At 31.1% G+C, this 144,179-nt stretch overlaps 7 protein-coding genes across 16 annotated transcripts in view; 4 read left to right on the top strand and 3 right to left on the bottom strand.

Annotated features, from left to right (window-relative positions):
* Positions 1 to 13,178, top strand: part of LOC107442870 (uncharacterized) — a 26,530-nt gene extending 13,352 nt beyond the window's left edge. For 9 of the 10 annotated variants that reach the window (XM_016056534.5, XM_071182989.2, XM_016056536.3 and 6 more), the window contains 4 exons: positions 5,630 to 5,829; positions 7,793 to 7,843; positions 10,802 to 11,006; positions 12,830 to 13,178. In XM_016056534.5, the coding sequence (XP_015912020.1) occupies positions 5,630 to 5,829; positions 7,793 to 7,843; positions 10,802 to 11,006; positions 12,830 to 13,054 (681 nt within the window). In that variant the 3' untranslated portion in view covers positions 13,055 to 13,178. The remainder of the gene's footprint in view (positions 1 to 5,629; positions 5,830 to 7,792; positions 7,844 to 10,801; positions 11,007 to 12,829) is intronic. The other variant, XM_043052542.3, reaches the window with a different exon arrangement.
* A 12,210-nt stretch (positions 13,179 to 25,388) lies between these two features.
* LOC122271423 (uncharacterized) lies at positions 25,389 to 35,580 on the bottom strand. The gene is made up of 2 exons (XM_043052544.3): positions 34,399 to 35,580; positions 25,389 to 32,437 (listed from the first exon to the last, which is right to left on the bottom strand). The coding sequence occupies exons 1-2, from the start codon at positions 35,273 to 35,275 to the stop codon at positions 32,433 to 32,435; spliced, it is 882 nt and encodes a 293-aa protein (XP_042908478.1). The 5' UTR covers positions 35,276 to 35,580; the 3' UTR covers positions 25,389 to 32,432.
* An 8,650-nt stretch (positions 35,581 to 44,230) lies between these two features.
* Positions 44,231 to 44,980, top strand: LOC147807404 (uncharacterized). The gene has a single exon (XM_087168928.1). It carries the CDS (start codon positions 44,231 to 44,233, stop codon positions 44,978 to 44,980), a length of 750 nt encoding a protein of 249 aa, XP_087025054.1.
* A 13,995-nt stretch (positions 44,981 to 58,975) lies between these two features.
* On the top strand, positions 58,976 to 85,445 carry LOC107442868 (putative acyl-CoA dehydrogenase 6). The gene is made up of 8 exons (XM_016056529.4): positions 58,976 to 59,216; positions 63,516 to 63,636; positions 64,417 to 64,543; positions 66,397 to 66,494; positions 71,947 to 72,105; positions 74,491 to 74,661; positions 83,943 to 84,098; positions 85,065 to 85,445. Exons 1-8 carry the CDS (start codon positions 59,073 to 59,075, stop codon positions 85,295 to 85,297), a joined length of 1,209 nt encoding a protein of 402 aa, XP_015912015.1. The 5' UTR covers positions 58,976 to 59,072; the 3' UTR covers positions 85,298 to 85,445.
* A 6,815-nt stretch (positions 85,446 to 92,260) lies between these two features.
* LOC122271421 (uncharacterized) lies at positions 92,261 to 93,061 on the bottom strand. The gene has a single exon (XM_043052540.1). The coding sequence runs from the start codon at positions 93,059 to 93,061 to the stop codon at positions 92,261 to 92,263; it is 801 nt and encodes a 266-aa protein (XP_042908474.1).
* Positions 93,062 to 119,323: 26,262 nt separating this feature from the next.
* LOC147807403 (splicing factor 3B subunit 2-like) lies at positions 119,324 to 123,298 on the bottom strand. Its single transcript, XM_087168489.1, has one exon. The coding sequence runs from the start codon at positions 123,268 to 123,270 to the stop codon at positions 121,255 to 121,257; it is 2,016 nt and encodes a 671-aa protein (XP_087024615.1). The 5' UTR covers positions 123,271 to 123,298; the 3' UTR covers positions 119,324 to 121,254.
* A 3,919-nt stretch (positions 123,299 to 127,217) lies between these two features.
* On the top strand, positions 127,218 to 138,040 carry LOC107444425 (uncharacterized). The gene is made up of 3 exons (XM_071182976.2): positions 127,218 to 128,498; positions 131,952 to 132,098; positions 137,863 to 138,040. The coding sequence occupies exon 1, from the start codon at positions 127,581 to 127,583 to the stop codon at positions 128,340 to 128,342; it is 762 nt and encodes a 253-aa protein (XP_071039077.1). The 5' UTR covers positions 127,218 to 127,580; the 3' UTR covers positions 128,343 to 128,498; positions 131,952 to 132,098; positions 137,863 to 138,040.
* The last annotated feature ends 6,139 nt before the right edge of the window (positions 138,041 to 144,179 follow it).

Genomic DNA, 144,179 nt, shown 5'->3' with positions numbered 1-144,179 from the left:
CAATCCCCTGAGCCATCATGGCTCTATATTTTGATATTGATGTTATCAGCTCCATCACTAAAAGATTTGGCTATGAGAAATGAAATTTTAAGATAACACTTTTTATTTTATAGCATTTTAATGCTTAAAATTTAATTTATTATAGCTTTAAAAATTTATAATGTAATTGCACTTTTGAAACTTAAACTATTGTTGTTGAGTGTTTAATAAAATATTAATACTGTATGATTATAAATGAACTGTTATAAAGTCAGTGTGACTGCTAGTTAAACTCTTATAACTAAATCTTTGAATTCTGACATTTGTGAATCATAATGATCTAAATTCAACCTCTTTAAAAAGGAAAAGTGTGGATGCTGCCGCTGTCAAGCATCACTGGCTGTTGTCAGTAAGCAGGTGAGTGACCACTTTGATCAGCCTGCGTAGGGACCGAGGGTGCACGGTATCGGTCCTCGTTAAACTGTACACCGTAAAATGCTCAACTTCAGGTGCAGATCGTCGTACTACCAAAGCAGGGGAGCCATCCCCTCTGCAGAAGATCGTAATTGTGACAGCACGTCTTCTAATCATCCTTAGGGGTGTTTCCGAGACTGTCAACGAATAGCCCATTGTGCAGCTCTAGTATGACGTCAATGAAATACCTACCAACTTAAAATGAAAAGTACTTCGTTTTAGGAAAATTTAAAGTCATAATAATAAAAGTCAAAAATTAAAGACTTAATTAAGAAAAACTAAATAAAATAATAGTCTACTAAAATAGTGAATAAATAAAAGTCTAAAACTTCTTAAATATTGATCTAGACGTATAAAATATTTTGTTTTAAATATCCGTTTATCAGTATTTAAAAACATGGTGCGTAGCATTTCTAAAAAGTACTTAAAGGTGCTTATTTTCGATTCTTGTTTTCTAAAAGCCCTTATAGGTGCTTTTTTTATTAGGTGCTTAATTTTTCTTTAAGTCGATTTTCTCCACGTATTACGCAAAAGCGTGTATTTCCACAATGTATTTCTGTATACTGTTAGTCCCTAGCGTATGAAAGAGCCAATCGTTTTACATGTTTGATGAAATACTTGCGGGTCCGCATGTGCATATATTGAGCTGAGTTTGGTGAGATTCTTGCACTCTCATGTGCAACTCTGCTGCATTTTGAAAGATATTCTCAAATTCAGGCTTCATTTTTCACGCTCTCAAATCAAACCGAAAAATCTCTCTATCTCTTTATGGTGGCTAATATAATCAAGAAAAAGAGTTCTTTGTCAGAAGCTAGTTATTTTATCATGACCATGTAAAGTCTAAAAATTATTTTGGCATTTCGTTAATGTATATAATGCTTAAAAAGTATTTAAAAGGTGCTTATTTTTTGTTGAAAGATTCAGCTACGCACCCTGAAAAAAATCATCTGAGGCATTATTTTCCAGGATACTTTTCCATCTCAAATATTAAAAAGTATTTTTAGTGCAATTTGTGCCGAATTCTAGTTAAAATCTTAAGGTAGAATAACATATTTATAATTAAATATCCTTGTTAAAATAATTCTACTGAAATAGTTGCTTAAAATACTATAAAATAATTCTACAAAACAATATGTAAGTTGATAAAATTATGTAAAAGTCTATAAATTAAAAAAAAATATTTTAAAGCATAGATTATCAATTTGTTTGGAGACTCTCGCTTATTAAATGCAAGAGGGAAGAAAGATTGCAGAGCCTAACATTTTTCTAAAACTTAGTTTTTTGGTTTGATATTTCCCCCAAAATTGTAGTGCTTTTTTATATAGTTACAATAACTTTTCAATATTCTTTTTTTTTTTTAAATTTGTGTATAGTTAGAATTTTTAAAAGAAAAAAAAAATTTTGTTGATATTCATTACATAACTTTTAAATTAAATAAAAAAAATTTGCAAAGCGGCATATTTTTTTTATAATAAAAATCTTGTAGCATTTTTTTAAAAATTGTATCAAAAATTTTCTCTGAGCTGCCTGAACTTCTCTCAATTCTAACTGTGGGAGGTTTTCGTGGTTTTCTCGTCCATGTAACGCAAATGTGGCTTTGATCTATCAAAAGAGTCCTCCACGATGGCAAGTTTCTCCCAATATTAGGTCCAAGAGTACCCTTGTCTTCTGGATTGAGTTTAAAATTACAAGGCTGCGGAATTAAACATTAGTAGTCATAAACCCAGAAAGTTTGGGCGACTGTTCAACAACAGTTATAAAATAAAATCCTCCTTCATGTTATGAAACATATTTTGCATCCATGATTGCATGAAAATTCAATTTGCAATATATGTTTGAAAACAATTAAAATTAGAATCTAAAAAAGGCTTAAGGTACAATTAATATTATAAATATAAAAAAACAGAGGTTAATAAATAAGTAAATTTTTAATTATAGAGGATATTTTCTTAAATTTTTCTATGCAAAGTTTAAAAATTTCATTGATTGACATTCTGCGAGTCACAACATAATTGTATGTGTATGTTGAATAAAACATGTTAATATACAAAATATTTCTTATGTTTTGAATAAGTGATATTTTTTTAACTATAATACACAAATTTTCTTTTTTCATAATGAAAACATCAGAGGTAATGATGATATGGGCATATTAAATGATGTGCTAGTGTATATTTTGGGAAAATTTTATAAATTTCATAGAAATTTTTGCTATTGTGCTTTGGATTTAAAAACTCGTCAGTTTTAACCATGAGAATCATGTTATCCAATAAACATTTAAATAATATTGTTTATGTAAAAGATAAAGTTATATTTTTTTCAATATATATGTAATTTCAACTTCCTACCAACAATTTTTAAAGTATATTATTTTTTGTCAATTTTATGTGATTCACACATTGTAGATAGATTGCAAACTAGAATACTAGAAAGAGATCAGAATACTAGAAGATATTTAGAATACTAGAGGACATTTAGAATACTAGAGGACATTTATCTTCTGAATTATGTTTAATATTACGAGTCTGGACAAGATAATATTAAAGTCCTATCATTTTTGTCAGTTCATTATTAAGAAGAAAAAAATTTTAAAAAGTTAATTTAGCTCTCCTTATAGTTTTTTAAATTATACATCAAGCGTGTATACATTTTATTGATACAGTTGAACCTGTTTATCTCAAAAACCTCTGTATGGGTGATTCTTTTTAAACATGACAATTCGGACCAGAAAATTTCTTCAAATTTAATTACATTTATTAATATCTTACAGACAGCAGTGTGGTTTATTGAAATTTGCTTGAGAAAAAATAAAATAGAAATTCACCAAATCTTGAATGCCAGGAATGGACCATAAATTGCTTAAATTAATTCTTTTAATCTACTGTAGAAAGAATCAAGTTTTTTTTGTTGCTGATATGCACAGAATGAAATTGTGTATAATAATCAATCATTAAATAAATAAATAACTTTGATTACATCCAACCATATTACAATCATACATAAACTTGGTATTAGGTTCTTTATTTTCTTTTCCTCCTTACAGTATTGGCAGTTAAAAAAAATTTTTGGTGACACTTCAATGTTCTGGAATTCATAAGCCAGGAAAATGACAAATTCGTCCTTTTATAGCATATAACTTTACTTTAATTTAATATTTTGGTCTAAGGAGTTTACATTCTGCAGAAAACAACAGGATTTCTTAAAAGAACTCAGATAAATCTATGTAGTTTTTGTTATTAATGATTTCAAGAAACCAGGAAAATGACAACACAAAAACCTACTCATCTTTAAAAAATTTTTAAAATAGATTTTGAACCAGAAAATTGGTTCTTTATTCATGCAGCAATACATGTTCATATACGAGGGTATCTAATCAATCTATTAACATAAGATATTGATTGCTGGCTCTATCTATTTTGGTTATAAACCACTAAATAAAAGTAGCCAGGAAAATGACAGAATTTCTTGGGACAATCAAATTATTGTCCAAAAAAATTATTTTTTGTAAATAATACCCTCTGCGAATATTCTAGAAATGCTTACACCAGTTGAGATAAAAAAAAATTAGATATTGAAAAATTTATGCGAAGTTTTGATGCTAGTTATGATTGGAAACATTGTTTGGGACATGCCAGGAAAATGACATTTTGAAGTTCAATAAAAAATTTTAACTATACAAAACAGTCCATGTTAGTGCAAAGTCATTTTAAAATGCTATCAGCAATGCAATTTATAATTTTTTTTTAAAAAAAAAAAGTTCTTTTAATATTATAGTATTAGATCTTGGAGCAAGGGACAGTGAATTGTCATATTTCATGAGAATCACCCATATCTGGGTGATTCTCACGAAAAAATTTTCTAAAATGCCCTACATTTTCTGTCTAAAATCAATGTATTTTCCATGTATATGTCGAAATTTTTTTCTTTCTTCAAACCCCCATTTCTCGAATTTCTAATAATGGAGCATAAATGCCCAAACAACATAACTTTCTTTATCAGTGTAGCACTTGCAGACAGACATGATCCCACAGGAAGTAGGGATGAACGGAGGTGTTTCTTGGAATTTGAGCATGTATAACTCCCTTAACTGGAAAGGAATACAATGACAGTAAGTGAGGGGTTGATGAGTAGAACAGAGCAACCACCAGGAGTTAGCTTTTCAACATAGATAAGAAAGCTAGGAATAGAAATTCATTTTCACCTCAAAATTGCTACCAATTGATTAAAGGTTAATTATGAGTTTTAAAGTGAACTATAGAAAACAATTGGTACATAAACTTTGCCATCGATGAAAAAAAGTTCTCTTCCAAAAATAAATGTGTTGATTGACCCATACCTGAGGAAATGTGTCTCTAAAAATTATCCAAAATGGTTTTAAAAACCCTGGTTTTAAGAATAGTTGTGAAGATGATGAGCAAGAGGTTGAAGGCATGAGTGAAGAAGAAGAAACTGTTGATGCTGGAAATGCAGTGCTAGATTTGCAAGAATGGAGTGCAATAAAATCTGGGCTTTAATGTTTACATTAATTTTGAAGATTTTTACACGTGAACAATTGCCTGGCAACATCAGAACATTGACAGATGTGGAAATCATAGATAATGTCAAAGGAATATCAGAAGAAAAGGAAGAAGCTGAAGATCACATTGATGAACCAAAAGTTAGCGCAAAAGAGGCAGATAATGCTGTAGAATTATTACAAACTATTCTTGAATCCCAGGAAAATGTTGGCTATGAGGGATTTGCTATTTCTAACCTTAAAGGAATTATCAAAACAAAGAAGGTTAGACCTCAAAAATCTTTGAAAAATTATTAAATTATTTGAAGGATTAAATGTATGTTAAATTTTTTTAAATGTAAATAGATGTATGTGGTATAATTATTTACCGAAATGCCTGTATTTTTCTACTAAAAACAATTAAAGTACTTTAAATGAAATTTCTTAGTTAAATTTAATTTCGTAAAATACCTGCATAACTCGAAACCTCTTTATCTCAAATTTTTCTCCTTTCCCGTGAGATTCGAGATTAACAGGTCTGCATGCATATGCCATATAAATGTATGAACTATTAGTACAAAGTAGTTATTCCATTATTATTTGCTTTTTAAACAAAATGAATGTTTGAAATTAGCATTAATATGAACATTATCTCTTATTGTAGTGATTTTTCTTTTTCAGAATTATGAAAGTAGCCCGATAACGTTGAGAAGGCTATTGCAGTCTGCAGATGTTGTGGCTAAGGATATAATAAATATTAAAGATTGCATCCTTTTTCATGCAAGTGCAGTAAATCTGATAGTTGAGCCATTATACAATGAGTCATTCAGTCTATCATCACCTAACACAAATAGTTCAGAATGCACTCCAACAAAAACCAAGTGAGTCTGTTCTTTATAGGCGTGATATGAAATAATGCTTTTTATTTAACAGTGCAGTATTTTTATAACTGTTAGGTTATGTTTTGTCAGGTTAAAATGGTGTAAAATTGCAACATTATGTAAAAATATTTATAATAAATTTTTTTAATATTTGAAGTGTTCTTTTAATTGTATTGTTTAGGTTGAAAAGTTACCCCACTACTGCATTGTCTAGACTAAAATATTCACCCAGAATTCAAGAATTAGTCATTGATTTTAAAAGTGATCTTCATGTAGGTGGTATAATCTTGCCAAATTGGCAATTTTTTCAAAAAGTTTTTAGGAATTTTTTTAAACATTCATTTCTTTTTTTAAGAAAGGTAAATAATTGACCCTGTCACTGGTGGTATATGTATATTTGGTGACAAACAATCATACTATTTTTAAGGTTCTTAATTTTTCAAAAAAGTACTTAATTTTTTTAAAAAAAAATCATTAAAAGTCCTTAATTTTTGTTTTGTTAAAAGTGTGGGAACCCTGTTGTTTCATTATTTTCAGGAAACATTATTCTAAATCACTTATGTAATTAGATTTTTCTACATTAATTGTTTCTGTTTTCATTAATATGTGGAATCTGTCAGCTAATTTAAAAGTTCATGATGATAGTATTTAACTTCCTCATTTTTTAGTGTAATCGAAAAATATGAAAACAAGATTTTTTCGTGTACACTTGCCCATTTAACAAAAAACTGTTGTTTCAAAACCGTCATGTCTATAAATGTGATCTGTATTGCCATATATTGATGTATTGCCATATCTATAAATGCGAATGTATGTACACTAAAAAAAATATGTGCATGTTATTATAATCAGGGCTGATTGTGCTCCGGAAAAAATCTGGATTTCCGGACTTTTCTCTAACAGTGATCTGGAAGTTTCCGGAGATCGAAGGTCCTGACGTTTAAAAAAAATCATTGACAGAAGTTTCCTGAAATCAAATTTTCAAAGGTGGAACTTAAAAATGCAGTTTATTTTATTTGTTTGTAAGGGAGAGCCAGAGATATAGTACTTTATAAGCTTATATTCATGATTAATATTCATTTTTTATCAGTAAATAGTTGTTATAATCATAAACTCAAGAAAGACATATTTGTAAATTTTAATTATTTCTCTAGGTCATTATAGGTATTAAGTGGTATAGGTACGTGTAAAATTTTAAAAATATTTTAAGCAAACTAAGAAATATTGAGAAAAAGGAAAAAAACCTTGTTTGAATTTTTTTCAATTTAAACTTTTTTTTTAACTCAAGAAATTTTCCGGAATTTTGACTTGGGCTCGCAATCACCCCTCTATAATGGTGTGGAATATATTTTGTTACATAATTTTGGATGTACTTAATTTCTTAGCGGGAATAAAAATGCATTAAACATTTATCAAAATTGGAAATATGTAATAATTTTTTCCGTATTTCTTAAATTAAGTAAGCGCTGTCGAGAAAGGCATACAAAATTGAAGGTTAAAAGAACAAATTTGTACCAAAAAAAAAATAATAATAATAATTCTTTAAAATAGCAAATTGACTCATGTAAACATGAATATATATCTTAATTCCTCATGTTTAAATAAACCAATTTAGTATTCGAAACCAAAACTATTTTTAGCATAGGTGCAAATTAAGTTCTCCAGATAAGTTTTCATCCTAATAGTAGTGACTACATTTCGTTGTAAAAAGTAATTGTATTCTCAATAGTAATTGTAGTTAACTACATTTATAATTAAGTAATTGTAGCTAACTACAAAAAAAAAGTAGTTTTTCTGACCACTCTCTGTATTGTATAGAAAATTTTAAATATAATGAGCTTTATTTAACTTCAATATGTTCAGAAAAGGTAAATTGTCTATACCATATTTTCTTCTTAGTTCTAAGTTTCTATTTTTAAGAGTGTTTGACTATAATTTCTGTTTTTTATTTTTTTTATTTTAGGTTAGTTTTATCTTATCATGTTGGAAAGGACATTGGACAGTTTAATATAACGTAAATTTGCTTCTCTTTGTTTTAACTGTCAATTTAAGTATTTATTTTTACTTATTTAGCAATTTTTTATATTAGGGCAATGTTTGTATTGTTTAAAATTTAGAAATGTATTGTTATGATTTAAACATAAGTCCTACATCAATATGGCACTAATCGTTTACTCTTTTTTTGTGCAGTTGATTAGAATTAAGGTTTTAAAATAATTAAACATCTTTTTTCAGAATTGTTTTTTACCTTTCAGAATTGTTTTTTACTGAAATAAAAATGCTTGTCTCAATTTTAGCAAGCGTCTCTAAAAATATTAAATAAATTATCTCAACTTAAAAAGAGAAAAATAGATGTTTTTTTTTTTTTTTTAACATATACCCATTTGACCCCATTAAGTCAGGTTTCACGAAAAAATTAAGGTACCTTGAAATAATATTAATTAAAAACAACAGAATTAAATTTAACCTTATTTTATAAGTAAGCCTGTTTATGTACTATGAATGTTTAACTTTTACTTATAATGAGAGCAAATATGTTTATATATTTAACTTTTGTAATATGTTTAACTTTTACTTTTAATATGAACAAATTTTTAAAAAATACTTATGTATAATGCAAAATTTTGTATTGTGTTTAAATTTTTTGTGTGTGTTCAAAACTTTTCATTTCTTATGAATATAAATGAGGATTATACAATAATCAAGGTGAAGAATTGAAAGATTTGAATTTCCAAACCAATTTCGTTTTATAAGAATTAATAATTTTAGCTAGGAAAAATTGCAAAATTTGATAGTTCAATATTAGGAACAGGCTGCTAAGTCGATGCATGGTTCAGACATTATAGCCTTACCCATTAGATTCTTGGCTTCAAACTGTTTCAGAATTCGGTCATTTTAGGAATCAAAAAACAGATTAAAAATTTTACATTATTTAGTTTTTATCATAATGAATTCAAGGGTGATATGCTTAGTTATGATTTTCAAGAAATGCAGTAACATTTCTTGTTGAGTGGATTATTTTAAAGTTTCTTAATTATTAATTTTATCTGTTTTTAAAAGTGATCAGTTCCAATAATTAATACAGTAATTAAATTGTGGAATATTTTAATGATGAATTGGGAGATCATCTACAAAATTAGTTCTGCTCAAAAATGTTAAGCAGCATAATCGTTTTTTTTATTATTATTTTTTTTTCTTCCATTTCAAGGTTATTGAAACCATGCTTTAAAATTGTTTGATTAAAAAAGTTTTGACTTCTATTACAATTTTTTAATTAGTTTAGTAAGAGGGAATATTTACTACTAATTCTGATTACTTTTTTAATGTGATAGTACTATACAAATTTTCTATATATTGATCTTAAACTATTATGAAACGTGACAATGATTTAATTAGCAACATAATTGAAACCTTACATAGCATACATAGCATTTAATTACTTACAGTAGAAACAATTGAACCCATTAAAAATATTAGAAATTTAACTTATTCTTTTATTTTGTTAAGAGCGGCAGGTAAAATGAGGAAAAGTAATGAAAAGCCCCATTCACCATCATGCATTTAATCGTATAACTTGAGTTATTTAAGCAAAAAAATAAAATATAAATTCTATTGAAATGTGTCCTTAGATATAATACACTAAAACATATCTTGAATAGATATTGGATCAATTAATGAAAAATATATTTTCTGAAAATTTCGAATAGGGCAGAGACGGTAACTTCAGGAATAATTGACTTGTAACTACTTAACTTTGATTCCAGGGGCGAGGGGTCATTCCGTTGCTTCAGTCGACTTTTGAAATTTCACTTGTAGACGGAATTGTTGAACACCCTAAAAAATGTTTTTCAGAGCAGCAGTCAATAAATATCTGAATAAATAAAAATGCACTGCTTTGAATTTCTAATTAAGTTTGATGAATTATATATTATTATGTTTGTTTGTTTTTCAATCTAAGAGCCATAGCCATTATCCATTAATCCAATTGCTCCATTAATAAAATTGTGCTGGAAACTTTTAAAGCATTCTGTTCTAGCAAAGTTCTGTAAGAAATAGTATATTTTATTATTCTTTTACAATAAAATTTCCTTTCATCATGCTTGATTAGCTCAAATTGTACTTTTTTTAGTTTGTCACTTACCTTTTAAAAATAGTTTGTTCCAAAAAAATGTGTACTGTTTAAAATAATGTCCTGATTTCTTTGAAAAATGTCCTCATTATTTCTTTGTGCACTATGAAACCTGTTAGCTGCTCTTAATTCCTTGACTGTTTTCTTCATCAATTAAGCAGGTGTTTCTATTTCTGTGTTCCTTAATATAAACTCATAAGATCCCAAAAAACGAAACAATAAATTTTCTAATTTCTAAAAGACTTGTTTCAGCTTGTAAGCATATTTTTTAACTCCATTTTTGAATATTAAGCTAGAAATATGTTTTAAGCAATAATTTTGAAACCTTCTGTATAATTATTTTTACATCCTATAAACTAGGTTTTTGTAAATGATGAAATAATTATCTCTTGTCATATCATAAATATGCATATTTTTTTATGTATGCTAAATTATTCTTATCCTGAATGGTTATTTTTGCATCCTATTAACTGACTTTTTTATAAATGTTGAATTATATTATCTCTTAACCAAGTCGTAAATGCACATATTTTTTTATGTATGCTAACTTAATCTTATCCTGCATAATCATCTTTGCTCCTTATAAACTAGCTTTTTGTAAATGCTGAATTATCTTATTTATTGTAAAGTCCTAAATATGCATATTTTTTGTGTATCCTAACTTTTTAAGGGTTGTTTAAATATTATGTAAGCACATAATGGCTGTTGGAGGTTTGCGATTTGCTTATTTTTGCAGGAAATGGGACGGGGGAGTTTTTAAATTGCCAAAAGCATGCTTGCATAATATTTGAACCACTCACAAAGCTTCTCATTCGTATGCTTAATACCTTGATAATTTTTCAGATTTTTATTTAAAAACAGAGGATTTTATTGGCAAACCTACCTAGGACTGTATATGGCAGTAAAACAGGTCAATTATAAGCTTCCAATCACATTTTGCAATGTAACTATCGGTGCACCCTATGGAAAGTCTTATTTTAGTGAAGGAGCTCGTATAAAATCAATTCTGTCAAAGTTCCAAGTTAGTGTATATTTTACCAAATTACAGGTAAGGATATTAACTGTAATTTTTTGTATTACAACTTGATTGCTTATTTTTGTATTATTAAAGTATAACTCGTTCACCAGGAGTTGGCACTTGACTCCGCCTTCATCAAGTGGTAATAGTATGCGACAATACTATTTCGCTATTTTTGGGAGAAGATTGTGAGCAATCCTGAACAAGGTTTTGCTCTTTGGCGATAGTATAGCAAAAATATTTATTTCGCAAACTTTATCTGCAAGTTTTTTTGACATTGAATATTTCATACATTTGATGATATTTCGCACCATTTTTTATGGTATTTCTCTCTTTTGAGTGAATAGTTTATCCTTTTTGAGACATTTTGCTGGGAAAACAGCAGTTTTTAAGTTTAAAATGTATTTAATTAGCCAGAGAGAGGAAAAGTATAATAGCAGATGATAAAGCAAAGTAGGTGACTGAAAAAGAATTCATGTTTGGTGCACATTAAGGGTTGTCTCAATTTCATGCGCGGAGATGTTTCTCTTTTTACTCCTGTGCTGATATGAACGCTGCATCCGAGGGGGTGGAGCCATGTGCCAACTCCTGGTGAACGAACTATACCTGAATACCTATGGAGGCAAAATGTTGAAACTTTTGATTTAAAAATTTAAATTTATGTGTGTATTATAAACTAAAATATGGTATACATTAAAAAAAAATATGTAATTAAATATGGGTCCTTTTCTTAAAATCGCATAGCTTTATTGAGATTTATTATTTTTTTCATTATTCTTGCTTTATCATACTCATAGAAAATCAACTAGGGATTAGGCTACTTCAGAGCTCATTCTAGACAGGGTAAACAGGGCGCAGCACCCTGCTGCTCTTTTAGTCAAAAGAATCCACCCTGTTGCCCTTGAAGTAAATTAGTGCCCTGATGTAATAGATTCCATACCCTTTTTGTCCTTTCTTTCCTCAACCCTTCTTTATTTTCAACTCTTTTTATTTAGTGTGTCATTGCTGTCAATACATGGATTTATATGGGAAAGGAAAAATAGTGCACTTGTCTTTGAAAGCTTGCAGTTACTTCATTATCGTTAAATCATAATTATTATTAATCATTTTAATTATTAAATCATAACTACAGACACTTAAAAGCATACATTTATTATTTTATTAACTTATGCATGCATTTTAAATAAATTACTAAGCTAATTAGCTCATTAACTCGATATAAATATTAGTAATTAATATGATTGCTTTGGTACTTTTAGTAAAGTAAAAAAAAAAATTTGACAATGTTTTTTAATACAACGTGTAAAGCCCATAGAAAGAAATTATTGCCTTTTTAGAATAATAATGCCTAAACTTTTGCACCCTGCCCCTTTTCTGCCTAGAATGAACTCTGATACTTATTAGATATAATATTAATGTTTAGGTATTTTACGCAATTATTGAAACTTATTTTGAAAAAAAAAATTTCGAAATTACAATTATTATGAAAGTAGTCTTTCTTATTTTAGCTGTAAAATATAACATAATTGTTTAATCCAACTAGTCTACAGTCAGTTCCTCAGATATATGTATAGTAAACATGCATGAAAAATTTCAAGTAATTTGAATTAAAATATTATTGCGTTTAAAATAAATAAAGGAAGATAACCAAAAAAAAACTTTTGAGAAAGAAAAAAAGAACATTGAAACGAAAGAACTAATTTGGATAGACAAATTGCTTTGAAATACACACTTATTACAATCTTAACCTAAATTTACTGAGGAAATTTTAAAATTATTGTACATAGTTATTTCAGCTCTGTTTGTACTGTAGTCTAAACTAACTTATCCTTTACCTATTGTTATTGTTTCAGGTTCAGCCCTTTGCTGTAAAAGACAAGGTGTTTAGTAAAGCTTTTCTAGAAACACCTTCTTGGAATTTCATGACTATTGCTATTTGGGAAGGTGTTTTTATAGCTATAATTTCTATTGTTATAATTAAGTGGGGGATATCCCATTTGCTTAATGTATCCTCAATGGAGAGATTCGATGATGCAAAAGATAAAACTGCATCAGTTTCTATAGTAACACCAAAATGAATAATTTTATATATTTGTTTTTTTTTTTTTTTTTAGTGTGTATGGTGCAAACTTACTGAATTTTTTAAAAAATTGCTTAAAAACTGTGTATTATCTTATGGAAATAAAAAATTTTCTATAATTATGTACTGTTTCTGAATCGGTCTAAAATTAATTTCAAAACTTTTTTTTTAAATCTGTAATTGCTTTTTTTTTTCTTCAAAATAATTATTATACAAAGTTGAGAATATTTGTGTTCTAAAAATGATCTGTTATGTTTTGAACAATAAAAAAATTATTTTGTTCTTATTTTTACACTAATTTAATTCTATATTTCTGATCTTTAACTATACTAAAATATTCTTACCATGGGGAATTTAATAGAAACATAGCTATTATCTTTTTTATCTGCCTCAGATCTGTGGACATAGTATAAAACAACTGACTGACAATTACGGGAGGAAAAAAGCTTTATTAAAAACTTTTTCTTTCAGAAACAATGAACCTTTATAGGTCTGTGGGGAAAGGATCTTTTGGCAGTATCAACCTTCATTTATCTTAAGGTTCCCCAAGATTAGCATGTCTTATGTTGTACAGTAGGGAACCGATTATCCGGAACGATCGGGACCATCGCTATTCCGGATAACTGATTTTTCCGGTTTTCTGAATCGCTACAAAAAGCCGTTTGTTTATTGTTTAACAAAAAAATGTTTTTTTGGAAATAATCTTAAAAAGAAGAAAAAATGATGAAGGAATACACTAATGATTATTTCCAAAATGATGGTAAGGTAAACATCTTTCAAAAAAGAAAAAAAATCCTAAAATCTTATGAGGAAAAAAAATTTTTTTTTTTAAATGGCGCGAAAATTTAGCGAATTTCGTTCCGGTTTTTTGGTTTTCCGGTTTTCTGATTTCCGGATAACGGGTTCTGTACTGTACTAGTGAATTGATCCTTAATACTTGTAGTGGTAGTTGCAACACAATAATCCCCCACCAGAATTTTATTGGGGATATAATTCGATGGACGGATGTCACTAGTTTCTGTATTTGCGAAATGCTGGGAGGGCTATTTTATGTTCACTGTATTTTGAGAGCTTGTGGTGGGAGCTGTTCACATACAATAAATTAAGTTTAACAAATTATCCAATTCTTAAAAATATGTTTTTATTAATGAGTATAATAAAATCATGGATTTTTTTAATTAAAATGTAAGTTGAGGTTATTTATTTATTTATTTTTTTTGTATTGCGATATAAATGATCAATATTTATACAAAATTGTTTATTAAATTATGTTCAATTTTTTTTAAAAATTAAGCGTGACATTTAATTTATGAATGAAAACAAAGTTATTGAAAAATTCTAAGCAAAGCATTTGTTTACCTCACAATAAATGGATTTATTTAATGAGTTCTTGTAATCAAAAGATAAAACTTTATAAAATAGCTGAAAGTAGCTAATTTAAATTAGTGGTGGAATAGAAATATGAGTGCTTTGTAAGAGAAGATTTAGAATGTCAGAGAAAGTCTCTTGGCAAAATCACCAACAAAAAAAAAAGAAATATTAACACGAGTCTCCCCCTACTTAACCCCTTTACCGTGACACATATTTCAAAAAAATAGAAAAAAATTTTGACAGTTTAATTTTGTTCTTTATATTATTATAAAAGTTAGAAAATGGTTTTTTATTGCAAAAGTAAAATTTTAAATGCAATAACTACTGTATTTATAATTTTTACATACACATAAAAAAGTAATGGATTACACACACATCTTATTCAATTTGAGCAAATAAACCAAAATTTTGAAGCTAATGCTGCTGTTTAATATTTTTTTTAAATTCTTTTTTTCTTTTTATTTTCACCAGCAGTCATTCTTAATGTATTTGCATAATAATAATTTAAAGTATTTTTATATTTTTTTTTTATTATTAATTTATAATTACTGTCTTGACGGTAATTTTAATATAAATATGAATACTGAAGGAGGAAAAGTATTTTGTGACGTCTTGAAACAAGTATATAGCCAGGATTTGAAAACCAATCTGACGATAAACATCAATGGAGACAGTTTTTGCAACCCTTGATTCGAAATGTGGCATTTATAGGAGTCAAACCAGAAAAAAAATGCATTTGACCAATAGGTAAGCAGTGATCGTAATAAAGCGATAATTTTTTTTCTTCTAGATATTAATAATCCATGGTGTGTAGCGTTTTTTAAAGGTACTTATTTTCGTTTTTTAAAAGCCCTTAAATGTGCTTTTTTCATTGAGTGTTTTTAAAAAGTGCTTAATTTTTTTTTTTCTTTCAAAAATAGGATTTTTTCTTTACCATGTCGATTTTAGCCGCGTATTGAGCAAAAGCGTGGTTTTCACATTGTTCTATTCAACGTTTTCACAATTCATTCAACCACAATCCATTTCGACATACTGTCGGTCCATACCGTATAAAAGCGCTAATCATGTTACATGTTTGATGAAATACTTGCAGGTCCGCAAGTGCTCCTACTGAGCTGGTTTCAATGAGATTCTAGCAATTCTCAACTCTGCTGCATCAAGATATTCTAAATTTAATGCCTCATTTTCTACCCTCTGAAATTGAACCAAAAAATCTCTCTATCTTTATTTAATATAATCAAGAAAAGAGTTATTTGTCAGAAACTTAGTTATTTTATCATGATTATCTAAAGTCTGAAAATTATTTTGCATTTTGTTAATGTATATAGTGCTTAAAAATATTTTTTGAGTACTTAAAAGGTGCTTATATTTTGTTGAAAGATTTGGCTACTCTCCCTGTAATCGTTTTTTTTCCCTTTCCTTTTGTACAATTCCTTTTTAATACAAACGTAACAATAAAGATAAAATAAAAAAGGTTTCCTCGAATTTTTCTGTTGAACAATAATATTACGTCATTCAATTTATATCAATCTTGCATAACTTTTAATAATAGTGTTTCATAACTATTAGATTTTAATAATTATGAGTAAGGGTAGAAACTAGGCTACTCAGAATGTTTAAACTTAGAAACATTTTTTTCGTAAACTCGAGATTTCACTACTATTAACTTGACAAGTAAAGCAGCATATTCTAAATTTTAGGGTTTACTTGTCTAGCAAACCAGCACAGGGGATAATTGTTCTATGCATGAATTTATTTTTAAAAAACTTTATCTCAACAGAAGAATAATTCAATCAAATATTTTTTTCCTAAAAATATTTTTTTATACTACTTTGAGTCAAACTCGTTTATTACGAACTCTGATTTAAAGAAATACTGTGTTTAATGAGGTGATTTTTAGAAAATCGTTGATTTAATCTTAAAAACCTTATTATTGAGCATGTCTCAGATTAAACGAGAAAAAAAATTTTCTCACTCTCTTGAAAATCATTTTATTGGTTTTCTGAAGAAAAAAAAGTATAGTTCATGATAATTCCCTGCTCTTCAAAAGGGTTTATAAAGCAAAATTAAGAAATTTTGCTACTTTTTCGAATATTGTAAATTTTAACCGACGGAAAAAAAAAAAGCTGTTGATGTTAATAATGTGAGGCATTTCACAGAAAATTATAAATATTACGAGGTTTATTTCTAAAAGAAGGAAGAAAAAAAAATAAGGAAATGCATGTAGAATATTTTATTTGTAGGGTATACGATTGGCTGAGAGTTTTTTAATAGACATTTGCTATATTTAGCAGTTGAAACCGTTAATTTTGTCTTATAAACACCTCTCTAGTTCAGTTTGTTCATAAATTTTATGTTGATAGACAATAGAGACTAAACTTGACAAATGAGTAGTGGTAGCTCACGGGATAGAGCGTTCGCTTACCAATGAGGTGAACCGGGTTCGAATCCCAGCGATGGCCGGTCGATGCGAATTCCGCACCCGGTTCGCACGGACCACGATGCTGACGTGAAATATCTTCAGGGGTAGGCGGACCATGAGTTCCCCTTGCCGTCAAGTTAACCGTAGGAGGTTTTCCTCTCTCCGTGTAACGCAAATGGGGGTTAGTTCCGTCAAAAAGTCCCACGAAGGCAAATTTCTCCCAATACTTGATCCAGGATTTTCTTGATTGGGTTCAAAATTACTAGGCTAAGGAGTTGAATATTAGTAGTCATAAACCGAAAGATTGGGTCTACTGTTAAACGCCGGTTAGAAAATAAAATAAACTCTTAACTAATGAACAGAAGATTTCCAAAAATATGGTTAGATTATGTTGCAAAAGATCTAACCATAATGAAAATTACCAATTGGAAATTCAAGGTTAAGAGCACGAAGGTTTTGAACAACATTGTTCTACAATCCGAAGCTTACAACTGGCTGTAGTGCCATGAACGAAAATTATGTGCCTTGTCATGAACAGCAGGATTGCGAGCGTTAACTGATAATGTTTCTATGCAAACCATTGAATAGATTCTGTGCCCCTTGTCGCTGATGTGCATGTTCCTGTCATAAAGTTTTATAAGATAGAGGTTCTAAACATTAATGGAGGGACAATAAATCACCACCTCCTCATCCGATGACGCAAATTTTGCCAAAAATTATTTTTAAAAATCTTCACTTATTAGTTAAAATTTATTTCATGCTGTGCGTGTTGTATATCGAATAACTACCGAGGCTCAATCATTAATGGGGAAAAAATTATCAGTTTAATAAAAATAATTACAAAAAGTTCTCAGCGCTAAATACTTCTTTTTAGAGCTCATTTTTGTTCTTTTCGTAATTTAAAAGACACAACATATCTTTAATTATAAATTAAATTACGAATACATAATGACGACTTTTCCAAAAAATCTTTTTTGTCAGTGTTGCATTTTCTGAACGATAATTTGTAATGTTAAAAATGTGTTTAGGAATCGAATTCTAATAAGAGTTATAGCGATCAATACAGAGTTCAAAATCAAGGAACCAATCTTTTCATCTATTACGTTCGATTGGTGTCTCAAAGACTCTTCAACCGATTTTCATGTTCGCCTCACGAAATTTTCTGCAAAGGATATCGTTTCAAATTGGAAATCATAATTCGGGACTTGCAGGGTTAGAGAGATACTTTGGATGAAAGCCACATTTTGCGATCATGTCACTCAACATTTGATGTTTAAACAAGGGGATTAGTTAAAAGTTTTTTTATTCCCTATGTCCGAAAGAAAAAACGAAGAGAACAACTGAAACTCCAAGATCATAAAAGCAAAATTTGAAAAAGAAAATCAAAATACAGTCAAACCCCGTTATAGTGAACGAAATGTTCGCTCCCGTGCTTTGCTATACACGTATAATATTATTTTTTGTGGCTAAAACAAGAGAGGAAATTGGATATTAAGAATTTTTTTTTTGTCTTCGACTGATTTTTTCCTTTATTTTTTGGTAATTTTGAAATTTCTACATACAATGCATGTACCGATTCTAAAAACCATCTTAAGATTGGAATGTAGCTATAAGCATTTTCTCTTGTTTGCTTCTTCTATCTCAGTTTCCCATCCCTAAATTTTTTGTACCCAAGACAAAGAGTAATAAAAATTAACAAATTTTTTGTTACTACATATTGCTTTTTAATAATTTTTGTGTTTCTTTTTATAGGTCATTCATTTAAATAATGTGTAATAAAATGGTGCAGTTCCTTAAAATTAGTTAAAATTGTTTGCGTTACGGATCTAGTGAACCAAAATTTTGGTCCTTTGAAGATACACTAAAACTGGGTTTGACTGTATAAGTCATTTGACTATTCTGTCCTCACAAAGCAAAAGCATCGAACAAAAGATGCTGAAATGTGGTTATATACCTTATAAATTATGCTTTTTTTTATACTTAATAATGGAACCAAACGTTTGTTTGGAGTTTTTAATTGCAGTGAAAAATCATAAAAAAGGTTAAAAGTTCGATTTACATAACAGTTTTATGGCTTTACTGAAATTACATACATTTGCAGGCTTGTGTGCTCAATTTAGGGTTATGAACCTTTGTCAAGTAGATAGGTAGGTACTTAAAAAACGTCGCTTAATAAGAGCTGCACAATGGGCTATTGGCGACGGTCCGGAAAATATGCCATTTCAATTTTATTCCTCTGCAGAGGACATGGGTCCCCTGCTTTGGTAGCCCGACGACCTGCACGCGAAGTCGAGCACTTTATTGCAGAATAGTTAAACGAGAGCCGATACCGCGTACCCTCTTTCCCTTTCTCAGGCTGATCAAAGTGGTCACCCTCCCGCTTACTGACCGCAGCCAGTGATGCTTGACTTCGGTGTTCTACTGGGAACCGTGTCTTTGCCATCAGTCTCCTGCGGGACTTGTCAAGTAGAATGACAGATAGAACAATTCAATCGCTAATAACTATCTTATTATTTGAGTTTAGTGAATTTGTTCTATTATTAAAATGTGAAGAAATACGCTATAAAAATACTCTACAGTATACAAACAGTGCTAAAAATTGAAATTATCATTTTTTTATGAAATCATTAAAATAAGTTAACCAAGTTGAATGAATCAAATTTGTTTAAGAAATTATATTACATTCAAAAGTTTACTTTCCTTTAATATGTATAGTTCTAAGTAAAATAAAACGCATTTTCTGCCCTTATTTAAAGCTGGGTTCTCAGAAAAATAAGTTAGTTAAAAATACCTTTATTCGAAGAGATTATTTCTAAAGTAACCGTAAATGTACCTAAAAAAGTAAATAAATAATGTTTTTTTAATGTACATTTTAATCTATTTCAAGAATTTACAATTACGAATATATAATAAAGAGAAAAAAAAAAGAAGCGAAGGCATAGAAATAAAATGATGAGAATCAAATTTCAATTTATTTTAAATTTCGCTTGTTTACTGAATCTTTTCAACTCGGCGGTGGTCTACCTGGAAACGAAAAGCGGGGGTGGTAAAAATCGATTTTCTCAGGGAATCATTGTGATTGGTTCCTCAAAATAGACCTCAGTTCAGACATAATTTTGTTTTTTTAAGAATCCCAACAGCTCTTCTCTATAATTTCAATACAATCAGATAGTAGACGACGTCTGGATAAATTTGAGATTGCAGCTTTTGTCGTTCTACATTTTCCCAGAACCTGGTGTTTATAATAGGAATAATTAAACTTCGGTGTCCTCTGATGTTTTCAAACGAAATAAAACTTTTAAGTCGAAGTTGATTGCGAAATAAGTCAAAGCATTTAATTTTTGTTGTCGTGGGAAAAATCTAAGAATATGAATTCGTGTTATTGGTTTTATTCTAAGGCTTCCGAAATTGAACAAAGATTTCTTCCTCGCTTGAAAAAAATTTGTGCGAATGTTTTAGTTTTTTTTTTTTAATTCTGTTTATTTTCATTGTTTAACCTGTTGCTAGCCGCTTCTGGCGACAAGTTTGTCCACTTTTTTCATACGAATAGAATTTTCTACATCTCGATATTTAAAATTGTTTAGGATTTCAATTAGATTTGACAAATATTAATGCACTATATATATATATATATATATATATTTAAAAAAATATATAGACATTTTTTTCTATGTCTTTGTATTTTTAATTTATTTTATGGGTTCTATGTGCTTGCAGCTTATGCGCAGTAAATGAAACTTATTATTTTCCTTAATTTTCTGCGTTAATTTCTTTACATATATATATAACGGTGAGGCATTATTTTTTTTTTCCTTCAAAAAATTGGGTACTTAAAATTGGAATTTAGAGAGTTTAAATATCTTGAAATTGAATTATTGTTTGGACGTTTAAGAATAAATATATTTAATCTGTATTTTAGTTTTTTCCCCCCGATATAACATGCTAACTACTATATTTGCAAGAAAGTGGCAATTGTTCTAATGCCTCCCTATGAAAATTCGCAAGCTAAAGGAAGAAAAAAAAGTGGTTCATAATTAATATGCCCTTACACGAACTATAAAAGCACAATACATATTAACTTTTAATTAAAAATATGGAAGACAATATACTTTTTTTTTATATCAAAATTGCCTTACAACTTTTTGAGCATGTGTAGAAAAAACCATGGTCATTTAAAAAATTTGTTCTGTGTTGGGGGAAGTTCTTAAAAATCAGTCCTACATAATAAGTAGGCACCAACACAACGCTAATCGCAAATTGATTTTCCCAATGATGCAAATTTGTTTTAGTATTTATCAAGAAAGCGCTATAAAGTAAATATTTTTTGTTATTTACAAAATTTTATCTGTAAATTAATTAACAAAATGTTAGACTATGAAGATCTGAACAGAACATTGAAATTTTTCCTTATTAACAAATTTATTACGACACTCGTTTTTGAAAAATGAATAAAAGCGTCCCAGAATTAAAATATGGAAGTACTAAGAATAAAACCACTGTCATTGATGCAATATAATTTTTTTTTGAATTGGATAGTTTAAACTCAAGAAACTAAAGAAGAATTTAAAAAAATGAACCAGCAGGACTCAGGCAGGAAAGATCTTTTTTGTGAGTGTTCTTGCAGTCGTAAAAAGGAAAGAAAGAATAATAGATACGTTTCCTTTTATTTTTTAAATTACAATTTTTTCTCTCAACATTAAGAACAAACCAAATAAAAGAGCTGCCGCTACATATGTCAAAATTAAATTAGCACTAATTAGTTTAAAAAATTCTACAGCTCTTTTGCCTAAACTTTTGGAACCATATTTTCAAATTGCGACACCCACCTTATTTTGAGGATCTAGCATCCAAATCCGTCGGGGAAAAAAAGGCATATTTATTCAGGAAAATAGCTTTACTTCTGTCAGATTTCCTGATTTAAAACACGTGTTCTAATTAATTTTATTTTATTTTATAACCGCCGTTGAACAGCCGACCCAGTTTTAAGTTTACGACTACCAATGTTCAACTCCTTGTAATTTTGAATCCAATCCAGAAGACACAAGGCAACTCCTGAATCAAATATTGGGACATAAGCCTTCGTGGAGGACTTTTTGACGGAACTAGCCAGCTTTTGCGTTAGATGGAAAGGAAAACCTCCCATAGTTTGATGACAAGGGGACTCTAACCCATGATCCGTCTACTACTGAGGATGTGGTGCTTATTACGTATCGACCAAGATTTAAACCCGGTCACCTCATTGGGAGGCGAGCGCTCGATCCCCTAATTCACCACTGCTCGCTCTAACTAATTTTATTTTTTAACCATCATTAAACAACTGACCTAATTTTTTGAGTTTACGTCTACTAATACTCAGCTCCGTAGCCTTGTAATTTTGAACCCAATCCAGACGACAAGGGAACTTCTGAATCAAGCATTGAGCGAAATTTGCTTTTTTGGAGAACCCGGTTTAGGAAGGTGAACGTTTCACCACGGCTCGCTGCAATTAATTGGCATATTTAAGGTTAGGCTCACAAGCCAGAGCAAAGTCTTAGTATGTGAAACATTAGATCAAAAGTTATGCAGGGTGCTCACTTTTTTAAAAAAAAAAATTTCATTCATTTATACACTATACAAGGAGTGCAATAGAATAAAAAATTTCCCCATTGGATAAATAGATCGGTAATTGTGAACTTTTAAACTTTACTAATTCTACCAGTTATACATTTTAAGTCGACGTGCTGAAAAGGCCATTTTGGTTGGCGTGTTCCGACTTTTTGGCAAATTTTTTCAAAAGTTATGGCACTTATAAGAGAATTTTTTATTCCTTCTTGTTTTTATTTTTTTTTTATAACCGTCGTTGAACAGTTGACCTAATTGTTGAGTTTACAACTACATATGTTCAACTCCATAGTCTTGTAATTTCGAACCCAATCCAGAAGACAAGGGAACTCCTGTATCAAGTACTAGGAGAAATTTGCCTTCGTGGAGGACTTTTTGATGGAACTAACCCGGATTTGCGTTACATGGAGAGGGAAACCACGAAAACCTACCATGGTTAGCCTGACGGCAAGGGGACTCTAACCCATGATCCGTCTACCACTGAGGATATTTCAAGATCAACACTGTGGTTGGTGCAAGACGGATGCGGAATTCGTATCGACCAGCTATCGCTTGGGTTCGAACCCGGTTCACCTCATTGAAAGGCAAACACTTTATCCCCTAAGCCATCGTGGCTCCTTCTTTTTGTTATATATTTTATTTTATAACCGTCGTTGAATATCCGAGCCAATTTTTTGGGTTTACGATTTTATGGGAACATGAAGGACTTTGTGACTCGACAAATTTAACGTGTATCAGTCACCGTTTACTACCCTGGCAATCTTCGGTCGGCAGGGATAGAACCCACGACTTCTGGGACATGGGTCCAGTGCTCTACCAACCAGGCTATCCCAGCCCCAGTCTTTTTGTTTAAATAGAACACTGACCTTGACCATATATCCTTGTTTGCGATACGAAGTAAAAGAATTATTTTTTGAAATTTTATTTCGTAACTCGCCTTGTTGAAGTTGGAAGTATGAAATGAAATGAGTAGCTTTCATGTGACCAAGATTTACCATAATTGTTATTTTTTAACACAGTTAATCAAAAATATTAGAAATAAAGAAAAGCTGCTAGAAGTAATAGAAATAGCTAAAAAAAGTAACAGAAATGTTGATTTCAAAAGTAAGCCTACTAGAACGTGACAGATGGATGAGATACATGGAAGAATTAACGCCTTTTAAGATAGAAGCATTGTACTAAGTTCACACAGATGAAGCTTTAATTTTAGATATGAGGCTATCTCAGAATTAAACAGCATAAAAATAACAGCAGGCGTTCAAAATGGTAGCCTCGAAATTTTTGATGCTCTCTTTTTTAAATGTTTTTTTTAAGGATTTTGAATATAGGAGATAATTAAATTTCATATTTTGTGTATGCAATTTTCGATTTTAATTATTATAGTATGTCATTTGGGTCAATATATGCCATCTGCTCGCTTTGCTCACCGACCCTCACTATTACTTCTTAATCATTTTGGTTTCGTGATACTCTAAGCAGATTGTTACACTAAAAATATTACATTTATTTAATTAAATGTTTCATTAATAATACATATTTCATTTAAATTTTATGGATTAGTTATTGGTAGTGTATTTATTTTATAATTAGTCCAGTAGTTATAGCAAAAAGGGCTGTTTCTTCCGAAAAATTAATACCAAAGGATTTTTTTTCTTCCACATAAAGCTTAGTTATATTATTATAAATGATCTACTCTATACTAGTTTCCCCTCTCTCTCCTTTGGGGGGGGGGGGAGGGATTAGTAGAAATTGAATTTCTACTAGACAAGGAAATAAGAATTGTTTTCGATCTTTAGGCTGAATTGAATGAGATAAATTCCACGGCGATCAGACTAATAGTTAAGAAATTATATAGGTTATGTGTACAAAAAGTACAAATTAGTAAGTGCGTAAATAAGGGCAGGTAGTACATCGTACTTAATAATCGGAAAAAACAAGCAATTTTACGTGATGAAAGAACCATTGAAAAACAGCCTTTGATCGAGTATACTGTTTTGGTTTTTGATTATAATATTCAAGCACAATATATATGTTACTGGGAATGACCGAAATTTGTGTTTGTTGACAATCACATAGTAGTTTAGGTAAATGTTCAAAATATACACTAGGTCTAGTTAAGTGCCACTGCCCGGTATGCCCTACATCAATGTTTTGTTGCAAGTCAAGGGCACTTATGTTTCTCCTAATCTATCCTCACCATATCTTAAAATATTGAATAAATATAACAATATCAACAAATAAATTAATATAAAATCGGATATAACAAATATTTCGGGTATTCCCCACATCGACTATGTGTTTGTTGACATTCACCGGTGATAGTAGGCATTCTCTTGATTTCCGTCATTCACGGCAACATATATATATACAGTCGAATCCCGGTTTAACGAACCCCTATTTACCGAAGTAGATTTTCAGGAAACACTGAATAGCGACAGAGAAGTCGATGATAATGAATCTCCAGTGAAAACTGTTACTTTTTCTGATGCTTTGCAAACAGTGAAAAATTAAGTAATGCAACAGGATGTAAATTTCTTCTCCTCATGACGTCCGAAAAGAACTTTTTAAAGTAAGAAATCAAGAAAATAAGCAAACCTAATTCAAGAAATCCGTTAAAATTTCAAATTAATCAGAGCGTAATCATTCGCTGTATTTTAAATTCCTAAATAAATAAAAGTGTAAGATTTATATTTATTTTGTTAATTCGCTTACTAGAGATGTTCGAATATTTCATAAGGTTAGTCAATTCTTTTTTTATTTTGCCCCAAGACATTACAAATTATCCCCGATTTAGCGAATAATTTTTTCGCTCTTTATAAATTCGTTAAATCGGAGTCCGACTGTATATATATACTTATATACATATAATATGAAAACATTTTGTAACATAGAAATATTTCATATTAAAATACGAAAAAACCTTATAAATAAGCAGCCATTATTACGAAGAATAGTTTTTATTCAAATTAATAATTACACATAATGACATACTTACGACAAGAAAAACTAATAGCACTGATTATAATACAGTATCATTTATAGCACTGACTGTAATTAACAGAAATTTTGCACATTTATATGAGTTTTTTCTTGGGTAATATACAAAGGCTGAAACAGAAATAATTTACAAGGATAAAAACACAAACAGAATTATTATGTAATTAACACTCGCAAATAGAAATATTTAATTTTTACACTGACACATTCATGATGCAAAAAGAAATTTTTCATAATTACGCACACTTCATGCTTATAGCAGTAGTTTCACTAGACTTAAGAAATTATGATGAGTCCTCAGGACTTTCTGTGCCCCCATTAAAAATATTAATTCTCAACCTCTTTATCTTATAAATATTCACAATCATAATTATCTATTGAAGAACACATGAGTGTGGTCAATACATGTGATCAACACAATTTTTGAGGACGGGGTGAAATTAAAACTGTCATAACAGTTCTTTAAATTTCACACATAATAATAAATAAAAAAAAAATCTTATATCTGCATAAAGATAAATTATTTTTTTATCTCTTTCATTTGTATAACTGTTGAATTTAAATCGATGATTTACATCTGTCATAATAAGGGTGATTTTTAGCGATTTCAAATTTCTGAGGGGGATGCATACCAACCGTTCTTCCCGCCAACGATGCCATAAATAAAGAATTTCAAAAAATTTTATATTTGAACTATAAAGGCTTTTCATTTTCACTGATCAAACACCAAGAAAAAGTAACGATGTAATTTGATACTCAGAATTATTTTAATTTTTTTCCCTCCAGCTTTTAATAACAAAGGAAAAGAATTTTTTTTTATATATTATGTAATTAAAGTTTGAATATTTTGCCTACATTTACCTGGTGGATCGTCATTTTTTTTTCTCCCGCGCTGGAAAATTATGCGGTCCAGAGAACGTGTCATGACTTATTTTTCGCGTCTCCTCTACAATGTATCTGAAAAACACCTCCAAGAAGAGAGAAGGTAAACATGACATTACGTTCGAGCTACTAAGCTTGTGCAGTGGGGGAAATACGAAAGATGTTATTACGTTTGGACTACTAAAGGACTTGTTAATGGTAACCTGCACTGAGGCCTTCTCTATTCTAGAAGGTATTGATCTGACGCACATAAGCCCAATCACTGCGTTACGACATAAAAAAAAAATTATAATTCCATAGTTTGACTGTAATAAAGGGAAATTTTTATGACAATCAAGTAATAATAAATTTTTGAGTAATATACAAATACTGCTAACAGGAAACAAAATTATTACAAAACCAACACACTTATCTTGAAAAATTCACTTTTACATTATCCACACATGTTACAAGAATTCTTTTTGTAATAAATTAAACATTATGAACATCACAGAAATTTTAAGTTTAGTTTAAATGTGCAATTCAGTTCTACAACATATGAATTCAGCAGATTCCATGATTTTCTCTATGTTTCTCAACTTAATATTCATAGCATAGATTTTATTAAACACAAATTTTGTAGTGGGAAACAATTAGGTTTCTTTTTCAAAACTTTTAAGAGCATATTTGCCTTCTCAGTAAAAACACACTAATAGTATGGTGTACAAAAATGATTTGTAAAAAAATAAACACGTAAAATTTATTTTTTGCAGTGAAGTACAAAAATTTATAATTTAATACTGGAAGTGATACGTTTTTGTAGATTTTCTGCCTAAAACAATGTAATGCTTTCTCCATGTAATACTGTCGTTGTCATATCAATTTTAATCGTAATGATGCTTACTCAATTTAAGAAATCATAAAAAATTTTAGAATATTATTTTTACGAAATAAAAAAAAATTAAAATAGGAAGAAATTTTTTCCGAATCAATTCTGTAAAATTTAACTATGCACAGTTAATATCTCCTCCCTTTTTTAACCACGAATATTTCATTTACCAAAAACCAGGAGAATTTTAATTAAACCACTGGAAACTGGCAGAGTCCAGTAGAGTTGGCAGCTATGCAAAAACTACTGGGGGGAGAGATTGCAACTCCCATCCGTTAAAATGGAAACTGTTTTGAAATTTTATTTTTGCTGCTGACAAGGGAGATGAGGAGTCAAAAACTGCCAAAAATATGCTTACATAACATTTGAACAGATTTTTTTTTAGTAATTATAGATCCATTTTTCAGATAAACTTCATTAGTAATATTGTGAGGATGGCTCAGTGACATATTCTCCACGCTGTTATTCAAATCTATGCGTATCATCTTGCCCGGAGTAAAGGCGGCTTGTGCGCAACTATATTGCTACAATCACGCCGTGCCCCGCAGTACTGATAAAGACACAGTTGATAAATTGTTGTTGATTGACAGACAGCAGATTGATAAAGACAAAGTTCTCATTCATGCATCTCTGGCTACAGTCAGTAAGCGGGTGGGTGATCACCTTGATCAGCCTGCGTAGGGATGTGTGGTATTGGTCCTTGTTAAGCTCTTCTACCATAAAGTGCTCGACCTTGTGCTACCAAAGCAGGAGAGCCATCCTCTCTGCAGAGGATCAAAATAGCAATGGCATGTCTATGGATCATCTTCAGGGATGTTTCCCAGACCATTGTACAGGTCCAGTGCGATCTAAATAAAGTACCAATCATCTGTCGGTCACAAAACAGCTGGTTCTTTAACTTTCATGACTTCTCAGGCAGATAACAAACAGTTGTGGGAAAGCTTTACTTGGCCCTAGTAAGGGCAGAATAAAAAAACTTGATATTAAAAAAAATATTTTGATTAAAGATGTTTAAAAATTTTCTAAGTTGAGATTTTTTAGTACAGATTTTTGAAGTTTTCTACAGTTTTTTTATAGATAAAAGTTTACCATTAAAAAGTAAAACAGTTTTGTACTAGTGAACAACATGTTAAAGCTTACATTGGCATTTTGAAAATATTCTACTAGTTAATACTGTATCTATAAGCAAACAATGCACATTCAAATACACATAAATAATTAATCAACCTACATCAGCATATTATTTCAAAATAAAATAACTTAATTATTTTTTTTTATCAAAGGACATAGAAAAAAAAATTCATCATAGAATTGCAGATAATCTAAATAACTAACAACAAAACACTTTATAGGAACTAAAGTATAAGTAAACTTCATAAGTTGAAGAAATCTCACTAAATTGAAAAGAAGGGCAAAATCACCATAATGAATTTGACTACAAGCATTGCTGACACAACTAAATTTAGACATCACTCATGCATTCCATCAGGAGAAAAATAAATATCATAAACATCTAAAATGTTATACAAATGATTAAAATTTAATTATTTTTCGTTTATCAATGTAGTGAATTTAGCATAGCATTCATTCAGTATTGTTGAAAGTCTTCAGACAATCTAAGACTTCAAAACTGGTTCCATGGGATAATGATCAGGGGTCTCTCTAGGACAAATATACTATCGTTTAGCGGTATCATCACAAATTCAACTTTAGAAAAAACAATGATTTCACAAAATACTTTTTCTTAAAATTTTATTTTTGGCATGCCATAAGAAATGATAAATTCATATTTTTGTGATGATTTTTTTAATATAGTTCTTAATCTTCACAAATAATGTACAAATTTTCACAAAATAGGTACCTCTCAGAAAAACCTAGACAGACCCCTGATGATGATTCACACGTGAGAGATCTTTATAAAGGCATCACACATATGAGTCATATTTTTATTTTATTCCATTCACTATACTATAACTATATACAGTATACTCTCGATATCTCAAAGTTGAAGGGAAGCTAAATAAATTTCGAGATAGCAAGTTCAGAACTAAAAAGTAGAAAAATATAGTCTAAAATATTACTCTAAAAAGCAGAGTCATGAAACATAATAATAACTACTAATAAATATGCATGTAATGATAGTTGACTATAAGTTTAAATACAACAATGATAATTTTATTTTTAAAAGTAGTACAAAAATAATTATGCATTAAAAAGAAAAGAATTGGCTTACAATAAACTAACTTTGTGATTTTTCTGAAAAAATTTATTTTCTACTTCGAAAAAAATGTAACACAATTTTGAGTAGAAACCCTGCGACATAGGAATTCAAATTAACATTAGGAAGACATATGATGCCAAGGGAAATTTTTTGTTGTTGTTGATTTAACAAGGTTTTCGAGATACAGGGTGCGTAGTCAAATCTTTCGACAAAAAATAAGCACCTTTAAAGTACTTTTCAAGCACTCAAAAAATATTTTTTAGCACTCTATACATCAACAAAATGCAAAATAATTTTTAAAGACATGATCATGATAAAATAACTAGTTTCTAACAAAGAACTCTTTTAATGATTAAATTAGCCACCATAAAGAGATTGAGAGATTTTTTGGTTTGATTTCAGGGAAGGGAAAATGAAGCCTGAAATTGAGAATATTTTGCAAAATGCAGCAGAGTTGCACATAAGAGTGCAAGAATCTCACCGAACCTAGCTCAGTATATGCACATGTGGACCCGCAAGTATTTCATCAAACATGTAAAATGATTAGCTCTTTCATACGCTATGGACCGACGGTACGCCGTAATGCTTTGTTTGAATGAATTGTAAAAAAGTTTAATAGAACAATGTGAAAACCTAACTTTTGCACAATATGTAAATCAACATGGTAAGATAAAATATCTCATTTCAAAAAACAAAAAAAAAGGGAAAAATTAACACTTTTTAAAAACACTCAATAAAATAAGCACCTTTAAGGGCTTTTAAAAAACTAAAATCATCACCTTCAAGCACTTTTTAAGAACAGTACCCACCATGAGATATCAAGAGTCTACTATATATTTTTTTCTTGCTGTAAAATGATGTAAAGTTTGTCAAAAAACAAACTGAGTTTCAAATCAAGAATTACTTCTGAATTCAGAAGGTAGGAAAGAAAAAGACTAACTTAATGCTTTTTTTCGCCTCTGTAATCACAAAACTAAAGATCACACTTTTTGCAGGCCTAACACCAACTTTTCAAAGTTCACAATTTGTTCAACTAGCTTTAAGACCTTATAAACGTAGAAATTATACATTAATAGAGATATTAATCACATATTTTTCATATTGCCAAATGCAAACAAATCAAGTTTTACAACAAACAGGGTATCTGCTACATTTTAGATTTTTAAAGTCATGAATAATTTCAAAAAATTTTCACGAATTAACGACGTTACCATTTTCTCCAACAATAACACAACAATAAATTTAAAAAAGCATTATAATAACATTAATTGAAATGATAGGTATAATCGAAACTGTCATACTCTGCATCTTCATATTTATAGATTTTAAATTTAAAAAACAGAGTAAAGAAAGAGTTGAAGGAATAAAAAAGCTGAAAAAAATACAAAAGCAAAAAATTTTTTCTTCTTTTTTCTGAAGAATTATATTCTAAAGATACTTTTCTTGTTCATCAGGAAGGAAAGAAATACTTCTGATTTTCTAAAAAAAAATTCACCAATGACTGGCTTGCTTCAGCTAGAATTTTAAATTGATAAAATAAAAAATGATAAATAATAATAAAAATTCAGAAATAATTAATAAAATATGACTTTGAGTGGGGAGTTAGTTACAAATTAAGATATTCGGAGCACAATGGAATTAGGGGGGGGGGATTGCATTTTAAAAATTAGATTTTTCGGCGAACTAAAACCATGACTTTCCAAGATTTTTTTTAAACAATAGTTAAAATCATGACATTTTATGACAAATTTTATTCAATACTGAAATTTATGAATTTTCAGGTGTGCAGATACCCTGCTTATACTATATATTTTAAAATTATATAAAGTGATTTATAATTTACTCATGAATAAAAAATATAACTTTGCATTTATTTTTAAACAGGTTTAATTTCCTTTCTAGTCATTTATTTTTAGCCTAGAAGCTATTTTAGCAGTGATATTAACATGTAGATTTGAAACTAAAAATTTCCACAACTATTCAAATTCCAATGAAGAGCACCAGACAAAGTAGGGTTTCGTGACGTTAAGACAATATCGTCAATTTAGACAATCTGGTGTGTCACACATCTAAGACAATAACAGAAGTTTCCAAAGAACAAGTCACAGTAGAAGTTTTAAAAAGAACAATTAGCTATAAGACTACTTACTTCCAGTTATAAAACAGACAATTTAACATCTAACACAACAAACTCATGACTGAAATTTCAAAACTCATTAGACCAGAACATCTAATCTTTTAAAAAGACATGCATGCTTTTATGTTTCACCAGTATCAACTGGGAGAAAAAAGTTTTACGAACAGTTTAGGAAAACTTTAAATTCCTGTTTAAAAAAAAAAAAAAACCAAACAAATCAAATTATGTTTTGGAAGATAACAAATTTAATAACATACTACAAAATTTTCGTGGCTTCAATCAGGTTTCAAAAAGAGAGACAAACTTAGAAATCACATTTATATATATATATACAAGTGACGTGACATTCAAAGTACTATTTTTTCATTAATAAACTCAAAAAAATCCTATTCAGTTCTTATTAGGGGGAAAAAAAAAAACAGATTTGAGATGAACTTGTAATTTTTAAAAAAATATATATAATTATATCCTCATTCTGTTAAGTAAAAATAAATTAATTAATTGAAGTTAACTATTGTGCGACTTTAAGGAGAACTCCTCCAGACTAAAAGTCTCGGGCTGACTGCTATGGTAATAAGCGAGAGCGCATTTCTAAAGGGGGTGCAATGGAGGAATAAAGGTGGCGATTGGTTTACTCACATTGACCTATGCTAAGATTAAGAGAAAACTATTCACCCCACACCCCTATTTGAAGTGATTTTCTCGTAACCATGGTACATGCCACGAAGTGAGACTGATGTCTGGAGAAGTTCTCCTGAAAGCCGCACAATAGGGTTTACAAGAAGAATAGAGGTACACAACCTACGACTGCTTGCTTTTCAGCCAAAAAGCAGGGGGGGGGGGACTATACGCTTAGCATAAGAAATATAATTTCCGCTCAGTCTGGAAAGAAAAAAAAACAGAAATTATTATTTTAAATTCCAATATGTGCTAAAAAGATACATCATAGATACATCAAAAAATATCAAAAAACATCAAAAAAGATACATCAAAAGATACAAATCTTTCAACATTTTAAATCTTTTCATTGAAAATTTTGCTTTGAACATATTTTAATCTAGAAAATTTGGTGTTTGCAGAATTATAAGGCCCATGAAGCCAACATGTAGAAACAATGCACAAAAAACCAATCAAACACATAAATATGTGAAAAACGACAATATTGCCACTATGAATGATAGCAATGCATATGAAATACGAGAATATCGTAATCATTATTACTAACTAAAATTACCAAATCTGATAATATCATCATCAATAATGTAACCAAAAAAATATAATATTGACAAATTTCATACATAACAATAAATACTGAATATGGTTTTAATGCAAGAGTTGAGAAATTTAATTGGGGTGGTGAAGATATAAATCAATTTAAAAATAATACAAGTCAATAAAATTGGAAAAATATTGTTGTATAGTCCTAAATATCAGTAATTTTGAAAATACATTGTAATACTGAAATTTGGTAGTTATTGTTTATAAGAATGAATATTCTCGTACACAATAGTCCAAGTATTCACCAATGTATAATTTAATTAAAGATAAAAATGTTAAGACTTAATTTGAAAATATTCCAACATAATAATATTTCACAAAAGACTTTAGACAGTTAAAGAAAAAATTTATATATTTTTTAATGACACTAAGCAGTGTTTCATTAATTAAAAATTGATGCAAATTTTTTTTTTTTTTTTTTTTGCTGCCACTGGGAAGCTAATTTTTTGTCCAGCAGTCTTCATTCGAAAAAAGGATGTGTACCCCTAAAGTTGAAGTTTTATGATGTATTCCTTACAAAATGAATCAGTGTTCTGTTTTAGGTTAATTGATATAAAGTTGACAAGCACATTATCATTATCTGAGCAGTGCTTCAAACTTAAATAATTCAAAATAATGCATTGCTAGTTTAACAAATACAGACATGTGATTAATAAAAGGAAAAAATATCTGAAATTTTATTCTCTATGTGTAGTTTGGGACAATTTCCATATCATGATCTGTCAAGCCAACTACAATCGCCAAGGTGCCAATTAGATTTTAATCTAGCAATTAAAAAAAAAAACATGCAGATGTTTGCTTGGGGTTAGCTATAAGTTATACCTTTCAAGTTGGTCCGTTTTTGCAATTTTTTTTGGCAATCATTCTGCCACAGACCATGATACAGAGATTTCACCTGTAGTTTTCTTTTTAGTACTTGAGTGTGTTGAAAAGTGATTTTGAAAATCTATTTGAGATTTCCATATAAAAAAAATCAAATAAATTAAAAAAAGAGGGCAAATATATTACATTGATTAAATAATTCTTCTGTTACAAATCAGAAATGGCAAGGAAATTGCTATTTATGAATATATTAGTTTAAAAAAAATGAGTGACTTGCAGTAGATAATGAGAAACTTAAAAAAAAAAAAAAACATCCCTGAAGGTGACCAGCTTGAAAGGTATACTTATTAGCTACAATTAGGCATGCCTCAACATATATATATATTTTATTTTGTGCAACTTTAAAATTTTTTTGGTGCCTCAGTTACTATAGTTTGCATAATTAGAAATTGATAAGAAAATATCTCCCTCTCAATCAAAAAAATTTCGAATCATTAATTATTTAAAACCCTATTATGGAGTAGTGCTTTACAAAACACCATTTTGAATGAATTTCATGTATTATTTACTCAACAGCCTGCAATTATTTTTTTACATAGCTGATTTAATGAGATTCTTAATAATTTCAATTAAAGTAATAAATGTATTATGAATTAATTAGCTCGTATAGTCAGACTGAAAAGTAGAATAGGCAAAATTTGAATAATAGTTAAATCACTTAAATCTTGCATTTTTTTTCGTACTTTCTATCAGTAAGCTATTTTTACAAGAATTGAAATGACTTATGGAAGGTAGCGTATTATCCTTCTGAACAATGACTTTGAGTTTATGCAATCGCTTTATAGCCTTTCTTGCATACTTCACATCCTCTTCCCTTACGATAACAAAGCTTTCCTTATCGTAATATAGTTTTCGGTACTGATGAGCTCGGCTTGAAATTCTAATATGTTTGTTCAGAATAAAATTTGTGCAGCTGGACCAAGTTAGCTTAACAGTGTTCGGATGCACGTTGTTTTCTTTCCCCAGAATAAGATCAACTTGTTTATGCGCAAGTTGATTCAACACTCTTTCGGCTGCGATTCTACATTCCGATTTGAATTTCTCGCTAATTGACCGATAACACATCTCAGTCAGTCTCTCCCGAACTCTCGTCCGAAATTCGGTTTCGGAGAGTGACGTGAAATCACTTTTTAAGACTTGAAAGATTTCGCTCAAATCGAATCTGACATTGTGCGATTGAAAAGCGTAAATGTTGTTGACGATTTCGTCAATGTACATCTTGCTGTAATGCACAGAGAAAGGCTTTTCCTCGTAACAGTTTCGATTAGCGAAGTAATTTTCTGGATAGGAATCAATTCTTTCAATAATATCGATCATCTGATACTCGTTTGCGTCTGAATGACTAGTCGAAAAATCACTTTCGGTTTCTGAGTACTCATCACTAGAATATTTCAGTCGTTTGTTGCCATATTTATAAAGTTCTTTGCTGTTTCCTTCAGTTGGCAAGAATATAGAATCGGATAATCGAGAAATATGAACATAACAATCCTGTATTCCATAGTGTTTTTTTAGTTCTCGATCAACGGTTTCGGCATCCATGTCTAAACCGTTAGAAGCCATTTCATATGATCTACAATTAACTTATTGGAGCAACGTTGGTATTACATTTTGAATAGGAATGCCAAATTTTCGTTAAATTTACGAATGACAAACCCCTTAAATCCTCGAGATATATGTCACAGGTTAGGTTGAAACGATGGCCACATTTGGAATTCTGATTTTCGGTTCGATCAGGATCATATAAACAAAGAGAAATTACGAAAACAAAAACAAAATTTAGAGTTAAGTCCAAGTTAAAGTTTGTGTTCCATTTTGTGTCTCAACGTCACTGAAGAACCGCATAATTTATAAACTTCAATAAATATGGAAGAAAATTAAGAGGCATTTTACTAACAATTTAAAAAAAATGCATGGGCTCTTTCAAAGCAAAAACTTAATGATTTACTAATAAAATTTTGGGGTCAGTTTTCACTTTATGCATTTTACACACTTGTGATTGCTAATTGGTGAGAAGGAGAACCCGATTGGTAAACACTTCGCAAGCGCTTCTGATAGCCATCAAGTGAGAATGAGAACCAATTCGAGATCGCAACGAACTATAGGGGGCGTTGTATGAGATTAATACCTGCGATTTCGATATGAACAGTCATTCATTTACTCTGGAGACGTCTTTAATGTAGCGTGTAACATTGTAACGATCCTTCTTTATCGTGTCTTATTAAATTTAAAAAGGAAAAATGTTTAATATCATTTCTTATGCAAACGAAAACAAGATGGTATCTCTTTTTTTTTTAAAGAAGGAACATACAAAACATATCAGAAAAATATTTGTACATAAACTGGAAAAAATATGTATATTCTTATAAGAGTTAAAACCCAATGCTCGAGAAATAATTTTACTGAATTTAATGATATAACATGAAAGGCCTATTTAAACTTTACATTCTATAGTTTTGAGAAGCATATTACTTCAAAAATTAAAATGAACAAAAAGTATACATAAGTCTCATAATTTTATGAGATTTAATTTTGTAAAAAAAGTTTTTAGACAACAATTTTTATCAAAAAATTTCAAGTTTCAATAAAAATCATTATTTAGAAACTAAGAAACGTAAAATAAAGAATGCTGATGAAACAAAAACAAATGAACAATTCTTTTTTGTCGCCATTTTTAGTGCTACAAAAATTCGTCTTTGGGATTTGCCAAAAACAAAACAAGATGCAATTGTGTTTTTTTAGGAGGGAAATATTTTACCGAAAAAACGAAAATGTACCAATTCCCACAACATAAAACTTTATCTTGGTAAACGTACGTTTTGGAAATGTTATTTCATTTGGAATCTTATTTATCAGAGTTCATATGGCGATATGATTGTTTTGAATCTATGCTAAACTCTATATCGGCTCATTTTCCACCGAAATCCGATTGACTATTTTGATTTTAAATAAAGTGTTTTATTTTATGAATTGTCGCAAAAATTTTAAGTGTAGATTAGCGGCACTTAAAAACCGCCAAATCTGTAGCGGCGGTGGCGTTAATAAGTAAGTACCGAATTTTTATTCCATACTTTTCTGAATCATATTACTTCAAACATTGGAATATACAAGAAGTATACATAAACGCATAATGTTATACCATTTAATTTTTCAAAAAAAGTATTTTGAGAACAATTTTTATCAAAAAATTATAAACTAAAAAACGGAAAATAAAGAATTCTTAGGATAAAAAAACGATTTTAAGAATTCTTTACATTGAAATAAAAACTTTCATATTGTTTCTTTTTTTATTATTCTTATAGTTCTTAATAAGACGTAAAGAACCATTCTGTAGAGAACCATCACCAAATGAAAAAAAAATATTTACACTCAAATTTTTTATTGTAAAAATCATTGCACTTACCTGATTTATAATTCCCGGAGAATTCCAAAATGATAAGTTCCTTGTTTGAAAACTTTATTCTCAAATAATAGATACATAGTTTATCCCTTCATTACTTTTAGATAACATACTACACAGCAAAATTTTATAATAGATATGAAATTGAATATGCAGCTAAAAACAGAATAGCTGAATTCTAGTTGAAATTATTCTTTCAAAACCAAAAAGTACTTACCAAGAAAACGATAAAAATTAATTGAGAATCAGCACAAATGGCACTATTTCAAGTAATTTGGACAATTTTTTATTGTTGTTTTCCGAATTATATGGATACAGAAATATATACTATTCTATAACGAAGAAGAATACTCTATAACTATTACAGTTCTGTACGTTCTGAATTCGCATTTATTTATTGGAACGACGAAAGCAATGTTGACGTCACTTTAATTTGTAATGAATTGAAGACAGAAGAAATGCATTTTACCTTAATACACACATCTGTAACAGTATGCGATAGCGAAATCGGAAGTTATCAGTTGCAAGTTTGTTGATGATGGAAGTTTAAAATTATTGAGAAATTTTTCTTCAAATGTTCGGCGTGTTCTGGGTCTGAAAGATATCTCAATATTCTGGAGATTTTTTTCAAGTTCTTCGGCTTTTCCTTAGGGAAATTTTGATTTTTATTTGCTGCTAAGAAAATGGCGCCTGACTCTGCCAATGATTTCGATGGAACTAAATGAAAACGTGATAAATTAATGTCTGATATTTCAGGCACCCGCTAGAGGGCGTACTCGAGCATTGCGATCGCGAATTGTTAAAAAAAAATTTCCGTGAAAACTCTTCAATCTGGTTCTTAATTTTTCTCTTCCGAAGTGGACTGATCGTGAAGACACGGTCTTCGGATCATCCTCAGGGATGCTTCCCAGACCGTCACCAATAGCCCATTGTGCAGCTCTAGTGCGACGTAAATGAACTACAACAACAACAACAGCTCTACTGCGACATAAACAAAATACCTACCATTTTTCTCTGTAGCCATTGGAAGTGCGTGAACGTCATTAAAAGAGAATTGGCCCTTCGGGATCATTTGCGAGGGATGCAAAAAATTCGCGTCAGCGATCGAGAATGTCCTTGGGGAAATTTAATCAGCGAAAAACTCGCCAATCAGGTTCCGCTTGCATCTCCGAATTCGTGATTTTTCCGCATCCAGCGTGAATGTCCACTTTAGGGTCTCATTCTTTCTTGATTGATAGAACACCGAAATCAAGCCTCACTGGCTGTGGTTAGAAAGCGGGTGTTTAATAACTTTGATCTACCCGCGCGGATCAAGGGTGTGTGGTATCGGTCCTTGTTAAACTGTTCTACCGTAAAGTGCTTGACTTCGTGTGCTAGTCGTCGAACTATCGAAGCAGGGAAGCCATCCTGTCTGCAGAGGATCAGAATTGTAATGGCATGTCTGCGAATCATCCTCAGGAATATTTCTCAGACCGTGTGCAAATAGCTCATTGTACAGTTCTAGTACGATATAAAGAAAGCATCTACCTTTCTCTTGATGGCGGCTGGATGTGTGTGTATAAGAAACAAATAGGTTAAATATATTCCCCTCAAAAAAATTCGCCAATCAAATTTTATTTACGTGCGAAAAAATTGGATGCAATCAAAATGGCCCCCAATGTCGATGCAAATCTGATATGACATTTTATTTTTATAATCATCGATAAAGTTAGTTTAAATTCGTTATCCAAACTTTTCAAGTCCCGCAGTTGACTGGTCGTAGAGACATGCGTCCGAATAGAACACCGAAGTCTTGCATCACTGGTTGAAGGCAGGTGGGTGACCAATCTGATCAACCTGTGTAGGAACCGAGGGTGCGCGATATCGGTCCTCGTTAAACTGTTCTACCGTAAAGTGCACGACTTTACGCGCAAGTCGACCAAAGCGAGGTAGCCAACCCCTCTGCTGAGGATCAAAATAGCAATGGCATGTCTTCGGATCGCCCTCAGGGAAGTTTCCAGACCGTCGCCAATAGCCCGTTGTGCAGCTTTTGTTCGACGTAAATAAAGTACTTACCTACTAAACTGCCCGAATAATTTTAATATCATCAAAATAAGCTTTGATTTGACTAAAGCGATCTTTCGTCACCTCAAGGCAAGACCGGATTTACGTATAAGTTAAATAAGCTATAGCTTGGGGCCCCCAGATCCCACTTTTTTCTTCTTTTTTTTAAAAGTTTTATTTGGAGCTGGGGGCCAAATAAATTTTTTTTATTCGTTTTTACATTGTCGGGTGCTTTTCAAAATCTAATCGAAGAGTTTACGAAGATAAAAATAATTGTTACTCTTTACTTTTCTAACCAAAAGAGCACTAAAACACTCGTTCGACTGAGGAAAATTTCCCTGCTTTCGTATCTACCACCCACCGACTACTCAAATAGCCGCCTCACTTCACACTGTGGGAAAATATTTTTAGCTTCTTTTAATTACCTTGGGCTCTTTTGTCCTTACTTCGGAAGTATCAGATATCCACAGAAACACCCTTTTGTCTGATTTCTGATCATAAATTCCTTGTAACGAAAATTTTCTAGGGCTGTAAATAGGGAGAGCTAGTCTTGTTAGTATTTCCTTGGTCACTCTGTCTTGAGATTTCCGTTGTGTCACTTCCTCGTTCAATTCTAATTTAGATATTTTTAAACAAAATTTAGATACTTTTTCTGATTTATTTCAAAAGCTTTTTTTCTCTTTAATTTTCTTAAATGTTTTAATTTACTTAATTATTGTGGCTGATTTTATTTTGTTATTTACCAAATTAATCGTACATGAACCCGTGAACTCCGAATTTCTATATCAAAATTTCAGTAGGATATTAAAAAAACATAAATTTTTCACCTTTGGAGGTAAGAAAATGTTTTTAATAAATCAACTTTGGTAGTGGTTAGAGAAAACATGGAAGGTTTGCATAGTTTTTAATTCCTACGTTTTTTAATATAATAAATTTCAATGCTAAAATTAATAATTATCTAAGATCTTGTGATATTTGCTCCCTATTTACATTACTTTTTATTTAATTTATAAACTTTGTCAAATGAAAAAATATTTTTTGTAACTAATATTTTTAAGAGCTAAAGAACTGGGCCAAACCTTTCTACTAAAGGGTAATTTGACCTACTTTGCTCTGATGGATGAGTATTTAAAGAGCCAACAAAGCAATAAGTAAGTGTCTAAAAAATTTGATAATTTTGTTTAAGGAAACTTCAAACCTAATAGTTATTTACTGATGAAAAGTGAGAAATCTGAAGCACCATTGTTAAAATGAATATTAAGATTGATTCTGTAATTTGAGCTATATGGAGAGAAATATATATCTCTTTTATAAATTTATTTAATTTTTCTTTCTTTTAATACTTTGATTTTTTTATTTATTTAAATGGTGGGCCGCTATTCAATCCCCTCTTTGACAGGTCTATCTGCCAAAATTCTTGATTTGGTCTATTCTGGATGAAATTGAGATAACAGATGTGATATTATTTTAATTTTACTTAGTGCTAATAGACAGAAACAACATGCGATTATGCTTGATAGAGAATTGAAATCAAATGGTCATCAGCTGAACAAATGTTTAAATAAGAGAAGAAAAAAAAAAGAATTTTTCAAACCTCCTGTATGACCAAATTTTCCATGTTTCCCCTAAATATGAAATATGTTTAATTGGTAATATTATATTGTGTTCTCAAAATTCAATTATTTAGTAAGCTTATGATTTTATTGCTTATTGATCAGACTTGTTTCTATTTTTAACTCCTTGATTTTTGTTGTTATTATGTATTTAAAGTTAATAAGACTTCTAAATTTTTTAATTAATAAGGCTCTTAAATTTTTAAATCAAAGTCAAAACAACTTCTTGAAATTATAAATCGAAACTTTTTATGAAATTTGGATAGCTTTGTTTCTATTTTAAACGCGTGCATTGAAAATAAAATTTAATATGAGGTAATGTAAAGTAATTTCTAATTGCTTACTATTTCTAAATTAATAATTTGGAAAGCACTTTTCTTTATCAAAGAATTTAGTTATTTTATTTTGATTTGAAAAGTGTGGAATGAAATAATAATGTAATATTTTATAAATACTTATTCTTTTTCTAATTTGTTCAACATTCAACATATTGTTTTTAGAAATATATATATCTGTATACATAAGAAGAGAATGGAATGATAACACATAGCCAATCACAAAAGACTTCTGGTTAGTAACGCACAAAACAGCCAATCAAAATTGAGAGCGCATGTGTGTGAAAAGGCAATTATTTTTAATAATGCTGTCTGCAGAAGTGTTACAACTAAACCTACCAGCTAAATCTTGTTGCGATTTTTATTTTGTATTGAATGTGTGAAATATATTGAACAGAGTTTACTATAAAATACTTATATCTCTTATAAAAAATGAATCACCGTGAATATCTTAGGCGATATCAACAGCGACATAATTTAGCGGCACGAAATTACCGGGAAAATAATCGTAATGCTATCAATATGAGACAGCGGAATGCTCTGCGAAGAAACGTTGAAGAGTCAAGACGTTTAAATAAAAACGAATCATATGGAAAAGAAATTGATAAAAAATGTTGTATATAAGGAGGTTTTGCAAATAATTTTTAATTTTATCATCGTTTTTTCTTACTTTTAACTGTTTTTTACTTACTTTCAAAAAATCGTTCAACCAAAAATATTAATTAACAGTTCATACTTGTTTGAGATATTTCTTAAATAATGCTTAAGAGTGCAAATCATTGGTACACAAAATGATGTGAAAAGAAAAAGCAATGAAAAATTTACATAGCTATGTTTTGTGAATATTCGGAGATCTATTGTAAATAATTTTTAATTTTATTGCTTTCACCTTATTTTTTTATAACAATTCAGACAAAAATGTTTATTGATCATTGATAACATAATTATTTAATTTAAAATTTTTTTTATAGTAGTATTCAATTTGACAAAAAAATTTAATTGCTTAATTTAATTTGTCGAATTTCAGTTACATATGTTTTTATTATATAATTTTCTTTTTGTCTGATTGAAACTGAAATATTTTGTCAGTTGACAGTATTGAAGCTAATTGGGCAATTACTGTAAATGGTTTTTGCTTTTGAAATATTACTCAGCTCAGCATCAACTTATTAATATTACATGTTTCAGTTTGCTTGCCATATTTGAAAGTTTTTTTTCATTAGGTTTTAATTGTTTTCAGTTTAAAATTCAAATTATTTGGGGGGGGGGGGAGGAGGAGGGAAATGAAGCATCATATAGGGAGCTTCCGGCATCCTATAAGATCAACAATGATTTGAAATAGGGCTGAAAATATACTTGAGGGCGCCCCTTGGCGAAATTGGGGACTTATGTTTGGCGCCATTCCTGTTTGCGAGGAACACCGTGGTAACAGGAGTTGCTGTCAAAATATGATGATATTTCAATAAAACATTGGAAAATTTCAATAAAACATCGGCCAAGACTTTATAAAATTGCAATGAACCCGATATGAGCAAAATTAATAAACCCAATAAATGCATTTTGAATCGAAACAAAAATTAATGGAGTAAGCACAGAAAGAAAAGGAAAAAAACAACAACTCACTTCTTCGTTAAGCTTGAATATCCTCTGATTTAGGAACACCGAATTCTCTAATAGTAGTTAGATACTGTTTAAATTTATCATGAATTGAATCTATGTACCTCCATCGCCACATAAATTCGGTGAAATACGAATCGAAAATGGCGTCTGTGGTCCCGGACTGGCGTTGACATTTTTATCTGAAGTTCCTTTTTATGACTGCCCACATACCTTCGATCTTATTGACCATAAGCAAAAGCAATCTTACCAACCGGTATCCAACGTAGAACTAACGAGCCTCTGAAATTACATATACCGTTGAACATTTAAAAATAACGCTAAAATCTAAACCAATCAGATTCACGATTGGGTTTCAACATCATCCAGCTTGGCGATCAACCGCGATCACAACTTGGCGAGAATCAAAGGGCACCCTCACATATGGTCTACCCGAGTTACGCTCTGCCACGCGTGTTTCGGATACGGAGATTAATCTCCGGCTAATGCCCTATAGTAATGTGTTAAATAATATTGCTTACTCGCTTTATATAAGTTTATAATATTGTCTGTATTAAAATTGCTTTATATGAGTTTATAATACTGATAATAAGGACCTCTGACATTTTACAATCCTATCATATTCTCTCTATGTGATGTTGGTGCAGAAAAATTGCCAGCTAATCTCCAGGAACGACTTTAATTTTGTTCGCGAAGCGAACAAAAATGTAATTGCGTAGCAATTATCGGGGGTTGGCAAGCGGTAGCGAGCAGGGGGCGGAGCTCTCTAGTACATTTAAAAAATGCCATTTCTATTTAATTGGTATTTTACTTCAAATAATTCAGTAAAGGAAACTGAAATATTATATAAGATATGATTTATAGTACGGATCTAAATCTAATGAGTGTGCGGTATCCTCACTACCGAGTCAAACTCCCAAACAACAACTGCCCCCTGACGCAGTTGTGAGATGAGACTATGCTACTTCAACTTCTACTTCCGAATTTTGAACTGAAGTGAACTGTAGTTTTGCCAAAATATAAACATTCACGCACAAGTTCGTTCACGAGATGTTGTTCATCTGATTTTTTTCTCACTCGCGATCGTCAGCGAGATATGTTTTTTTTATTTCATGTAACCTTTAATTATTTTATTTAAATTACATTAAAATGTAATATTTTGGATTAGCTATTATTTCATTTCTGCTGCATTAAAGACAGGATTGGACTTCGTGTTCGGGTCTGAACCTGTAGTGGTGACCCTTGAAAAAAAAAATTTTAAGCATGCAGTAGCGACAGAGGATCTCGTTACATCCTTTATTTAATTGAAATCTTTCACGTGTAGAAACTTTCAATGAACTGACACGGTTCTTAAACTACCAAATAAATCTTCATTTCGTGCACGAATGGATAATTTAGCATGCCTGATATTCTCCGCCTGATGATTGGTTGATCCATCGCCAAAAGCCTCTCCAATACAAGGTAAGACCTTATATTTGTCCATTTTCTTATCAGTTATTTGAGCTTTACCATGCCGAACAACGATACTCAGCAAACGCAGGTTAGCAGAGTAGGGTTAAAATTACCTCCCTTTTGGGACAAACACGCCGTACTTTGGTTCGCTAATATAGAAGCACAGTTTATGGTATCCGGCATAACTCAAGATGATACGAAGTTTTATTGCGTGGTATCGGCCCTAGCCTCCGACATCTTGAGTTATGTTAGCGATATCGTGCTCTCACCGCCAGCCACGGAGAAGTATTCAGCCCTCAAATCGCGGTTGATTAATGAATTTTCGGACTCCGAACAAAGACGAATAAAAGCGGTACTTTCGGAATTGACCTTAGGAGAGGACAAGCCTTCTCATTTATTGCGGAAAATGAAACAACTAGCGGACAAAATTCTTAGCGAGGATGTGCTAAAAACGCTCTGGCTTCAGCGTTTGCCCAATCAAGTGCAGGCGATACTTTCAGTCTCTGACGATAATACAGAAAAGCTCGCAGTAATGGCGGACAAAATTCATGAAACCACAGGCGGTAATGTCGACGCAGTACGTTGCTCAAATCCATCTTCTGAAATGAGTGAATTGCGAACACAAATAGCGGAACTTACTAAACAAGTTGAACGCCTTTCCCGAAATCGCGAACGCAACAATTCTTTTCGCCAGCGTAATCGCTCACAAACACCCAAAAAGTATGATCAGTGTTGGTATCATTTTAAATTCGGAGATGCAGCGAAACGCTGTAAGTCCCCTTGCAAGTTTAAAAAACAGGAAAACTAGAGAAGAAATCACATACTCTGGCGCAATGTGATTTCAAACCCGATAATAAAAGTCGCCTTTTTGTATCTGACCCTGTTTCAAAATTAACATATCTAGTGGATAGCGGTAGCGATGTTTGTGTTTTACCGTACAAGCGACACGCTTTTAAAATTAGCAGCGAAAATAACATAACATTATATTCCGCGAATGGTACAACAATCAAAACATATGGCGTTAAAATGGTAACACTAAGTTTAAATTTACGTCGTAAATTTCAGTGGACATTTATTCTTGCTGACATAAGTAAGCCTATTATCGGGGCAGATTTTTTGCGACATTACGGTTTGTTGATAGACCTTAAACATGGCTGTCTTAAAGATCCGCTGACCAATCTTGTCAGCACGGGCACTAAGTCCGCGGATGACACACCTCAAGTAACTTTAATTGCAAATGACGCTACTTATCGGGATATTTTGAACAAATACAGTGACGTGATACGCCCCTATCCTAAAATCAGAGAGGTAAAACATAATACCGTTCACAGGATCTTAACTCGCGGACAACCAGTTTTTGCGCGACCGCGTAGATTACATCCAGCGAAATTAGCGGCAGCCAAACGCGAATTCGAATATATGTTAGAACATGGTATATGCCGCCCTAGCACATCAAATTGGTCTAGTCCTTTACACCTAGTGCCTAAAGACAACGGAAATGATTTCCGACCGACTGGAGATTACAGAGCATTAAACCGGATCACAATTCCGGATAGATATCCTTTGCCCCATTTACAAGACTTTTCCAGTCAATTACACGGTAAAGTTATTTTTTCGAAAGTAGATTTAGTTCGCGCATATCACCAGATACCAGTACACCCAGACGATATTTCCAAAACTGCAATAACGACCCCATTCGGTTTATACGAGTTTTTATTCACGCCGTTTGGATTGTCCAATGCGGCGCAAACATTTCAAAGATTCATTAATGAAGTTTTGCAAGGTTTTGATTTTGTTTTTGTTTATTTGGATGATATCCTTATAGCAAGCAGTACAGAGAAAGAACATAAAAACCACATCGAAATGGTTTTGAAAAGACTCGCGGATTACGGTATTCGCATAAATTTAAACAAATGTGTCTTGGGTGTCCCGGAATTATCCTTTTTAGGTTATTTAGTAAATAAAGATGGAATTAGGCCACAACCGGAACGCGTTGAACCAATTTTAAAATGTGCATTGCCTCAAACCACAAAGGAATTACAACGTTTCCTTGGATTATTAAATTATTATCGTAGAAACATTAAAAATGCTGCCCATATTCAAGCCCCTCTTAACGATATGCTTAAAGGCAAGAAAAGTAAGGGAAAAAATTATCTCGAGTGGAACGAATCTCAAACTTTAGCATTTGAGTCATGTAAAAAACAGATTGCAGAGGCCACCATTTTAACTCATCCTGACCCGGAAGCTCATTTAACCCTTTTCACGGATGCTAGCGACTCAGCTGTAGGAGCTTCACTTAATCAAATTACGAATGCTAACAATGAACAAAATATCAAACCTTTGGCATTTTTCTCGTCAAAATTATCACCGGCACAGCAAAAATGGTCTACTTTTGATCGCGAACTTTATGCGATTTACGCAGCCATTCGTCATTTTAAACATATGCTTGAAGGCCGTCAGTTCACGATTTTCACGGATCATAGGCCACTCACATACGCTTTTCTCCAAAAATCGGATAAGTGTTCCCCACGACAATTACGACATTTGGACTATATCGGTCAATTCAGTACTGATATTCGGTTCGTTAAAGGTTCCGAAAATATACCAGCCGATATGCTATCGAGGTTAGATGCTTTAGAACTTTCAGATATTTTAGATTATGCAGCCGTTGCACAGGCCCAAAGTACAGATTCCGAATTACAGGACCTCAGAAAATCAAACACGGGTTTGAAATTTCAAAAAATGATAGTACCAGGTACTAATGTCCAACTCTTCTGCGATACTTCTACCCAAAACGTTCGTCCTTATCTTCCGCTTGAATTTAGAAAAAGCATTTTTGACGCATTACATAATCTCGCTCACCCAGGCATAAAAGCCACTGTGAAACTTCTCACGTCGCGATTCGTATGGCTAGACATAAAGAAAGATATCACAAAGTGGACACGAACGTGTATACCATGTCAGAAAGCTAAGATAAACCGTCATACAAACAGCCCAGTTCAGACTATAAAGGTCCCTGACAAAAGATTCGAACATATACATATAGATATTGTAGGACCCCTCCCACCTTCTCGCGGTTATTCGTATTGTTTGACAATGATTGACCGTTTCACTCGTTGGGTTGAGGCTCGTCCAATTTCAGACATTTCGGCCGAAACAGTAGCTAGTGCGTTATACGAAAGTTGGATCGCACGATTTGGCATTCCTAAAATAGTGACAACAGATCAGGGTAAACAATTTGAATGTCAACTATTTAAATCATTAATGACATTATTAGGCATTAAACACATCCATACGACGGCATATCACCCCATTTCTAATGGCTTGATTGAAAATTGGCACCGTACGTTGAAAGCCTCATTAAAAGCTCATCTAACTGATCGTTGGACAGAGGTCTTACCCACAGTATTATTGGGAATGCGTACTGCATTCCGGGAATCCATAAAGGCTACAACAGCTGAACTGGTTTACGGAACTGCCTTGAAGTTGCCGGGAGAATTTCTAATGCCAACACCAAAGGATTTCAATGCCAGTGAATTTGTGCAACGCCTGAAAGAAAACATGGCAAAATTGTCCCCTTCTCCAACCAAGAATCATGACACCAAGAGCCGAACATTCATCTCGACCGACCTCAAATCGTGCAAGCAAGTTTTCATCCGGCACGATGCTGTTCAACCGCCACTTAAGCCAGCTTACGATGGACCCTTCGAGGTACTGGAAAGAACAGACAAGGTATATAAAGTTCAAGTCGGCAACAAATCCAAGTTTGTGACCATAGACAGACTAAAGCCAGCCTACATCTTGAACATTCCAGAGTCAGAACCAGAGCCTGTGACCTACCATCCTAGCCCACCTCCGGAAGTTACTGAGCCAACAACAACAAATGTTGAACAAGCAGAGGACAAGGCTAAGCATACACGATCAGGACGTAAAGTACGTTTCCCTGCACGATTCAAGTAACGTTACACTAGGAGGGGGGTACTGCGGTATCCTCACTACCGAGTCAAACTCCCAAACAACAACTGCCCCCTGACGCAGTTGTGAGATGAGACTATGCTACTTCAACTTCTACTTCCGAACTTTGAACTGAAGTGAACTGTAGTTTTGCCAAAATATAAACATTCACGCACAAGTTCGTTCACGAGATGTTGTTCATCTGATTTTTTTCTCACTCGCGATCGTCAGCGAGATATGTTTTTTTTATTTCATGTAACCTTTAATTATTTTATTTAAATTACATTAAAATGTAATATTTTGGATTAGCTATTATTTCATTTCTGCTGCATTAAAGACAGGATTGGACTTCGTGTTCGGGTCTGAACCTGTAAGTGATTATAAAAAGTACTAACTAGAAGTTATAAAAGTATTCATTGTGGTTGTAAAAAGTACTAATTTGCGGAACCTCTTAAACTCTCCCCGGAACACTAAAGTTCTATAGAACACAGTTTGGAATTGCTTCTATAAGGTATCATGAAAAAATGTAACAAATTTTACCACATTTACCATCGAACTGCATGGTAAAAAACTATATTTTTAATATGTTAATTTCACGAGAAGTCATAACTAACTGGCTACGGGAAAAAATTACCCTGTTTTTTGGTCCTCGCACAAATACCGCAAATGTTACTATATTCTATTAGTTTTGACTATACTTTTTTTTCTCAGTGCGGTCAGTACCATGGTTCACATTTCAGAAAAGGTACTGTAGAGCCGCATGCAAGCAGATGTGTTTTTCTCAAAATTTCAGAGGACAATTTTGACACCTCAAATTGAAAAAAAAAATTTTATTCGGAAAATTGAAGGAAAAAAAACACGGGTCTAATAGTTTTACATAAAGAACATATCCGGAAATTTTCAGAAAAATCAAGAATGTCAAGTATCCAAATTACTCTTAATTTATTTAATTTTTAAAATAAATAAATGAATAAAAAATCCCGATATATTTGTGTGTATGTTTGGGGCTGATGATTATGAAATCTAGCGCAGAACCGAGTGATCGCGGGTTCTATTCCAGCTGATGATAGTTTTTAATCCTTATGCCTTAATACTGAAAAATGTTCTTCTAATTTTTTCTAATGCATGTATGTTAAAAAAAACTAATGTTGTAACTAATATTTAAAAAACTACAAGGCTGCATCCCTTCTTCAATTTGCTCACCAAACCTCGTTGTTGCTTCACATTAATCATTGCAGATTAGGAGGAAGAACGGTAACTCATTCGTTATTTTACACAGATGACGAATGAGTTACCATTTGTATTTTTAAGATGACCAAATTTTAGCAAATCAATAAAATTGGTGCAATTATTACTCAGTGAAGATGGACTCAAGTAATAGAGCATTCGCCTCCGAGTGAGGTGACCCGGGTTCAAATCCCAGTGATGTCTGCTCGATACGAATTCCACACCCGGCTCACACTGACCACAATGCTGACGCAAAATATCCTCAGTGGTAGACGGATCATGGGTTAGAGTCCCCTTGTTTTCAGACTAACCGTGGGAAGCTTTCATGGTTTTTCGTCTCCTAACTCAAATGTGGGTTAGTTCCATCAAAAAGTCCTCAAAGAAGGCAAACATTTTTTCCAATACTTGATCCTGGAGTTCTCTTGTCTTCTGGATTGAGTTCAAAATTACAAGGCTACGGAGTTGAACATTAGTAGTCGTAAACTCGAAGTTGGATCAGCTGTTCAATGACGGTTATAATTCATTTTATAACCGTCGTTGAACAGCCGACCCAATTTTTGGGCTTACGACTACTAAAAACCATGAAAGCTTCCCACGGTTAGTCTGAAAACAAGGGGACTCTAACCCATGATCCGTCTACCACTGAGGATATTTTGCGTCAGCATTGTGGTCGGTGTGAGCCGGGTGTGGAATTCGTATCGAGCAGACATCACTGGGATCGAACCCCGGGTCACCTCATTGGAAGGCGAACGCTCTATCCCCTGAGCCATCGCGGCTCTCAATGACGGTTATAAAATAAAATAATAACTAGGATGGGATAACCTGGTTGGTTGGGGGTTGGACTCATGTTTGTGAGAATGGGAGTTCGAATCCTGCCGGCCAAAGAATACCCATGTACAAAATGGTGATGTGAAATCTGTCAAATCAGCTTACAATCTCCGTCAAACACCATTGTACCAATCCGAAAATGTTAATATTGATCTCGATTGGCTGTTCACTGTCTATTCAGTCATCAAAAGAATTTACACAGAATGTGTCTGAGTTGCATTTAAATATGTCTGCGAAATTGTGTACCTAGCAGTTCAGGATTAACAGTTAAAGATGTCCAAGATAAAAACACAATAAAGTTTCTTTTCAAAAAAAAAAAAAAAAATTAGACAACAACCATTTTGCCAATGGGTAACCTTGCGGCGATCAAAATTTTTTTCATTTTGTAGTGAATCGTTTATTTAAGAGATAGAATTTTTTTTTACATTACTTTTTGAGAGTAAAAAAAAATTCTCAAAATTTTAAGATTTTTGTGCGCTCCCCCTCATGTGTTATATGTTATCATCTTGCATTAATTATGCCAATTTTAAACAATACTATTTGCAAAAATTAGCCATTTAACAATGTTTCTTCAATTCGATCTATAACAATATCATTGTTCAATTAGTGATAATCATACATTGCTAAAATTTTTTGGAGGAACCAATTAATTGTTGCCGTGTAACAAAATATAACGTGCATTATTTTACAGCTGAATTCGTCACTTCTAAAGATTAAGTGCTATCTGTAGGTGATTATTTTACAGTTGCTTAAACTATTGTCACAGCCATTATAACACACGCACGCACACAGACACACCCCCCCCACATGTATATATGTGGAGTTTCAGCGCCGTAATCTAATAACTGCGAACATTGCGTCATCCACCATGTAATACTAAAAGAAGTTGCATCATCCTCTTTGTCATTGAACGGTGCCAGCCAGTCCAGATGGGGAAGTCCCGAATTTATAATTGACTCTTAACTTTATACCATAGAATAGGGATGGCGAACCAATGGCAAGCGCGCCATTTATGGCGCGTGACACAATATTCTGGGCACGCCACCGATCACAAAGTTAACTATAAAGCATATTAACAATTAAATTAAAATTCACAAAAAAAAAAAAAAAAATTATTAAAAGAAAATTTACAATTAATTCCAAAAAACAATTAATAACCATAAAAAACAAGTCAACAATAAATAACTAGCAAAAAAAAAATTAACAGTCCTGCTTAAACTAACATCTTACAACCTAATATAAGTTATTTGTCATCTAATCTGCAACAACAGAAGTCACACTCTTACTTTAAGTTGAATTACGCGTATAACTGCGAGATTGCAAAATGTATTTTTTTTTTCATAGTAAATAAAGAGTTTTGAGTTGATAGTATTTAGTATTATTATTTCCCCAATAATCACGAAGTCAAAATTATTTGACGGCACATATATGACCTTCACGCCACAATTTTTTGAAAAAATGGCACGTTGGTGCATAAAGGTTCGCCAGCCCTGCAATAGAACAATTTAATTTCATATTCACATCCGTTTTGGCGATATTGCGAAAAGGCAGGTCTCACCAAACAGGTCACTGTTATATCCTTCTATCCTTTTATTTCTATTAAATGTTAAGTTTGCTTATTAAATTATCGTCGTTATTTCATTTCATTTTACGCTGCACAAACTCCTACATATATATATATATATATATATATATATATATATATATATATATATATATATATATATATATATATATATATATATATATATATATATATATATTATGAACGTCGTTGTACAGCCGACTACCAGTGCTCAACTTCATAGCCTTATAATTTTGAACCCAATCCAGATGTCAGGAAACTCCTGGATCAAATATTAGAAAACATTTGCCTTCCTGGAGAACTTTTTAGTGAAACTAACCCACATTTACGTTGCATGCAGAAGGAAACCACGAAAACCAGTAGTTAGCCTGATGGCAAGGGGACTCTAACCCCTGGTCTGTCTATCAATCGCTGGGATTCGACAGTGGCGTAGCGAGGGGGGAGCAAGGGGGGGGCATCATGCCCCGGGCGCTACTCACAGAGGGGCGCCAAATGGTCAGCAAAACAAAAAAAATTGTTGGATAATTTTTTATTTTTATTATAATTTATTTCTGGAAAATATATTTTAAATTTAGTGCCAGTGAAATATAATAAATGTTAATTCGTAAATAAAAAGGAACACTATCAAACTGTAATAATGTATTCATAATAGAAATGATGCGTCTTTTCTAATGTCAGGGCTGACTCGACCTGTGTCTGTCAGCACTTCCTTATGGCATCTATGCTGTGTGGTTACATATATTATCTCCAAATATTTGCAGTGTACAAGGTACAAACATCAGTGTACAAAGTGTTTGTATGTTTGTACAGTGTACAAAGTACAAACATTCTTTCTTTCAGAACACTATTTATTTTTATTTCTATAAACGCAAAGTAGCTTACGATCAACTTTATCATTAAAGTATGATCAACTTTAATGATGTTATTGATAAATTTGCTTCATCAAAAGCGGAAAATTTATACATAGTAATTAGTTTTATTAATGTATTATAATCATATTATTAAATATATGTATTTCCTTAGAGATAATAAATATTTACTTTTTTATTGTTTTAAAACTGCGTATTTTTAAAATATTTCTTTATAAATATGTAAAATAAATAATAGGTATCTTTTGAACTAATTCTAGATGATCATATACATTTCAAAATCTAGTCTTGTTTTCTCAACTAGATTTTTTGTCTCAAATTTAATGCCTAGCTTGAGCCTATGACTTTATTTATTTTACTTTACTTATTTATTACTTTGCGAGTATATTTTACTTATAATATTAGATGGTTTTCGAATGGGGGGGGGGGGCGCTAAAAAGGTATTGTGCCCCGGGCGCGAGTTAAGCTCTCTACGGCACTGGGATTCGAACCCGGTTCAGCTCATTCGAAGGTGAACGCTCTATCCCCTGAGCCATCACGGCTCATTTCTAGAATTTATATAAAATCATTTGTCAGTCAAAGGTATAAATGTTGTGGTAAATACAGTGTCTGTAAGAGTTCTAAAGCATATTGTGCTTTTTAGTGCAAAAGTGTTTAAGAAGGGAGAGAATTACTTTTAAGTAAGAGATTGGAACGATGTTCTGAGGGTACAAATGGCAACCGAGTTGGAAATTGGAGAGTTTTTAAAAACTCGAAATGGTAAGATGTTCCCTCAATGTGATAAAAGTAAAAGAGGTAAAAAGTCTACCAAACTTACGATGATGCAACCCTTGATGGGTTTTGTATGGCAAATGATGTAAAGAGAATGGAATGAAGTTCTCAAAGAACAAGTGATGGCTGATGATGATGGATGATAATTGATGATGTCTAAGATGACTCCTACGGATGATAATCTTGATGATGAGCTTGTTGAAGAAAATAACGCGATAAAGAATGCTCATAAGTGTGGGACAATTGGTGAGCTGGATGATATTGATACAATGAAATAGTTGTTACACTGGCTGATACACTGGTAAAAATTCGAAAAAGACTTTCAGAGGACAGTTAATGAGTCACTCAATGACGCAAAATTATGTAATATCGATAAATGTGTAAAAGAAAAGCCTAAAAATCATTGAGATAACATTTAAATTGAAATTGTTATATTTGTAATTGAATTCTTTTTTTCTAATTTCTTTTTCTGATTTAAAATAAGTGTGATAAAAAAAAACCTGCAATTCATTGTTAATCGCTTTCCATCTTCCATCATCTTTCCATCATATATATATATTATAATAACAGGGCTACATCCCTGTTATCATTGTTGTATTCAGCTTTAATAATGCAGTCGTAAGCCATCATACGTTCTAAAAAGGTTCATTTAAAGGTAGGCTGATGGTTATAACAGTTCACATCTCCACTTCACAAGGGAGGGGGTCTGGACAAAACTCCGGATGGTTCCAGCAAATCTTTTATGGAACAAGTTATTCAGGAAGAGACATGCGAAAACCATTGCTCTCGCATTAAATACTTACAGATTTGGAGGTGAAAAGACTAAGTCAGTGCATAGTTTGTAACTCTACGCACCATCGATAATCATTTAATGCTTCCTAATATGGAAGTGAAAGAGGAACAAGATCTAAAAATAACTCCTCCTTTGAAATATAAATCTAATTATAATTCAATGGTATGTTTTCAGCCTAGAAGTCCCAAGATAGAATTTCTACACCTATTCTTTACCAAAGACATTTTATGAAAACGACAGAGTTTTAATATTGTTATTAATACAAAAGTATTTATAATTTTGTATTATATATATATATATATATATATATATATATATATATATATATATATATATATATATATATATATATATATATATATATATATATATATATATATATATATATATATATGTATATATATACATATATATATACATATATGTATATATACATATATATATATACATATATATATATATATATATATATATATATATATATATATATATATATATATATATATATATATATATATATATATATATATATATATATATATATATATATATATATATATATATATATATATATATATATATATATATATATATATATATATATATATATATATATATATATATACAGGGTTATTCATAATTCCCTCCGGGCAGGAACTGGACTATCGCATTGATGTATGCCGTGTGACCAAGGGTTCACACAACATAGAACACCTGCAATGTATGTAAGTAAAACTTGAATAGTTTCGGAATAATTTCATATGTTTATTTTTTTCATATTCGTCTTCTTTTTTTTACTATAACGCTTCGAAACCCCGGAGGGAAATATGAATAACGCTGTATATATATTAACGTTAATTATATACTTAACGTATATAATTAACTATTCAACACTGCTTAAATTTTTGCTCAAGATAAACGTAACAAAATGAATCTAAATAAATACTTGACGCATAACTAATTTATTAACGCAACTTAAATTACTACTCAAGACACATTTTTTAAAAAGGACTATAGTGCTGCTAATAGATAGAGAAATACTCCAGCTTAAGGTGCCACATAAGATATATATATATATATATATATATATATATATATATATATATATATATATGGCTGTTAACTTCCGCCGGTGAATGTTGCCAATCACATAGTCGCTTTGGTAAATGTTCGAAATAGTATATACTAGGTCTAGTTAAGAGTCACTGCTCGGTATACTTTTGCCCGGAATACTCTACACTGATGTTTTTTTAAGGTTCAGTGCTATTGCCCGGTACTCCGAGTACTGATGCTTCTCTTAATCTATCCTCAGCAGATATTAAAATATCGAATAAAATAATAATGTCAACGAATAAATTAATATCAAATCTCATATAACAAACCTTTCGGACATTATGTGATTGTTGTTGTTGACATTCACCAGTGAAAGTCGACATTCTCTTGATTTCTATTATTCACGATAACATATGCATAGATTAGTTATGTTTAAAATGATGCTTATTAAGCTTTTTTAAGCGGTAAATATTGTGCCCACACTACGTCTGTCTATCCTCTACTCATCAATTTATGAATGATATTTATATTAAAAAGTAGCTTTATCTTTGAAATTTTGCTATTTAAATTTGCCTGGTAACAATTTATTAAACTTGAAACTGTCGATTATAAAATCCCACCTAAAAAATTATTCTTTTTGCGCTACTAGGAAACAACGATGTTCTTGCAAAGGAAGCAGAAGTCGTTGAAATGGATTAAAATTATGCCACGATTAATAATGTATTCTGAGGTTCTAAGAAATTTTCGTGACAGTCTGATTTAAGCTCTCAATAATACTGACTAAGATCTATATCACGAATTCATATCATTATGAATCTGGTGGAGGAAAATTGGTGTTCAATAAAACAGCTGGGTTTTAATTTTAGTTGTAAGATATAAAATAGTTAGTAAGTTATTTATACCTTTATGTCTTCCCGTTTATAATTTTTTATAACCGTCGTTGAACATCCAGCCCAATTTTTTACGACTGCTATTGTTCAACTCCGTAGCCTTGTAATTTTGAACTAATCCAGAAGACGAAATTCCTGGAGCAGTTCCCCAAGAGGTATTGATTTGTTTTGGGAACATGGAGGATTTTGCGACTCGACAGATTTAACGTGCATCAGTCACCATTTACAACACGGGGATCTTCGGCCGGCGGGGATAGAACCCATAAATAATAACCTGTTTATAATAAAAAAATTTTCTTCCACATGATATTGTTGGTGATTTATTCAATTTTTATCTTTGAGCAATCAATTTATTGATATTTCCAAATAGCGCCAATCTCTAAACATCTGTCTCATTGACACTGTCCAACGCATGTATCTGTTGTTCTATCAGACCCAATTCTGCGTCTATCAATGTTCAACTACGTAGCCTTGTAATTTTAAGCTAAACCCACAAGACAAGGGAACTCATGGATCAAGCATTGGGACAAACTAGGCTTCGAGGAGGACATTTTGATGGAGGTTTTTTTAATGGAAGTATTGAGATAAAGACCACGTTTTTGTGGTTGGTCATTAATGAGTTAACGAAAAAATAAATAATTAATTAAAAATAATTGTAGGAAAATGAACTACGTTTTTCTGTAAAAATTTTTTTTTTAATAAATAGTTCATATAAAGAGTGGCTGGCTAAATAAGTTAACACAAAAAAAAAATTAATTGCATTCTTCTGTAATGTAATTTTCAATGCATATAATTTTCAATGAACAGCTCACATAAAGACCCATTTTTATTGCTGGCCATTGGTGAGCAAACAAAACATAAATAAATAAATAAGTAAGTAAGTACATTTGTAATAAATGAACTACGTTCTTCTGAAAGGAATGCAATTTTTTTAATAAACAGCTGATATTAAGACCACTTTTTATTGCTGGCCATTGACGAGCTAACAAAAAATGAATAAATAAATAAGTAAGTAAGTACATTTGTAATAAATGAACTACGTTCTTCTGAAAGGAATGCAATTTTTTAATAAACAGCTGATATTAAGACCACTTTTTATGGCTGGCCATTGACGAGCTAACAAAAAATAAATAAATAAATATGTAAGTAAGTAAATTTGTAATAAAGGAACTACGTTCTTCTGAAAGGAATGCAATTTTTTAATAAACAGCTGATATTAAGACCACTTTTTATGGCTGGCCATTGACGAGCTAACAAAAAATAAATAAATAAATATGTATGTAAGTACATTTGTAATAAATGAACTACGTTCTTCTGAAAGGAATGCAATTTTTTAATAAACAGCTGATATTAAGACCACTTTTTATGGCTGGCCATTGACGAGCTAACAAAAAATAAATAAATAAATAAGTAAGTAAGTACATTTGTAATAAATGAACTACGTTCTTCTGAAAGGAATGCAATTTTTTAATAAACAGCTGATATTAAGACCACTTTTTATGGCTGGCCATTGACGAGCTAACAAAAAATAAATAAATAAATATGTAAGTAAGTACATTTGTAATAAAGGAACTACGTTCTTCTGAAAGGAATGCAATTTTTTAATAAACAGCTGGTATTAAGACTACTTTTCATGACTGGCCATTGACGAGCTAACAAAAAATAAATAAATAAATATGTAAGTAAGTAAATTTGTAATAAAGGAACTACGTTCTTCTTAAAAGAATGCAATTTTTTAATAAACAGCTCATTTAAAGATCACTTTTTATGGCTGGCAACTATAGGTAACAATAAATATAAGGTAACAATAAATGGGTAATAATATGAGTAACAATAAATAAATAAATTTGCAATAAAATGAAATACTTCTTCTTTAAAGAATGTAATTTTTTAATAAACAGTTGAAGTAAAGACTACTTTTTATGGCTGGATATTAATGGGTTAGCAAAAAAAAAAAAAAAAAAAAAAGAGAAAATATCAGTCAAACCCCGCTATAGTAAACATGGTTTATAATGTACTCCCAAACATAGTGAACGAAATGTTCGCTTTACCATACACATACACATTACCACACACATATGATATTATTTTTGTGGATATGGTGAACCAAAAGAAGAGAGGATATTGGATATTATGGGCTTTTTTTGTTGTCTTCAACTGTTTTTTTCCTTCATTTTTTGGCAATTTTGAAATTCGTACACAAAATACACATACCGATTTTTTAGAACCATCTATTGAGTGGAATGTAGGCCTTTTTTCTTGTTTGCGTCTTCCATCTCAGTTTCCCATCCCAAAATAAAGGCCATCCCTAAATTGTTTGTAAGCAAGCCGAAGAGTAATAAAAAATAAAAGTTAACACATTTTTTGTTGCTACATATTCATTTTTAATAATTTTTGTGTTTCTTTTTATGGGTCATTTATTTAAATAATGTTTATTAAAAAGGAGCTGTTCGGAAAAATGAGTTAAAATTGTTTGAAGTACGGATATAGTGAACCGAAATTTCAGTCCCTTGAAGGTTCACAAAAACGGGGTTTGACTGTAATTAAAATAAATAAATAAATAAATAAATTGGCAACAAAATGAATTTCGTTCTTCTGCAAAGAATATAACATTTTAATAAATGATTAATAAAAAAACCACTTTTTTTGTGGCCGGTTATTATTGGGTTAACAAATAAACTATGCAATAAAATGAAATATGCTCTTCTGTAAACACTGCGATGTTTCGAAAAACGCTTTTAAACTGAAACATTCATAGATGGAAAAAAAAAAAGTCTGAATTGTCATTAGAAGTTAGTATTGGAACACCTGCTACGTAATAAATGATTTTGTATTTTTACTGTTGAATCCACCAGAGGTGTTTCAGCGCTATCTAAAATTGAACTATCATTTGCTTCCTGTCAAAGTATCATCTATTTCGTTTCACCACTATGTCAGCTCGTTATTTGGTGAAATTGGGTCGATGCTCTTACTGTTATGCCAAGGGCAGGCAACTTCACGAAGCATCTCCTCATATGAAAAATACTCTCACATTCACAGAACAGCACGATGAGTTGCGACAAACAGTGAAAAAAGTAAGTTGCCTTTGTGAAATTTTTTAATTAAAACCACTTAATTATTTTGAAAAAAAAACCCCACAAAATATCAATATATTTTTTTAATTTTATTAACGCCAAACATACCATAATCAGTCAAATAACCGTTTAAGAACTTTTGCATCGACAATGCTCTTATCATCTTATCGTTTTTGTACATTGAACTCAATGACTTTTTCAACAATTATATGCAGTTAATATTCTATTATTATTATTTTTTTTTTTGCGTTTTGTTTGTTTCGAATAATACTTGTCGTAAATTTCTACCACAACCTGTCATTTGACCGGGAGAACAATTTATTGCTTTATAAGGTAATCTGATCAGAAATGACGATGCCATGCGTGTCCAACGTATTGCATCCGATGAGTTGCACATTTCTACAAAGACTGTTGCGTAGTCAGTTCAATCAGAATAACTGTGAATTCAAATTTCAAGAAAATACCTAACATTTTAGATAGGCATTTTTGTGTAAGAAAAGGTGACAATTATAATTCTTATATATTCTTATAATTATAAGAATAATTATAAGAATTACGGAAATAATAATAAGTGGAAGAAATATGTTTGCGGAAAATGTACATTGGAAGTACCCTGTATATATAAAAAATGCGTTGACCAATGAATTAAAAATTCTTATTCTTTATGTTTGTAATACATAAAAATTATATACATTTTTGTTTGATTATAATAAAGTTCTTTTTAGTGTATTTCCTTCCTCACTTCCATATTTCATACATTCAATCAAAAGTTCGGTTATTTGACCGGCAATGGTAGAAATAGGTATAGATTAAGTGTTGGTATATTTAGTGTTAAGTTATACATGTTTTCAAACTTCTGTTTTTGACAAAGTAATCTGTTCTAACCAATTTCCTTAGATTATGAAAGAGTTAAGTTCAGTAAGAAAGCATGTTAAAAACATTTTCAAAACAAGTATTTTCCCGGCATAAAGAAAGTAATGTGCTTGATTATTAAAATAGAAAACTAATTTATCAAGACGAAACTTTTATGAAATGTTTCATTAACGAGAAGTAAGTTTTGTAAAAAAACTCACTGAATATGATTTTGTATAAGATTGGTTTTATAACATTCACTAAACTATTACTAATTAAAAAGCGCAAAAGCATGAAAATTCAATATATTACAAATATCAAGGTTTAAATTTTAGAATAAATGAAAAAATAAAATAATTTCTCAAACAATATTTTCCAAAAAGTCATCGCGATCTACAGATTGGAAAACTTTCATTTCTAGAATTTGTTTCTGTATTTAAATGCAATTTCAGAAAAATGCAAGGAATACTATTAAAAAATTAATTTATTTTCAGTACTTTTTATTGAGTAGAATTCATTTCTGTAACAATGTAATCATGTCGAAATTTCAACCATTTTCTGACAAGTTGGAGTGCTTAAATTCCAGCTAAGGTTCAATGAACGATGACAATGGAAGTTTCACTTGCTTCATGACCTTTACGAGCAGAGTATATTTAAATTTATTTTATTTTGTAGATATCATTAAGCAGATGACTCATTTGTGGGTTTACGACTATCAATATTCAACTAAAATGAAATCAAAATTAGGAAATTTTAGATCTTTTGTAATGAGATATTTAAGTCATCTTGAGATTAGTTCAGTACATTGGCAAAAAAAATTATGAAAAATAGAGATTTCTAATAAAACAATAAAATGAAACAGTATGTGTGTTTTTTCAGCAAAGGTTTTGTTTTATTTTTTAGCTGATTTGGGCAGTTGACTCATGTTTTGGGTTTACAATTATCAATTCCGAAGAAGCATTGTAATTTCTAACCCGATCCAGAAGACAAGGAAACTCCTGAATTGCCTGAACAAGCATTCTATGATGGAACTAACCCACTTACATTAAGAGAAAATCACATCTCACGGTTAGCCTAACTATTAGAGAACCCTTGATCACTACCACTCAAGTTATTATAAGTAAATAATGTGGTCAATGTGAGTCTGGAATAGAATTCGTATCGATCATCTAGCATTTCAACTTGGGATATACCACCATTTGGAGATCGGCAGTCTGAACCACTTCGATTCAAGCAAAATATAATGTTACCAAAGTGAAGTTATCCTCAATTGAAATTCCGATCACTTTAAGACTAGCAAGAGCACTTAAATATTAACTAAAGCTCTATGTTGGAAGACATACAAGGGCGCCGGCAGCGGGGTGCAAGGGGGTGTACTTGCACCCCCCTGGCATTTTTTTAAAAAACAATTAAAGAGATACAAAAAAATTCTGTTATAAAACTTTTTAATTAAACATATTTTTATGGAAAAACAAATAATTAAGTAATTATTGATACATAACAATTAAAAAATTGTTTAATCAAACAAGAATTGTAATCGTCTTGTTTGCTGTCCAAATATGTTTTTAACTTTTTCAATGAATTCTGAGTCATCTTTGATTCTTTTCTTATGCACACTGAGCATTCACAAACTTGGCAGATATCTGAGGTATATTTTTAAATTTCTTTTAATAAAATGTAAATAATATTATATTTTCTATTAGTTATTCAGTTTAACAAAGGTGTATAACACAAGCTGACTTCTCGCAACTGTAAAACTTCATCAACACAATAAATACCAATGTTAAGCGTGCACAAACACGTTAGTATACGAAACTACTGTTTGTAGTTATTTGTGCTTTTAAGTCAGTAGCTATGCCAGCGCGATCGCCTCTGGGCAAAACTTGTAAGTACAAGAAATTCGTACTTTTTTAAAAATATCTTGCTAACAATGAAGAAATGTATCTTGAAAAAAGGAACAGATGAAAGTATATGTAATAATAAAACAAACTGTAATAGCAGAATATTTAAAAAGATTTTCGGGGGGAGGGGAGGGTAGTTTGATAGAGGGTTGCACCCCCTTTTATATTATTTTGCCGGCGCCCTTGAAGACATAATATATTTTCGGATCTCAAAAAACAATACGAATTCCGCATCCTGCTTGCACCGACCACAGTGCTGACGTAAAATATCCTCAGTGGTAGACGAATCATGGATTAGAATAGAGTCTCCTCGCCGTTAGGCTGACCGTGGGAGGTTTCAGTAGTTTTCCTCTCCATGTCACGGAAATGCAGGCTTGTTCCATCAAAAAAAGTCAGCCTAGAAGGTTTAATTTCTTCCAATACTTGATCCAGGAGTTTCCTTGTCGTCTGGATTGGGTTCAAAAGTACAAGTCTACAGAGTTGAGCATTAGTAGTCGTAAGCCCAAAACATTGGGTCAGTTGTTCAACGACGCAGTTATAAAGTAAAATATAAATTTCAACATTTCAGAAAATAGAGTAATCAAATGTTTTCACGATTTTCATTTTCAAAAGTTTGGTGTTTTTTTTCTTTAACAAATTAACAGACAAATAAATGAAAATTAGAAAATCATAAAATGAAATCAAAATTTTGAAAATTACACTTTTAAAGAAAATTAAAAAGGAGAATTAATTCTGCTTATGCCAGAACAAATATAAATAAAATAAAAAGTGGTAGCGCAAGTATTTGATCTTTAGCAATTAATTTTCAGAAATTAGATGGTTCTTATTCCAATAATAAAAAATTGCTTTTATATTTAATCACAGCTACGAGACTGATTAATTTCTTAAGATTGAATGAAAATTAAAGAAAAAAAAAGGAAGAAGTTGTGATTGCCTTGTAACTATCACTGGTTAGCCGATGGTCAAATACTTTTTCTTTCTGGATTGACTCCGTTAAACGCCACAACATGATTTGAAAATCACGGGTTGCAAAAACTGTCTCAATTGATGTTTGTCGTCTGATTAATTTTCATATCCTGCCTATGTACGTGTTTCGAGACGTCACAAAATACTCTTCCTTCTTCTTCAGCATTCATATTTATATTGAAATCACAATCCAGCCAGTAATTATACATTAATAATAAAGGAATATAAAAATACTTTAATTTATTATGATGTAAATACATTAAAAATGAATGCTAGTGAAAATAAAAATAAAAACAGCAGCTGTCGCCACAGCAACGCATGTAATATCGATGCATGCGCACTGCTTACTATTACTCTTGAATACAGTTGAAAAGTGTGATGACGTCCAAATAAGTTGCGCACGCCATCAGACCTATAATAAGACCCATTTTGCCAATGGGTAAAAACGCAATACTTGAGCTATAAACTTTTCCCCCTTCACGTCCTTACGTAAACATTACTTTTTTTAAAGTTCACTTACTAAATGTTGCTTTTTAAAATTGCTATTTTATTATTTATGAACTAAACTTCATTATTTAAGGTAATTGAGAATGACGTCAACCCTTACGCAGATCAGTGGGAGAATGAAAGGTGTTTTCCTATTAAAGACGTCTATCGAAAATTTGCAAATGCTGGACTCCTTGGAATAATGACCAAAATAGGCATGTTATTAATTTCACTCCTTCATTTTTATTTACCTGATAATTAGGCCTAATCAGAGATGGAGGTAGGTACTTTATTTACGTCGCTAATCAATTGGCTATTGGTGATAGTTCCGAAAACATCCCTGAGGGGGATCCGAAGACATGCCATCGCAATTTCAATCCACTTCAGAGGGGATGACTCCCCTGCTTTGGCAACCTGACGACCCACGCACGAAGTCGAGAACTTTACGTTAGAACAGCTTAACGAGGACTGATACCGCATACCCTCGGTCCCTATGCAGACTAATCTAAGTGGTCATCCACCCGCTTACTGAACGCAGTCAGTGATGCTTGGCCTCGGTGATATGCTGGGAACCGTGTCTTAACAATCAGTCCACTACAGGACAAATATTTTGTGAAGCATAAACATATTTTTCAATTAGATTTAATAACACGTTTTATTTCAATGAAATTTAAATATTTTCTAAATTAAGAAAAACTATTGTTGGCAATAATATATTTTTTGCCATCGAAGAATATCCACATACGTTTGCATAAAAGCTAATTTTAAATTTCAGTTAAGATTTTTCAAATTCTCATTCGAAAATTAAAAAAAAAATGTTCTCATTTAATTAATAATCACACGACATTTTGCCAAAATGAGATTTTGCAGAGGCGTACACTTTAATCCTCCAGCCAGTCATTTATTTTCTTAACTATTTTTATAATGGATTCTTTTTTGATTTATTCAAAATAGGAAAATATTTATTTATCTTAATTTGTTTGTCTCTTAAACAGAAAATGGTGGATTAGGCTTAGACTACTCTTACAAGGTTGCGTATATCGAAACATTAAAGGATATCAACTGTATAAGCATACCTTTTTCCATCCTGGCTTCTGATATTGCAATCGAAGGCTTATCGAAGTAAGTATGACATTTTAAACCAATGTTATTTAAGCAATAATATATATATCTGTGAAATTATATTTATTCGATATTTTAATATCTGCTGTGGATGGATTAGGAGAAATATCAGCGTTCGGAGTACCTGTTAATTGTATACTGGGCAGTGGCACTTGGCCTTAAGAAAACATTGATGTAGGGCTATCGGGCAAATATATAACAGGCAGTGGCACTTAACTGAACCTAATATATACTTCAGACCATTTACCTTATCAGGTGATACTATACAGCTTTATTGCTTTTATGTGACTGAAACCGGTTTGCACTTGGCTGCGTTCGTGTATCAATGGGTTAAATTAGACGATAGATAATATAAATTTGACGATTGAATAAATGAGACGATTGAATAAATGAGACGATATATTATATAAGTATAGAATATTTATTATATCAAGCATTATATTAGTATATTATAATAATTAAATCAAATTATTAGACTCACTGTAGTTTTTTAATAATAACATGATATGCACGACGATTTTATATGCAATAAATTTATATTTAAACATACTTGTAATGAGCTTTTATTTAGAAGAGTTTTTTTTATACTTCCTATTTGTATTTATTACGTATTGCATTACAATGTTAACCAATTGATACACGAATGTATAAGCAAGCGCATAAAAACGATACAGCTGTATAGAGTATCACCTGATAATTATAATTTTACATAGAATCTTATAGCGCGTCTAAAAATATGGCTAGGGATTGTATATTGCGGCAGTTTTACAGGTTGGATCCATAACTTCACGACGCAGCGTAAGCAGTCACGTTTTGAGGACAACTTTAGATTGGTATGGGGACGAAGGCACAATGTCCAGAAATGAACCTTTCTGGATAAGTTAGATCACTGAATGAAGTAGATATTTTTTTAAATTAAAATATTTGAAAAAAATGTCTTCTATGAATGTTTCTTAGCAGATGATGAACGAATAGTGATTTTAATTATTATTGTTTTATACATTGCATTTGTTAGTACGACATTTGAGTCACTGAGCATGAAAAGTCCCCGAATTCAGCGATAAAAAACGCTATTTGGCAGTTCATTGGAAAATGATGTTAACGGGCTGTAATATAGGTTAGCGTCTCCGCACATTGCACATGCAACGCTGAATCAAAACTCGGGTCAGTAGTGTTAATAATTTGGAAGTTATGAGGCTTTTTTATGCATAAAAAGTATTAGTTTTGACAGTAAAAGTACTGAACAAAACAACTAATTACAAAATTACGCAAGGGCTTAAAATTAGTCGTAATTAAAAAAAACAACTTACTAATCAATTTTTTTGAAGCAAAAGAAAACGAAAATTTGACAAAGAATTTTAGATATACTCTCGATTTCTCGAAAACCTTGTTTTTCCCTTTTGGCATTACATATCCACCTAATGTTAAATTGAATTCCTTTGTCGAAGGGTTTCTTCTCAAAACCTTTCTGTGTCGAATTTTCATTGAATTTTTTCGGAAAAATCACAAAACAAGTTCATCGTAAAACAATTGTTTTCTATTTAATGCATAACTGTTCTTGTCTTACTTTTGTATTTAGTTGTATTTTGTATTTATACTGTTGTATTTAGTCTTATAGTCAACTATCATTACATTTAATAGTAGTTATTCTTATGTTTCTTTCTACTTTTAAGTGTAATATTTTAGAATATATTTTTTTTTTTACTTTTTAGAGCATATTTAGTTCTAAACTTGCTATCACGAAAACTCGCTATTTCGAAATTCTTTCAGCGTCCCTGCAATTTAGAGATATCGAAAGGTATTATGCCTTTCTAACTCAATTAATCACTGAAATGTCTTGTGTTCAATCTTAGATTTGGAAATCAGGAGCAGAAAAAGGAATTCTTATCCCCTTCATTAAGAGGAGAGCGCATATCATGCATTGGAATACGTGAAGATTCTGATGTTAATAGTAAGTGTTTTATTCTTATTTACAACAGATTTGAACATTTCTTCTGTCCTTTACTACCTGATTTCGTATAAGAAATGTACGTATGGGCAGGTTTTGTATAAATACGCCAGAATCAAAAAGTACGTGCCGTTTCTGTATTAGAACTAAACTTTATTTTATTTTATAATCGGCGTTGAACAACCGGCAAAATTCTGAGTTAATGACTATTTATGTTTAATGCCTTTTAATTTTGAAGCTAACCCAAAAGACTGGATAAATCATTTCACTTTATAACCGTCGTTGAGGTCGTTGAAACGTTTGATGCATATTTTAAGTTTAAAAATAATGTTAAATTTTAATGCAGAACTCTTTTTTGCTAAAGCGATACAATTAAGAACTCAAACATGAAAATGTAGAAAAAAAAACTACAACTGATAAACTCAATATTTTTTAAATATGAAAATTTATAAAAAATTTCACCTAAACATTGAAGGAAAAAAAGGGTTTAGATAAAAAAAAACATATTCATTATTAAAATCATAAGAACTTTTGACAAGATTCGTGCTATTTTGCTTTTTTATTACAAAAACTTGTTTTTCTCAAAACAAAAATTTTGCATCGAAATGAAAATTGACCAAGTTCCATGCGCTATAATTTCATGGAATAATTTGATGATTACCCCATGAAACTTTTTGACATACTCTCTAGATCAAGGGTCCCCAACCCTATGCCCACGGGCACCATGGAGCCCGTCAATCTGTCTAAGTGTGCTGCTTGTGCCCAATTATAAAATATTTCAGTTTTCTATTTTCCCATAAAATACTATGCAATTTTTTTTGCTTTTACAATATTGATGATAAACACAAGAAAAAGCCCTTCCAGGATGGTGAGTTGTTGAAAGAAGCATTTTTTACTGATGCTGATTGCTTATTTGAAGGATTTTCCAACAAACGTGAGATCATGTCAGCAATACAAGGCTTACAGTTATCGGATAATACTGCTACAAGAAGAATAGGAGCTATTTCAAAAGATATGCAAACGCATTTGAAGAATGATTTGGAAATATGTGATTTGTTCTCACTACAATTTGACGAGTCTACAGACATAGCAGAAGACACAGCACAGTTGGCAGTCATGGTGAGAATGGTATTTATTGATTTGACAGTAAAAGAAGAGCTACTAAAAATATTGCCCATGAAAGGACAGACAACAGGTAAGGATATTTATAAAACATTCATAACAAATGCAAGTTTGATAAACATGCCTCTCCAGTATTTGTCTCCGATAACCTCTGATGGGGCACCAGCAATGGTGGGAAGCGTGAATGGTTTTATTGCTCTCTGTATAAATGATGTGTCATTTCCAGATTTTCTGTCGTATCACTGTATTATCCACCAGGAAATTTCGTTCGGTAAAGTACTACCATTTGGACACGCAATGAAAATTATTACCAAAATAGTCAACTTAATTCGAGCAGCTCCTTTGCAACATCGACTTTTCAAGGCCCTTTTACAAAATCCTTATGATGCTGACCTCATTTTACATACTGAAGTACGCTGGCCCAGTAAGGGCAAAGTACTTGATAGATTAATACATTTAATTGGAGAAATAAAAAATTATCTTGCAGTAAAAAATCAAATATTTTTAAAACTAAGAGATCCTCTTTGGCTAGCAGATTTGTCTTTCGTAACAGACATAACGGAAAAACTAAATAAACTTTGAATTTGGAGTTGCAGGGAAGGGACGGATATCACATTTGAAAATGAAGTCTCTTGTGCGTTTTCCGAACATGAAAAAAATGATAGGCGACAGTGAAATTGACTTATCAACATTTGTAATCAGCCTCCAATTGCTTCAAGATCAATTTGAAAAACACTTTTAACAATTTAATATCATCGAGCCTATGATCACCGTTTCCGTAAATACTTTAACCAACCGAATAAAAGCTACCGAAATAGCAACATACATTTCAGAATTTCTTCAAGTAAGGCGAGACGAAGTGGAGATAGAAAGTTTGGATTTTCAGAATGACATTATCCTCAAAATATTATATCAGATTACAAATTCTTGTATATAGTTGACAGCAATAAAATCCATTCTTAAAAAGAGCAGCATATAAAATAAAGTCGTTTTTTGGTTCCACAAACTTGTGTGAATCATTGTTTTCGACAATGAATATCATAAAATCACTATATAGATAACGACTTACAGATGAACACCTTGACGATTGCTTGTGAGCAGGAATTTCATCATATTCTATCAAATATGAAGCGGTGGCCACTGAAATGCGATGCCAAAGATCCTACTGACTGTATTTATATATATTTTATAAATAATTTTTATACTTCGTGTGTTTTGAAAGCAATTTAGTAATCATTTATTTTACAGAAGAATATTAATACAAATTATATTCGTATGATAAATTAATTTTTAAAATTAAATTTTTTGTGCATTACATGTAGTGTGTATTATTACCTATGTTTACCAACTATAAATTTATCTTAAAAAAATAAATTGTGCTCGCCATTCGACCGATATTCTGGTATTTGCTCTTAGGTATAAAAAGGTTGCTCTTGATCAATAAAAAATACTTGTAGAGCGAAAATTTCAAAATAGGGGTCACAAAATATTTTATAATCATTTCAATGTTCCAAAATGTTCATTGAGGGACGATTTTCATGTTTTTTTTTTTGCCATAACTTACTTTTTCTATGTATGGAAATTAGTAGTAAAATGTGTAAATTTTTTCCCTATAATTTGTAGAGAAATGTAAATAGAGTAGTTGAATTTAACAAATAATCTTTGAATTTAAAGAAACATTTAGCGCAAGGAGCTTATTTAAACTTCAAAATAAATCGACATTTTTTTAAAAAAATTTAAATTTTTCTTGTTATACCATGAATTATGCAACAAATTAATTTTTTTTATGTTCTGTACATGAATATGAACAATTTTTGCAAGTTAGCCTTAATAATAGAAATAAAAAAACAATTAATTAAAAAAAACTTCTTCAAAAATAAATGGACTTTGTAAGTTTGTTTCGATAAAATGCTTATTGAATAAAACTTTTTTTTTCGTTACAGATGCTTCATTAAATCCTTATATTTGTTGTCCATTTATTTATTTCATAGAGATGTAACTTTGAAAAATATTGTTTTGTTGGTTCCTACAAAATGTCCATTAAGAACTTATTTTTTAGCTTAAACAAACACACAGAAAATCTCAGTTTATTATGTTTATTTGTTTAAAATGCACATGTTGAATTGCTTTTTTGAAATTCTTTTAAAAGGAAATTTGTCATAAAATTTTTACCTTTGTCGAAAAATTTATTTATTCGGAAAAAAATTGTATGAATGTAAATTTTTGTCACGTGACATCATGAAAATAAATTTTCGTTTTACTATTTTTTTCTGTATTAAAAAATCGTTAGAGCAGTTGGATGTTCAACTTAATGTTACACTGTTTCGCCTCGCAAAAACTATAAGAATTAGGAACTAAAGAGAGCAGAAAAATATTTTGAATGTTTGAAGGAAAACTTTTCATTAAAACTAACTGCAGGTCATAAGAATGCAACTACAGAGTAAAAATTTTACGTGCTGAAAGAGTCATTTTTGTTAAAGAACACAACACGAGTTTTTTTGTTGAAATTCTAATTTGTGCGAAAGTTATTGCATTTTTAAATGTTTTTTTTTTTTTGCTCTTTGTTGCATTTTGTCTTGTAGCGTGAAAAATATAAGACTTATAAATTGAAATTATGAAGGTATGTAGAAAAATGTACAAGGAGTACAATGCATTAAAATTTTTTGGATTCGATTATTAGCTCGAGAATCATCAACTGCTTAGTTTGTAGTGAAAAATAGCTATGTGGGCTGATCTACAGCTCGCTGAAATGTAAATGCAGAGTTGAAATTTTACGTGTTGAAAAGGCCATTTTTATATAAACTTATTTAAAAAGAATTTCAAAAGTCCAATTTTGTTTAAAAGTCATTACAATTTGAAATATTTTTTCGTGACTATTTTTTCATTTTTTTGTTATTTTGAATAAGTAATATTTATCCATTGCTGTAGAAGCTTTTTTATCTCCTTCGAGATCTTCATTTCATAAGCTCGTGCTTCACTTGATTTCTCAATTAACAAAATTAATGAATAAATAAAATTTGGAGAAAGTGATTGGATGTAGAGATATGCAAATCTTAACATTTATAATGAAAGTTTTAAAAATATTAAAGACTCGAGAAAGATGAAAATCATTTCCGGTTTTAACTGTTACACAATATATGGTAATTGTTCAATGTGATTTTTTTTAATCTTAGAAAGGAAAAAAAATTCAAACAGACATAAATATATGTCCACAGATTTTTCTGAACGAAAAGCGAGTAAGCTGTGATCTCAATCTTTTTATCCCATTGAAAACTATCTTAATTAACACTAGATTGCCTAAGAAAGTCATTTTGACTGCTTTTAATTTCAATTAGAAAAACAATGATGTATACATTGACACAATTTCTTAGAATTTTGTGACTTTTTGAACAACATATAATTTTTTTTACTGTTAAAATTTACTATTAACTTGTTACATAACTGTAAATAATACAAAAAATTTTAAAAATTAATTTTAAACAAATTTATTGACGCATTCACAATCTAGTCATTTTGACTGCTTTTCGGCAATATTACTAATTTCCCGTCTTCCTAGTGTTAAATATTAAGCATAATAAATTATATTTTCGTGCTTAATTCTTATCGATGAATATCAGCTTGTCTGTGTCTTCAAGTCTGCCTGCTAGCATCGTTTACAAGATAATCACATTCATGATGTTGGTCTGAAAATCGTGGAGCCTGACTTACTTCCTAACTAACAGAAAGGTTTGAGGGAATTTGATAACTTTATTGTTTTAAACCCATTATTAAACCTGTGTGTCAAGTCTATGATTGTAATGACTGTGAAAAAAATGTGCGGAAAAACGAGTAAGCTGCGTCCTCAATCTTTTTTTGCCATTGGAGGCTGCCTTATTTAAATACTTGGTACAATAAATCTTGTGCTCAAATCTAATTCTGTTCGATGAGTACCAGCTTGGTTTGTACTAATAAGCAGTCGGTGAGCAATGTTAACGATATTACCACAGTCATTCCGTTGGTGTAAAATTTGCGAGTCTCATCTTTTACGACCTTCTTAGTTGACAGCAGGTGTTTTCGAAAATTGGATAATTAGGTACTTGTAACTTGACAAGTAGTGGAGTGATTATGCCTAAGTACATGATTTAAATCAGATTTAATAGGATGCTTGCAAGGACGTCACGTGTGGGTGTGGAGCTTGATTGAATTTTGAATCTGCAAATGTCACGATTTACCACTTGCAGCTATCCATTTCCTTGATTTTAAAGCTGGGAAGTTGAGCTTATTAAAGAAAACACTGAACATGTCTTTTACATATTATGCAACAATAATGGTGATCTTTTTTCCCCCTCTCCAGACACAGCGATGAGAACAGGAGATGACCTGATCCTGAATGGTCGTATAATGTGGGTAACTAATGGTGCACAAGCAGACTGGATGCTCGTGCTTGCAAATACAAGTAAAGGAGACCCGCAACTGAGCAAATCACTCATTTGTGTGCCTCTTGATATAAAAGGTAAGTTTTAAATGAATTTCAACGAATCGCATTTTTATTAAAGTATTCTGAAATTCATAGCCCATCATATTAGATTGTAAATGAAAGTGTGATGAAACATGATACAAATTAAACTGCAGTCGGACTTCTATTTAACGAACTACCATTTTGCGAATTTCTCTATTTTGCGATTTTTTTTTCGAGGATCCAAGAACATTTCGGAAAGTTCTTCCTTAAATAACTTCGAAATAGCGAAGTGAATTTTCTATTTAACAAGCTTTTCTTTGAAATCCGCTTTCCCTATATCCCAAAATAATTCAGAACATTTCAAACTTGTTAACGCATTTTAGGGCGAATTTAATTTTCGAAGCCACTTAACTTTTAGAGAAAGCAGTGAAATCCCTATTCCTTTTTGTTTGCATTTCAAACAGCAAAATCAGACAAAATTAACGGATTTTATCAGTAGAAGTTAAACTTAAGATGCAGCTGAACTTTTATACACAAATTTAGCCTTTTTTTAGTTGAAACTGTATGCAGCATGACAGTGTAACACTGAGTAACGTTTTACTCCATTCTTGCTTTCCATGCAGATTTCTTTTATGGTTAAGATTTATAAAATAAATAGTAGATACTAGATGACAAAATAAAGGTGTATCAATTACTATTTTAATTATATCCAGGGTTTATGACTTTAAAACCTGTTTTGTGTTTAAATATTTCAAAAGATGATTTTCTATTTAACGAATTTTTTATACAACGAACTTATTATCGGGAATTATCACCTTTGTAGAATAGAGGTCCGACTGTATTCTCTGAAATTCGTAACCTCGAATTTGATCTAAAACATGACTTCAAATTGAAATAACATACTATGTAATTCATAACTTCGATTTTGATCTAAAATGTGATCAAATAAGTATTTTTTTAAAATTGTATATTTCTGAAAATCATGCATTTTTGGCACATAATCGTAAAACGATGTAACTTTGTGTCTCACTCGTTTCTTAATTTTATTTAAATGGCATCTAATATATAAACTCTGATTAATAATAACAGTGTAACTATTAATAATGTAATTATTATTAATAATGTAATTATTAATAATGTAATAATTAACAATAGAATCAATAATCATAATATGATTCTTCTGAGTTGTAATAAATGTTTTAACCATTTTTAATTTCATTTCTTTTTACCTTCCTCCCATACATTTTTTAGGAAAATGAGACAAAATTTTTTTAAATATTAAAAAAAAGTAATTTAAAAATTTGAATTAAAATATTTTTGCTGAAATTTTAAACATTTTGTTAGTATATTCTATTACAAAAAGTTTTATTATGTGCTAGAATAAGGTTTTACTTGATTTTAATGAGCCATGGAGTAAAATCCTTCCAAAATTGTGACTCTTCCAAAGTCACAATTGTGACCTCTTCCAAAATTGTGACTTTGCCTTACAGGAAACTTTTTTTAAATTTTCCTTTCACCATTTGGAATTTTTATTTCACCATTTTTCATTTATCACTCTGAAAACGAGTAACGATTTTTTAAAACATTTAAGACTTTACGTTACAATCTAAGAAAGATCGAAAAAAAAAAACAACAATTTTATAGAATCAAAGAATCACTTAAGCAAATGTGTTTTTTCTAAGAAATAAAATTTTGATGGATTCTGCCTATTTTCTGTTTTTATTTTGAGTTTTTTTTCTAAAAAACTAACACCGCAATGTTTTTTTCTGTTACCAACCTTTAATGTCCCATTTTGAAGCATGTTTTTTATTTATTTATTATAAACATGGGAAAATTATTCCAACTTGTAATTCAAAATTTTTTTAATTGAAAATGCTGCAGAAATTCTGAAAAAAAAAATAGAATTATCTTTGTTTTAAACAAAACAAATAAAGTAAACAAGAATGGATTCTGCCTATTTCCTGTTTTTAATTTGGAGGATGTTTTTTTAAGAAACTAACACAGCAAAGTTTTTTTAACTTGTTAACAGCCTTCAATACCGCATTTTATGGCATATTTTTCTGTTTATGTATTAAAACCACAGGAAAATTATTCCGTCTTGTATATGAAAATTTCTTTATTTGCTAAGAAAATGGCACAGAAATTTTAAAGAAAAAAAACACAATTATTTTTGATTTAAACAAAGCAAAAAGCATAAAAGCAAAGCAAAAACATAAAGTAGGCAAAAATGTAATCTTTAAATTTATGAAATAAAGATACATAGATATTAACGAATAAAGAAAATTCAGTGGTGAAAGAAATCGATTTTGAAAGTTCGAGTGTATATTATAAGGTATTTCCATGATTAATAAATTTAAAGATTGGAAAAGAATTTAAACGGGACAAAATTGCAATCAATTGAAGATTGTTCAGTAACTAATGTTCGTTTTTATTTTATAGGCATTTCTTGTAGTAAACTCCAATTAATGGGTACTCCGGTTTGTAGTACAAGTCAATTTTTGTTTCATAATGTCAAAGTTCCTACAAAGAATATAATTGGAGAAGAAGGTATGGGCTACAAATACCTAAAGGGAATGCTTCAAGATGAAAGACTATCTATTTCTGTCTACGGCATGTATAATTTTTAATTTATGGATTCTCTCTGTCTCTCTCTCTCTCTCTCTCTCTCTCTCTATATATATATATATATATATATATATATATATATATATATATATATATATATATATATATATATATATATATATATATATATATATATATGTGGGTGATTCTCACAAAATATGACTATTTACTGTCCTTTGCTCCAAGATCTAATACTACACTGGTGTACAAAACTTAAGCAACAAGTGCGTGCCAAATCATCCGATTGACATGAAATTTGAATATGATGTACAATGTTTTGTACTTAAACGATGGTAAAAGAATAATGGCGCAGAAAGGAATATAAAGCTTAAAGTAGGGTATGGAACAAAGAAAGGCTTTATTTGACATATAGTGGCGTTACACATGATTGCCTGAAGAAGCGTAAGTACAACTGGCAGATGTTCCCTAGTATGGGATATGCCCTCCCCTTACTGTAATTGTTGCTTGGCATCGTCTCTCCATGCTAAGCACCAGATTATCCAGGAGTTCTTGGGGTAAACGTCTCCATTTCTAATTCAACGCATCTTTCAGCAGATGGGTGTTACTAGGAGGATACTGTCGTGTCGCAAGACGTCTTCCTAATGCATCCCACACATGCTCTATGGGATTTAGATCTGGAGAGTAAGCTGGCCAATCCATTCGTGTGATATCTTCCCTTTCCAGTAGCTCTTGAACATTAGCAGTACGGTGTGGCCGGGCATTGTCATCCATAAAAATGAGGTCTGGTCCAATAGCCCCTCGGAACAGACGCACATGGGGTAGGATTACCTCATTGCACTAGCGGTCTCCAGTTACAGAACCTCAGTTGAATATCTGAAGCTCAGTCCGCCCGTTCAACATAATGCCACCCCAGACGACAACTCCAGGACCACCGTAACGATCTCTTTCCGCGATGTTATTGGGATGAAATCGAGCTCCAACCTCTTTCCAGATCAACTGACGTTGAGAATCGCTTGTAGCACTAAAACGACTCTCTGTGAAGAGGACGCGACTCCATTGATGAGGTGTCCAGGTTTCGTGTTCTCTGCACCACTCTAAACGGTGCGCCGATGGCTAACTTTTAAAGGTAAGCAGCGTTCAGGACGTCTAGCAAATAAGCCACCTTTGTGGAGGCGTCCGGCCACTGTAAATCTTGATACTTGTCATCCTGTGGCTGTGCACAGTTGCTGAGATATGGCGCTCGCTGACTGAAAACGGTTTCTTTTCGCCTGGAGGACAATGTAACGGTCATCTCTTGGTGTTGTTTTCCTTGGACGACTACCACCAACCTTCCGAACAGCTGTACCAGTAGTTTTAAAAGGCATTCCAAGCACGAAAACAACACTTTTGTTGATCCCGAACTCTTCGGCGACACTGGTCACACTACGCCCCTCCTCAAGCTTCCCAATCATTCTTCCTCGAGTAAAGCCGCCTAAATGATTTCTTGAAGACATGTTTCACAAAACAAATCACCTGCACTTGCAGCGAATGTCTTTAACTACGGTGCTCTTCATCCTTTTATCACAGCTTTGACCTGCGCGCGCTGGTCCACAAGGTTTAAGTACACTTACATCACCTACGACGTTTTATTTCTAAAATTTGCATACAAATAATCTTTCTACTGAATTGCGTGCATATTATATTGCAATTTCATGGCTATCTCATACTTTGTTGGGGAGCTGTGGCCGAGAAACCACTTGTTGCTTAAGTTTTGCACACCAGTGAATAATACTAAAAGAACTTTTTTTAAGAAAAATTAATAAATTGCATTGCTGTTAGCATTTTAAAATGACTTTGCACTAGCATTGACTGTTTTGTATAGTTAAAAAATTTAATTGAACTTCGAAATGTCATTTTCCTGGCATGTCCCAAACAATGTTTTCAATAATAACTAGCTTCAAAACTTCCCATAAATTTTTCAATATCTAATTTTTTTTAATCTCAACCAGTGTAAGCATTTCTAGAATATACGCAGAGTGTATTATTTACAAAAACTTCGTTTAAAATAATTTCTTCGGACAATAATTTGTTTGTCCCAAGAAAATCTGTCATTTTCCTGGCTACTTTTATTTAGTGGTTTATAACTAAAATAGATAGAGCCATCAATCAATATCTTATGTTAATAGATTGATTAGATACCCTCGTATATGAACATGTATAGTTGCATGAATAAAGAACCAATTTTCTAGTTCAAAATCTATTTCAAAAACTTTTTCAAGATGAGTAGGTTTTTGTGTTGTCATTTTCCTGGCTTCTTGAAATCATTAATAACATAAATTATATAGATTTATCTGAGATATTTTAAGAAATCTTGTTATTTTCTGGGGAATGTAAATTCCGCAGAAAACAACAGGACGAACTGTCATGTTTCCAAAGAATGACCCATAAAACGCGAAAATGGGTGATTCTTTGGAAACATGACAATTTGGACCGAGAAATTTCTTCAAATTTAAAGTCTTCAAAATAATGTAAATTTTTTTTGTATATTTATTTAGTTACATTTATTAATATATTACAGACAGCAGTGTAGTTTATTGACATTCGCCCTAGAAAAGAATTAAAATAGAAATTCACCAAATCTTGAATGCCAGGAAAATTACATATTAGCTTAGAAGTTTAAAAAACAGTCATTTAAAGTTAATAGTAAGTAACTCTACTTAAGTCTTTATGCTAGATGGACCATAAATTGCTTAAATTAATTATTTTTATCCGCTATAGAAAGAATCAAAAATGTTTTTGTTGATGATATGTACAGAATAAAATTGTGTATAATAATCAATCATAAAATGAAAAAATAACTTTGTTTACATTCAAGCATATTACAATTATACATAAACTTGGAATTAAGTTAATATTTGCTTTCCCTCTTTACAGTATACTGTTTAAAAAAATTTCCGGTAACACTTCAATGTCCTGGCATTCAAAAGCCAGGAAAATGACAGCCAGGATAATGACAAATTTGAAAAAGCTTCTATTAATCTTTTTATGTTAGTTTCTTTGCTATAAACAACTCCTAATTTATTACTAATTAATTATTCAAGTCGAAATGCTTTCTCACACTTTTAAAAGCCACATCAAGTTCTTAAATCTATTCTTGGATAAAGTATGCATAATTAAATGTAAACACATTTTCCCCCTATAATCTTCGTGGGAATCACTCGACCTTTTTCCTAAACTAATAGTAATTCTTAAGATTTCCCTTTTTCCCTAAAATATAACAAACTTGAGGGAAATTCTTTTGCTACTTTCCCTAGGATAAAAACTTAGGCACACAGATTTGGAGTGCGAATTTGAGCTCCGTCTTTGCTAAAAAATGCCTTGAATATACTAAGTAAAATATTTTTTTGCCTTCCAACTGCTATCTGCGTGGCCTAACAACACTCACCAGGACTGCTACCCTTTCATATATATATATATATATATATATATATATATATATATATATATATATATATATATATATATATATATATATATATATATATATATATATATATATATATATATATATATATATATATATATATATATATATATATATATATATATATATATATATATATATATATATATAACACCCCAGATTTTGAAGGAATCTCCGTTTTGAAGGAAGGCCGTAAATGTCCTTTTTTATGAAGGTATCACCTAACTGTAATTGTTGACACTGGAGAATCCAGATGCTGATTGAGCTCTGCGGTCACTTTGGCTGCAGTTGTTTTCTTTTTAGACATTATAATCCGCTTCAATACCTGTCGGTCTCTTTCACTCAGCTTCTCCTTCCGTCCACTATTTTGCTTTGCTGAGCTTGTTTTTCCGCGCTGTGTGTATGCTGTCATGACTTTAGACACCGTACCTCTAGAAACGCCTAAAAGCTGGGATGTTTCGGTCATTGTTGCTCCAACTAGTCAGGCTCCTACAATTTGGCCTCTCTGAAAATCTGTGAGGTCTGACATTTTACGCTTCTGACAAAACGTAGACAACTCTGCTAAAGCTCTCTCATACCACCTAATACGAGGTGTGATCAAAAAGTATCCGACTTTTGTTCATAAAATAAACGTTTATTATGATATAATTATTTAATACAAATCCCCTTCAAAGTAGTCCCCTTGGGCTGCCACACACTTCTCCCAACGCTTCTGCCACTGTTGAAAGCATCGCTGGAACTCCTCCTTCGGTATGGCTCTCAGATGGTCTGTCGCATTCTGCATAATGTCTTCTCTGCTCTGAAATCTGGTCCCTTTTAGTGGCATTTTCAGCTTTGGGAAAAGCCAAAAATCGCAGGGAGCCATGTCAGGAGAGTAGGGAGGTTGACGAACCACTGGTGTGCTGTGTTTTGTCAAGAAGTTCTGAATTAAATGGGAAGAATGTGCGGGAGCGTTATCATGATGGAGCTTCCAACTGTCTGTTGCCCACAGATCTGGGCGCTTGCGCCTCACTGCGTCACGAAGGCGACGCAGAACCTCTTGGTAGTACTCCTTGGTGATTGTAGTACCATGTGGTGCGTACTCGTGATGTACTAAGCCACTGGAGTCAAAAAAGGCAGTTAGCATGACCTTGACATTGCTGCGAACTTGCTTTGCTTTTTTGGGCGTCGGGGATGAAGGATGCTTCCACTGTGTTGACTGGCGCTTGGTTTCTGGGTCATATCCATAAACCCATGACTCGTCACCTGTAATCACTGTGTTCATAAAGTCGGGATCACCGTTCACAGTTTCCAGCATGTCTTGTGCGATCTCCAGACGAAGGTTTTTTTGCTCAAATGTTAGCAGCTTTGGTACAAACTTTGCTGAGACTCTCTTGAGGCCCAAGTCGTCAGTCAAAATTGATTGAATGGAACCAAAACTAATACTCACCTCGTCTACAAGCTCTCTGATCGTGATTCGGCGGTTCTGCATCACCAGGTTCCTCACTTGATCAATGATGGCATCATTTTTCGATGTTGAGGGCCTCCCTGAGCGTGGTTCACTTTCAACTGATAAGCAGCCATCTTTGAAGCGGTTGTACCACTCCTTTATCTGTGTGGTGCCCATCGCTTCATTTCCAAACACTTGTTTAATCTTGCGAATTGTTTCCACTTGCGAATCACCAAGATTAAAACAAAATTTTATGCAATAACGCTGTTCGACTTTTTCTGACATTTTAAAAAAAATAAAATCCGACGACACTCACTTGCACCTGTTCAATCATGAATGGCCTGACGCCGACTGACTTGTATTGGAGCTGTAGAAAAAAATGAGCATGCGCACTAGGCATGCTCACAATCACACATCGAGCCCCGCCCCCATAGCTGCGTTTGTTCGACCAATAAAAATTAAGGTCGGATACTTTTTGATCATACCTCGTATATGTACTTTTTATATTTAAAAAAAACTGGTAGCTAAGATTATCTTTTAATGCTTATGAAGCGAGGATAATATATATATATATATATATATAGAGAGAGAGAGAGAGAGAGAGAGAAACTAAAAATGGGAAAACCAATAGTCGTTATCAATACACAGCTATTGGTATAAATTAATGCGATATTTCTGAATAAAGAATAATTATCCTAAGATAAAAATTATTCTTTATATGTGTCGATATCGCTAAAAACATTTTGTTGCAAAAGAGAATGAAATAAAAGAAAAAAGCAAAAAGTAATCAAACTTACCGGCGTGTAGCAAAATGCGGTTTAGGTTTAAGAGTACAATAATTAAACAGTTAACAAAATTCGCGAAGAGGTAAAAAATTTGAAGTTTTGCTTATAGCTTGAATCGAATAAAATAAATTAAAAAATATATATTTGATCGAAGAAAATGTTTTAAGCAAGTGAAATATTAGTGCTGCCATCTTTGAGAAAAATTAGTAAAAATGTATTATTCTGAAATCAATTTATTAAAACCCAAAAATGGAGCCTGTACATATGGATAGAAAGTAGTTTATAGACTTTATCCTTCATTCATACATCCTTACATAATTTCAAAAACTACACGTATCACCTACATTCATTTGGGGTGGTTCTTTATGAACCAGAGCCCATTCCAGTTATACAAAAATAATAATAATAATAATAATAATAAAAATAATGAAAATATATATAAATAAATAAATAAATAAATAAATAAATAAATAAATAAATTAATTAAATATTAAACTGTTTATTATACTAGACAATTAAAATAATTAAGTTAATTTTAAGAGGCTACAACTTATTAAGAAGTTACTAAAAAATCTTTAACTAATCCAGTATAAAAGGTCATACATCCAAACTATTCCGTCCAGTGGCTTTAGGAACAGTTTATCATAGTTAGTTCCAACCTTTAAAAATCAGAGCTATATATATATATATATAGATGCAATGCACAAGAGGTATGATAAAAGACATCAAAATGAAGAGGAAAACTAAAGCATTAGGTCACAAACCGCGTGGAGAGAATGAAAAACGTAAGCAGGACGGCCTCTGCTTTCACCAGATCTCGATTCCTGTGACTTTTTTCTACTGGGGTATTAATTTTTGTGACAACTGTGGGACATTCCGGAGGATCTCATACAGCGGAGTTTCGTCACTTTGACAGACATCAAAAGCACTTTGAATGTCAGCAGCTAATTTTGTAATAATTAATCAAATAAATCTTTTTGCACCGAGCAAGTGTGTAGTATATTTTATAATTGTTTTCCAATGTGTTTTGTTTTCGCGATTTTCTCCTCTGCAACGCAGTTTGTGACACCAATTTGCTATACTATTTTTTTTTCCTTTTATAACCCCTCTTAATTTATTGGTTAAATTTTGGAAAACATTGTGTATATTAGAAACTTAATTTTTTCTGCATCAGCAATAGATGTATAAATGACGTATGAGTGACACTTCATAAAAATTTAGTTCAATTTCAGTTTTTCTTTTTAATTACGGAACATTACGAATTAAGGTGACTTTATTATTATGTGTCTTAAATCGTCAGAGGCCGGCATTGGCCCACATTGGGCTTTCTGGTCAACTATGGTGATAATTATGTGTAGTTGAAAATATATTTAGGTAAATTTTTCTTACTTTATAAAGTTCTGCAATGGGATGATCGTAAGACACGATTCTCTGAAGAACACCAAAATCAATGACAACAAATCTATGTTGAATATATTTAAAACTGGGCATAAAATGTTTTTATTGTGCAAGGGTGCCACTTCTCAGTCTTGGGGACTGAAATCTGTTTTGAGAAAAACTGAGGTCAGTGAGCTGAAGGGTGATCACTTTGATCATCCTGGGACCAAGGATGCATGGTACAAGTCCCTGTTAAACTGTTCTGCCGTTGCTCGACTTCACCCGCAGGTCCTCGGGATACCAAAGTAGGGGAGCCATCCCCTCTTTAGAGGAATAAAATTGTGATTGCAGTCTTTGGATCACATTAAGGAATTTTTTTCCGGAACAATGCTAATAGCCCATTTTGCAGCTCCTACATGACATAAGAAAAGTACTACATCTGATTACTTTTTCAAGATTTTTTTTAACCAAGTCAGAATTTTTGATGGTTTGTGTTTGTTTCAGGGCAATTTATGATGGTCCAACATCATTTGATGATCACCATCATCCAGCCTTTTCCATTACGCGTTCATAGTTTGTGATATGCCAACAAACTTCAATCATTCCATGAGGGAAAATGCTAATTTAATACTATGATGGTTAACCATCAAGAGAAGTCTCATGGACCAACAATCCATGATGATCCATGATGGTTCCAACTTCCAGCTATACATTTCCATAATGGTTCAATTTGAATTCTTGTTGGTTCCCAAGAATTTAACATCAAGACAATTTTTATGTTGGACCATCACAAATTTATCCGAATTCCTACATTGGAATGATGGTTGTTTCTTATGATCCATAACGGTACAACAATGCATTTCTATGATGGTTTAATAATAATTATTGTTGATTCAGCAGGAATATACCATCAAAAAAATTTGTTTGCTTTTTTTACGTTGACCTTATCAAATATCACACCGAATTCCTATAGACTGTGATTCACGGTCGTTAAAACATTTGATTCCTGAAACACTATGATTGAAATTTCTATTGGTTCAACATGAACAAACCATCAAAACAAGTTGTTATTCTTATGTTGAACCATCATAAACCAGTCCGAATTCCTACATTGGAATGATGGTTGTTTCTTATGGTCCATAATGGTACAACAATGCATTTTTATGATGGTTTAATAATAATTATTGCTGATTCAGCAGGTATATACCATCAAAAAAATTTTTTTTTATGTTGGCCGTATCAAAAATCACACCGAATTCCTACATTGAGGTGACGGTGATTCACGTTCGTTAAAACATTTGATTCCTAAAACACTATGATGGAAATTTCTAATGATTCAACATGAACCCATCAAAACAAGTTGCTATTCTTATGTTGGACCATCATAAACCAGTCCTAATTTCTACATTGGAATGATGGTTGTTTCTTATGGTCCATAATGGTACAACAATGCATTTCTATGATGGTTTAATAATAATTATATATACCTTCAAAAAATTTGTTTGCCTTCTATATGTTGACCTTATCAAAAATCACACCGAATTCCTACATTGGGGTGACGGTGATTCACGTTCGTTAAAATATTTGATTCCTAAAACACTATGATGGAAATTTCTAATGGTTCAACATGAACAAACCATCAAAACAAGTTGCTATTCTTATGTTGGACCATCATAAACCAATCCGAATTCCTGCATTGGAATGATGGTTGTTTCTTATGGTCCATAATGATACAACAATGCATTTCTATGATGGTTTAATAATAATTATTGTTGATTCAGCAGGTATATACCATCAAAACAATTTTTTTTAATGTTGGCCGTATCAAAAATCACACCGAATTCCTACATTGGGGTGACGGTGATTCACTGTCGTTAAAATATTTGATTCCTAAAACACTATGATGGAAATTTCTAATGGTTCAACATGAACAAACCATCAAAACAAGTTGTTATTCTTATATTGGACCATCATAAATCAATCCGAATTCCAACATTGGGGTGAACTTTATTTATGATGTTTACCATCAAAAATATATTGGTTCATGATGGAATTATTTGCGGTTACCATCCAGATTGTGTTGGTCCATAGATGAAAAATCATTAAAAATGTTGACTTTTGAAACCTTTGTACATTTGGTAATTTGTGCATGTATAGCTAACGCAGAAAAAGCTATGTTTCCAGCATTAAAAAAAATTTATAATTTTTACAGTCTTTCTACGTTTGTCATGCTTCTTGTTTATTTCTTTAGTTTTTTCAATTCTTGAGCGAATAATTGAAATGACCGCAGATCATAGCAAGCAACAAGACTACGGACCTCTGATTGATAATAAAATCGTTCAATATTCTTTAGCTGAGTTACAAACAGAAATAGAAGCATTCAGATCACTAGTATATCGAACAATTGGTAAGTAAACTAAGCTCTTCATTTGAAAATTACTCTCTGAAATATTTATTTAACACTAAACATACCAACACTTAATAAATATATATTTCTCCCATATCCGGTCAAATGGCCGGATTTTATGCTTCTTGATTGAATGTATGAAATATGGATTTTAAAAAGGAAATGAACTAAAAAAACTTCATTATAATTAAACATAATTGTATATTGCCAATTTTTTATGTAATACAAACACAAAGTACAAGAATTTTTAATTCATTGCTCAACGCATTTTTTACATATACAGGGCGTTCCCATTGTACATTTTCTCCAAACATATTTTTTCTATTTATTATTATTTCTTTAAATCTTATAATTATTCACGGATATATAAGAATTATAATTATTCTTTTAATTAATATTATTTCTTCTAAGAACCTGTACTGTCTTGATTGTTTCGTCATTTTTCTGGGTAAAAACTATCAGTTAAAAATAAAGTAAAGCTATCAAAATAAAATATAAGCTACTTACCAAACTATTTAGTTTTTGTCTCTTTTTCTTACACAAAAATGCCAATCTAAAATTTTAGGTACTTTCCTGAAATTTGAATTCACAGTTCTTTTGATTGAAATAACTACGCAACAGTCTTTGCTGAAATGTGCAACTATAATCGAATGCAATACCTTGAACACGCATTACATCGTAATTTCTGATCCGATAACCTTATAAAGCAATAAATTGTTCTCACGGTCAAATGGCCGGTTGTGGTATAAATAGGTATACGACAAGTATTATTCAGAACAAACAAAATACAAAAAAAAATATTAAAAGAATATTAACTGCATATAATTGTTAGAAAAAGTCATGAAGTCAAATGTGCGAAAACGATAAGATGATAAGCGCATTTTCGATGCAAAAGTTCTTAAACGGTCATTTGACCGGTTATGGTATGTTTAGTGTTAATTTCATGACGTTTTCTCTTTACTATAGCTCAAAAGATGAAAGGCGAAGATTATGAAGTCTTAGTTTCAATGACAAAGCTCATAGGCGGGCGACTGGCACGAAAAGTGACCGACGACTGTCTTCAATATTGGGGCGCAATCGGTGTTTCTGACGAATCGTTGATCGGCCGTTTTTACAGAGATTGTCGACCACTATCCACTATTGGTGGAACTGATGAACTTATGTTGCGTTCGATTTCAAAGCATATGTGCAATTTCTGAAATTTCTGAAAAAAGTTATAAGGCTTTGCCTAAACAAACTACATAACTCTTTTAAACGTCACATGTAATAGTGATTTTGCTAATATACTATGATAAAAGTTATGGATGTATTTTTTTTATAAATTATTACTGAACATTTGTTCAAAAACTTTTTTTTTAATTTCTCTTGCTGTGTTTTAGATTTAATCATACATTTTTTTCTCTGAATTATTAAAGAAAAAAAGAGCTACAAAACAAACTACAGCAAACAAACAACAAACTGCAACAAACAACACTGAACAAACTGCAACAAACAAACAAACTGCAACGATTAAACTGCAACAAACAAACAAACAGCAAACTACAACAAACAAGCTACTACTACAAAAGTTAGGTTTTGCCTAAACAAACTACATAACTCTTTTAAACGTCATATGGAATTGTGATTTGGCAAATATACAGTTATAAGGCAAGTTATATCCAATGATAAAAGGATGGAAGAATTTTTTTTCATAAATTATTATTGAATATTTGTTTAAAAACTTTTTTTATTTTATTTCTCATGTTGTGTTTTACTTTTTATCGAGTATTTTTTTCTCTGAGTTCTTAAAGAAAAAAACTACAAAAGAAACTACAACAAACAAACAACAAACTGCAACAAAAAACCTGAACAAACTACAACAAACAAACCTGCAGCGAACAAACTACAATGATCAAACTACAACAAACAGCAAACTACAGCAAACAAACAACGAACAAACTACGACAAAGAAACTGCTACTACAAAAGTTATGTTTTGCCTAAACAAACTGCATAACTCTTCTAAACGTAATATGTAATTGTGATTTTGCTAATATACTAGGGGTGATCAAATGAAAAGGTACGAAACGACGTAAAAACGTAACAGTTAAATATTTGCATATTCCGCTATGGGAGAACGTAGCGAGACATCTCGGGATGCGATTGGAGTCTCTGACTGGGATCAGAGCATGCGCTGGTGCCCGCATGAGCAGGAGAGAGCAGAGGCTCTTATCAAAAGCGGCGTCTAAATGATGCGGCAGTCCGTATGAGGACTGGATGGCGTTCGCGCTGCAAAATTCGACGATTGAGGAGCAGCGAGGTGTTATCCGATTTCCTTGAGCACAGAAAAACCATTAACTCCGGTGTGTACTGTGAGACACTCTGACGCCTATGCAGGTCCATCAAGAACAAAAGACCGGGGCTGCTCACGGAGGGTGTGGATCTGCTCCATGATAAAGCGCGTCCACACGTCTCCAGACTCACACACATGGAACTGGCCAAGTTCAAGTGGGAGACGTTGGACCATCCGCCCTACAATCCGAACTAGTCGCCCAGCGATTTCCATGTGTTTGGTCCACCTGAAAGGGAAGCTCTTCAACTCGGACGACATACTCAAGGACGCTGTGAAGGACTGGGTCTCGTCAAGACCACAGGAATTCTGGGAACAAGGAATCCTGCGGCATGTTCATCAGTGGGATCGCTGTGCACAGGCCTATGGTGTATATTTTGAATAAAGTCTGCATTTGTACCCACCGTGTCGTTTCGTACCTTTTCATTTGATCACCCCTTGTACAATTATAGGGCAAGTTCTATCCAATGATAAAAATAGTGGACATATTTTTTTTTTTATGAATTATTATAGAATAGATTTTTAAAAACTTTTTGTTTTGTTTTGCTTTGTTCCTCTTGTTGTATTTCAGATTTTAACTTTTTTTAGCTGAATTTTTAATTGTTAATCTTTTATTTTCATTCGTCAATCTCTTTTTTTTCTCACTAATTTCGTTTTTCTGAGAAACCTCACAATCGATTTTCTAAAACTTTTATTTGATTTATTTTGTTATGATGCACGTTCTATATGGCTCTTTTCTCTATATTTTCAATCATTGAAATTCTTTAATTTATGTTATGCGAATTTTTTGGCACTTATTAATATATTGTTGATCTGAAAATCTACAGAATTGATTTTCAAAAACTTTTTTGTTAATCTTCTTATGGTGCAGTTTAGCAAAAGGTTTTTAAAACTGTTTTGTTTGGTCTAATTTTGTAACAAAAATTAATAATTTAATTTCAGTTTCAAAAATGAAGTTTTTAATTTTTTTAAAAACAATAATAACGTTAATGTATTTTTGTACAGGATTCGAACAAAAAATGTGTTTGAAAATTAATTGATTTTACGTATGATTTGTGTTTTGTAATTAATCAAAAAATCATTCTAAAAATATTTCAGCTAAGTATTTTTATAAATGATATTTTGATTAACCAATATTCAATGTAGCGAAATGTACTTAAAATTTGTAGCTTTATGAAACTGAAAAAAAATCAAAACCTAACGATGGATATTTATGTTCGTCAGATTTATTATCAGTTTTTTAAAAATAATTTGATATCATCTATGTGTAGTTAAATTAAGTACTATATAAAATGATGTTTGTGAATATGTATGTAAGTTATGTAAAACTGTATTGTAATTAAAAAAAATGGCAAAAAAAGTGAATTTTAAGGTTTATGCGTGAAACATATTTTGCAATTATTCTTAATTTCATCCACACTATGACTCATATCTTTATTTCGAGAAACATAATCTGTAACATTTTGAGAAAAAGATAATAAATATTTGCTAAGATGTATTTTTTGCATGGGGTTATAGTTAGATAAACGCATTTTATAATTGCGTACAATAAGTTTTCTATTGGCTTAAAAAGTTCTCGAGATATTGCGAAATACGCAAAAAGTAAAATTAACATAAAGGAGTCTCGATTTCGGACCGCTTTCCTGATCAAAGTTTTGGGACCCTATTTCCCAGATTACGGTTACCCCCCATAGTTTGGGAACCAGAAATTAGAATCCATCGAAATTCAGAGAAAGTACGTTTTTGTGTCCGATTTTGTGCCTCAAAATACAGTCTGCACTTACTAATTAGTACAGTCCCTGGCCAAATTATTAGACGCACTATACACATTCTATGTAAAATCTTAATTATCATGCAATACTATACAGCTTTATTGTTTTTACGTGGTTTGTACTTGTTTACGTTTGTGTATTAATTGGTTAAAATTGCGATGCAATACATTAAAAATAAATGCAAATAGGAAGTTTATAAAATTTTCCTGAATAAGAACCCATTACATGTATGTATAAATATAAAAGTATTACCTATATACTCGTTTCAAAACACGTCATTATTAAAAAACTATAGTGCGTCTAATCATTGGGTCTAATTATTATAATATGTACTAATGTAATACCTGATAGAATAAATATTCCGTATTTATGTAATGTGTCGTCTCATTTATCCAATCGTCGAATTTATATTACGTATAGTCTAATTCAACCAATTGATACATGAACGTAAACAAGTGCAAACCGGTTTCAGTCGAGCAAAAACAATAAAGCTGCATGGTATCACCTGATATTTAAGACTTTACATAGAATTTTATAGTGAATCTAATAATTTGTCCAGAGACTGTATATTTAGGTCACCTCCTTGAACCAGTAAGACTGAGTCCTAGAACTTGAAGATCCGATCATTAGATCAAAAGTTATTCAGGGTGGTCCGTTTTTGAATTTGCGCACTGTACTCAGTGGAGGAGGCTAATAGTTTCTTGGATACCACATGAGTTGTAAAGAGAAAAATTAAACTGATATGATACAGTTTCGGTTTTAATTTCTTCGATTTTAAAGACGGAATGAGTCAAAACTGAAAATTCCTTGATGATTTTTTACGAATGAGAGCATCTATTGTCTCCTATAATAATTCAGACTAAAAAAAAAAAAAAAACAGTAAAAAAACAACTATACAAAATGAATTAAAAAAGATCTTATAATGTCTTTATTATTGAATATTTAAGCAGTGATAGAAAAAAATGAGAAAACTTACTAAACGCAAAAATCTTAAAAGTAAGAAAAGGAAAAGCAATAGAAGGAGTTCTTTCGGCTTAATGTTCGTGGAGGCAGCGTGTGAGACGTGGCGTGGGTAATAGCGCAGCCGGAGAGTTAGCAAAGGAATTCTTCGTCTGAGGGGTTCGATCCCAGTTGAAGGCTAATTTCTAAAATTTTGTTTATTTATTTTATACTATTTTTTTTCCATTTTTTTTCTAATATTTTAACGTGAATGAAGTGATCTATATATAAAAATTATTATTTTTATTTTGGAATGAGCAAATAACAACTAAAAAACGGATAAATTTCGCTTCCGATTGCTACGCAAGTGTATCACCCGTACAGTATCTCCCTCTAATATTAATTTAATATCTTCGAACTCAGCCATAAATTATAGTATAATATACTAAACAATCGTACCGAAAGAAATTTTTATAGACAAATAAGGGGACCCACAATAGGCCAAAATAGGTTCCGTTTAATAACAGCAGGAAAGTTCTTTAGGCTTAATATTCGTGGAAGCAGCGTGTGAGGCGTGGGGCGGTTAGTAGCCCAGAGGGCTAGTTAGCAAAGAAATTTGTAATCTGAGGAGTCCGGTGTTCGATCCCGGTCAAAGTTTAATTTCTAATTTTTTTTTAAAATTTATTTTATTCTAGTTTATTTTTCTATTTCTTTCTCAATATTTTAACGTGAATAAAGTGTTCTATATATAAAACTTGTAAAACATCCCATGTTTAGCACATCGGTGAGGGAATTCTAACCATTAAACCGCCGAGGATATTTTATATCAGCACTGTGGTCGGTGCTAGTTGGGAGCAGAACCACCCACTGCTGAATTTTGGACCTCATTTGGAGGTGAACTGTCTATACCCTGAGCCACTGCGGCTCCTTATTAATGTATTTTATAGTAAAAGAGAACTTTTTCATTTCAAACACGGCTCACTTTATGCATGTAATCGATTTTTATTTTATTATCGACATTAAATAGCCGACACAATCTTTTGAGTTTATGACTACTAACGTTCAACTCCATATCCTTGTAAATTTGAACCCACCCAGAAGACAAGGGACAAGCTTTCATGAAAGACTTTTTGATGGATCTAATCAACCTTTGTGTTACATGGAGTGGAAAACCATGAAATCCTGCCATGGTTACACTTACGGCAAGGGTCGAGTCCTAGATGAAATATCTTACAAGAAGCGGCTCGAATTTATGTGGCCCAAATAGCATCATCGGCGTCAAAAAAAAAATCATCATTATCATAAAAGAATTATTCGAAAAAGGAATTAGCTGAGCTGTTAAGTGTTAGAATTAAATATAGGTCTTATGAATCACAAAAATATTGCTTGTTAAAACCGTGATATACTCGTTTAAAACGAACTATGCTTAATGCTGCACCATCCAAGTATTTCTGATTTCTTCCTTAAATCCGGCTCCTCATTAAATTGGCGCTCGTTATAAATGAGTTCGACTTTATTAGAATGAAAAGATTAAATTCTGTGTATTCGTATCATGGCTGCCAAAGCAAAAGGAGACAAAATACTTAGATTTTTTGTAATAATAAGTGTGTTGTGTAAAATAAAATAAAAATTCCGTAACATAGGAATTTTTTAACAATCAATAAGTACTGTTAAAATAAGGCTTTATACGTGGGTTAATATTAAAGGGAGTTACGTATTTTTGACGTTTGCATGCTGTCCCTTTTTCGGCCATTACATACATTATTCGCATCTTTAACAAAGAAAGATACCCGTTTTCATATGTAGAACGCATTTTATTCATGCTAAAATATCGAAAATATTGAAAAAGAAGTGAAAATAAATAAATAAATTATCCCGAATTTATAAATTTTTTACCATTATTCGCTATTTCCCGAAGGAAAAAAATATTTTTTATCTAAATATATCTTTAAAATATCGAAAAACAAATTAAAAAAATAATATAAAATGAACTAAACAAAAGAAAAAAAAATTATTTTAAAAATTAACCACCACCGGGATTCGAACACGCGTCAGCCCGTTCAACGAATCTTACACGCTCACAGCCCTAACCACTGGGCCACGCCATATACGGTGCTCTCCCGAATATTTATCTTAAAGAACCCTCTCTCGGTCAATCAAACAAAAGATTTTTGGTCCATTGTGGGCCCCCTTATTGCTCTATGAAAATTTCCTTTGGTACCATTGTCCGTCCCATGGGGACCTACTTTCGGCCCGATTATGAACATTACAGCTTAATATTAAAGGGAGTTACCGACCCGGTACATTTCTGTCCCCTTTTCATCTATTATTCGCTCTTTAACAGAGAAAGATACTTGTTTTTATACATATATAGAACACTGTATTCACGCTAAAATATCAAAAACATTGAAAGAGAACTTAAAAAATAATATAAAAAAATAAATAAATAAATTATCGCGGATTTTTCCTTTTTTTACACATTATTTGCCATTTCCCGAAGGAAAATATTTTATATATATATATATATACTAGCGGACCCGACAGACGATGTCCTGTACACACGTCATTAATTGTGGAAAATTTCAAATTCTTTTGAATAAGCTGTAACAATCTGGATCGTTTTGATGCAAATTTGCATTAAAAAGTTATCATATTAACGTCATTACATATATCTTATCACAATTCGACCAATCGATAGCGCGTGAGTATGTGTATAATATCAGTGAAGTTAAATGTAGAGGTTGTTTTAAATCAAAACTTAAACTTATTTTAATTAAAGGTAAAAAAGTGAAAACTTAAACTATTTTATAACAGATATATTTTTTCAATTAAAAAAAACTTAAGTTATCGTAATGCCATTAGATGTACAATATTTTTGGCTAATCCTTCAGGAGCATACACAAACAAATTCAAGGGTTTTCCAACTCTGGAACACGCAACATATAATTGACCGTGAGAAAAGCACGGGTTTTCTAAATCTAAGCCACAAATTGTCATTGTTAAACCTTGTGACTTATTAATAGTCATAGCAAATGCTAAGCGGATTGGAAATTGCAAACGTTTGAATGGTATAGGCGAATCTGAAGGAATCATTGGGATCCGCGGTAGAAGTACAACTTCACCTTAAAATTTTCCACTTAAAATAGTGGCTTCTAAAATGTTACCCATGATTTTTTTTATGACCAGTCGCGTGCCATTACACAATTTCGGAGCATTCAAATTTCTAAGCAAAATTATAGGTGAACCAATCTTCAATCGCAAATTATGGGGTGGCATTCCAGGTAAATCCAGTGAATTTAAAAACTCGGCAGGATAGTTGACAACTTCATCAGGATCAACAACAGTGTCAATCGATTTGAATGTAATTTCACTACCAGGCAATGATTGTTGTTCTTTAAAATTGATTGCGTCAACATCTAAATTTTTTGCGGCTAAAATAGCTCGCTCACGTAGCCATGCATGATTAGTATAATTATGTGGCAAATCTGGAAAGATACTTTTTATTAACTCCTCTTTGGTAGGCACCATGTTGCAAACATTCTGTGGGAGTCGAATATATTGTGCATCTTCATACAATTGAATTTTACCATTGCCAATGTCTAACAGTTGTTCGGAGAATCTTGACGCTAATGGATCACTTTGAGGTTGAACACGCATATTAAGAGTAAGGCATAATTTACTGACACTTCGCCACAAATAAGATTCTTTCAAACATGCGTTTATTTCGTCCGCATATGTCGCACGTGGAATGACGGGTAATATTTGTCTGAAATCATCTGACAGCAGCAGTAGAGCACCACCAAAAAGCTGAGTATTATCTTTGATATCTTTTAGGGACCTGTCGAGAGCTTCAAGCGAATGCTTGTGGGCCATTGTACATTCATCCCAGATAATAATTTTACATTTTCTCAAAACTTCAGCCATGCCTGAATGCTTCTTTATGTTACACATTGCTTCGGGATTGGTATGAATATTCAAAGGTAATCTAAGTGCTGAATGCTTTGTCCGTCCACCATCAAGTAAGGTTGCTGCAATGCCTGACGAAGCAATTGCCAATGCAATATGATTTTGAGATCGAACGCGCGCAAGTATTAGTGAGATGAGGAATGTTTTACCAGTGCCACCTGGTGCATCCAGAAAAAAATCCACTTAATTGTGCGGCAATTGACACGTTAATTTGATCATATATATTTCGTTGCTCAGCAGTAAGCAATCGTTCATTGTTGGCAACAAAAGTAGCCAGAGAAGTCATATCGAACTGGTGTTCACGTTGAACGTCGCTGTTGATGATATCTGCTGCTTGGCGGATTGGCGCTGGCATGCCAAAATGTATGAGCGGCATGTTCGAAATAAGAATACAAATATCCTCAATCATTATTAATGCCTCGTTATATATTTCTGCGGAGAATTCCATACTGAGATTTTGATTAGTAATTCTAATCCGATGCAAAATATCCTCACTCATTGAGTCTTTATATTTATTCCACAGAGCAGATGCTTCAGACGGAAAGCACGTTGTCAATATTATTGAAAATAATTGACGAATTTGCTGTGGAGATGAGCTCAGTGCTGCATCTGCAAGTGTGAGGTCCCAATGGTTATCATCCTCCAATAAATGTAACTCACGACACGCATCAAAGAAAGTGCCGTTTAAAGTACCGTTGACTTTTCGCAAGTATTGGAAAGATGTCGGTCCAGGAACGTTAACCAATAACAAACGCAGAAAAAAGCATTCGCGTTGCTTGGGATGAACTGTATATAATCGTCCTAAAGTATTTGTCATAACTATGTCGGCAAATCCTGGGACTGGAGTGCCTCGTTTCCGTGGTTCCCAACTTTTTGATTGTTTATTCTATGTAAAAAATTTAGGAACATCAGTATACATTAATGTCTTTGCAAATTCACCAACAATATCTTGTCGATTACAAAGGTTGAAAAATTCAGTAACAGTTGTTTTTGGAACTGTTAGAGCTTGTTGTAGTGCATTCTGTTCTGTGAAATAAACACGCTGTCCATTTTCAAGATGCACAGCCAAATGTACAACAGCAGGATCCCTTTCATGTATAGGAAATGTAAAAATTCGCCCAATAGCTTCATTACTACTTATGTATCGTCCCATTTGATAATGTCTTATTTCGTCATTCTTATTTACATTTTGAGCAGCAAATATAGCTTTATCACTGCCCTTATGAACGTACTTGATAGACTTCACCGAACTGCATAACTCAACGTTTATGTGTGCTTTATAGGTTTTGCACAGCAATGGTGAGTATGGAACCACCCAGAGATTATCGATGTCAACTCTTGCACCGTTTGATAGACGCAATTCATATGATTGACCGCCATTGTCTACATCTCTACGACGGTAAGATGGATAACCATCGATATTGGTGATAGTGTCAGTTTGACATGGTTTAGGAAAACGTTTCGTACATTTTCCATTATCCATACATGGTAACGTCATGTTGAGAGAAACACATGGACCATGGATCATATTAGTAGTCACAATGTCAAACAATTCTTGATCAACATTCGGATTTGGAATTTCCGCTGAAATAAATTTGTCAGTTTCTTCAGGGCGTACTTTGTCCACCAACCAAATCAAAATGCGCGCATGAGGTAAACCTCGTTTTTGTCATTCAACAGAATAAAGCCAACATCGAGTTTCACCAAATACCGAGTGATGTGTAATCAATTTCATCAGTGATTTCAATTTTTGTTTGAACACACGTGCAATGATATCATGGCGATGCATCGATGTTTGACCTGATAACAGCAAATTTTTAATTTCATCCCAGTTTGGATTACACATAAATGTGATAAAAAGATCTGGTCGGCCGTATGCGCGTACGTAAGTCATGGCGTCTTGAATATATTCTTGCATATGACACGGACTACCAATGTATGCTGATGGAAGAATATATGCGGTACCGATGTTGTTCATATCATTCGTTGCATCTACGTTACCGATTATGGCGTCACGCAAATGAATGTACTCTTCAGAACGAAGTTTCGCTTGATTAAAATTTATATAACACAATCTCTCACTTTCGATTTTTAAATACATATCAACAATGTACTGATGAAATAGCTGTCTGCATCGGAGAATGTTATTATCTTCATTTTCACGAATCATCAACCGGTATGCGTAGAAGTTCATTGCACTAACTTTCTTGATTAGTTCTTCACCTGTAAATAAAACTACTTATAAGATAAACAGAAATAATTGGTTAAAAAAAATTATAAAATAATCTATAAGTTGTGCCTGTTGTTGGATTCCTTTGTTTAATATTTAAATGATATCCATCTTCTCCTTCCCAAAATATCAACGGATATTGCAGTGCGTCGTAAGAACGATGATTGTCTTGAATTATTTGTATTGTATTATCTCTGCGTTGTATGCGAATATCTCGACGTTCACATGGGTTACCAGCCATAACAACTGCAACTTCATTAACAGTTGGAACATTATATGTGCCTGCGTGCTCTCCATAGGGCACTTTGTCTGCTTTAATAACAATGGCGTAGTTGTCGTTTTGCAGTCTGTTGGAAAGAGTCTTGAACAATATTATCAATTGGTTATGGTTTTGCAAGAACGTTTCCAAAATGTCGACAATTTCTCGTTCCTCCATCTGCTCTATATGGTTGTATACGTTGCATCGTGTATGAGTTTGTTGCTCCTCATCGCCCATAAAGTAAATTTGTAAGAATTTTGGATCGACATTAGGCATTGGAAGCAATGAACCAATTTGGTGGTACACTTGACCTTGAATCTTAAATGTAGATTCAAAATTACGACCATCCTCATTATGAACAATTTTTGTTGCTCCAAATGATGTCATTTGAAAGCAAGAATTGAATTTACGAATTTTCCGCAAAAACAATTTCGATTGAGATGCGGTTCCAGCTAATAATGTTTTCAAAGGTTCTGGTGGTGGATTTAACGGTAGAAGTGAAATTTTCCCAGATGCGCAACATAAACCAGGCGATTCACCTTTGTACTTTAAAACATGACAATATTGACACTCGTTGTCCATACTACCGATTAAGATTAATGCATGTGACGAATATTCTATTTCAGGGTCATATTCAAATGCAAGACGATTAAGTGATGCTCGTATCAATGCTCGATTATCTTGCATTCGCCGTTGGTCACGTTCTCTGTTTTCGTTGGTCGCTCGTTGGCGTGTCTCTCGTTGTCTTAATGCATTTGCACGAAGACGTTGATTGCGTTGCTCTGAATTTTCATTTTCACGTGAAGATGCAACTTGATTTCTTCAATTCACATTATCCGTCAAGTGTTCTTCAACTGTTCTATTCAATCGATGATCATGGACCAATTGTGCGTTTCGAGTACGCCGACCAATATTTCTTGCTCTTCCACGAAGACGTGGCATTTCTTTGTAAAACAAATTACTGTAAAATAGTACATAAAAAATATGAGTGATTTATTGAAAATGATATTTTAATTAGGTAACAGGACTGAAAAGATTTATTGTACCAAATTTTAGATAAAAAATTTTAATTTTATTTTTTTGCTTTTTTTTAATTTAATATTTCAAATAAGAAATTTTAAATAAAAACAATTGAAAAAGTTTTATATGAAATCAATTAGCTTCACAAATAAATTTATAGGTTAGAGTGGTTGTTAACCAACGCACGTATAAATTCGATCTAAAATTATAAAAAATACTCTCTTCAATTCCGCACTGAATCTACAAAATGTGTAGCTTTTTACATTTTTAAAATGCACACTTCAAAATTCTACAAACACAATAATAACACGAAATTACAAATTCTATTCAACGACTCTTTTTCCTGCTCCCTATTAAATTATATGTCTATCAAAACAAACTAAAAAAATATTTATAAGAAAACAAAAGTTTTATGACTTTTATTATTTTTATGCTAGCGCCCTTATGAAAATTTAAGGTATATTTAAGGTTGATTTGAGGTATTTTTGAGGTATTAAGGTTGTTTTGAGGTATATTTAAGGTTGCAGAGAAAACAGCAATAAAAATTATACCTCGTAAAGGTTGTAATTAAGGTGTACGAGGTTGATTTATATATACTTCAGCTTGTTTTGAGGTTGTTAAAATTCACTTCAAATCAACCAGACTGATAAGGAGATTTTTAAGGTATACCAGGTTTATTTTCTTACACTTGTAACAAAAGAGGTATTTTTGAGGTATAAAATTTTTTACCTTATTTCAACTAACGATAAAAAGGTATTTATTGAGGTATATGAAGTCATTTTATTTATACCTAACCTTATTTTGAGGTTGTTTTAAATTCACTTCAAATCATCTAGACTCATAAGATGATTTTTAAGGTATACGAGGTTGTTTCTCTTACACTTGTAACAAAAAAGGTATTTATGAAGTATAAAAAAATCAACCTTATTTCAACTAACGAGAGTGAGGTAATTACGAGGTATAAAAATTATACCTTTTTTCTACTAACGATATTGAGATATTTATGAGGTATTAAAAAATATACCTTATTTCAACTAAAGAGAGTGAGGTATTTATTGAGGTGTTGAAGTCATTTTATTTATACCTAAGCTTGTTTTAAGGTTGCTTAAAGTACACTTCATATTAACTAACTCACTTCCCAGAGTTCCATGCGAGCCGGCAAATGGCGTGTGTGTTGACAATCGAAAGTCTATTCGAAATTCGGTAAGTGTGCTTGACATTTATTAATTTAGTTTTATCACTTTTAATCAAATATGCTTCAATTTTGAAGCTTAAATTTTATTATTTTTGTTTTAACGACGCGTCCTGATCTTAAATAATTTAAGTTGGAGGATATTCTTAGAGGCTATCGTTGTAGGCTTAGCAATAAGAGAGAATAACCGAAATGTCGTCACTGTTTTGTCGTCACTGTTTTGATTTGTCGTCACTGTTTTGGGTAACATTACTGGTGAATCGTTACAGCAGGTTATGCACAGTATATTTTATTGTTTGTTGTTCAGTCAAATAGAACTATTCTTTTTATTTTGCTTAAATGTATATGTTTTAACGTAGCAGTATGCACGCTGATTAATTGAGAAAAATGTTCATAATTTCTCTTATAAATAAATCATTGAAAATAGAAAGATTTTTAAAATAGCAATTTTGCTTTGAAATTCTACTATAGCTGTATGCTTATCGTTTGGATATTTGTTGTAAAGTTCATATTATTGTTCATATATATACAAAGTTTATATATATATATATATATATATATATATATATATATATATATATATATATATATATATATATATATATATATATATATATATATATATATATATATATATATATATATATATATATATATATATATATATATATATATATATATATTTTATATATATTTACAGAGCTTATCCACAGTTCCCTGATATTACTGAGATGGCCTAGGCTGTAAATAGCACATGCGCGGCGGCGCAGTAGAAGAGACAAGCAAGCTACTGCTCAGCCTTCCCCTAGGACAGTGTTTCCCAAAGTGTGGTACGCGTACCCCCAGGGGTACGGGAACAGTTTAGAGGGGATACGCGTTCTTATGCGAAATAACTTGCAACAAACGAAAATTTTAAAATATTTTATTTAAAAACAAAGCTAGCCATGAAAATTTATGATTATGTATTTTTCTATTGGCTATTTTTTGCAGAGTTAACAGTTAACTATTAGTGGTGTCAACGGCTAGTTATGATTTTTAACTTTTGTGCAATTTTCTTATAGCAAAAAATGGATTCATTTTTTTATTAGGGGTACACAGCGTTTCGAAAAATTTAGAAAGGGAACACAAAAGTCATAAGTTTGGGAAACACTGCCCTAGGATATAGTTCTGAATTTATACCTAAAAGAAAAAGTAATCTCTCCTAATAAACTACAGAATTTATGTAATTGTTGATAACAATAGTTTGCTAGATATTTGATAATTGAAAGCTAGTAACTGTACTAGCTCACTTCTTCATGTTTGATCACAAAACTGCTATTTTCACTACATGTTATTTTCTCGCATTTTACCCACGTTAATTATTTACTAAGCAGATTGTTATTACTTATTAGAATATTGGGCAGAATGAAATTAAATCCGATTTCAAGTTTATATGACAATTTGTTTCAAGGTTATGAGCTTTTTCATGCAGCTGTTTATGGTTCACTACTTCAAAAATGTGCGAATTTCGGAAATCTTAAATATTTTAGAAATAAGTCAGTATAGTATGCAATTTTAATCCTGAATTGAATAAAATCAATTGCAAATAAAAACATTGATTGTTGAAAGTAATATGCATTATTTTGAGCTTCATACTATGGGATGTGTATTTATATTTAAACAAGTGTTTGTAACAACTAACTATTAGTTTTATTCTGCTCGGTATTATAAGTTATATAGGAGATATTATACTCAACTTACTTTAAAAGTATTATTTCAAATCATTCTCTCTTAGACATTTTCCTCACATAAAATTACTCACAACTTTAAAATAAATGCTCCTTATCAGCTTGTAATTTGTTCTATTCGATTGAGTGTAAAAAAAGAATAAAAATTGGTACATAACTTTAAAATTTTAATTTATTAAACGATTGTACATTCTTGATTACATTGATTAAAAATTATTAAAATAACTATTTTTTAAGAAGCTCTGATGTGATTGACAATAACATAAGTCCTTTTCAGAATCAGCGTCAAAAATTTAAAAAAAAGCTGCTAGTTTCATGAAGTCTGACAAAAAGTTGAAAAATATAGACTAGGTTTATTGAGTTTAAAGATTTTTAAAAAAGAAAGGGAAGTAAATCTAATTATTAAACTTACAAGTACCATAATGTTACAGATGCATAGAAAAATAAAAAGTGTTAAAACTGCATAATAAGATTGGAATTATGCAGGGTGTTTAAAAAGTCCCGAACCCATTTTGATGTTTAATAACTCATAAAATAATAAAGATAGATTAAAATTAATAACATTAATGGTTAGATAGACTCAAAAAGTTTCATGGCCCTTGTCAATGAACTTCCACGTGTACCCCCTTCGTCGCACGAAGAATATCAAGTCGATAGTCAATTTCACGAGAGGTAGCTTTCTTTTTTACAGAAAAGACAATCTCATCAGTCGTATACTTAGACATGTTGGAAAACTTCGTATTTCCACAACTAGAAGAGCTTCAGCCACATGTCTTTTTGCAACAAGATGGTGCACCACCTCATTGGGGTATCATCGTTCGTAGTTCTTTGAATGACCATTTTACAGGAAGATGGATTGGGGGAGGAGGTCCAATTCCTTGGCCACCCAGATCACCTGATATGACGCCGCTGGACTTTTTTCTTTGGGGATTTATAAAGGCCAATGTTTACAGGAGGATCGTGTCGAACATTGATGGCCTAAAAGCCAGAATTACGACCGCAATAGCCTCTGTGGATGCCGACATGCTTGCCGCTACCTGGCGTGAAATTGACTATCGACTTGATATTCTCCGTGCGACGAAGGGGGCACACGTAGAAGTTGTTGAAATGATCGAAGACAGAGAAGCTTTGGGAGGCTTAACGAAACTGTGGAGCACATATAAGTTATGCCAATTAAAAGATTTAATTGATTTTATGACAAGGTTCATGAAAGTTTTTGAGTCTATCTAACCATTTATGTTATTAATTTTAATCTCTCTTTATTATTTTATGAGTTATTAAACATCAAAATGGGTCCGAGACTTTATAAACACCCTGTATATTTGAATTTCTGTAAATGCTGTTAATGGTAATACTGTCTTCAGTGTATTTTATTTTGTGGCTGTGATACATGTCATGCTTTTTAGCTACGAGGATTGAATAGAAATGGCAGAAGATATTTATCTGAAAAGGAAAATTAATTTCATCCAGTTAATTTAAATGATAAAAAAAATACTTTCTAATATTTTAAGACCTGCCACTATTATTGTAAATATGACTTTCTTACTAATTTATATATTTTTTCCTTTTAGGTTCCAATAATTACAAGTTTCAACATGTAGACGGAAACAGTATTTAAAATAATTTTGTTGGTTTGTAAAAAGAGTGAAATTTTAGTTTTAAATAAAAGTACTTTGAATTTCAGCTGACTAATTATTTAAATTTGTAGTTTTATAGCTTTAAAAATTCAAGGACCTTAGACAACTATCTTCTAAAAATACGAGTATGAGTTCCCATAAATAATTTTTACTAACTGCAGAATTTGGATAAGTGGTATTTTAAGATGATTTAAATCAATCTATTAAAATTATAGAAGAATTATGCATTTGAAACTTTCTTTTATAGCTTAACAAAAGAAGCAATTACTGCCGAAGGTTTAATATTAAAAATTTCAGGTTGATAAATGATCTCTACTAGTGAAAAAAATGTAATGTACATTATTCTTCATATAATATATATAATATCTTTATATATATATTATATTTTTTATATAGTGAGTCTAAAAATTAATAAACTAGGTGGTCCGTATAACACCTCACCTTCGTAAGTGCTAAAAAAAACATCTTTGGTTGATAAATTAATACTTCTAAAAATACAAAAATATATACTTGAGGTTACGAAATAATAACTTAAGGTAGAACATGGAACACATGGCGCTAATTAAAAATAACCTTTCCAATTGTTGAAAATACACTTCAGGTTGATTTATAACAACCAGAAGTGTAAAATGGCCCACCTTAGGTTGAAAAATATATACCTCTACAAGCATAAAATTATATACCTGAGGTTGAAGAATAATTACCTGAGGTAGAACAAAATACATTTGAGGTTGATTTATAGCAACCAGAAGTGTAAAACGACACACCACAGGTTGATAAATATATACCACTACAAGCATAAAATTATATACCTGAGGTTGAAAAACAATTACCTGATGTCGAACAAAATACACCTGAGGTAGATTTATAATTAGCTGAAGTGTAAAATGACACACCATAGGTTGAAAAATATCTACCTCTACAAGCATAAAATTAGATACCTGAGGTTGAAAAATAATTACCTGAAGTCGAACAAAATACACCTGAGGTTGATTTATAATAACCTGAAGTGTAAAATGACACACCCTAGGTTGTTGAATAAATACTTCCCCAAGTGTAAAAAAATATACTTCAGGCTGAAACAAATATACAAACAATTAATCAAATATACCTCTGGAGGTATATTTGAGGTTGATTTTGAGGTATTCACTTGCACCCTTTTCAACCTTTACGACGTATTTAAACAACAACCTCCTTTATACCTTTAAAATATACCTCGTTTAAACCTCATTTATACCTCGATTTTTTCATAAGGGTGAGAACCAAAACAATATGGAAATGAATGAGGGAAAACAGGATCCTACCACGTGATTTCCCGGCCAATGAAAATGTAGCGTTAAACGTTTAACGCTTTCTTGTTGGAAGTCGCATAAGAAGTATAACTTTTAAGAAGTAGAATTTTTCCCACTCAATAAAAAATTAATTAAAAAAACATTGTGAATCTACACCATTCTCGAATCCTTCTGAAGGTACACAGAAAATTTCATTTAAATCGGTCCAGCCGTTTAGGAGGAGTTCAGTGACAAACACACGCACAGACGAAATATATATATAAAGATATATATCTTTATATATACTTGTATATTTAGTCTGTTCGTGTGTTTGTCACTGAACTCCTCCTAAATGGATGGACCGATTTAAATGAAATTTTCTGTGTACCTTCAGAAGGATTCGAGAATGGTTTGTATCTAATTTTTCTTCATTTTTTGGACAAATTTAACGTATATTTTAAATATATCTTTATTTAATCGTATGCGGATCCAAACTAGACATAGAAACATAATAAATCAAAAATAATATTCAAGCACGTTGCAACAAGTCATATTAAACTCTAATACTTATGCATGCCCTTAAAAGAAGAGCATCAAATATATTTGCAAGTATGTGAATAAAGGCAATGATATAGCAGTATTTCGAGTTGAAAATACCAATGTGACCACTCTTCCAGTGAATAACAACGACGAAATAACGCTGTACCAAATAGGCCGGTACATCAGCTCCAATGAAGCTGTTTGGCGTATCTTTGGTTTCCCAATTAATGAACGGGATCCAACCGTTATTCATTTAGCCGTCCATCTTAAAAACGGTCAGAGCGTATATTTCACGAACGAGACAGTGATTGACCGAGCTATAAATCCACCAAAAACTACACTCGCCAGATTTTTTGAATTGGGTAATCGTACGGATGCTTTTGGCGTCTTTGCACGGACATTACTCTACTCAGAAGTACCACCCTATTTCACATGGGTTAAAAAAAATGGACACCCCACAAGCAAAGCACACCGGTTGATGCATGTCCCGGTTTATTCAAATCAAACGCCTTGGGGAGAATATTTACAGTCAATCCAAGGCAGACTGAGTGCTTTTATTTTCGACTGTTGTTGGTTAATTACACCGGCTCATTGTCATTTCAAGATATATGTAAAGTCGATGGAAATCAGCATCCAACGTATAAAGATGCATGCTTTGCACTCGGCTTGCTGGAAGACGACAACCGCATTATGCTCGCAGTTTCAGCAGGACAGTGTGGATTTTTTTCCTGATGCACTAGGTGGAACTGGCAAAATATTAATTACTTCGCTAATTCTCGGTGAAATACGAAGAATTAACGATGAACTTCTTAAATCTTTATTTTTGCCGAGATTGCCTACTAATGTTCAACAGATTTTGGCGATTTCCAACGATAACCTGGACAAGCTGGCGGATGGTATCATGGCTACAACAACTAACGTCCAAATTTAATAGGTATGGACCACAATATCAAGGCTGAGCACCAAGGCGGCCACTCATTAATCACTCAGTTAATTCGAATCATAATCTTCGACAAAGTCAAAATTTTCCCCGGCCAAGTCACGGTTATAACCAACAATCCTAATTTAGACCTAGAATTCAAAATGAAAAGTTTCATAAAAATAGACAACAAACAAGTCATTTCGCCCAGGCTTCCCAGGAGTTGCCTCCCAAGCCATGTAAATACTGTGATAAGCTTGGTATAACCAATGCTTATCATTGGGGCCAAAATTGTATAAACAAACCTAATTCTTTGATGGCTAAGAATCAAACCCAGCCTAAACAAGAAAGTGACCAACCACGAATTGACAATGAATAGTATCCGGATACACTCAAAATACATTCAAAATAAGAGTGATAACTACCCGATGGTGACTAAGAAAACTGTCTTGTTAAATACTAACACTGGTAGTACTTTAAAAATAAGCTCAACAAATATTTTTGAAAAATTATGTGTCCAAAATGAAAAAAAAAAAGATATAAATAAAAACAAGCAAAAAGTAATTTGCAAATTAACCTAACTTGCACAGATTAAAAATAAGGAAAATAACTAGGTCAGTCAAATTTTATAAAAACTGATTTACCTAATACCATATTGAAAGCTTTGCTTTGGATTTCAATTAATAATTAAGATGGGGATTTTGTTACCTGTTTCTCCCTACGATCAGCAGTGACGTCAAAATATTTTTGTCCAATCAGATTCTTTTGCACAGTGAATAAACAAGAAAAGAAAGCTACAAGCATATATCGCATCTCGCGTAATAAAGCTTCTTTAAAAGCTCCATGATTAGTTTCCGTTTATTAATGCCTCTTTCAGCAGAATCTTTTGCCCCTTTTTTAGCAGAAATACACTTCAAGGGGAATAATTTTTGGAAGAAAAAAAACTTATCTTTTAACATGATTCAAAGCACTTTATTCTCAAATGAATACCATTATAAATTGAACAAAAAAGCTGGAACTTAATTTAGTAAAATCCATATTATAGTTTATTTCTAAAGTTGCTATCAGTGCTTCTTGCTTCTTTTTAAATAAAAAACAAACTTTAGACCACTTTAACTTTTCAGATAATAAATTAAAAATAATTGAAAATAACTATGAAAATAAATATAAAATTGAAAAAGACGATATTGATATAAAGTTGAAAAAGACAATAATTCAATACTACTAATCATTATTCAGAAAAGTAAAATTTCTAACTAATTAACTCTGACTAAATTTATGTTATTTTCTAAACTTGAATTTTGGTTTAGAATAAAACTGCATTTAACAGATATTTTGAAGTTAGTCAAACTTAGATGTAATTATATTATGATAGACTTTGAATCAGTAGGTCAGTACTCAATAGATTTTAAAATCGGTTAAATATTATTGATCTTTTTTGTGAGAAATATGTATTTCGATAGCCTAAGTGTTATATACAAGTTATTTTATGTATCTAAACAAACTGACTTAAAAACCATATTTGATAACTACTTTATGCTAATCTGCAAGAACTGAAAACTTTAAAAAATTATAAATTTCAATTTACTATCAACATGTACGTAACAGTAAAAGACAGACTACTTCTGAATCTTATTTACGTAATATAACTTTAAATTTTTTCTCAATTAGTGAAATTTTCATTACAAATATTAATACTAATAGTAATTTTAAATATTAATTAGGGTTTTCACCACTTGTCTTTTTTTAAAAGAAAAAACAAAACATTTAGCAACAGAATTACAAGAGCTAATTTCTTAACCCAAATTTATCCAAGTAAATTCAAAGAGGAATAGCTATCAAAATATGGAAATAATTCTGTTAAAAATTTTCAAGTCTCATCTTTTAAATTAAATACCATGAAACAGTAAATGCGCTTGAAAATGCTCATTAAATTTTCCCATGATTTTGAGTTTAAATGTTAACGTTGTTTTTCGTTTTTAAAAATTTTATGTTATTATTCAACATTAAGAGTTCAGCATTAGAGTTAAAATTCACCATTAAAAAATTATTAAGATTATTTTTATTTTATAATTTTACCAATTGGTAACATAAATAATGAAATCAGTATAAAAAAATATCTGTTGAGTAACGCCTTTGGTATATTATCCAAGATTTGTTTTAAGTACTCATACATAACAGCACTTATTTATGGAAATTAGTATGCTCTTCGTAACTGAGAATACAATACATATATTTTGCATACTATATGTGATAAGGCAATTTAAAATTTGATCACATTATTTTTAAAATTTTTGATACACATATAAAACAAGCCATCAACTAAATACTATTCATTTAATATAACCCAATAAAGAGACCTATGAATCCTAACTAATAAAAACTAATTGCAAATCTGCAATTAGTTTTTATTAATTGGGATTTAATTAAAAAATTTAAATAATTGTTTGAATAAATTATAAGCACTCTTACCTAACGATAAAAGACAGTCTATTCAACTTCAGAAACAGGCAATAATTGTATCCTGATCTTCAATCACTCCTGGATGTTTTAAAACAAGCCAACAAATTTCTGCTAGAGTGTATGGCAATTTTTTATCACACCATCACAAAAGCATAAATTACCAAGCTTGTAAGTATTTCACTTCCTAATTTCTGTGAAGTTTACATCCATAAACAGCAGTTATGTCTGTAATAAAATAAGTTCACAAAAACATTTCACTGTCAAAAAATTTTAATAGTTAAACCAAGTTGCCAAAGGGTATAACTACATCTTTCAATCTAATTGTTTTGTAATATATATCATCAAAATTATAATTACGCAACTGAAATTCTTTTTACTTATCAGATACTTTAACTCCTTTTTATAACATATGCACAGATTAAGATAATTCACATAAAATATATATGTTTTTTTCATTAGGTGACTCCAATTAACTCAATAGAAAAAAAAAAGCTCAATGCCTACATAAATATTTGATAGACAAACATACTTTTAAGATCTGTTTATTTCAAGATATAAAACAGAGAAATTTGTCACATAATTCATAGTTCTTGCACATAATTTTTAAATTATTTTTATAAACATGTCAAAATAAGTAATATATTCAAGTTCAACTAAATTATTACTATAATTGTAAAAAAAAATTTAACACTAACTCTGCAGAAAAAATTATATAAAAAAATATTAACAATTGGAGAAATTTTAACACACAGCCAATATTTTTTTGGGGATTTTCGGATCGTAATTTGAGGCAGAATGATTGCCAAGTCTCGGCAATTTCTGGGCAGCGGCCCACGAGAATCAAAAACATCACAAAAAGTATAACTCGTAGCCACCCCCGGGCAAACATCTACACGTTTTTTTTCCTTACAAAAATTTGCAAGTTTAAAAGCTATTTGGGACCTTAGCAATTGTAGTTGGCATGACAAATCATGATACAGAAATAATCCCATATTTTTAATAAACATTTAAGTTTAAAAAATCAGTAATTGTATTTCTAAAATTGTTAAACATGTTTTATGATAGGACTTCAGTTAATATATCTTTATACAAAACCAACTTTTCTACAAAAATAAATAGTTTAAAAAAAACAATGAAAAAAGTTATTCTAAGTTTAAAAGGTAAATATTTAGTGCATTTTGTAGTATTAAATGTTAGCAACAGTTAAATCTAAAAAGATAAAGAGTTAAAAGTTATTAACAATTAAAATGAATAATAATTATTATAAACTAAGAATCATTAAGAAGCATAATTAATAACTGTACAATAATAAAGATAACAAAATGTGTATCGATACAATTTTAACTAAATTTCGTAAGATGTAAGATTACTCGCTTTGTAACCAAATAAATTACTTACGTATGAAACGTTAAGAAAAATTTATATTCGATAATAGCTTTAGTTCAAAACATACAGCAAACAACTTTGATGAAGATATAAAAAATAGTCAAATAAAATTTACATACAAAAGAGTTTAATATGCACACATTAAACAATATAACTCTTACGTTTTACTTCAATTCAGGAAAAATAAAATTAAACATACTTTTTTGTTTACAGGAATAAGAGTAAAAATAAGGTGTTAGGTTCGTATTTATTTATCTTTTTAAAACAAATTTTGTAGACATTATTACTAATAACAAGTGCAGACTGATAAATGAGAAGGATTAAATCAATAATATTTAAGAATTAGCAAGTTGTTTCATGAACACCAACGGATCATCATAACAAAACAACACAAACGCCATATTGGATTAGAGCGTCTTAAGTCAGACGAACTACCCGCCTTAAGACCGATTTGTCATTTTCAACGTAAGTGTTTCAGTTGAATTGAAACTTACAAGATTTCCCATCATGCATTGCGAAAGTTACGATTTCACCCGTCTTAAGACAGTCGATTTTGCAGTTGAATTCCACCCATAGTGTCAAAAATCAAACTCATCAATTTAACTGGTTCTAAAAACGACTATTTTTTACTACCCAAGTAGCACAATTCACAAAAACGATATCGTAAAAACTTAGGATTGAACATTGTACAATATCGTAGCGAAATATTGTACTGTATAAAAATGGACCCCTTTTATAACGTATATTCAATATTGCAAAACAATATTGTTCGATATTGTAAAAAATGTTGGGGAACGTCGATCGACATCTCTCTGCATTTACAAACGTTGTACTATGTCGACCGACATCGTCCACACGATATTCAAAGAACGAATGCCGACAATCGGCAACATTACGTTATTTGAGAAAAAAAAAATTAGTTTTTGAAAATATTCATGCCTGTTTGCAACCTGGAAAAAGCTTATAACAAAACCGTTCTAGCTTGTTTAAAATTAAATTATTTGTTATTACCAAAACTTATAGAATTTTAAAGTCTGCAGCTTAGTTATTAATATTTAATAAGTTTGGGTAGGCAGGTATATTTTACTATTATTCTAGAAAATAAGCTAGAAAGTAAATAGTTTTGTTTAAGATATTTCTTCTCTTTTTCAGGGTACAAGCAGCCATTTATACTGTGAAATAATTTTAAGTGATTTGTGCAATAATTTTTACAGCATCTATATTTTACTATGTAGATTAAAATTACAATTTGTTTAATTTAGAACTATAAACTTTTTTGCTGTGACGTTTTAGTATTATATAATCTGTATTTTACTTAAATAGTATGTATGGAAAACAAAATTCCTTATCTTCACAGCATCAGGTTCGATTTTAAGAAAACTGATTAAAAAGAAAAAAAAAAGCAATATTTACACTGATGTTGTCATAATAAAATAACAGGAGTCACTTCCTCAGATTTCTGATTTAAAAAAGGGTAAGCATGGTAGAATAAGCTGCGATTTAATTTACTTATAGCCTTTGTCCATTAAAGTGTTGCCAAAATATCTATTAGGGCCTGAACAGATGTCAAATGCGTAAATGAAATATAATATTTATTAAATAGTAAAGAATAATATACTAATTTCTATAATTTATTGTATTCTTTAATACAATCAATTGTTTCTCAAACAAAACTGTGTCAGTTGAGGCAAACTTAGTCTTCCTGCCTTCCCAGTCGTTGGTGGTGGCAAGAACTTCACCAAATTTTTCAGCTTTTTCTAGTCAGCTAATTTCTTTTCCCTAGGTTGACAATTCTTTTGCATAGAATCAGAGCAGTTTTTATGTTTTCAGTAAGTTTATAACATATGGAAAACGAGAAAGTTTATAGTAAGAACCTTACGACCCTTTACGAGTAAGTTTATAACATATGGAAAATATTATATTTCATAATATAATAGATAGCCGGCCAGGTGGCCGAGTGGTTAGCGTGTCTGACTGCGGAGCCAATGGCCGCGGGTTCGAATCCCGCTCTGGGCATGGATGTTTCTCTCTCTGTGTTGTCTTCTGTTGTGTGAATGAGTGAATGTGGCCCACCCTATGAACGGGTTTGTGGCAGTATGGCGTGGGTAACGTTACTCGCCTCCGTGACTTTGGTTCACAGGTGCCCACTGGGTAACGCTAAATGAGTAACAATTCCGGCATCTTCTATGGCGAAGAACGAAAAGTTCAGTGCCTGCCGTTATTAAAAAAAAAAAAAAAAAAAAATATAATAGATGGACAAAAGTTTTTCTTTGAATAATCTTTAAAAATTATTTGGTCACCTTTCGATGAGATTTTAGAGGTTTCAAAGTGTAGATTAATTTCCTCTAATCACTAATTAATGAGGACTCCAATGTGTGAAAAGAGCAAGGATGACGATTCTAAAACTTAACATAAATTTATTGAAACGTAACAAGTTTTGTGCGACTGCTCGCTGACGGGATACTCACTGGAATGAATATAGAAATCCTTAATCCCGGCCTCTCAGGGTAGGCTGAAGAGGCACAATTTGGGGGTTTGATCTAAAAATAGATTTTCTAGAAGGGAATCGCTACAGAGTATCCCCCCAGTGACTTAGTCACGATACAAGAAATTTGCATTTCTACAATTTATATGCTATATATAACATGTTTTAAGTTTTATGACATTTTGATAATGGAAATACATGTATAAATACATACAAATGAAATATAAAAGAATAAGATAAATGCATAAATGTTTTCATAAAGATTCTTGAAAAAATTATATAGGTATGTACAATAGGAAGATTTTTAAATGGCATATTCATCAGTTAGATGTTTGGGAAACCGTACATGCCGACCAGATCTGGTGAGAGTAGGTTGTTGCTCTTGTGTTTCTGACTACGGAGTAATCCTTAATGGAGTGGAATTTTGTTGAATTACATTTGAAATTTGGAATGCAGGTTTAAGCCTGTCTATAGAAACTGTTGTCTTTTTACATTAAATTCAATTACAAATGTTTTATCAGACCTTTCTATCACCAGATGAGGTCCGGTGTATGGTGGTGTTAAAGGTGGTTTGACAGAATCAATTCTTAAGTAAACATGCGAACAAGTTTGTAAGGACTGGTGAATATAAAGTGATTGTTTGCCATGATACTGAGGTGAAATAGGACTTAAACTATTCATTGTGTGTTTAAGTTGTGCAACATAATTTTTTGTTGGTGATGACAAATCATTAGCACAATTAAAAATGTCAGATGGCAAGCGAAGAGTAGTGCCGTACACCAGTTCAACTGACGATGCATTAATATCAGCTTTAATAGCTGAACGTATGCCCAGTAGGACAGGTAATATTTCTGTCCACCTAGGAGTATTATGGGCCATGATAGCACTTTTTAAATGCCTATGGAATCGCTCTATTATGCCATTTGACATTGGATGGTAGCTTGTACTATGAATCCTATGTGCACCTATCATGTCTGTAAGTTCGCGAAATAAATTTGATTCAAAATTCCGACCCTGATCAATTGTGATTGTTAATGGGCAGCCAGGCAGAAAAAAATCAACAAACGGACTAAGAGTCAATTGGCTTAATATGAGATGGATAAAATTGGAAAGGTCAAACCCAAGCAGCATTAAGTTCAAATATAATTTTGACAAGGATGATACCTTTCATGTAATTGATATCAAAAATAAAAAAAAATAGGTAGGCCAGTAAATTTAAAAAATATAACTCAACCTATATTATATCCTAATGGCAGAACAATTTCAAGAGAAACAAAAAAAGACATCATGTGTTTATTAAAGTATATACCTTCAATTAAACACGACTTTTACAGGACATTAAGGACAACACGTGGAGATCAAGATTTCAGGGATGAGATTAGCCAAAAGACAAAAAAGCTGAATTTCCACGATTGTACATTTTACGCAAGTGCAACCCTTTAATAATAAATTCCAGACAGTTTAAGGTAATAAATAATGTGTTGACATACAATTGTGTACTAATCTATTATTATATAAATGATTACATTGCTACTTAACATTTAGTGAAAATAAAAATTAACAATTGAAAAAATAAAGCTGGAAATTATATTTTTCCTCATTTCACATAAGAGACAATTATTACTTGAAAAACTACCTGGTTTAGCAAATTAAAACTACTGAGAATATACATTAATATTTCATTTCTTTTAATAAATACTGTTATGTGATTTACAGAAAATATATCAGTAATATTACTTTTTAAATTATATTGGAAAAAAAAAACTTTAACAATGGACCGAATCATTATGTTCATATTATAGTCTAATCTAACTAGAGCCCTTTGAAACATATCAATAACAGTGAAGTAGAAATATATAGTAACTCCTTAACATACAAAAATTGCTATTTTAGTTTGAAAAATTACATGACAATCAGCAACTGCTTAGATAATTGTTTTTTATTTGATAAGAATTTTGCCTTTTATAGCATAAATAACAGCAATTATAAATAAAATTTTGACGAGTTAATTACTTGTTTTTTCCTTAGAGGAGTAATTTAGGTAGAGAGAACCAGTCCCTCATCCCTCGTTGCAAAGAACATCGTCACGTGATTCCTGGACGACTTTTCCTCCAGTAAACCCTATCCCCAGTCTTTTACTATGGAGGTGGATTGATAAACTGCGTTTTGAACTATAAAATTTAAAAAAAATGGTAGTATACTGCTGTGGATACGGGTGTGACGAAAAATTCATTAAAGGAGGACATTTTACATTTCACAAATAAGATTTTTATTCTTTTATATTCACTTATAAACATTTATTTGCAATTTTTATGTTAGCACGTCAGGTTATGAAATGAATTTAATTGGTTTTTAACAAGCAAAATAGTTATTATTTTTTTTATATTTTTATTTAAATTAATAGATTATAATGTAATTAACATTTATAGGCATTTTCATTACAATTTAATTTCATATTGATATTTTTACTCCTTTTTTGATGAGCACGCGAATCGGATTTGGCGCATTTTTTTCACGCCATTGTTTACAAACAAATCGCATTTTATTTTCGCTCTGTAACTTATAATGATGAGTTAAAATAATTTTTTTTAAATAATTTCAAGCGAATTTAATTATATATTTTAGTTGTACAGATTTAAAAAGATATGAAAGTACATTTCATGTAAAAAAAAATATTTGGATAAAAAATACAATTATTTTTTAAAAATTAAGTTTTTAAATAAAATTTATAAGTCGAAGAACACTTTTTTTATTATATAGGAAAAATTGTTTGGATATTCATATTTATGTAGGAAGTTTTATATTTATTACTGTACATTTATTATTCAGAAAAATTTTAACTAGGTTATTATAGGTTATATTATTAATAATAGGCCCTATTATTAAATAATTGTTTAAAGGATTGTCAAACGAGTAGCTACTTATTATTATTATAGGTATTTTATTTTGATTTCTAGAAATAAAAGTGAATAGTTCTTTTTTTTTAACATTAATTAATTATTTTAATGTAAAATGTTAATTAAGTCGAGAACTATCAATATTTCAAACAACAGGTAGATAGTATGTTCTTATATGGAGTTTCGTAATACTTTTTTTTAAATAAAATAAAGTGACAAATAACAAAACCAAAATTTGTTATTTTAATTTAAATTCTTTAATTATGTTATGTTAACTCACTAAAATTTTAATTGTATGCATTGGTTTAAATAAATTATTATCGCATGGCAGGCAAACTAGAATTCCTAAATTGTGCAACATGTAAAAATATTAATATTTTAAAAATAAAACAAAATATTTTGTTTCTATCAGAAAAATTATCACTAACACTAAAACCATAAAAAAGTTATGTAAAAGATGAATTGCATACCAGTGTATATATATATATATATATATATATAAATAAAAAAATTAAAAATTGTCATTTCAGTTGTCCTTTTAAATTTTTTTAATTATTATATGTAATCTAAATAAGAAAAAATATGCATCGATTAAAATTAATTATAAAAGGCTTTGATAGTAAAGTATGTATAAATGATAGGGAAATATGTTTTAAAAATTTAACTAAATATCTTTATAATAAAAATTAAGAAAAAATAAAAGATAAGTAAAGTATTAACAATTCTTAAAGCAAAGCATTCCCACAATAGCTCGTTGAGTGCCTGAAAGTCATGAAGGTTAAGCTAGCACAATTTAATGATTAACAGTCATAATAGTGACAATGTGGTTAGCATTGCGTATCGCGAGCCTTTATTTCTTGGACAAGCTGACCCATCGATCTGAACCTGAATTAATAATTCTTTGTTGTACTAATAGAAGACACACATTTTCTTTTAAATTACTCAATATATCAATTTTTAGTAAAAATTTACATAATTATTTAACTCAAATATAAAATTTCTCATTTTTTATTCACACATATTCTGCATTTTAAAAATCAGATACTAAATGTGTAGAGTATTATCAGATTTTTTCAAATCATTTCAGTTAATAGTTTCAACTTTAATTTAATTATAAAACACATTTTACGTATTTTTCAGCATGTTTCGTTATTATTTTATTTGTCTAATAATAATCTTAAAACCACCCTTTATTAATAGCTAACTGACGTAGATTTCCTAAAGATGAGATAAAACGAAAAGTATGCGAAGTAAATGTCCACAGAGAAGAACTCACGGCATGCAATAATAGTGTGTTATGCTCTAAGCATTTTACTGCAGATTCATTGGATAGACAAAGATTCTTATCTCTTATGACCTTTTGACAAAAATAATTAATACATATAATCATTTGCACTTGTTTCTTTATATTTTACATACTTTCAAATGCATATTCGATCCAAAAAATCATTATTTTTATTTCATTGTTTGGTTAAATCATGCTTAACTAATATATTATTAGCTTTTTATGATTAAGCAATTAAAAGCAAATAATTAAATGCAGCGCACATATTATAATGTTTTTTTATTTATTAGAAAACTTATTTCTTACAATCACGAATAAAATTGGGAAAGCATTCAAAATGAAATAAAAAAAAGAGAGAAAAATCCCTAGGTACTCTTAAAAATATTCCTGTACGATGCCCCCGCCACCTATGAAAGTTTCGCTAAAAAGGTAGCCCCCATCTTTGAACAAGTTTTCCGAGTGCAAACAATAGACTGGCTCTCTCTACCCTAATATCTCCTCTAAGGTTTTTTCCAAAAAAAAAAAAAAAAAATTAAATTGAATCCCTTTTTAAGTGACTGCTTTTGTTTGCTATATTTAGTCGTTAGTCCATCTTCAAACATCTTGTGACAAATCCTATTTTTTCTTCTTTGCAAGCACAGAATGTAAGTTTTGAATATATTCCCTTCCAGTTTCTCTGATGTTGTAACACTTACATATACTAATAATAGTCATTAGAAAAACAGTCACCTTTATAGTAACTAATTTTAAAAAAAAATTTACTTCTTACAAGAATCGCGATAGTTGATCTTAAAATTGCATGAATATGAATAACAATTATGGATTTTGAAATCACATGAATATGAAACTAGATACACGATTTTGAAAATGAGGAGATACAAACTGGGATATAGAATTTTTAAAACGCGTAAATACAAATCACGATTCATAATTTTTAGATCGCGTAAATACCAATCATGATGCGTAATTTTTAGATTGCATAAATAAGAATTATGATGCATAATTTTTAGAATGCGTGAATGTGAATCCCATTGCCGTATTTCAAAATTACGTATAAATACGAAAATCAATGTTTGATATTATAAACCGCATGAGCAAATCAAGACATTAATTTTAAACTTGAGTGAATACGAATCGCTACATAGGTTTTTAAAAAGGCGTAAATACGAGTCACAATATCGGATTTTTAAATCTCGTAATTAAGAATCGCAACATACAATATTCAAATCGTGTGAATAAGAATGGCAGCATGCAAATATGAAAAGCTATGTTTGATATTAAATTCGTGCGAATAAGAATCGAGATATTAGCAGATTCCAGGCTTGGAACCCCTAAAAGGCTTGTCAGAAGCAGCATTGTTTGAACTACAAAAATCGGATCTATCTGGAGGGCCAGTAAAAAATTCAGAGAATCTTATCTGCTGCGAGTAAAAGGGGAGAAAATAGCTCTAATAAGTAAAAATGAGAAAGAATTGGTAGCTATGTAGTTTGAATTTTCTGTTTTTTTTTTTTTAAAAAAACAGTGAATTTTCTGAAAAAGCGGAATACTTATGAAAATCAGTGAAATTTTAAGAAAAATCTGAATTTTTGATAAAAAAAAAAAACTGAAATTCAAGAGATAAAAGTGAAAAAAGCAGAAATCCGCTAAAAAGCGGAAAAATCTCATCCCTGAGATTTACATTTAAATAACTCGGAAGATGATGTTTGTTATAATGAATAAACATAAAACTTATGACAATAAATGTTATTTTATTATTTTTACATAAATTTCTTATCTTATTCAGTTGCCAAAAGGTATAGGTCCTAAAATTTTTAAGATGCTGTCATTATTTCAATAAACACTTACGTTTTTATTTACACATCCTGTACATATCTTATTTTTTTGCAGAGTTTACACCTCGAAAAAAAGACTTTATATACTTTTTTAATTAAATTAATAAACCGAAAAGTTTAAAAACTAATGTATCAAAAAACATTGATTTTTTCAATTTTTGCGTTTTGGACTTAACTGCATTGGCTTCTGAGCGACTCATATATATTCTAGTTCTACTAAATAGTATGGTGCAATTCATACAAAATAAACTATTAGAAGGTTTTAACGTAGCAAAAATGGGCTAAAAATTCATAGCTTCTTGCAAATGAAGTGCATTCACACATGAAACAAAATCATTACTATATTCGCTTGCCAGTCAATTTTTGTATTGATTTGACAAATTAATCACAAAATTTATACCCCTTTTTTAAGGTGTCTGTAAACATATTGTTAACTTGGGTGCATTTTAGAAGTGAGGATCCAACGTGAACATCATAACTTAAATTAAAAGACCTGACTAAAATATAGTAAAACAACAATATTTTTGGTATCAAATAAATATAGTGTTGCAGAGGGATATATTACATCAAAGGCCTACATACTTTGAGGACACAAATTTTTTTTTTTTTAAAATTTTAATGTTATATATATATGTATTAACTATAAATCTATTTATATATTATATAAAAATTTAATTTGCTGAGCGGTAGTTATGGCTAAATATGAAATCAGATAGGAATGTTACATCTGTCACTTCTTCAGAGATAAGGGCGGCAATTGAAGGTTTAGGGGTGGTCTATGTACATCAAGGATGGGGTATTGAAATCTGAATACAAAAGTCATTCACTGTGGTGAAAAGAAATAAGATAAGTACATAATTAGCAGAGAGATTTCTCTAGTCAGAAAAGATGGGGGGGGAAGGTAAAATATGATAAAATAAGATTTTTACATAATTTGAAAACCAATAATAAATGGAGAAAATAAGGTTGAAATTTGAAGAAAAAAATAATTTTACAGGGGTGTATTGTTTCAGAGAATATCGCAATATTGAAAGGTGGATAACATTAATTCATATGCAAGTTCGTCGGGACCACGAAACATTATTGCAATAGTGGGAGTTACTGTTGTATCGGGTATCGTTGTAGTGAGAGTTCACTGTACCTTCTGTAGCTATAGATGTAGATTCAAATTGTGAATTTTTAACCATGTGAAAGAAGAAAGCCTGATAAACAGATGTGATACAGGACTGACAAAACACTGGAAGAGTATAAATGCGACAGGAAAACTGTCTTTAAAATTTCTTTTAAATGAATTTTTCCAATAGCATTTAGGACAAACAGCAGAGGATTTTCTTCCATTTTGCACTGCACATTGACAATGGAAAATGTGAACATACTTACAAGAAAACAATGGGGCAAGCAGAAAACATCCAATGGAATAGGCTGCGGTACGCAAGCATAACAACTTCCAAGATGTATGAAGTTTCCCGGTGTGGAGCATTGGTAGAAACAATTATGGGAGCATACCCTATAAAAAAACACAGATGCAATGAAAAGAAGGTGGAAACTGGTGTTTGAAAACAACTAAGTAAAGAAAAAAATATAAAACTTGACACATATGGACTAATGATATCTTCCAAGTGAAAATTATAGGAGCATCAGCAAATGCCATTAATGAAGAATTAGTAGTTTAAAATTAAATCAAATGTCCCACTTCAGCAAAAATTGTTAAAACTAATGGATTGTGATAAGGGGCAAGTACTTGGCATGCTTCAAATGTATTTGCATAAAAAGCAAAAGGGGATATTTTGTATTGTAGATCCCAATTTTGAACAAAACAAATCAATTTAAATATTTGATCCCAAATATCTATGGAGACTTTATTAAAAATTTAATGGAAAGCTCTATCATGTTTCGGAAAAAGGGAACTTCTCCCTTAATCAAAATTTTTATTGAACCTCGTCGAGAGAAAAATAGAACCCGATTGGCAAGTTTTGCAGAGGAAAATATATTTAAAAAATTAGATTCTCATATATCATTTCCTCAATGACGATTAGAGGTGCGCGAACCTCATTCAGCGAGAATGGCATTGTAGTACTTTATTTAGTTACCATTCACACCGGTTGCAAAAAATGCGACCTAGAACGTCGTTGGTGAAATATACTAAACTTGCCAATCAGTTTTTCATTCACATCTCTGAACTCGCATACACAATTTCTTTCGCACCTGGTGTGAATGTTCTTTTAAGTAGATCAAGATATGCCCAATGAGCTGTAGGAGCATTCACGCCGGTTAGTTTTTCGCATGGAAATATATTTCCCGGATGGCAATCGCATTCTGAGTAAATGCATCTTATTGGCGACAGACTGGAAAACATTCTGGAGGATGATTTAAAGAAATTATTTTCCACTGTCACAGTTTAACGAGTACCAATACCACACACCCTCAGTTTGATCAAAGTGGTCACTCACAGGCCACTTCCAGTATTGCTTGACTTTGTCAATCTACCAGGTTTTGCGGTCAGTCCACCGAGGGATGCAGTCACTAATATACGATTCTACATCTACGGATCCAGTGATTGATATTTCTAAATCTATATAGCATGATGGCAACACAACTACACTTTGCTATCCAGATAGTGCTAAAATATAACAAAAAAAATTATTTTAGATATTTTTGACGTGTTGTAGAGGAAGAGAAAGGGAATACTCAACCAATTTGTGTTAAATCATGCTTTAGAGCTAGAACAGACAATCTCCAGACAAAACTAGAGACCATAAAATTTACACAGCAAAATTAGAGGACTTGCACAATTTCTCATGATTTGAATACAATTTTAATCACAGTTTAAAAAGGTACATATATATTTGCCTGTATTAAGAATTTATATCTAAACACAGAAAAGAATTTAAACTAAAAGTTTCAATTTTTTAAACTAATAGTTCCTTATTTTATGCATAAAATATTCATATTAAAAACCATTTTTATAATTTATATTGATTTTATAACGAGTTGTAAATATGGATTTGTTTTTCAAAATGTTTATTGATCTGTAATAAAACATTAAGAGAGACTAAACTATAAATTAATTCCTTAAATGAAAATTGAATTATTTATTAAGATAACACTGATTACAGGAAAACAAATGTGCTCAGAAAAAGAAATAATTGACTGCATAAAAGTACCAAAATAATCAAACTATGAGTGTAAACAGTAATGGCACATTTACTGGAATAAAAATGACAAACAATATTGCTAAACACTTACATGTGTGTGTATGTATACATACACAATTACCTTAATTCAATTCAACACTTTATAAGGATTGACTTGGGAAATTTATTTTGGGATTAAACTTGGTATGCAAGTAAAAATCCAGCAGATTTTACAAAATAATATAAATTTCATGATAATTGTTGCATAATGTACTAAGTATTATACGCATAGGGAATTTTAGGTATTCTTATAGTCATTAAAATAGAAAAACTGCAATATTTGCCTCTTATGATTAACATTAAACATACTTGAAATGCTATGTATAATGTTTACACATAATTTCGAATCTTAATAGGTATCTAATTCATCAAAGATAGTTATAATTAATTTAAAGAGATTTCTGAATATAAATAAACTGAACATTTCCAGGATCTGTCCAGGGTAAATTTACTACCATTTAGCAGTACCTTCACAAATTCAACTTGAGGAAAAACATTAGTTTCACAAAATACTTTTAGAAAAGCAAGTTATAAGATTCTTCTCCTTGCCTCTTTAAAAATTTATTTTAATTCCCCCCCCCCAAACGATAAATCTAGGGTTAATGAAGCATTTCGACTTCCAACGGCACCCTCTCATGGATTGCTATTGTGACATAATAGAAGAATTCACTTCCCACTCTGTTTGTAACAACACTTTTTCTACCCATGCCGGGTTGAGATAGGATCAGATGGTGCGCTATAATAAGTCTAACCGGTCACTTATGCCCTATTATAGCAACCTTTTTCCCCCCCACAGAGTTTTCAAAATGAAATGACGATGCTCTACCTGCAAACTTCACAGGAAGTTGAACTATTATCTCTATTCTATACAGGGTATCTGCTATATTTTCACATTCATGATTAATTCCAAGAATTTTTCACGACCTAACAAAGTTACTATTTACTCCACAAAAACACAATAAATTTAAAAAAGCATTATAACATTAATTGAAATGATAGTTATAACCAAAACTGTTATACTCTACATCTTCCTATTTATTAATTTTAAACTTAAAAAACAGAATAAAGAAAGAGTTAAAGCAATAAAATGGCTGGAAAAAAAATACAAAAGCAAATAACTAAATGCTATCAAATATATGTAGTTATTTAAAACTGTTTTATTTCCTCATTACAGTAAGTGTAATATAAAAAGCCTTAACTAGAATATTAAATTGATAAAATAAAAAAATTCTGAGATCACAGAAGTTTAAAAGATAATTCGCTCGAGAGATGCTTTTTCTTTCATTTTTTGAAAGAACATCATAATTTTCAAAGAATATGATAAAAACTTTTTATATTTTAATAAAATATGACTGTTAGTGGGGATTTAGTTATAAACTTAGATATTCAGAACACTGTGAAATTGGGGGGGGGGGGGAATTCCATTTTAAAATTAGATTTTTCGGCAACCTAAATCAATGACTCTCTGATTTTTTTAAAAAAAAATAGTTACAACCATGATACTTCATGACAAATTTTGTTCAATACCGAAATTCATAACTTTTCAAGTGCATAGATACACTGGGTAGATCACGCTTTGAGTGATCACAATTTTTTAAAAGATGAAAATAAAAAACAAAATTTCCTGCATTTTCGCAGTTTCTAAAGAAAAACTCAAAATTCCCAACAATTTTGGTTGATTTTTAAATTCCCTGTGGAGCGGCAACAGTGCTTAACTATTCTTTGCCCTTTAAATTACCCAATGATTTGTTTCCTAAAGAAATATGAAGAACTTATGTACAAAGGGTTATGTTATCTTCCAAACCACATGAAACTCAAAATTTGAATTCTTTGCATTTTTTGGGAGGTTTTGCACTATCAAGTTGTTGCTTCTTACGCTTGCTTTTCTGAAGTGCAGCGTGTTCAGCCACCATGTCGCTCAAATCTTCTTCTTCCAACTGCGTCTGTTGTTCTCTCATCGTCTGTTCATACCTTGCAGCCATAGCAATGGTGTCCATTTCCAATTCACTTGGATCTAAAGCTACTTCAATACCTTGGGGTGGAAAAGACTCAGTACCAGATGCTTTCAGCTTACAACCCGGAATCTCTGCGGCTACCTCATAAGTATGGGTGGACCCCATCATAGCCGCACCAACACGCTCAGTTTTCTTCTCTGGTAATATAGTATAAAGAGTAGGCGCTTCACCGCCCTCCGATTCCACTTCAACTTTCCTCTTACGAAATTCAATCATATCGGGTGTTTCCATTCCAGCTGGAATCGAGCTAAATCCATTAGGGGTGATAAGCCCTTCAGCTGGAGTGACTAATCTAGTCTCATCTTCCTCGTACTCATTTTCTTCCTCCTCTTCGTCTTCTTCTGAAGACTCTGTTTTGAGTTCGCCCCACAGAGTGTGATCAATTTCTTCCTTTTCAATGTGAGATTGGTTGTCTAATATCTGTGTACCAAACACATCGCCGTAGAGAAGCCGGCCAGTCCCGTCAATAGGCGGCTTACCCCAACCGCCTGCGTGGTAACCAAAGGAGCAACCGTCAGGGATAGGTGCGGTAAGTCCGGGAATTTTCAAGTAAGGGTAAGAAGGAGGGGGTCCATAACGCTGCATAGCAATTAACCACGGTGGGGGGCATTTGTTCAAATGTGGTCCGGTGGGCATTCCTAAAGCAGTCCGCAGATCTTCACTTAAATCGCCAGGTTTTTTCTCTCTCAATCTAGTCTCAAATTCTTTTCCCTCGTAGTACAAGTCCCCGTGAATAGTCATTTTCCGCTTTGTCTGCCATTTAAAAAAGGCATCGTGAAGCTTTTGATAATCCATGTCGATTTTGCCTAATTTCGGTCGTACTCTTTCCCTCACTTTAGCCTTCATGGTTTTTTGATATTTTTCCTGCAGGGCTTGCCTGGTCTCCATTATGCCGGTTCGCTTAATAAAGTCTGGTAATTCAAACGCAGGTTTTTCGATACCACGCTTTCCCTGTAAATATTTACATTTGAAGCACCAATGACGAGGAACTGGCACAGTATTACGAGACGCTTTTAAATGTAGTAAAAGAACAGGGTCTTTAGCTGTGACGTCATGAATTTCAACCAATTCTGGGCGATTCACTTTTTGCTTAAGCTCAGCGACAGACATCCGGCTTAACTTTTTAAGTTTTCTTTTAGAAAGCTTTGGCTTTTTTTCTTCAAGTTTGTCATCTTTCTCATTATCATCACCTAACTCCACTGGTTTCCTTCTTATAGCCATAGGAATAAACATTTCTTCGTTTAATGTATTTTTCCCAGCGTCTGCACCAACTTCGTTTTCTTTTTCGCCTTCAGTTAGTTTGAACTTCTCAAATATTTTCATAAACTGGTGATATAATGGATCAGAAGTATCGATTACCTCTATAACATACTCTATATCGACATCAACAACAGAGTCTCTCTGCGAATGCTTATCTTGAAATTTTAACATTGGATTTTGACTTTTAATTTGTCTCTTCTTTTTCTTTTTCTTGCGTCGTTTGATCTTAGAATCTTTCTGCTTTTGAGAAGCAACCTCCTCCTCCTCCACATAATCCTCATCGTCCACTGATACCAAATTTACCACAGGTGCTTTAGAAACTTGAGTTCTCTCTGCATTTGGAGATAGCACAGTGTCAGGATCGATTCCTAATTCTTGTGCTCTTACAGTTTTGAGAGCAAGCACTTTTTCTAAGGCTTGAGGCAATTTAAAATCAGAAACATTTTCACTTGTGTCCATTGAATCTGAAATTTCAATGGTGGCTTCTGTTTCAGATTGTTTACTCACTGAATTGTCAATGTTTCCATGAATCTGATTTTCTGATGAAGCCATCATGTTTGAAAATAATAAGAGTTGAGTTGTCATTTTGCTGCTCGCTGTCCTTTTGCTACTCTTTTAAGTACCACTCACACTGCATCTCTGATTGCCCTTGACGCGGGGTGAATGTTTGGAATTCGCGATTGCAGCACTCGAATAAGCCGTCTGGGGAGATAAGCCTCTTTACCTCTCCTTCTCTTTTCAGCTGTACAGGAATGTAGTACGATATTTTCTTCTATTTTAATAATTTTCATTTTTAACTGTTTCGAATATCTTTTAAGATTCTCAGAACATGTTCAATGTAGTTTCTGTTACATATAATTTCCTAACATAAAAGTTATTTATCTGTTTGAAAATCAAGACAAAAACTAACTTACTTCCTCTCCACGCGCTAATGGCGAAAGCATGTGTAGTTTTGCCATAGGTAGAGAGTTTTGCTATACGCCACCTGTAGCCCATTTCGATTGAGAATAAAGAAGCATTCACACCGAATGCTGCTCTATACATGTAGCAAAAATACAAAACTTTTTGTGTGAAATGGAAGCATATGACAAATGAAAGGGAGTTCTCTTTAAGGTAGAGGGTTTCATACTTGATCAAACGACAGAGGATTTGAGCACCACCCAAACAAGACTTTATATGATGACTGATAAAAAGTTAGCGGGGTTTCAAGTAACGATAAAGTAGCACTACACCAAGTATCACCTAATATTAAATAACGTCAGAAAACTCTAACGTTATCTTGCACTACTTCCAATATTAGAACGGTACAAAAGGTCGCTTTTTGCTCTGCATAATATTAGATTCTATACAAACTACTATTATCTAATACTCGCCGTAATATTATTTTGCATTAGTTTGATGCTATAAAATATTAGATTTTATGTTTTCTGATATTATCTTTCGTTGCTTTTTACTTTTTAGAGTGAGTAAGAGGAAGATTTGGATGGTAGCAGAATAATTCGGTGATGTAATTTTATATACTTTTCTGTATTGCTGTGAAGCAGTAATACATAAACAATAATTTTATAATGTCATTCCATGCCGAAACAAAGTTGATTTGAGTAACGTTCAAATAATAGTAAGTTCGAGTGCTAATCAAATTATAGAGATTTCAAGTATTAATGAAAGATGGGGAGTTTCAAGGATGCATGAAAAATTAGGAGTATTTTATTGATCAAAGAATAGGGGTTTTGATCAACGGTTGAAAGGTTATGAATAATGGTTCGAGTAATGAAATCATAATAACGAGTTCATGTACTAGTAAAATATAGTCGTTTTTAGAACCAGTTAAATTGATGAGTTCGATTTTTGACACTATATGTCCGAGTAGTGATAAAATTTTAGTGAGGTCGAGTATTATAGAAGAAGAGTTTGTTAGAAAATCTTTCGATCGAATGATAACGGGTTTGGATGCTGATCGAATCATAGCAGGTTCTTCTAATAATGAAAAATAGTAGGTTCGATAAATGATTTAATGATAGAGGGTTTGAGTACCGATTATAAGGTGTTTGGTTCGAGTAATGATGTTATAATAACGAGTTCATTACCGATAAAAAATAGTCGTTTCAAGAACTAATAAAATAATAGATTCGATTCTTGAACGTGACATATTTGTGTCTGAGTATAAAATTTTAGTGGGATCGAGTATTATAGAAGAAGTGTTGGTTAGAATGGTTTGCAATTGATAACGGGTTTGGATGCTGATCAAATCATAGCAGGTTCTGGTTCTTGTAATGATGAGTGGCTTTGAGAACCGATTGAAATGTAGAGGGTTCATTTATTTATTATGATATATTCAAGACATTTTCTATCAAAGACGGAGCTCAAAATCGCACTCCAAAACTGTGTGCTTAAGTTTTTATCCTAGGGAAAGTAGCAAAGGAATTTCCCTCTATTTTGTTATATTTGAAGGGAAAAGGGAAATCCGAGGGATTACTATTGGTTTTTGAACTAGGTTGATTGATTCCCACGAAGCTTACAGAGAAAAATGTCTTTATTTAAATTTATGCATACTTGAATACACAATTTCAAAGCTGAACTTTTAATGAATTTTTGAAAATTTTTAACTTTCCATTCGTCATTTAATTTAGCATCGATAGTTGGTTTTTGAAATGTTTGAGCCAGGCTGTGAATTGAACACCAATGTCCGGCTCAAAGATTAGTATGTCTGGTTTATCCTGCACATTTTGATCCATACTTAATTTTTATAAATTATCATTTAATTCATTTACAAAATTTTCTGTATTGCTTTTAGCATTTTCATCCATGTTAAAATTGTAGCTTTTGCTACTCCCCAAATAGCACCTAATATTAGATAACATCAGAAAATAGGCAAAATCTAACGTTATCTTGCACAACTTCTAATATTAGAAAGATACAAGAGGTCGCTGTTTGCTCTGCATTATATAATATTAGATTCTATGCAAACTAATATTATCTCGCGTTCGCCATAATATTATTTTGCATTAGTTTTGATGCTATATAATATTAGATTTTGTATTTTCTGATATTATTTTGCTTTGCTTTTTATTTTTTTGGAGTAAGCAAGAGGAAGATATGGATGGTAGTAGAATAATTCGGCGATATAATTTTACTTAATTTTCTATATTGCTGTGAAGCAGTAAAACATAGAACAATAGTTTTATAATAACATTCCATGCATTATTTACATAGCAATGCAGAAATACTAAATAAAATTATTTTAGCGATCTCTGCTACCATCCATTTTCCTCCCTCTTACTCCAAAGTATATCTTATGTTCTGCTGATTTTTTTGAATATTTCAAATTTATTTAAGAAATACTATATCACAACTTTTATTGATATTTTTTTCTTTTAATCATACAATGGGTTTTCTGACAAATTTTATATCATTAATAATTTTCAAGTTTTTAACTGTAAAATGTACTCTTAATTTTTTTTTTAAATGAGCTTATTTTATCAAAATCTATATATATATATATATTTTAAAATGTGTAACTTAAGCCATTTGTAATTTCACAATTATCATTCATTACTTATATTCTGAAATTGTAAATTAAGAAAACAACACTACATAATTGCTAAGCTAAATTTACATTTGAATTGAGTTGAAAATTTACCTTAACTTTTCTTTTCTACCATATAACTGTCATTCATTTCCAAAAATATTAAAATAAAATTATGTCTCGATTTTTTAAATTGTTATTTTTTGTAATAACTGAGACAATAAAGAAATTTAATAAATATTCAAATTACTTACTTGCATAAATTATTTCACTTCTATCACTGAAATTAAACAGAGAAATACATACGTAACTTTATCCTTTTAGAATCTGAAATTTTACTTACAAAACACTTGAAACAAAACTTAAAGGCACCTGTGGAAATATTTTCAGGGAGTGGACACAAAACAAGCCTTTATGAATTTCAATTAAAGAAATTTGCAATTATTTTTTGTAATGTAAAAATAATTTTACATTGGGTAATCCGAAATTTTCAACGATTCAATAATTAGTTAAAGTACTATGTAGTTTCATTTATTTAAAGTTTAGATAACATTTAAATGTCAAAACCAAAAAAAAATTAGTAAGTATTGTATTTTATCAGAATTAAATTTGCACAAACATTTAATTGCATACAAGAATGAGACGAAAAAACATAACATACTTTTTTACATAATTGAACATAAATTTAAATAAAGACATTCTTCCCTTTTAAGCTTCGTGGGAATCACTCGAGCTAGTTCTTTAACCAATCAATCTCTAAGATTTCCCTCTTTTCTCTACATAATCTTTTCTCTAAGATTTCCCTTCTTTTTCCTAATAGAAAGAATGATCGCTGATGGAGTAAACTTCACTTTTTCGCTCCCACTCAACAAAGTATGACATAAATAAAGTTACTTTGATTTTACCAAAAACCTGTGTCTGTTTTCCTTGCTCGGTCCGACTGCATCTTTTTACATATATATGTGGTGATGGGTTCGCCGCTCATCGTAAAATCAAGTTTATTTCATATTGTTATCTGTTTGTCTTTAATCAATTGTGTTTTTACTTATTTTTGAAGTGAACTGAAATAAGAGCTCTGACGTCATATTCTTAGAATTGTATAAATACCAGCACGCACATGGCAGCCTGTCAGTATTTCTCTCATCACCCTGCTGTGATGATGATTCTTGTAATTCAAACCAACTTGTATATAAATGTAAATATGTTTAATAAAATATTAGTATCTCGAAGGAGCTATCTTCGCTTATTTCAATGGTGACCCGGATGTCTGACGATACAAGTAACTTTTATTTTTGATCTTTCCTGTTTTTGGTTCTTGGATTAATAGGAAACTACAACTATGGCGGAATCAACTGCAGTAAAAATTCCCATCTTCAATATTTCTGATCCAGACCTGTGGTTCCATATGGTCGAAGCAACTTTCCAGCTTGAGACACCGAAGCTGATTTCAGAGAGCAAAACAAAGTTTAACTACTGCCTCGCCCATCTTCCTCCTGAAGTAGCCGCAGTTGTAAGGGACGTCATTATAACTCCTGACGCAGACGATCCTTTCAAAAAGCTGAAAGAAGAAATTATTTCACGCTGCGGCGAAACAAAGTTCCAAGAAATTCGACGTTTACTCTCCGGAGAGCAACTAGGACATAGAAAGCCTAGTGAACTCTTGCTCACTATGCAGAGAAGAGCTGAATCCCACAAAATCTCAGATTCTCTACTTTTGGAACTATTTCTAAATCAGTTGCCGCAGCATGTTCAGTCGACATTGGCCGCAATCCCTTCACTAAATTCAACAAGAGCTGCTGAAATCGCTGATAAAGTAATGGAAGTGTCAACTTCAAGTGAAGTTAGCGAAGTTTCTTCAAACCAACAATGCACCTTTGAGCTTTTAGAAGAAGTTAAAGCACTACGAAAAGAAGTAGCAGCTTTGCGGACACGCAGTAGGTCTCGCAACCGGTACTATGCGCAGTTTCGTAATCGTCAAAGCCAATCCTCATCTCCACATCGAAACTCCAAAATGTGCTTCTATCATCGGAAATTTAAATCGGATGCTAGAAAGTGGGTCAAACCCTGCATCTACCAGAAAAACCAAGAAAGGCAAGAGTAAGTGCGACTAACATCTTGCCTCCAACAAATTGTCGCCTTTTTGTTAGAGATAGACAATCCAACAAACAATTTCTAGTGGATACCGGAAAAAAAGAAAAAACTCTTTCTCCGATACAGACCTTTAAAGCTGCGAACAATACCATCATAAAAGTATACGGTAAGAAATTGTTAACTTTAGACTTCGGTCTTAGACGAAAGTTTAATTTTCCATTTTATATTTGTGATATAACTAATCATATTATAGGTGCAGATTTTTTATACTATTTTAATCTAAAACCTAATATTAGAAAACGTTGCTTAAATGATATTAGTACTAATTTAAATTCTCATTGTATTTTTAAAACTTCTGACATTATTTCAATTAAAACTGTTCTTTGTGAAAAATTTTATGAAAAATTGTTAAACGAATATCCTGAAATAACGAAACCTATTTGTTCAGACCAAATTGTTAAGCATAATGACTATTTATCTTTTGTCTTCTTATATTAAACCTAAATTCGTCTCATAAGATTTATATCTTAGCGCATAATGTAAGTAGAAAGAAAATTATTTCGATTTAGCGAGCCCGAGAACTCAAACCAGCAGAAAGGAGAATTAATGCACCTCGTTGAAGTGAGCGAATTCTCTGATCTTGGCAGGTATGTGCTGTTTATAATATATATAATTATATATTGCAAGAATTTCATTGATTTCCACCTCTTTCATGTCCAGGCTGCTTAACTACTTAATTATATCACATTATTCAATTCTCATATTCACAAACAGTGGCGTAATTTTATAGTATGTTTGGAGATGTTAAGCCTTCTGACATGCTCATGTTTATATTTTTTCACACCTGCCAACTTGTACGTTCGATGAAAAATATTTTTTAATACTTGAACTAATTAAAAATTTAAGAGCTAAGTGAGCTAACATGGGGATCATATTTACATATTTATTAATTTGTCATGGTAGATTGAAATGTGTTTTTTTTTTCGAAATTTTAAATTGAAGATTTAGTGCGTCTACTAGATTGATTTAATATGTCTACTGAAGATTTAATAAGATATCTAATGTTGCTGTTAGTAAGAACTTTTTTTCTCAACCGTACAAGTTTGCAGTATATATATATATATATATATATATATATATATATATATATATATATATATATATATATATATATATATATATATATATATATATATATATATATATATATTTAATTATTATTTAATATTATGCTTAATGTATCTAATTAATATATAATATTGTTTAAATTACAAAAAGAAAAGAAAAAAGAATTGAATCATGAAAATTTTATTTGTCTACATCTTACTTACCGCACCGAGTAGCTTATTAATCAAGTAATTCATAATTTCAGAAGGGGTTTTAACTTACATAAATTGAAGTTTGTTAATTAATAAATTATATCACGTTATTCAATTCTGATATTCCCAAAGATCTTGTTTACTTTTATTGTTTGTTTACTTTTATTGGTTCTGTGCACTATAACAATTTGTCTGCTCTTCTTGGACTAAAAAAATGTCTGAAAGACTTGAAAGATGACAAACTTGTTCAATGTTTCACCCATATGCTCGTGCCAAAGAATAGGGTATCTCTTCTGATACTATTCTTTAGGTACATATATGTATTTATTAGGGTACTTATAGGGTATCTGCACACCTAGAAAGTCATGGATTTCATTATTGAACAAAATTCGTCATGATCTTAACTATTATTTTTTTAAAAACTGCGGATTTTGGTAACTGAAAAATCTTAATTTTAAGGATGGAATCCCCCTAATTTCACAGCGTTCTGAATATCTGAATTTGTAACAATATATCCAATCTTAGTCCTATTTTATTAAAATATAAAATGTTTTGATTGTGTTCTTTAAAATAATTAAGGAAAAAACATCCTTTCTAAACCGAATTATCTTTTAAACTTCAGTGATTTCAGAATCTTATTAATTATTTTATTTGTTTAATTTTTTTTTTATTTTAATCAATTTAAAATTCTTGTTTAAGCTTATTATGTTACACTTACTTTTAGGAAGAAAAAAAGCAGCTTTAAGTAACTATATAAAAGTTATTTGCTTTTGTATTTTTTTCAGCTATTTAAATGCTTCAACTCTTTCTTTACTCAATTTTTAGGTCTAATATCAATAAATAAGAAGATTCAGAGCCCCGTAGCAGATTTTCAGAGACACAGCAACATTTTCGCTGAACGTTACAGAGTTTTTTTTTCGTTCGTTACGATTTTTCTTTTGAAAAGTAAAAAAAAAAATTACCTTTATTTATTTTTTGACTGAAATTTACCAGTTATATTTGAATCATGCATTTGAATAATAACTTTTTGACGTGCTCAATATACGCCGATAGTAGCGTAAATTGATGTATTTTTTCTGTTGTATTTTCGTCAGTTATTGATGCTGATTTTCAAGTGGATTTTAAATATCCTGATAAGCAACCTGAAAAATTTGAATCTTGTATTTGGGTATTTACTTTTTAGGTCAATAATTCTGTCGAATTTTATCAGTTATTGATATTAATTTTTCCATAGTTTTTAAATCTGATATTTTTTATACGATATTTTTATACAACAGCCTAATCAAGATACGAAACACTCATTTGAGGTGACCAATTCGTGTGAATTTGTCGTCTTTTTTTTTCTTCGCCAAGTACTACTGCGGATTTAATAATTTGCAATTTTTTTATTGTGATGATTAGTTACAAAAGGTGAAGGAAATAATTTCTGTGTCTCCATGCCTCCCAACAAAATGTGAAAATGTTACATGTAATGTTATAATAAAAATTACACGTTCAATTTAAAATAAGTTATAAATAGTTTTTTTTTTTAAACACAGCGCTTTTGTTATTTTAAATTAGTAACATACATGTTTATTATTGTGAAAAGTATCTTGTAGAAAGATATTAGTGCTAGAGAGTTTTGTCGCAGATAGCTTGAAAAAATTCTGCCTCAAGGATTCAGAGTATAACAGCTTTGGTTATACCTATCATTTCAATTAATGTTAATATAATGCTTTTGTGAATTTATTGTAGTGTTTTTGTTGGATGAAATAGTAATTTCGGTAAGTCATGACAACTTCTTGGAATTATTGATGAGTCAGGAATTTGAAAATTTAAAATGTCGCAGATACCATGTACATATCAAAATGAAAAGCACTCCATAGCTGAATATGTCCCAACTTTGCAACATATTTTAACTTATGTGATTCTTAAGTCCAATATGACTGTGATAAGTATTATGATGGTGTGGGTATTTCTCCGCACACAATTTATACATGGAATTCTTGATAATTGGATTCGTTAACATACAAACTGATATTGCAGTGTTTAATATATTTATGCAAAGGCCATTGCTTTGGAAGCTTCTTATATACAAAGTAAAGAACTAATGCAAGAACTCTTTTAGAGAAAGAAGTGACTGAAATAAGAAATAATATATTATCAAAATGAAAAATTTAGATAATTCCTTCCTTCAGCAATCCCATGCTCGTTTTACTTGTATGGTCTTAATTGATGATAAAATATGAGGTACATTTTGTAATGGTTATTAAAACATTATATCTATGTATATATATATATATATCTTTTTTTCCTTTCAGATATGTTATTTTGAAGCCATCTGTAAAGGCTATCTATGCTCTTTTACTTCAGCACCATCTTGGAATTGGCGATGATGTATTGTAAATTAAAATGAAAAAGGAAACAGTGTTTTGAAAGTCTCTCAGTAGTTACAAACGCCATCTTGGGTAATTTTATAGACTTAGAATTTTAAAATTTGTAATAAGACTTTACTTTTTCATGAGTCATTATCTTGCACTAAAATGGATCAATTATTCTTTAAATTAATTACCCTGGTCCTTCCTGTTTCATTTTGCTTAGTTTGTATTCTAAACTCTAATACTTTTACGTTTTACAGCATTGTATGTTTCAAAGTTCAAAAGATAACCACTTTTAAAGTTTTGTAATGTTTTTCATGGCGTCTTTTCTCAACTACTAGCTATCAGGGTTTGTTGATTTAAATCATGATTTAATACATGATTTAAATCAAATGATTTATTTTTTTTAAAAAAATCATTGATTTTGAAAGTGCTTTAAATTATTGATACTTTTATTGTTTTCTTTTCTTAGTTTTAAAATTCATTTTAAATAAATTGCTGCATTAATTAATTTTAGTTATTGAAATTACTTTCTTTCTTGGTGTGTGCTAAATTTCAACACATTTGAAATTACATTTTTAAAAATCTTTTTTATTCTTGAGATTGATTGGATAGCATTAAATGTGTACAAATTAAAGTACACATTTAATGCTGTCTTAATATATACTTGCATAGCTGTAGAAAGTAATTGATAAACATGAATTTTTTCAAAAAAAAAAAAAAAAAAAATTACAAGTAATGCTAATTAAAATTCTACCTTTTTATTGAAAAAGCATAGAATTAAAATCTACATTATATTTTATTAGTAGAAAATGTATATTTCTAAACCTTGAGGTTATATTAGAAGGAAAAAAAAGGGGGGGCTGATGAATTCAGATGTTTTTTTCCTGATATACCTGTAGTGTCATTCTTCCCTTTCAAAGTCTATTTGAAGCAGTAGAGTTATTAACTGGTTACTGGTTTCTTTTTTTTCTCATAATATGTTTATAGTATCTTTGACATTATCAGATTTTCTATAAAGAAATTTTGTGAAAAAAAATTCCAATGAGTACATAGATTTTTTTAAATTTTTTTTTTTACTTATCTATTTTGATATAAGATTAAAAATGAATATTTTAATATAAAAATGATTAAATATTTATTTATTTATTGATGAATGACTACATTTATAAACACAATCTGTTGCATTTATTTTGTCATATTAAAAATCAAGAGAAAAAATTTTCACTTTTTAATTAAAATTATGGTGTGTTAATTGAAACTTTGTTTTAATAGTTAAGGAACAGGGATCTGTGTCCAAGCCAAATTTATTACCACTTAGCGGTACCTTTAAGGCCATATCACACTTAAGGAAATTCGTCCAACTCAACCTTCAACTCAACCTCAACTTCAACTTTCTGTTCAACTACTACCTGAAACAGTTGAACTATGGTTGCCATGCGGTTGAAAAGAGTTGATCATTGATAAACGAGTGATTTCTTTCTTTTTAGGCGATTTAGCGCTTTATACATAGACGGATAAAAATTTTCATCGAAAGACTCAGCGCGTGTGGTAATTAAATTTAATTTAATCGACGGCAATGGATCCTTCCTCAGCAATTTCAAGTTTGATCATTTACAGTTTGGTAAAGAAAAAAAAAAGATAAGAGAAGGACACTTTGGAGTAAAGCATGACGCTTACGAAGACAGAGATTAGGCTGTTAGGAAAATTTATTGAGAGAACTGTTTGTTTTCATTTGTGCAATCTTTGACATAGAAGTTAAAAATATATAATTAGTTTTAATATTGGAAAAGTAAATTAGGAAGAAAAAAAATCACCATTTTGTTATAAATATATTCGTTGCATGCTGTATTAATTTCACTTATTATCATAAATTAAACACATAAGTAGCAATGGATTTTTATCTTTAGTTAATAAATATATTTTTAGATGATTCTTTACCTTTAGTCATATAGTAGGGGAAAGTGGGGTCAATTGTAACAGGGTACGATTGTAACAGAGCAAAAATTTCGAGTGTCGGGTTCTAGATTTGGTTCCTAGGTGGCGCACAAGGTGTATTTAATAAATCTACATGTACACCCCTGATGGCAACCACTTTTATGTACTTTTGAAAGAGTTACATCACAAAAGATATTTTCACGCCACGCAAGTACTTTTTTTGGTATTAGAATATTATATTGTAACAAAGTAATTTTGTTTAAACAAATAAAAATTAGTAACCGAATATGTAAGTGGACACTTTAATTAACATTTCAATAAAAAAAAAGATTAGTTTTGCTAATTAACTAGCATTGTTTTTAGCAAATGAAGCTGAAATGGCGTCTTGGGGACAATTGTAACAATAAGTAAAGGGACGATTGTAACAGCTGAAAATAAATAATCTTATGTTTACAAACCATTACTTAACTCTTTAAGAACCACCAATAGTTTCCTATATCATTTATATTATGTTGCATGTGCATTATTTTATTTGTCACCTTTCACAGCATAAATTAAAATTTTTAACCTCTTAAAGTTAAAAGTTTAACCCTTTAGGTTTCTGCTCATTATTATTTTTACTCCTAAAATATCACTACTATTTTGATCAATGAAAAAATATATCACAACTATGATACTATGTATAATTAACTATGTTTTAGTTGAATTTATGAACTGTTACAATTGACCCCGTAAGTGGGGACAATTGTAACAACTGCACGACTGTCAAAAATTGTTAATAACTAATATAATAATATTTAAAATCAGGTATTTATTTTTTTTCTAGTAGAGGATAGTCTACTTTACTTGTCTGTCAATTAATACTAATAATATATTGGATTTTTTGTTAGTTAAAAATAGTTAAGTAAAAAATGTTACAATTGACCCCACTCTCCCCTACTTATTTTAAATTATTCAAATAAATTACCTTTAAGTTTTTCATATATTTAATAACATAATATAGCTTTTTGCAACTTACATTTACTATGTATATTTTACAACGGAGAAAACAAAATCTAATATAAGAGTAAAAGTAAACAGTTGTAACAAAATTTAGGAGTTTGATAATTTTTTGCACCAAATTAATGCAATTAATTTTTTTAATGTTGACTTTAAGTTCTTGAAAAATTATTAAAATAGTTTTTTAAGAGTTCGTTTTTTAAGTATTATTATATATGTTTAGTGAAATACTCTAATTTGAAAAAAATTGTGCTATTTGTAGAAAATTAAAAGTTTATGTGAAACTGAATTTTAAAAAAAAGAAAGCTATTAAACGGCACTATTTTGTTAAAGGTTCAACATGAATAAACACAAGCTATTCAAAAATTAGGAAAAACAAGAACTGATAAAAGTGAACAATTTATTCCAAAAGCAGTTTCGATTAATTTTTTATGATCTCTTAAATGATATTTCCTGTGGTGGCGGGATGTTACATTCCAAATGTTCTCTTTTTTCTTCAAGAGTTCAATAAATGTGCTCTCCATTTCGATGCTCCATTTAAAAGTTTCTCCAGCGGGAGCTTGTTCAAAATTTTGACTCATCTTTGCTGCAATACAAGTAAAAAAATTTATTAAGAAAGGTGAAGCTAATGTATTTAAGGCAACAGTCATTAAAAATTACCAACCAATTAATTCTGTCAGCATATTGTTATGGTATGAGTAAGTTTTTTATTATCAGTAAAAACTGAAATAAATTTTTAATGGTTTTCCATGTTTTTATAATAAGATTAATAGAAAGTGAAATTAAAATTTTGTATAATTACAAGGAGTATCAGTTACTTGTCCCATTTTTTCAAATATTTAACCTTAAGAAGAAGACTTCTTTTTTAGATAAATAATTTTAACTTTATTCTTTAATTTCAAAAAATAAATTAATCTATTAAATTATGAAAAAAGCAGATATAAAAAGTACCTACATATTAGTATATTTAAAGTTAAACGTGTGTTAATACTTTTTTATTAAAAAAATTACATTGAAAAAATCTGTTAGGTGGTTTAACGGGTAAAAAAATATTTTCAACTTCCTTCATAATTTATTCAAAACCTGCTTATTAATAATATAAAGAATGCAACTGCATTTGAAAAATTGATCCTTACAGTCTATGTTATTTAAATTTCCATCTAATCTAATTTCATTAAATATTACTTTTTGAAAAAACCCTCTTTAAGTTTTTAATAGTAATACAAAATTACAGATACAAGTTTCTTCAACTTTATAAATATTAAAAACTTAATCATATAAAGCATGCAGATCTATTTGACAAACTTATGCTACACAATAAATTACATAAGATTAAATGTGAATCAATAAGTTTTAATAAAAACATTTTTTTTAATAAAACCCACTTAGCGTCCCAAGTGGGTTTTTTCAAGGTGGGCCCACTTGTCAATAGAAAGTGCAAAGTAATTGGAAAAAAACAAATTTTTATTCCGCGAATACTGACAAATATACAGTTTAAAAATAAAATAATACAGAGAAATTAATTCTGTCAGCATATTGTTTAGGTATGAGTAAGTTTACTTTTCATAAGGCAATTTTTTCCTTTGTAAAAAAATATTCAAAATCACTGAATTCAGTACCAACTCTAGAATAATTGCTGGTATAATCTTATCGGAACTATAGAAAGAGCAAAGTAATTGTAAAAAAAAAAACTATATTTGAATTCGGCGAATACTAATAAATATACAGACTTGCAAAATTTACTTCAGATTGGCGAATTTGGCGTAAAAAATCATACTTTTAATTCACGGTTAAAAACATAACACATTTATAACATAAACTTCTTTAATGGATAGAAACAGATTTATACTTCTTATAAAATAACTTTAAAATCAATACTCAATTAAAAACTCACCTGAATTAATATATAACAAATTAGATTCGCTGCTTTTTCACATAAACTTTGCCGCCATATTGTTTTGACTTGTGCTATCCCATAATCCCATGCGGTTGCTGCCACCTGATTGGTTGAATTGTGAAGTTGAATCAACTCTTTCGAAGAGATCTGAAAGAGTTGAACAGCAGTTGATCCAATTCGGATAAGTATAGCACACCTATGTTTTCGGACGGAGTTGTCTTCCGAGTTGAAGTTGAGGTTGAGTTGGACGAATTTCCTTAAGTGTGATATGGCCTTTACAAAATACTTCACTCTATCTGAATCAGCACTGTGTTAAGCACGTGTTAGATGTGGAATTTGTATTGACTACCCGGGTTCCAATCCCATCATATTCTGGGATTGGAACCCAGATCATCTTGTAGCAATTCCCTTCTAGAAAATCTAATTTTAGATCAAACCCCCAAATTGTGCCTCTTCAGCCTACCCTGAGAGGCCGGGATTAAGGATTTCTATATTCATTCCAGTGAGTATCCCGTCAGCAAGCAGTCGCACAAAACTTGTTACTTGTTACGCTTCAATAAATTTATGTTAAGTTTTAGAATCGTCATCCTTGCTCTTTTCACACATTGGAGTCCTTATTAATTAGTGATTAGAGGAAATTAATCTACACTTTGAAACCTCTAAAATCTCATCGAAAGGTGACCAAATAATTTCTAAAGATTATTCAAAGAAAAACTTTTTTCCATCTATTATATTATAAAATATAATATTTTCCATATGTTATAAACTTACTCGTAAAGGGTCGTAAGGTTCTTACTATAAACTTACTCGTTTTCCATATGTTATAAACTTACTGAAAACATAAAAACTGCTCTGATTCTATGCAAAAGAATTGTCTACCTAGGGATTAGCATAAACGCTGCTAGTAGTACTTGTGTTATGCTTAAGTCTACTTTAGTTCATGTAATGTTTTCAATATAACTATTTGTCTTTTAATTTAAAAATATTAAAATTAACCACAGTTCATGTCATTTTTTTCAGCTGCTACCTTCAGACTGTTTAAAGAAATTAGCTGACTAGAAAAAGCTGAAAAATTTGGTGAAATTCTTGCCACCGCCAACGACCGGGAAGGCAGGAAGACTAAGTTTGCCTCAACTGACACAGTTTTGTTTTAGAAACAATTTATTGTATTAAAGAATACAATAAATTATAGAAATTAGTATATTATTCTTTACTGTTTAATAAATATTATATTTCACTTACACATTTGACATCTGTTCAAGCCCTAATAGATATTTTGGCAACACTTTAATGGACAAAGGCTATAAGTAAATTAAATCGCAGCTTATTCTACCATGCTTACCCTTTTTTAAATCAGAAATCTGAGGAAGTGACTCCTGTTATTTTATTATGAAAATATCAGTGTAAATATTGCTTTTTTATTCTTTTTAATCAGTTTTCGTAAAATCGAACCTGATGCTGTGAAGATAAGGAATTTTGTTTTCCATACATACTATTTAAGTAAAATACAGGTTATATAATACTAAAACGTCACAACAAAAAAGTTTATCGTTTTAAATTAAACATATTGTAATTTTAATCTACATAGTAAAGTATAGATGCTGTAAAAATTATTGCACAAATCACTTAAAATTATTTCACAGTATAAATGGCTGCTTGTACCCTGAAAAAGAGAAGAAATATCTTAAACAAAACTATTTACTTTCTAGCTTATTGTCTAGAATAATAGTAAAATATACCTGCCTACCCAAACTTATTAAATATTAATAACTAAGCTGCAGACTTTAAAATTCTATAAGTTTTGGTAATAACAAATAATTTAATTTTAAACAAGCTAGAACGGTTTTGTTATCAGCTTTTTCCAGGTTGCAAACAGTCATGAATATTTTCAAAAACTAATTTTTATTTTCTCAAATAACGTAATTTTGGCGATTGTCGGCATTCCACAGCATTTGATTTTGAATATCGTGTGGACGATGTCGGTCGACATAGTACAACGTTTGTAAATGCAGAGAGATGTCGATCGACGTTCCCCAACGTTTTTACAATATCGAACAATAATGTTTTGCAATATTGAATATACGTTATAAAAGGGGTCCATTTTTATATAGTACAATATTTCGCTACGATATTATACAATGTTCACAGCTAAGTTTTTACGATATCGTTTTTGTGAATTGTGCTACTTGGGATTTGAAGAACAATTTCTCAATAATTTTTACCTTTCTAATACCAACAACATAACTTCCAATTTCATGATCACTTGCTGTTATAGATGTGTGTATTACGCTAAAATAATTTTTTCTGACTTCAATTCATTACAAATTAAAGTGAAGTCAAGATTGCTTTCGTCATTCCAATGAATAATATGAATTCAGAACATACAGAACTGTAATAGTTATAGAATATTCTTCTTCTTTATAGGATAGTATATATTTCTGAATCTATATAATTCGGAAAACAACAATAAGGAATCATCCAAACTACTTGAAATAATTTCATTTGTGCTGATTATTAATAAATTTTTATCGTTTTCTTGGTAAGTATTTTTTAGTTTTGAAAGCATAATTTCAACTAGAATTCATCTATTCTGTTTTTAAGCTACATATTCAAATTCATATCGAGATCTTACAATTATAAAATTTTGATGTGTGGTTTGTTATCTAAAAGTAATGAAGGGATAATCTGTGCATATATCATTCGAAAATAAAATTTTCAAACAAAGAACATTTCATTTGGAATTCTGCGGATTTATAAAACAGGTGAGCGTTATGATTTTTATAATTAAAAATTTACTTGTAAATATTTTTTTTTTCTTATTTGATGATAGTTCTCTACAGAATGGTTTTTTACGTCTGATTTAAAAACTATAAGAATAAGAAAAAACAATATGAAAGTTTTTACTTCAACATAAAGAATTTTTAAAATCGTTTTTTATCCTAAGAATTCTTTATTTCACGTTTTTTAGTTAATAATTTTTTGATAAAAATTGTTGTCAAAATACTTTTTTGGAAAAGTTAAATGGCATAACATCATGTGTTTATGTATACTTCTTGTATATTCTAATGTTTGAAGCAATATGATTCAGAAAAGTATGGAATAAAAATTCGGTACTTACGTACTAACGCCACCGTTGCTACAGATTTGGCGGTTTTTAAGTGCCGCCAATCTACACTTAAAATTTTAGCGACATATCATGAAATAAAATACTTTATTTAAAATCAAAGTAGTCTATAGGATTTCGGGGGAAAATGAGCCGATATAGAGTTTAGCATAGATTCAAAACAATCATATCGCCATATGAACTCTAATAAATAAGATTCCAAATGAAACAACATTTCCAATTCGTACGTTTACGAAGATAAAGTTTCATGTTGTGGGAATTGGTACATTTTCGTTTTTTCGGTAAAATATTTCGCTCCAGAAAAAATAAAATTGCATCTTGTTTCGTTTTTGGCAAATCCCAAAGACGAATTTTCGCAGCACTAAAAAATGGCGATAAAAAAGAATTGTTTATTTGTTTTTGTTTCGTCAGCATTCCTTATTTTACGATTTTTAGTTTCCAAATAATGATTTTTATTGAAACTTGAAATTTTTTGATAAGAATTGTTGTCAAAAAACTTTTTTCACAAAATTAAATTTCATAAAATTATGAGGCTTATGTATACTTTTCGTTTATTTTAATTTTTGAAGTAATATGATTCTTAAAACTATGGAATGTAAAGTTTAAATAGGCCTTCCATGTTATATCATTAAATTTAGTAAAACTATTTCTCGCGCATTAGGTTTTGACTCTAATAATACATATTATTTTTCTGTTTACTTACAAATATTTTTCCGATGTGTTTTGGATGCTCCTTCTCTGAAAATAAAAGAGATGCTATTTTGTTTTCGTTTGCATAAGAAAGAATAACAAACATTTTTCTTTTTTAAATTTAATTAGCCACAATAAAGAAGGAACGTTGCAATGCTACACGCCACATTAAAGATGACTCTAGAGTAACTGAATGACTGTTCATATAGAAATCGCAGGTATTCGTCGCATACAACAACGCCCCCTATAGTTCATTGCGATCGCGAATTGAACAGAGTTTACTTTAAAATACTTATACCTTTTATAAAAATTGGATCCCCTTGAATATCTTAGGCGATATCAAAATCGACATAGGGCTGAACATAATTTAGCAGCACAAAATTACCGGGAAAATATTCGTAGTGCTATCATTAAGCGACAGCGAAATGCGCGGCGAAGAAACGTTGAAGAGTCAAGACGTTTAAATGAAAACGAATAATATGGAAAACAAATTCATAAAAAATGTTGTATATAAGGAGGTTTTGTAAATAATTTTCAATTTTATCATCGTTTTTCCTTACTTTTAATTGTTTTTTACTTACTTTCAAAAAATCGTTCAGCCAGAAATATTAATTAACAGTTCATATTTGTTTGAGATATTTCTTAAATAATGCATAAAAGTGCAAATTATTGGTATACAAAATGATGTGAAAAGAAAAATCAATGAAAAATGTACATAGATAGGTTTTGTGAATATTCAGAGATCCATTGTAAATAATTTTGAATTTTATTGTTTTCACCTTATTTTTTATAACAATTTAGACAAAAATGTTTATTGATCATTGATAACATAATTATTTCATTTTACATTTGTTTTTTTATTAGTATTCAATATGACAAAAAAAATTTGCTTAATTTAATTTGTCGAATTTCAGTTACATATGTTTTTATTATATAATTTGCTTTTTGTCTGATTGAAACTAAAATACTTTGTCAGTTGACAATATTGAAGTTAATTGGGCAATTAATTGCAATGGTTTTTGCTTTTGAAATATTACTCGGCATCAACTTATTAATATTACATGTTTAATTTGTTTGCCATATTTTAAAGTTTTTTTTCATTAGGTTTTAATTATTTTCAGTTTAAAATTTAAATTACTGGGGGGGGGGGAGAGATGAAGCACCAGATAGGGAGCTTCCCGCATGCTAAAGGATCAACAATGATTTCACTTAGGGGTAAAAATAGACTTGAAGGTGCCCTTGGCGAAATTGGCCTGCCAAAATATAATGAAATTTCAATAAAACATTGGAAAATTTCAACAAAACATCGGCCAAAACTTTATAAAATTGCTATGAACCCGATATGAGCAAATTTAATAAACCCAATAAAATGCATTTTGAATCGAAACAAAAAATAATGGAGTAAGCACAGAAAGAAAAGGAAAAAAACAACTCACTTCTTCGTTAAGCTTAAATATCCTCAGATTTAGGTGCACCGAATTCTCCAATAGCAGTTAGATACTGTCTAAGTTTATTATGAATAGAATCTGTGTACCTCCATCGCCACATAAATTCGGCGAAATACGAATCGAAAGTTGCGTCCGTGGTACCGGACTGGCAATGACATTTTTTCCTAAAGTCCCTTTTTATGACTGCCCACATACCTTCGATCTTATTGACCAGAAGAAAAAGTAACCTTACCAGCCTGCATCCAACTTAGAACTATCGGACCTCTGAAATCACATGTACCGTTGAGCATGTAAAAATAACGCTAAAATCTAAACCAATCAGAATCACGATTGGGTTTCAACATCGCCCAGCTTGGTGATCAACCCCGATTACAACTTGGCGAGAGTCAAAGAGCATCCTCAAATATGGTCAACCCGAGTTAGCCTCTGCCACGTGTACTTCGAATATTTAGATGAATCTCCGGCTAATGCCCTATAGTAATTTGTTAAATAATATTGCTTCCTCGTTTCATATAAGTGTAAAATATTGTTTGTATTAAAATTGCTTTATATAAGTTTATATTGTTGATAATAAGGACCTCTGACATTTTACAATCGTAACATATTCTCTCCATGTGATGTTGGTGCAGAAAAATTGCCAGCTAATCTCCAGGAAAACAACTTTAATTTTGTTCGCGAGGCGAACAAAAATGCAATTGCGTTGCAATTATCGGGGGTTGGCGAGCGGTAGCGAGCAGGGGGCGGAGCCAACTAGAATATATATATAATAATGTGTTAAATAGCGTTAAAATGAGGAAATTCGAAGCCAATATTCTGTATAAAAATATGGTCCTATATCTCCTTCTAATTTTGACCTATAATATTCAAATTGAACCACGTATTATATAACCGGTTACTAGTGTACCCCACCAGAGGAAATAATTATAGGTTTATTGCGGGGTACAGAATTTGGTCCTGTAGGTTACAATGAATATAGTGTGTTGAATAGCGTTAAAATGAGGAAATTCGAAGCCAATATTCTGTATAAAAATATGGTCCTATATCTCCTTCTAATTTTGACCTATAATATTCAAATTGAACCACGTATTATATAACCGGTTACTAGTGTACCCCACCAGAGGAAATAATTATAGGTTTATTGCGGAGTACAGAATTTGGTCCTGTAGGTTACAATGAATATAGTGTGTTGAATAGCGTTAAAATGAGGAAATTCGATGTCAATGCTCCGTATAAAAATATGGTCCTATATCTCCCTCTAATATTTGCCTATAATATTCCATTTGAATCACGTATTATAATACCTTGAACTAGTGTACCCTCCAGAGGAAATAATTATAGGATTATTAGGAGGCACACAATTTGGTCCTATAGGATATAGGTCCCACCAAAGGAAATAATCATGGGCTAATTAGGGGGAACACAATGTTGTCCTATAGGTTACAATGTAAGTATATATATAATAGTGTGTTGAATAGCGATAAAATGAGGAAACTCGAAGTCAATACTCTGTATCACAATATGGTCCTATATCTCCCCTTAATACTGACATATAATATTCAAATTGGACCACGTGTTATATTACCCGGTCCTAGTGTACCCCATCGGAGGAAATAATTACAGAAATAATTATAGGCTAACTAGGGGACACACAATGTGGTCCTATAGGTTAAAATGTAAGTATGTATACAATTTTGAGTTGAATGGCGTTAAAATGAGGAATTTCGAAGTCAATATTATGTATTACAACATGGGCTTATATCTCCCACCAGAAGAAATAATTATTTTCTTATTAAGGGGTACACAATGTGTGTTATATTACCGGGTACTAAAGAACCCAACCAAAAGAAATGATTATAGGCTTATTAGGGGTAACATATTGTGATCCCATAGATTACAATGCATATATATATACAGTTGCGTAAAAAAGTCAAAATTCGCAGCCAATTTTACGTATTACAACATGGTCCTATATCTCCCTTTAATATAGTCCTATAGTATTCAAACTGGATCACATATTATATTACCTAGAAGTAGTGAACCCCACCAGAGGAAATAATTACAGGCTTTTTTAGGGG

The sequence above is a fragment of the Parasteatoda tepidariorum genome, chromosome 7 (genome assembly GCF_982258835.1).
Source record: "Parasteatoda tepidariorum strain Cologne lab strain chromosome 7, Ptep-v5.0, whole genome shotgun sequence".
In the NCBI taxonomy this organism is placed as follows: Eukaryota; Metazoa; Arthropoda; class Arachnida; order Araneae; family Theridiidae; genus Parasteatoda; species Parasteatoda tepidariorum.
The sequence above is the reverse complement of the archived record's forward strand: the minus strand, read 5'-3'. Positions and strand labels throughout refer to the sequence as shown.

What these genes read in the sequence shown, in the direction of transcription:
- LOC147807403 (XM_087168489.1), bottom strand. Translation starts at nt 123,270, where the DNA reads ATGATGGCTTCATCAGAAAATCAGATTCATGGAAACATTGACAATTCA.
- LOC107442868 (XM_016056529.4), top strand. Translation starts at nt 59,073, where the DNA reads ATGTCAGCTCGTTATTTGGTGAAATTGGGTCGATGCTCTTACTGTTAT. An exon ending in TGAAGATTCTGATGTTAATA is followed by an intron (nt 66,495 to 71,946) that starts GTAAGTGTTTTA and finishes CCCCCTCTCCAG; the next exon opens with ACACAGCGATGAGAACAGGA. An exon ending in ACTATCTATTTCTGTCTACG is followed by an intron (nt 74,662 to 83,942) that starts GCATGTATAATT and finishes TTATTTCTTTAG; the next exon opens with TTTTTTCAATTCTTGAGCGA.
- LOC147807404 (XM_087168928.1), top strand. Translation starts at nt 44,231, where the DNA reads ATGCCGAACAACGATACTCAGCAAACGCAGGTTAGCAGAGTAGGGTTA.
- LOC107444425 (XM_071182976.2), top strand. Translation starts at nt 127,581, where the DNA reads ATGGCGGAATCAACTGCAGTAAAAATTCCCATCTTCAATATTTCTGAT.
- LOC122271423 (XM_043052544.3), bottom strand. Translation starts at nt 35,275, where the DNA reads ATGGCTTCTAACGGTTTAGACATGGATGCCGAAACCGTTGATCGAGAA.
- LOC122271421 (XM_043052540.1), bottom strand. Translation starts at nt 93,061, where the DNA reads ATGGCTGAAGTTTTGAGAAAATGTAAAATTATTATCTGGGATGAATGT.